The sequence below is a fragment of the Eleginops maclovinus genome, chromosome 14 (genome assembly GCF_036324505.1).
Source record: "Eleginops maclovinus isolate JMC-PN-2008 ecotype Puerto Natales chromosome 14, JC_Emac_rtc_rv5, whole genome shotgun sequence".
In the NCBI taxonomy this organism is placed as follows: Eukaryota; Metazoa; Chordata; class Actinopteri; order Perciformes; family Eleginopidae; genus Eleginops; species Eleginops maclovinus.
This window is the reverse complement of record NC_086362.1, coordinates 1,280,043-1,400,042: the sequence shown is the minus strand read 5'-3', so window position 1 is coordinate 1,400,042 and position 120,000 is coordinate 1,280,043. Positions and strand designations below refer to the sequence as shown.

Here is a 120,000-nt window from a genome sequence, read left to right as displayed (position 1 = left end):
CTCAAACCTGAGCAAAAAGCACAATATTTCCCGAGCAAAAAGTAGCTGGAAGTCAAGGACAACGGAAACTAAAACTAAAATGAACTCAAACAGTAAATAGTAATCTCAATAATAACAACAATAACAAACAACACAGTCAGAGGTCTGAAGGAGAACACCCCCAGCCTGCAGAGTGACCCCTACACCTCACTGAGTAAGGGGGTCTTCTCTAGAGTAAGACATTAGGTCCTTTAACCACTGAGAATGGGAGGCTCCTATCCAGGGGGACAACGAGAGGGTGAGGGTCCAGATTTTGATCAAGAAAACAAACAAAGTACGGAAGATGTCCTTCCAATGTCTCTCTAGGACCTGTGAGGCATTGTTTGTTGTCCATCTCTGAGTCTTACATCGGGGTAGATCCGGGACCCACAGCTTCAAACTGTAGAGTAAACCAGTTTGACCTCAGGTATTAACACATTTAAATCTCGCTCCCAGGAGGAGACCATTTCTTATGCCTGTCAGCTTGTCACAGATACCCAAAATGAAAGCTCTGCGCATCGGATGTTTTTTGAGAAGCATTTCAGCGACGTTCGACTCAGATAATAATAGAATTTCTAGAGTTTGGGAGACAAATCAATTGGAATTCGGAACATTTTTAAGCTTGTGAGAAAAGTCTTTGTTGACGTACTTAGAAAAGCGTGTGTAAAATGAAATGTTATTATTATGGTTTGATATCTGCAGGTAAATGGACTTACTTGAGTGAATCATGGTCCTCTTCTAGCTCATATCCAGCTCCAGAGTTTAAGGTTGATTTCCTGCCAACAGAAACAGAAGTGACACTTCAGAGGTGAGACTGAGGGACGAGAGGCCGGTGGGCGGAGGAAGTAGAAGAAGACAGTAGGAGGAGACAACAGAAGAAGAGGTGATGTTTCCTGTCTTTGTCTGCCGTGTTGATAAAGTTTGATTTAAAATGTTAAACAGGTTACAGACGGGGGGGGGGGGGGGGGTGTGTGTGTGAAGAGAGACAGGAAATGAAAGAGTGACGAGAGAGAAACCACAAGCATCCTTCTCTCCGAGCAACACACACACACACACACACACACACACACACACACACACACACACACACACACACACACACACACACACACACACACACACACACACTGTTGAACTCATGAAGCAAACACTGACTTCAGTTCAGAGAAGTGATATTAAGTCCTGACCAGTTCTGCAGAATAAAAACCAAACTACAGCTGAAATACCCAAAATGTTATCCAAACTACTCCCTGAATACATAAAAACTACAGCCAAGAAAAAACTATGACTATTATAGGAACTAAACAAACCAAACTACAGATATTATAAACCCAGAAAACAAACAAACTACAGGCTGAATAAAACAGACGTAAGCCGATAGAGCCACAGAGACAAAGTACAGTTTTAATACAAACTACAAAACAAACTACAGCCAACATATAGGCTAATTACAACCTAAACTACAACTGAATAACCAAACAAACTACAGATGTTATAAACCCAGAAAACTAACAAACTACAGATGTTATAAACCCAGAAAGAAACTACAGATGTTATAAACCCAGAAACCAAACAAACTACAGATGTTATAAACCCAGAAAACTAACAAACTACAGATGTTATAAACCCAGAAACCAAACAAACTACAGATGTTATAAACCCAGAAACCAAACAAACTACAGATGTTATAAACCCAGAAAACTAACAAACTACAGATGTTATAAACCCAGAAAAGAAACTACAGATGTTATAAACCCAGAAAACAAACTACAGATGTTATAAACCCAGAAACCAAACAAACTACAGATGTTATAAACCCAGAAACCAAACAAACTACAGATGTTATAAACCCAGAAAACAAACTACAGATGTTATAAACCCAGAAAACTAACAAACTACAGATGTTATAAACCCAGAAACCAAACAAACTACAGATGTTATAAACCCAGAAAACAAACTACAGATGTTATAAACCCAGAAACCAAACAAACTACAGATGTTATAAACCCAGAAAACAAACTACAGATGTTATAAACCCAGAAAACAAACAAACTACAGATGTTATAAACCCAGAAAACTAACAAACTACAGCCTTTCTTTCAGAAGCAGAACTGAAACTGAAAGATCTAAAGCTCTCCGTCAGAGAGTTTACAGTAATGTAGAGTATATATTTTTGAGGTTCAAATATTTTAGTTATTGTAGTTTAAAACGTTCATATTGTTTATCATCACAGGTGTGACACGTCTACAGTCCTGCAGGTCAGCTGTTTATCATTAACTCATATCAAGCTTTCAGTTCAGCGTCCTCACACACACACACACGCACACACACACACACACACACACACACACACACACACACACACACACACACACACACACACACACACACACACACACTGCAGCAGTTGCTCATATTGAACATTTTTCCACTCACACACTTCCTCGTGCTCAGATCTCGCCGCAGTGTGTGTTCTCTTCATTTCCTGAATCCCTGACTCTGACTCGCAGCGACATGGGAAACAGACGCACACTCACGGATTAAAAGCTGTAGAAAATGATGAGAAATGGTAAGAAAATCACCTTGTTTTAACTCTTACGTCACTTTCATGTGAAGTGTATTATTATGTGACCTGCTTCTGCTGCGCAAACCTGTCGAACAAACTGCAAAAAGTCCGAGGTTGACTCAACAGCGACCAGAGTCCTTCAGCTTTACAGCAAAGTACTTTAACATACTGTCATAGTGTTTAATTCAGAACAAACGACATGTAATTAATGCATTCATGTAATATAAAGTGACTAAATGACCGTGCAGTACGTAAAAGCGTCTAAACTGATTATGTAATGGCTAGTCTCTATGTAGTTATAATAATGTGTTTTTGTAAAGGTAGTGAAGACAAAATGAATGTTAAATTCGCTATTTGTTTCTTTGTGATGCATTCATGAGCTGTGGGAAAATACCACAATAAGAAAAAAAAGCCAATAAGCTGTGAACAAATAAACATAGCAATACTGTTCCAAAATACAAACAAATGACCATGATAATGATCAAATTATACTTAAAGTACCTCAAGTAAAAAATACTTATCATCCAGGTAAACATTTTTAAAAATATATATAAAATACTTTATAATAAATCCTTATTCATTAAATAATTACTGTATTTTTATATGATATTCTTGCGTTTTAAAACACTTCATTAATTATTATTTATATTTCCTTTGTATATTTGAACATATTTTCAGTTGTTTTACATTATAGTATATATTTGTACATATTTGTTTTAAGGTATTGCCTTCTTATATATTTATAATAAATATTTCTTACATAGTTATTATGTTTTTTTTGCGTTCTATTTTTATGAAAAATGTCAGAAACTCTTTAATGATAACATTATTATTCTTTCAATACATTTATACTTTTGGACACATATTCTAACACTTGTAGTATTTACGTTCCCTGGCTTTTATCTGCAGTAATACTGGTTTCAAACACAATTAAAAAACACTTTTTAATATCGTCTTTCAATTTGAATATCATTGATTTATATCGATCAGCTCAGTTTGGGCCCGCCTCCTTCTGATGAGATCCGCCAATGGGCTGAGGGTGGGGGAGGGGCCAGGATGAGTGCTGAGCCGCTATTGGAGGAGACGCTCATCAAGCGATCCCAGCAGAAGAAGAGGACGTCTCCGCTGAACTACAAGGAGAGGCTGTTCGTCCTGACTAAGAACAAACTCTCCTACTACGACGGGGAGAGCGGAGGTGTGTTTATCAGATATCAATTAAACATTATTCAGGAATATTTGTGGTTTTTATTTCAGAATAAAAAATGGAAGTATAAGTATTATAGCCTTAAATGAAGGGAGAGCTGAGGTCCCTTACTCTCATTTATTTGTTATTATTTTTCTTTTTTTTCATTTATTTAAAATCTATTTATTTCTGACCCTTTTTTTCCAGGATCAGGATATTTTATTTATTCCTTCTTTATTTTTTAAACATTTTTTGAATTTTATTTCTCCATTCTTTTTCCGGATACTATATTTATTTATTATTTCTCCATTTATTTACAATTTTCATTTATTTTTATTCCAGAATCAGGAAAACTATTTATCATTGTTCTATTTTTTTCTCCATAAACAGAAGAAGTGCAGGAGAGGTTCGATCGATCTGAGCAGAATCAGATGTGCAGAGATCGTGAAGAACGGAGGAGTGCTCCCCTGCCAGAACAAATACCCCTTCCAGGTACAAATGAATGATGCACTTTGAAAGGAACTACATTTCCCATGATGCTTTAGTACATTGGTATACCTAAAAGTAAACCCCATTAAATGCTGCTGTCTGCAGAGACTATCACTCGATAACTTTGAATAAAAACTTGAAAACACGATGATTCTCGGGAACATATTGCAGTTAAAGGAGCTGGGTGTGATATACATAACGTGGTCAAAGCTCAAAGAACAGACAACAACAATTCTTGTGTGTGTTTTTGTGCAGGTTGTGTACGACACAAACACCCTCTATGTTTTCGCTCCGAGTCAGGACAGCAGGAGTCTCTGGGTGCAGAGCCTAAAAGAAGGTCAGTCTATATTTATTCATTGTTATTATTCTCATGAATCAGTCATGCATGGTTCCTGAAATAGTTATATTATTATACCTTTTTGGAGAGAGATGGAAGCTTCTCATGCCAGCTTTGGCACGTTTTCACACTTTAAAACCACAAACCTGAAACTGGTTTTCACACCTGGGTCCGATTTCCCAGAAGCCCCCACTGTTTCCATCCACCCACTGTTTCTAAAACCACTGTTTCTACCCCCCCCCCCCCCCCCCACCCCCACTGTTTTCAAATAATTTAGTAATAGCACGTTTTAAGATATTTGGATAACTCTCAAGGGATATTTATATCATCTCTACACCTCAAGTTTATGGAATTAGGTGTTTTTTAGTTTTTCCAGTTTACATGACCTTAACACAGTGACTTTGTGTCTGCAGAGATCAAAGACAACCCAGGAGTCTGGGCCAAGTTTCACCCTCAGTTTTGGCAGGAAGGGGCGTGGCTCTGCTGTCGCCAGGCACAAAAACTGGCTCCGGGCTGCGAGGGGTACAACCTGTTTGGAGACAGTAAGAAACACAAGAACATGCAGGAGAGGACTCTTTAAAGTAGACACTACATACTGATATACACCTGAACATCAGCAGGAGAGGACTCTTTAAAGTAGACACTACATACTGATATACACCTGAACATCAGCAGGAGAGGACTCTTTAAAGTAGAGACACTACATACTGATATACACCTGAACATCAGCAGGAGAGGACTCTTTAAAGTAGAGACACTACATACTGATATACACCTGAACATCAGCAGGAGAGGACTCTTTAAAGTAGAGACTCTACACACTGATATACACCTGAACATCAGCAGGAGAGGACTCTTTAAAGTAGAGACGCTACATACTGATATACACCAGAATACATGTCTTCTTTATGTACTGCACTCAAATAAATATACTGTCCTCTGCGGGTTACTCATCACCAATATAACACGAGTGTGTGAGGTCACGGTGATCAGAGAGCAGAGAGAGTTTAAAGATATTTTTAAAAAGAAGCGTTCGGCTTGGTTTACTCTTTCTGTTCCTCTTTTAGTTTCCAGAAAACCCCTACCCCCGATTCCTGGTGACAACGAGAAGGTAACAAACACACACACCAACACACTGAGTCAGACTGACACTGAAACCTTAATATTGATGTTTTCTTTTACTGGACATTTTTCTTAAACGTAATATGTTTAATACACATTTTTTCTTAGGTATGAATCTGTGTTTCTTAGACTGTCGAGGGTACAAAGACAACTTATTTCCACAATCTAAAAACTGTTTGTTCTTCCTCCCCAAGCAGCGGCGGCCCCCTCCCCCCCTCCCTATGGACGATGAAGACAACGAGGACGAAGATGAGGATGTTGACGAAGTGGAGGTGGTGGTGGCGCTGTACGATTTCCCGGGGATGGAGCCCCACGACCTGAGTCTGGAGAAAGGAGGCGAGTACATCGTCCTGGAGAAATGTGACATCAACTGGTTCAGAGCGCGCAACAAGTACGGGTGAGTGAGAGGTCAAGAACGGCCAGCAGGGGGCACTGCGTCACAACAATGAAAAAACACTACGATTTAAATCACATGAATCCATGATTATCCGTTTGTTAAAGATGCTAACCTGTTTCCGTGTGTGTGTGTGTGTGTGTGTGTGTGTGTGTGTGTGTGTGTGTGTGTGTGTGTGTGTGTGTGTGTGTGTGTGTGTGTGTGTGTGTGTGTATGTACAGAGAGGAAGGCTACATCCCAAGTAACTACGTAACGGAGAAAAAATACGGAAACCTGGTGCAGTTTGTGTGAGTTTGTCACAGTTGCAGGCTAAACTTTGGTTTAATACAAATATGGCACATTTTCTGCAGACTTAGGTCAAACTACCAATGAGTTGCATATACTTGTTATTCTTTATTACACAAATAAACCATATGTATGTGAAGACATGCATTTTAATGTTAGTTTATTTATGTGGTTGTTGCAGTTGGTACAGTAAACAAATCAACAGGAACAAGGCTGAGGAACTGCTAAGGAAGGAGGTGAGTTAACTTCCATACATCATCCTTTCCAATCTAAAGTCATAAATATTTGATGCATTATTTTTACCATTCTTCCCATGCATGCATTTTTTAAAAATCGTTCCATGTTTTTGCTTCAACTTGAAAAATGTTGTTAAAAAAATTAAATGATCAAAATGTCAAATTCAATTCAAATAAAAGCTCAATTTGTAGAGAAAAGCTCAATTTTGAGCCAAAAGTCAAATTATTAGGAAAACATTTATGAATCTGAGAAACAAGTTACATTTTCAGAAGAAGTCAGAATTCTAGGAAAAACGTCAAAATGTTGAGAAACACTTTTCTTGAAGACACACCTTCATCTTCATTACATTTACAAATAGGTCTAGTCTTTTAAGTGTTGGTGGAGGAAAGCTTTTCATGATACGTTCAAAAGGATATTTGTTGGGCTCACTGAGTAGTAACGTGTGTTTTGTGTTTGTGTGTGTGTGTGTGTGTGTGTGTGTGTGTGTGTGTGTGTGTGTGTGTGTGTGTGTGTGTGTGTGTCGCCCCCTGCAGGATAAAGAAGGCGCCTTCATCGTCAGAGACTCCAGCACCGCGGGAGCTTACACTGTCTCTCTGTACGCCAAGACTGCAGCAGGGTAAACACTGAGCCGCCATCTCTCTAAACTAAAACAAGAATCCGCCTTAAAGAACCGGTTCGGTTTTATACTGGCACCAGACTTTGGGGAGCTAATCCCTTTCACTACTGGACCGACCAGTCTCATATTGCTTCTGTAGCAACAGGCTTAAAAAACAAGCCTCACCAGGGGCCTCATTTATAAAGCTTTGCGTAGGATTCACGCGGGAAGGTGGCGCACGTAGGACAGAGCAAGTAAAAACGCACAAAAATATGTGCACTCAGGAGTCTCGAACAGGCGGTTGTCCATTTTTGCAAATGAATTCTTGCTATCTGAAACAGGAGAGGTAATATTTAGATGGTGTTATTTCACACGTTACCCTCCATTCTTCCTCAACGGTGTCGCAGTTTCTCATCTCTCCCGTTTCTGTGCGTACGCATGGGTCAGAGTGCGTGGAGGAGCGCACATTTCCTGTCAACTTTGTTTTTTATAGATTGCAAAGATTGCTTAGAAATTGGCGTATGCCATCTTTTGGGCGTAGGCCACGTTTATAAATGAGGCCCCTGGTCTGTTGCAGGCTTCATTAGGCCCTTTTTTGTCTCGTTTGGAGCCGGGACATCTAAAAGTAATCCTATAATCATGCTCTCTACTTTTTGAGGGAGATTTGCCTTTTTTGTGTCATTAGAACAGGATTAAATTCACTTAAATTGAATGTAAAATCAAATATGTTCATCTTTAGCATCACTACGGTTCTGTTGTTAATAGCATGGTTGTTATTGTTGTTGTTTGTGTGTGTTTTAGGGACGGAGGAACAGTTATAAAGCATTACCACATCAAGGAGACACAGGGATCGCCTCAGCAGTTTTATCTGGCTGAGAAACATTTATTCAGCTCCATCCCCGACCTCATCGAGTACCACAAACACAACGCAGCAGGTACACAGCGTGAGCATCATGCTAGGTCTGTGCTAGCATGCTAACATTTAAGGCGACTGTGTGAATGTAAACGTGTCTCTACTTCAGGTCTTGTTGCCAGGTTGAGGTATCCAGTGAGGAAACAGGATAAAGCGGCTCCGTCCACCGCCGGCTTCAGCTACGGTGAGTCCTTCCTTTAACTTCCTGCCCTCTTTCTGTGTGTGAAGTAAGGAGGGAAGGAAGCAAGGACATTTCTCACCCTTCTCCCTCCCCCTGTCCCACTTCCAGAGAAGTGGGAGATTAACCCCAGTGAGCTGACCTTCATGAAGGAGCTGGGCAGTGGGCAGTTTGGGCTGGTGAGGCTGGGGAAGTGGAGGCATCAACACCGAGTCGCCATCAAGGCCATCAGAGAGGGAGCCATGCTGGAGGAGGACTTCATCGAGGAGGCCAAGGTCATGATGTAAGGAGAGAAAAATACAAATATAAAAAACTAATAAATAATATTTCATTTTAAAAAGTGTGCCAAATAAAATATGAACATTTTAAAACAATTAAAATAGCTTAGTGGTGGAGACGTGAAGTCATGTGACCGTGCTGTAGTTCCTCTATAGCCCAACATTAGCCTCCTTTAGCTTAGCGGTGGTGACGTGAAGTCATGTGACCGTGCTGTAGTTCCTCTATAGCCCAACATTAGCCTCCTTTAGCTTAGCGGTGGTGACGTGAAGTCATGTGACCGTGCTGTAGTTCCTCTATAGCCCAACATTAGCCTCCTTTAGCTTAGCGGTGGAGACGTGAAGTCATGTGACCGTGCTGTAGTTCCTCTATAGCCCAACATTAGCCTCCTTTAGCTTAGCGGTGGAGACGTGAAGTCATGTGACCGTGCTGTAGTTCCTCTATAGCCCAACATTAGCCTCCTTTAGCTTAGCGGTGGAGACGTGAAGTCATGTGACCGTGCTGTAGTTCCTCTATAGCCCAACATTAGCCTCCTTTAGCTTAGCGGTGGTGACGTGAAGTCATGTGACCGTGCTGTAGTTCCTCTATAGCCCAACATTAGCCTCCTTTAGCTTAGCGGTGGAGACGTGAAGTCATGTGACCGTGCTGTAGTTCCTCTATAGCCCAACATTAGCCGCCTTTAGCTTATCGGTGGAGACGTGAAGTCATGTGACCGTGCTGTAGTTCCTTTATAGCCCAACATTAGCCTCCTTTAGCTTAGCGGTGGAGACGTGAAGTCATGTGACCGTGCTGTAGTTCCTCTATAGCCCAACATTAGCCGCCTTTAGCTTAGCGGTGGTGACGTGAAGTCATGTGACCGTGCTGTAGTTCCTCTATAGCCCAACATTAGCCGCCTTTAGCTTAGCGGTGGTGACGTGAAGTCATGTGACCGTGCTGTAGTTCCTTTATAGCCCAACATTCTCTTTTTACTTCCCCAGGAGGCTCTCTCATCCTAAACTGGTGCAGCTGTACGGCGTTTGCAGCCAGCAGAAACCCATCTACATCGTCACAGAGTTCATGGAGTCCGGCTGCCTGCTGAACTTCCTCCGGCAGCGGCGGGGCAGCTTCAGCCTGGACTCTCTACTGACTATCAGCCAGGACGTCTGCGAAGGGGATGGAGCACCTGGAGGCCAACGGATTCATCCACAGAGACCTGGTAACTGGATCTCATTCAAAAACTAACCCAAAGTTGAGAACATAATGTTCAAAGGATAACTTCCCCTCAAAATCATAATACATATATATATTTATCACGGCTAGCATTGTGAAAAGGAACTAAAATAAAGAAGTCCAGACATTAATACAATAGTTTTTCCTCCCTTCTTTCATTTCCTCTGCAGGCTTCCAGGAACTGTCTGGTGAATGAGTCTCTGGTGGTGAAGGTGTCTGACTTCGGCATGACCCGGTACGAGTTTAATCCTATTAACATTACATCCACTTATCGTACGAAATATGTGGACCCGTAATCAAGTTTTCGTACAACATATGGAATTTTACGTTATGGACTTGTGTACAAAAAATATGAATTTACGTTTTACTACGATCTGTAAATATTCTTCGGAGTTAATTATTGTCGAGTCACATTTAAATGTCGATGTGTGTTCTGTAGGTACGTGTTAGACGACCAGTACACTAGCTCATCCGGCGCCAAGTTCCCAGTGAAGTGGTCGCCTCCTGAAGTCTTTAACTTCTGCAAATACAGCAGCAAGTCCGACGTCTGGTCCTTCGGTACGTTCACTTTCTCGTCAACATCGCAAAGATCACACAAAAACAAGGGCTTAGCATCCAGACACGACCTACAGGCAGCGCATGTTAATGTTAGCTAAACAAACATTACATGCTACATAGGACAGAATGTGCTAAGGTATATTATATGGTAGAAATTCAACACTGCATGACGATAACATATATAGTATGTAGTAAAAGAAAGCACTTGACCGATGGTATTACATTGCATTCCCGCTAAATACTGAACCAAATGAAGGGAATTATTCTTTGTAATACTTATTTTGAGGAGAACCAAGAAGGTTCAAGACGTTTACATGATTAAATGTGCAGGTAAAGCATGAAAGTAGGTGGAAAAATACCAGCCTGTTTTCATATTTCACCATTTATTCATTCAAACTTCAGCAAGTTTCAACAAATAAAGCTTCAGACTCAGTGTTTGTGTGTTTTGTTTCCAGCCGTCTTGATGTGGGAGGTGTTCACAGAGGGCCGCATGCCATTTGAGCAGAGTCAGAACCACGAGGTCGTTACGTTGGTAACCAAAGGTCACCGCCTGTACAAGCCCAAGATGGCGACACCCGCAATCTATGACATCATGCAGCTCTGCTGGCACGAGGTGAGAGCCCAGAGACTCCACATGTTTTCAAATCCAATATCCTGAGGGTTTATTTTAAGATGCAACTTGTGTAGTTTTGTCTTACATGACTGCCACTGGTGACTTCATTTGTTTCTAGTTGAAGGCTTTGATTAAAATGGAAAGGAACTAGTTATTAAACCTGTGTTACGATAAAACACATTTAAATATCTGAATGTGTTTCAGAGACCGGAGGAGCGCCCGTCTTTTGCTCAGCTTTGCCTGATGATCTCCGACGCTCTGGAGGGCGACGCCCAGCCCCCAACTGATCAACTGACCAATCAGCGACTCCCACTATCCCTGGGGGCCATGTTGGGCCTGAACTCCCACCCTTCACTCCGCTGATATTTTCGCATTCCCTGACAAAAACACAGAGAATACGGTGTACTAGAGTGGTGCAGGAATGAGTCCTCAAACCCTGTTTCTTCACCAATGGTTTTTTCTGCCCAGCATTAGCCAGCGGTGGTGAGGTGAAGTCATGTGACCGTGCTGTAGTTCCTTTATAGCCCAACATTAGCCTCCTTTAGCTTAGCGGTGGTGACGTGAAGTCATGTGACCGTGCTGTAGTTCCTTTATAGCCCACCATTAGCTTTCTACTTCAGAAATCATAAAGTGCTGTTATTATGTGGAGATTATCCTGCTGAGCTAAACGTGTAAGTAAACGTTTGTTTGAGATTGTTTTCGACCCCAATTTGAAAATGAAATGGAAAATCCCATTGAACCAGAGACATGTTGCCTTCAGGGTTGGACTACAGAAAACGACATTCCTGCACCACTCTACGGTGCTTACATCGTCTCGAACTGACACATGAGATGAAGAGGATGGACCACTAACTCAGTCATCCACCAATCACCTTTGTTTATCCATTCATGTATAATAAATCCACACATCAATGTACAGCTGAGGAAAACAGAGACCACTTCAGCATGATCATTTCCTCCTTTTATTTCTTATAGACACGTCTTTGAGTTCAATTATTTTCTTAATTGTATTCTATAAACTACTGACATTTTTCTCTGTTTTGGAATTCAACAGACACTAGAATGGCTGCCATACATGTAGAGATAAATATTTAAGAAAAATGTGGAGTGGTCTCTTAATTTCCCCCGGGGCTGTATATATTATTTTTAAATTGGCTTCGCTGCCCGTACGAATAGATGTGATGCAAAATATTTGCGGGCGAGTATTTTTGCATTATTTGGTCATCCTGTCTATTAAGGCCTTTAATCTGAAGCTGCGTCCTTGAAATAAAACACTGTTCATGTTGTTTTGTAGTTTGTAAAGACCATAGACTGTATGTGTGAGTGCAGGATCCTGAGCTAGCTGAGGCTAACAAACTAACATGCTCAGCAGTGCTTCTGGCCGATGCTAGCCAGATACTTAGCAAATGTAAAACTCTTTGGCAAAACTTGAAATTATAATCGAAGTTATTGAGTTTCTGGGGTTAAACTTCCAAATCTTAAAATGCCTTTACGTTTTTGGAATAATTCTGGACAATCTTTATTTTAAGGATATCTAACCCCTCAGCCATCAGAGCACAGCTTCCTGACTGCCGGCTTCACAACTAACCACGGAGCAACGACGTGAGTTCCTTTCTCATAACCGGAGGAAAACAGGAACAGTGAGCCAGCCTTGTATCCACGCATATAGACCCCAGAACACGATAAACTACTATTATTATGCTCTCTGTCAGCGGTTCCCAAACTTTTTTTGCGGTGCACTCCCTTCTACGTCCCAACCGGGTTGACGCACCCCCCAAAAAACGCAACAACGCTTTGTTTTATCAACATATAAATAACTGTGTCGATTTCAGCCAGTTAATCATATTTGAAAGAATGAATGAAACGAGTTGGCGCGCAAATATCCCAGCCTACAGTGAAACGTAGAAGAAGACAGCCGCTGTCTTCTTCTACGTTTCTATCAAAAACTAATAAATTATAGTTTTTTGATTTAAAATAAAAGGGATTACAAAGGAAATGTTTATTGTTCCTGTATTTTATTGTAGCCTATGGGAAAATCCCACGTACAACACTTTGGGAATCCCTGCTCTATGTGGACTGTGGATCAGTGAATTGGATAAGGGACCACAGCTGTTCCCTTTTAGACCTAGATTCAAGAAGATGAAGATTCAACTTTATTGTCATTGCAGTACAAGTACTAGGACAACGAAATGCGGTCTCTGCATTTGACCCATCCTAGTGTTAGGAGCAGGAGCACCTATCATACTATTGCATTAATAAATGCTGTTACACTTTACCAGAAGCTTCCTGATCTACTTCAGATCAACTCATGGTCTTCAAACAAGAATCATAACAAATCATAATGTCAAATATGTTGAGGGCAGTCCTACCAATGAGAGCACTCTGCCATCCACGGAGGACCTCTACTCCCAGCGGCTCAGGAAGAAAGCCCACAGGATTATCAAAGACCCCCATCACCCCGGCAACCAACTGTTCTGTCTGCTGCCTCCTGGCAGGCGGTACCGCAGCATCAGGACCCGAAGCACCAGACTCAGAGTAAATTGCAGTGTTGAGGAACCTTCAATCTCAGTTTTAAAATATTACATAATTACACCATAGACCGTAAACCTTTGACTCTTGCATTTTGAATTTTGGGAGACCTTTGATAACCACTGTTAACTTCCACTCAAAGCTCATGAATTTCAGATACATTTTAATTACATTATAATGCAATATAACATTGAATATAATGCATTATCATAGTATTACAATGCATACGAACTTTAAGAATTAAAGCACAGTAGGATCTTTGCAATACACTCACTTAGAGACCTGCAACTACCATTACACATGTCTAAAACATTGACATTTATTTTGAAAAGCTGCTGAGGAAAAGTAAAAATGGAACAAAGGTAAAGAAGATAAAGGACCTTCAACCGCACGGCTCTGAGTAAATATGGAGCAATGTTGAACAAAAACACATCCAGGAAAGTTCCCCGATGATGGAGATTACAAAATATTTCTGAAGCCGCACCTCCAGAAATATTTAACTTCCTTAGAACTCTCTGAGTTATTTCAGATTTGGCAGATTTCATGAAGCTCTGATCCAACATGGTAAGTGTTTCTGGGAAACTTTATAAGGATTATTTCTCAATTTGTTAATCTTGAGATTATTTTTCATTTAATGAATTACTTTTTAAATATATTGAGAAATTGGCATCGCAGTTTTTAAGTTCAATATGACGTCTAAAATGTATTTTTTATGTTCATACTGATATAACGCATTTCCTCTGAACTAAAAATAAATTGTAAAATATAAAAATGTAATAAATATTTCCCTTAAATTAGGTTTAAATAAAATATAAAAAAAGAAACATTACAGAGCATCAAAACCTGAACACGAATTGAATCTGAAATAAAGTTAAATGTTTGGTTTAAATAATCTGAATATCTAAAATAAGTAAAATTATCAAAAGAAAAAATCCAATGTTTTCAATGATTTATGTCGATTTTACAAACAGAAAAATAAATAAATGATTATAGTTCATTCAAAATACAAACAGCTGTCATCTATCTCAGATAAAAAACATATTAAAGTTAATGCAAGTTTAAGTAAATATTTTAAAATGTAGTTATTATTTAGTTTCAAGAATCTGAATAAACAAAATGAAGTAACGTTCCTAAAACAGGACATTTAGGGAGTATTTCATTGCACTATATATTTAAGGTACTGCCCAATGACGATGTGAGATGTGAAAAAATAACACTTTAATTTGAATATTTTTTTAATAAACTTTCCCCAAATGTATTCCTTTTGTTCCTCCAGGAAATAAAGCCTGATTTTCTTTGAGTGTACACAATGCCGAACAATGGAAGTGTAACATGGGAAAGCACCTGAGCACCGGCAATCATTAACTAGAGTGAAAGAATGAATTCTAACCCAGCAAATGAGTTTTGAATGGGCTTTTGGTTGTTAGCCTGAAATAAGGTCTGTGATTAAGCTCAAGAGAATCTTATCAGTAAATCAGTAAATACCCCACTGGTGAATTTTAAAAACAGGGGTTACAAGTGTCTAAAGGAGACGTCTGAATGTCATCACGCCCAACATTCGCCGCCCTGATATACAATGTATGCATGAGTGATTAAACACCAGTTTTTAAATGGTCTTAATATGAGTGCAGAAAGTCAACTATACTGAGCTGAACATAAAAAGATTGCTATAGTGGTGCAGGGATGAGCCTGGAGACGTGAAGTCATGTGACCGTGCTGTAGTTCCTTTATAGCCCAACATTAGCCTCCTTTAGCTTAGCGGTGGTGACGTGAAGTCATGTGACCGTGCTGTAGTTCCTTTATAGCCCAACATTAGCCCCCTTTAGCTTAGTGGTGGTCACGTGAAGTCATGTGACGTGCTGCAGTTCCTTTATAGCCCAACATTAGCCGCCTTTAGCTTAGCGGTGGTGACGTGAAGTCATGTGACCGTGCTGTAGTTCCTTTATAGCCCAACATTAGCCGCCTTTAGCTTAGCGGTGGTGACGTGAAGTCATGTGACCGTGCTGTAGTTCCTTTATAGCCCAACATTAGCCCCCTTTAGCTTAGCGGTGGTCACGTGAAGTCATGTGACCGTGCTGTAGTTCCTTTATAGCCCAACATTAGCCTCCTTTAGCTTAGCGGTGGTGACGTGAAGTCATGTGACCGTGCTGTAGTTCCTTTATAGCCCAACATTAGCCGCCTTTAGCTTAGCGGTGGTGACGTGAAGTCATGTGACCGTGCTGTAGTTCCTTTATAGCCCAACATTAGCCCCCTTTAGCTTAGCGGTGGTCACGTGAAGTCATGTGACCGTGCTGTAGTTCCTTTATAGCCCAACATTAGCCTCCTTTAGCTTAGCGGTGGTGACGTGAAGTCATGTGACCGTGCTGTAGTTCCTTTATAGCCCAACATTAGCCTCCTTTAGCTTAGCGGTGGTGACGTGAAGTCATGTGACCGTGCTGTAGTTCCTTTATAGCCCAACATTAGCCACCTTTAGCTTAGCGGTGGAGACGTGAAGTCATGTGACCGTGCTGTAGTTCCTTTATAGCCCAACATTAGCCGCCTTTAGCTTAGCGGTGGTGACGTGAAGTCATGTGACCGTGCTGTAGTTCCTTTATAGCCCAACATTAGCCGCCTTTAGCTTAGCGGTGGAGACGTGAAGTCATGTGACCGTGCTGTAGTTCCTTTATTGCCCAATATTTGCCGCCTTTAGCTTATCCTGCTGAACAAAACTTCAAAGTATTCTAAACGTTTGTTAGCCACAGAGATTATTTTCTGATATAATCAAAATCACATCGAGAGAGAAGTTAGCTCTTTCGATGCTAACTTCCTCTAAAAATGTCATCACTGCACCACTTTGGATTTGTCTCCAAAAATGTGTGGTTTGAACTGGTAACTCAAACTATCATGTTTGATAATGCATTGTTCTTACCTTTCCCCCAAAATACACAGTATGTGACCCTAAAAAGATGGAGTCTCCTGCCCTTTGTCACCATCCTCCTGTCCATCCATCCCACACTAACTGAAGTGGTGAATTCAATGTCTGACTGTGCTGAGTTTCTTCTTGAGGAAACTCCACCAAATATCCCCGGCATCTTGCAGGACGGGAGGATCCTGGACCAGAACCGATACAAAGTCATATGCCAGACTTTCAAGAACAGGCGTCGGTTTGTGACGCTCTATGACACCAGCAACAGGATACCAGTGTTTTCTGCTTACAAATACACAGGGGAAGAGAAAAGTGTAGGAAAACAGAAACCCAGACCACCTTGGATGATGGAGCCAGAGGTTTGTTTTTCTTTTTCTGACTCAAACATTAATCAACTTTCGATGATTGAAAGGATCATTTAGCTCTTAAGGGCTTCTGTCGTTGTGGGATGCTATCCTCCAAAGGATGGCTGTGATGTCCCATAGAGCACAGCTGCTACCATTCCGTATGACTGGAATTCACATAATAACATGTCTGATGTAATTGCTTCAGTTTGAGTTATCAAATAACTTCCTGGAAGTTTATTTTAACAGCACAAAAATGAATACCACTAACTGAGCCCTCTAACTTTTGCAGCTCCAGCCGAATGAAAACTCCATCAACATGAGGAACGATGAAAACCAGAACCAGGCCAGTAACTATGATTATTGCGTCGATCAAAATAACTATAATAGGGGCCATTTATTTCCAAGGAGTTATGGATTTGATGAAAGTGACAGAAACTCCACATTCACCTTGACAAACATCGTTCCACAATCAAAGTCTTTCAATGGTGGCAGCTGGGCAAAAATGGAGAGTTGTGTCAAATGCATCCTGAACCAACATTGCATCGACAAAGCCTTTGTAGTGACCGGGGCAAAGCCTGGCAACAACCAACTCAACCAAAGGGTTAATATACCATCCCTTCTCTGGTCAGCATACTGCTGTTACAGTTACACATTGGATAAGTGGCTGGCGGCCGCACACTGGGGCGACAATGTTCGGGATGTTACTAAACTCAAAACGCTTCAGACAAAGACTTTGGCGGAACTCCATGACCAACTGGGATATGAGGTGTTTCCTGGAACAGAGTGTCCTCGTTATCAAACTGGCCTAGAAGAGGAAAAAAGTAAAACAATCCATCAAAGAAGTATTTCTACTTTACATACTTTTTGCCAATGCCTCCCTGAACCTTCAACCACATCTGCCCCTCCCACTACCTCAACTACCTTTGCCTCTACCACCATCGCTCCCACCTGGAGCAGCACATTACCTACAACTACAGAGAAAGCAACAACAGTCCTTACAACCACCATCGCCACAACAATGACAACTACCACAACAACAACAACTACAAAGAAAAAGGAAGATAATCCTGATAATAACAAGGGTGATGAAGGAGGAGGTGGTGGTGGAGGAGGAGGTTTAGGAGGAGGTGGTGGTGGAGGAGGAGGTGGTGGTGTAGGAGGAGGAGGTTTAGGAGGAGGTGGTGGTGGAGGAGGTTTAGGAGGAGGTGGTGGTGGAGGAGGAGATGGAGGAGGTGGTGGTGGAGGAGGAGGTGGTGGTGATGATCTGTATCCATCACTTCCTGCTACTTCCCAAAATGTCACTACCACATCTGATCCTCCTGCATCTACATCTGGCCATGTAGCTGCCACAACTGGAATTCCTTCAACTGCTGCTTCCCCCAGTAATGCCACTAAACCTACAACTGCACAAACAACAACAATTGCCATTACCGGTACAAATTCTGCAACCAGAAGTAACTCCACCAGTTCGACATCAACCCCAACTATTCCTCCAACTTCCGAACCCCAAACTAACTCCACCAGTTCGACATCAACCCCAACTATTCCTCCAACTTCCGAACCCCAAACTAACTCCACCAATTCGACATCAACCCCAACTATTCCTCCAACTTCCGAACCCCAAACTAATTCCACCAATTCGACATCAACCCCAACTATTCCTCCAACTTCCGAACCCCAAACTAACTCCACCAATTCGACAACAACCCCAACTATTCCTCCAACTTCCGAACCCCAAACTAACTCCACCAAATCGACATCAACCCCAACTATTCCTCCAACTTCCGAACCCCAAACTAACTCCACCAATTCGACATCAACCCCAACTATTCCTCCAACTTCCGAACCCCAAACTAATTCCACCAGTTCGACATCAACCCCAACTATTCCTCCAACTTCCGAACCCCAAAATAACTCCACCAGTTCGACATCAACCCCAACTATTCCTCCAACTTCCGAACCCCAAACTAATTCCACCAATTCGACATCAACCCCAACTATTCCTCCAACTTCCGAACCCCAAACTAACTCCACCAATTCGACAACAACCCCAACTATTCCTCCAACTTCCGAACCCCAAACTAACTCCACCAAATCGACATCAACCCCAACTATTCCTCCAACTTCCGAACCCCAAACTAACTCCACCAATTCGACATCAACCCCAACTATTCCTCCAACTTCCGAACCCCAAACTAATTCCACCAGTTCGACATCAACCCCAACTATTCCTCCAACTTCCGAACCCCAAAATAACTCCACCAGTTCGACATCAACCCCAACTATTCCTCCAACTTCCGAACCCCAAACTAATTCCACCAATTCGACATCAACCCCAACTATTCCTCCAACTTCCGAACCCCAAACTAACTCCACCAATTCGACAACAACCCCAACTATTCCTCCAACTTCTGAACCCCAAACTAACTCCACCAATTCGACATCAACCCCAACCATTCTTGCATCTACTGAACCCCAAATCAAATCATCAGCTCCTCCTTTAACCTCTTGTCTGATATGTTTGTACATTTTTTGTTTACTGTTTTGCTGATTTACAGCTAGGCTAATACAATCCTATTGGACGATACCAAAGGCAAGTGCCAGAATAGAAAGATATGGATGCGTTTCCTGTTTCATATCTGTTATTGAAAGTGTCTCATAATTAAGAATTCTTTATGACAATGCTTAACTTAATCTAGGTAGTTTGTGTTGCCTTCTAATATTTTGTAATCAAATGTAATGATTTAAAGAATTGTAACCGACAATAATCAATTGACAATGAAATCAAGTTGTTTGATTTACTTGAACCGCGCCCATCTCCCAAAAATAAAATCAATACAAATCCGAATTGTTTTAGATTTATTTAGGCAATTTAATGTTTGCTAATCATAGCTTTAAATAAGATGGGTGCTGCGGGAGAACTCTCTTGAGAATATCTCATTATTTTAGTCATTTTAGTCAAATCAATTGCACAAAACTGCACGAAATACAAATAGTTTTAACTGCTACCAAGGCACGTCATTTCATTTGTCTTGGTGATGGAAAGATTTTAATGTTGGACTGCTTTATTCCCGGATGTTACCCTTTTAATCAGAGGCAAGAAGCTGAAGACTACAACTCCCATGATGCAACGCTACCTCACCACCCAGCAACCTCTGTCTTTTGTTATGGTTTGATTGAGAGCCCCCTCCCCCTAGTGGCAGAAAAGGGCAAACCTTACGTGTAACTGCATACAAATCAAGGAGTTTTATTCATTAAGAAGTACTTTTCATTTATATTTAGGGTGAAAATCTAGTGAGTATTGTAAAAGAATTGTGATGGTCATTGAAAGTGGAAAGCTGTGTGTGTGTGTGTGTGTGTTTGTGTGTGTGTGTACAGTAGTATCAGATGTAAAGGCTTTTTTGTGCGCGTGCAGCCGTGCATAAACAGCTAAGCTAATGTGGAAGTTGAGGCGAGACGTCAAGGATCTCACACACACACCCACACACACACCCACACACACCGCCGTCAGAAGTCAGGACTCAGCCGTTGCTCTTTCACTATACATCAGCGGTTCGCCTGCAGGAGGAGAAGTCAGTGATTCCTTCATGACTGTGTCTGAGGTAAGTCCACATTCTTATATCTATATGCATGTATGTTATTAAAGTCAAAAGAGAAAAGAGTTTACATTTGTTTAGTTCAAGTCCCCGAAAGACCAGGTGCTACCGTGGTGTCCCTGAGCAAGGCACCGTTCCTACACTGCTCCCCGGGGGCCGTACATACTGTATGGCACTGCTTTCTAACACTAGGATGGTCAAATGCAGAATGTAAAATGTCACATGTCTGACGTACAATGTGTCGGAGCGCCAGCCAATAGAAACGGGGAGTGTTCAGTAGTGATGTCACTACTTTCCGGAAGTAAACAAAGGAATCCAATGGAGGCGTTTCAGGCAGGAAGACTGGAGTGTGTGGGAGAGAACATTATTATATTTAGTGTTTTTCTGTTTGTTATGTTTAATAATTTAAGAGAGTATTTAAAATGAAAATGTGTGTTTTTTCTGCCGCTCCTCTGCCGTCCTCTCGCTGCTGTAAGCTGATCTCTTGTAAAGGTCAAAAGTCAGGAGGACTTTGTAACAATTGCAAAGTGTGTATGTAACCCATGAATATTTAAACACACGGACACGCTGTTCTGGAGGGGGGATTTATCTGTGTGTGTGTGTGTGTGTGTGTGTGTGTGTGTGTGTATGATTAAGAAGTTATTGAAGAAATTGATTTATTATTGATAAGATTATGAAAGACAGCTGACTGGATTATTCATGAGACCAGATAAAGCTGCCCAATTTCCACAACACTGTCATGAGATCACACACACACACACACACACACACATTTTTCCCAAACCTCTCCGCCTCCCGTCCCTCCAGATGTCGTGGCGCTCGTCTTTCCGATGCTCCAAGTTTCGTCACATTTTCGGGAAGCCGTCCAATAAGGAGCACAGCTACGACGGGGTGCCAATCACGCGCAGCGTCCACGACAACCACTACTGCTCGGCCAATCCCCGATTCATCGCCGTGGTGACGGAGTGCGAAGGGGGCGGAGCCTTCCTGGTGCTGCCCCTCCATCACGTGAGCACTGTGTGACGGAGACATGACGCTGTATTGAGAACGAGACGTTAACATCTCTGATACTCTTTTGTTTCCCTGCTTTCAGATGGGCCGGGTGGACCCCCAGCACCCGAGGGTTTGCGGCCACAGAGGACGGGTTCTGGACGTGAAGTGGAACCCGTTCAACGATCACTGCGTCGCCTCGTGTTCGGAGGACGGCACCGTAAGCACCTGTTTGTTCACCTGATATACAAGTACCTCAAAACTGTACTTTTATGCCGTACTTCAGTCAGAGTACTTTGTGCCCGTGTGTTCAGGTGAAGATCTGGGACGTCCCGGTGTGTGGAGTCCAGCAGAACCTCACCACGGCCAGGAAGACACTGATTGGTCACTCCAGAAGGGTGGGGCTTATCGAGTGGCATCCAACAGCGGAGAACCTGCTGCTAAGCTCCGCCTATGACTACAAGGTCAGGGTCCTGATTCGCCGAGATAGCCCAAACCAAGTCCAAATCAGGTGTTTTTAGGACCAACTACCCCTCTGTTTCCCCAGGTCCTACTCTGGGATGTTTCCCAGGCGGGGTCGGTCCTCAGGTATCCGGTCCGGGTGGTTATGACGCCGGTCCACCATCGATACCCGTCCGACGCTCTGCTGCTGTCGGTCAGCTTCAATACCGACGGCAGCCGGCTGGCCGTCACGTCCAAAGACAGACGGGTTCGAATCCTGGACCCTCGAACGGGGAGGATCCTACAGGTGTGTTTCAGAAGAGCTCATAGTGATGTAATACCAGTGATGGAAGAAGTATCCAGATGCTTTAATGTAAAGTACCTCAAAATGTTACTGAAGTACAGTAGATGCTCTTCCACGTCTGGTTAATATTTATAATTATTCTCCGACCTGTAGGTGTCCCGGAGTAATTCCCACAGAGCCAGTAAGGTGTTGTACATCGGAGGGCTGAAGATGCTGCTGTCCACCGGCAGCTCCATCTGGAATCACCGACAGATTGTCCTCTGGGACCCTGTGAGACACAAACACACACTTCACATCTAATCCACCGCTTCATGGGTTAATTTAATCTGTTTGTAGGACGACTTATCTGAGCCGCTGTATGAAGAAGACCTGGATGGATCAGCAGGAGTCCTCTTCCCGTTCTACGATCCGGACACACACATGCTCTACTTGGCCGGAAAGGTAATACATAACACACTCATGAAAAACACAAGTACCCGTGGTGTTTCAGTTTGGTTGACAGGAAATACCCTTATTTAGGGCGACGGAAACATCCGGTACTACGAGCTGAGCATGGAGAAACCGTTCATCAGCTTCCTGACAGAGTACCGGTCTCTGCTGCCACAGAAAGGACTCGGTGAGATCCACAAACCCACAAAAAACACGTAGTATTGAATTAAACCACTGAGCGGGTTTCACTGGTACTTATTCTGTAAGAAAAGCCAACAGTACAATCCAAGTCCTAAGGAAAATACTAATAAAGAGAGCTGAAACAAACACACACCCAGCTGACCGGAGAGCCCCTTTGCCTGATTGTTCTTCTTGTTATTTACACAATAAATAACTTTAGCTAGCTAGCGTACCGTAAGCTAACTGTTTCCCGATGTTAAACGACCAATCGTCGCTCTAGGTGTGATGCCAAAGCGCGGACTGGACGTTAGTGCCTGCGAGGTTTTCCGATTTTACCGCCTGATCGCCATCAAAGACCGGGTCGAACCGCTGTCCATGATCGTACCACGGAAAGAGGTTTGCATCTGACGTTAGCTTCGCTCTTCGATCAAGACAGAAACTCAAATTACGTTGTTTTATTTACGTCCGTCCTTCCAGTCGGGTATTTTCCAAGAGGATCTGTACCCAATGACGGCGGGAAACGAGGCGGCCATGACGGCTCAGGAGTGGCTGTCGGGGATCAACAGAAGTCAGTAACTCATCCCTTTTGGAGCCAAAATGGCCGACATACGTGATCTATACACCTCTTGTTTCTCTCATGTCTCCATTAGGTCCAGTGCTGATGTCCCTGAAGCCGAGGACTGGAGTGGCCAACCCTTACCCAGAAAGCCCTGCGGAGAAGATGGATCAAACCGAGAAAAACCTGGACTTTATGGAAGAGGTAGTCAAAATTAGCCAGTGAAATGGTCGTTTAGAGGGGGGTAGGGGGGTTGAATTGACTCTAAAAAGTATTGTGGCATCACTTGACAGAAATGGAAGTTGCTGTGGTCAACTTTAAATGTTATGTTAACAAAACCTGACAACTCCTGCATCGTAGGCCTTTAAACTATCACATTTACAGCTGATTTTAGCATGAACATGAGGGGAGAACTCGCCCTAGGGTTGCAGTTATTCTATCAGTAACTATTGTCCTGATTCTCTTCTTCGAGGCCTTCCTGGAGGAGCAGTTGTCCTACCAGGACGCCAAGTACCCCCGACAGGTGAGCGATCTGTCGGGTTGGCAGCAGGACGAGACGCTGTGGACGAACTGCTTCTCGCCGCACTGCCGCGAGCCCGCAGAGAGGCCGCCGCCAAATACCGAGAACGAGGTGGGAAGGAATCAGAAACGGGATGATCTTCTGCGTGCAAATGTTTCCCCCTGTTCCTGCAGATAATCTGGGTTTCATGTTTCAGCTCCTGCAAGCTTTCTACAGACAGCAGGATGAGATCAGAGGCCTGAGGGAGGAACTGCAAGAGAAGGACGTAAGTGTTGAGACTCAGACGTACGGCGTTCTCTAAAACTATAAACATGTCTTAATAATTTCCTTTTTGGAGTTATTGCTATTATAAAGTCAAATTATTTAACAGCACGTTTGTTTTTAAGCGTAATTACGTTTAATGTTACTACCATCTTATTTCATTGCCTGTTTATACTACTGTAAATACGCATTTGTAATGAGGAGTAAATACTTTGAGCTGCATCTGTTAAACGTTCTCTTAAAGTATAGTTTAGTGTATTTAATATTATAATTACACATTTCATTCTGCAGGTGAGGATCTCTCAGCTGCAGCTGGACATCAAAAACACCAGAAACAACCTGAGGGCGGCTTTCTGACAACACAACAAATAAACAGACATTTCAACTTGGTTATTGTTAGCAGTCGCTTTGCACACTTCAACATAAATACCCAGCTATCAGTAAACTCTAAAAGTAGTAAACACTAATGATTCTATTATAATCTGCACTAAAAACCGTGGATTAGAATACTCCTCCCTCTGGTGGACAAACTATGTAATGACAGCTTTTTCTAAAATAAAATGCATTTTACGAAGAAACCTGTGAAATACATTTCGTTAGTTCAGTTTAGAGACAAAACGCACAAGGAGACGCCAGGAGCAAAATGTTAAGATTTTATTTACAAAGTCCTTTTTCTGTGTTTTTTTTTTGTTTGTTTTTCCTTTAACTTACAGAAAGTAAAAAAAAAAAAGAAAACACGTCAACTAGTCAGTGTAAGTGTGAAGGAGCTCTCGACAGAGGAAGAGGAGGAGTAAAGGGGGGAGAGAAGAAGAGACAGAGAGAGTGTCCCCAGGCAACCATACAAAAAATTAAACAAAAAAAAAAACAATTTCTCTGAAAAAATATTTCTTTTAAAAAGCTCTGTTGGCAAAAAAGAGAGAACACAGTTTGCCCTGAGCGACTCGGCCTCGGGGGGTGGGGGGGGGAGGAGGGAGGGTCTTTGAGGAGGGGGAGAAAATATGCCCGACTGTCGGAGGGAGAAGGACGGTAAATGAGGAGTTTTATTTTGGCCTTTTTTTTCTGCAAAACTTTTGACAAAAAAATACAAAAATATAAAAAGTGATTTTTGACTTTTTGTGTGACGGGATGGATGTTTCAGATCTAGGAAAATAGGAGAAAAACTGAAGCTGAGGCTCTGACGACAGAAAAAGGGTGTTTTTAATCGGGTTTTTCTGCAGTTTTATTCAAAAATGATGCTGCTTTTACTCGTAAACCTTCATTGTGTTTTCAGGAAACATAAATCCTGTCCATGTCCTGAAACACGAAAGTAAATCTGGTTTTGTTCTAAATTTTAAACTTTGAGTTTTGATTTAAGGAAAATATTATTTTATACCAGGATCCCAAAAAGCCTCATTTTAACACAAAAGAATTCAGTTTAAATAGCTTCTGTGAAATGTGAAGAAACGCTTGTTGCTTAACGAACTGCTTTCTGTCTTTCCTAATTAATTAGATTTTTCTAAGATTTTATCAGATTAATTTCAGTCATTTTCAAAACAAAAATGCTCCGTTTCGAGTGTCATAAAACTGAGAGTTCTGCCGTTTTGTGTACTAAAGAATCTTCTGGTTTATAAAATATGACGTACGAGTTCTTCTCTGAGGAAGTACATCACGCATGATTTAGTATATTACGGACGAAACACGGAACCAAGATAGACATCTGACAATTCCTTGATGACAAACACGGTCTTGAGGAGGATTTTTATGAGATGTTTTGTGAATTTGAAGCTCGAACATCTTCAGAGAAACACAGCTGTTTTTGCTGCAAAGGAATATCTTGAGAACTGAGGAAGAGAGGAATTTAAAAAGCCTGAAGTTTCAGCAAAACCAGAAACGGAGACATGAGGCCTTTCGATGAGTTAACGGAGTTTTGGTTTGCAGGATAACGAGGTGTGGGATTATGGGATGCACCCCAGGGGGAGGCCATCGACAGGGAGGGGAAGGGTCACCGGGCGAGAGGTCAGAGGGTTATTCTTGGGGCTTTCAGGGTCCTTAATCATCATCTTCATCCTCCTCCTCATCCTCCTCTTCAGGGTCCCTCTTCCTCTTCTCTCCTTTAGATGGAGACGAGTCTTCGTCTGCAGAACAGAATCATGTCAGAAACATCTTTAAATTATAAGATTTATTATCGTACACACAGATCAGGCTTCAGTTACACACCCCTCATCGTTTTGTTCCCTAATTTATTTATTTGTTTTTCTTCACTTTTTCTTTGCCGTATTTTTTTAAATCTATTTATTCAAAAAAAAATTGTTGTTTTATTCCTTAAATTTAAATAAATTATTCCTTAATTTTAAATAAATTATTCCTTAAATTTAAATAAATTATTCCTTAACTTTTCGAGTTTATATTTATTTCATTGTTTTACTTTGATTTTATTTGTTGTAAAAATATATACATTTCTTTTTCTTGTTACTTTGTTTTTCCTTTATTAATATTGAAATCATTTCATTATCTTAGTTTCTTTCTTTATATTTATTTCACCACCTTGATTTAAATAAATGATTCTTTTTGTTTTTATTCTTTGTTGCTTTCCCTTCATTTTACTGTTTTTTATTCATTTGTTCTACTTTTTCTTTCCCTGTTTTTAAAATCTATTTATAATGTCCTTATTTTTATCCCTTAATTTTATTTTTTTCAGATTCTTTATTTCCCATAAGTTACTGACCATCATCATCGTCATCATCTTCGTCCTCGTCGTCATCCTCGCTGTCCACGTCTCCGTTCACCTCTCCCTCCTGCAGAGACAGGAGAGCTTGGTGTTAAAGACTTCATATCCCAGAATCCCGCGGGGTAAACCCCCACATTAAAATTCATTCAAAGAAAATTTGACAGAACAGTTTTAAAAAGTTACAAACTGCAGAATAACTGATTACTACGTGATGCAACACCTTTACTTTTAATACCTCGAATAATAAACAATAAAAAGGAGATTTTTGCTGAAATGCTTCAGTTATTTATACCCTTTCTTATTGTCACAGAATAAAGACCACATCTCTGTAAGTATACAGTCTGAGTAAACAGACGTATAAAGAATATTCCAGATTCAGAAATCATTCACAATTAAGTGCATGCAGCCTCACCTCTTCATCGTTGCTGTCGTTGCTGTCGTCGTCTTCCTCGGCGACGACGTCCTCCTCGTCTTCGTCCTCCTCTTCATCGAAGTCCTCCGACTCGCCCTCTGAGACAGACAGGAAATATGAGCACGTCTGCCGGAGGAACCCTAACCCTAAATCTGTTTAGTTCCCACTGCTTTAAATACGGTTTGCAAAATTATGAAATGAATACTGATCAAATTACACTTCTGTTACTCGTAATATGAATCAAATCAACATAAATCAGGTTAATTAAGTCCACAAACTACACAACACATATACACAATATATAAAAACGAGTTAAAATATATTCGATTACATTTGTCATACCGCACATTCACAACCTACTGAAAAGTACATGTTATATAAATACAATAAAGGACAAAAATAAGACCGACGTCAAATTAAATGCTCAACAATCAAAATAAACCACATTAAATATGTTGTAGTACAGACACAAAACAAGGAAAACCACCAAACATCATTATTTTAAATAACAGTAACTGTAAAATGTTGGTCAATTAAATAATTTAGGTGTTTGAGAAAAGAGGTGCGGTTGATTTATATCACAGGACATAAAAACCCTAAAAGCTGCCCAATAATCACAGGAATTTAAATGATCGTTAAGGGATTTCTGCGCCTCGTTCTTACCCAAACCTTCCTCGTCCTCGTCGTCGACCACCTCGCCGTCGGAGTCGGACGCCTCGCAGTCGTCGATGTCGTACCCGTCCAGGTAGGTGAGCTGTGGGAGGAGCTTAAAGATGGAGTCCCTGTAGTCCGCCAGGTTCGTCACCTCGCAGTTGAACAGGTCCAGGCTCTTCAGCTGGGGGAGCTTTTTCTGCACCGACACACAAAACACCACCTTATTATTAAACTTAAATATCACATTTATTCAGTACCTGATGTGTAAATATATACCAGTATTTATATCTATTTCATATTTCCGACGGTCCATGAATGCATCACAAAAGGCTAATTTCCCCAATAATGAAGCGTTTGCTAAATTCTGTAAAAAACATTAGATTCTGTGATCCTGAGCAGCTGGGAAGCCATGGATGAAAAGGGAAGGAAAAATGTGTGGATTTTAGAGACGGGACATTTTAAATCGCAGGGGGAAATAAAAGTGAGGAAAATAAAACAACTGTCCTGTTTTTTTATTAAAATGTACAGTCACTCTGTTTGAAAGAAGCTATTTCAATAAAGCAGTTATTTTAACCAGCTGTAAAAACACATATCTCTCTTCTCTGGAGAGTCTGCACCCACCAGAGGCTCCAGTGTACTGATGTCTTTGAACTTGTTCCCGCTCAGGTTCAGGTGCGTTAGATTCACCAGCCGCTCGGCCAGCAGCTCCAGACCACCCGATATCCTGTTGTCACTCAGCTCCAACTGCACACAAACAAACAAACACTTATTATTATTTACTGCTGCAGTAGGAGCGATGACTCTCAGCTTTATTGACACAAACACGGGAAACAACTCTGGGTTTTTAAAGCTTTCGATGTGAAAATGCACATAAAAGTTTAAAAATAAATAAGACAACAGCACTGCACAGGGGGAGAAATTAAACATGCATATGTGAAGACATATATATATATTTATTTTATATATCATTTATCCAAACAATCCCCGCTGCAGACACATTAATAAATCTCAATTGCATTAAAAAGTGATTTATCTTGAATAAAGAAACAACTTGCAGCTCCAGAAATGATCATAACATCCCAGAATACCGTGTACACACCTTTAAATTGCTCTTTTTAAATATTCAAAAGTCTAAATGTAAACAAGACACACAAATACGACAAAAAATAGCAAGAATATCTGACATAAAACCTTAAGAATGTGTTGAAATTCAGATTATATATCAACCTATGTGTCCTGGTTTGTTTATGAACCCTAAAACATAACTTAGGGTTCCCCTGTAGTTTCAAAAAAGGCCAACATTTTGACCTTTTTTGACTTTAGTTTAAATCTGAAGTCAGGAGTCTATTTTGATAAAATATAAATGTAACTTTCCGATAACTCATCCCAAACTGTGTTCATTAATGTTTCTCTTGAAGAACATTGCATTAAAACATGACATTTTTATAGCGATACAAAAAAATATCCTCTTTTTCTTCCATAAAAACATTAAGAGACGGGATAAATTCGACCCAAAGACAACAGGAGGTTTAAAGAGACTGGAAATAACATCAAACATCTGTATAAATTCCCCAAATGACGCATTTATTGTTAATACACTTAACTTGTATAGCACCTTTAATGCAAGATGCATCCCAAAGTGAGTGAGGACCATAATCAAAAGCAAGAGTTATATCCCAGAACCCGAAATTACCCGAAATTAAAAAAGATAGTCTTTAATTTGGGAGGCTGTTCCATGATAACAGAGGGCAGCCCCCCCACATTTCCTCGGAGGATCTGAGTGTCTTCGTTATAAAAGGCAGTCCCTGATGTATGTGGGGGCCAGGTCATGTAAAGGTCATTAAAATCAGTTCTAAAAACCGTCTGCGTTTCCGACCTGAGGGTGCATTTGAGTCGCTCACCTTTTTGAGTTTGTCCAGTTTGGGGATGTCTGCGACGCTGGTCAGGCCGACGTTGATGAGGCTCAGCAGCTCCAGGTTCGAGAACTCTTCCGTGATACCCTCGATCTTTCCCTCTCCGGAGCGACAGTTATCCAGAACCAGCTCCTGGACCTGAAACGGGTCGATTACAGCGTTATCACGATGCGTTCAAAGACTCAGTACAGAAGGGTAAGCAAAGAAAAATCAGCAACAAACAAGGAACGCAAAGTTTGTGGTTTCTACGATTTAGATGTAGATTTACAAAGATTTAAACACAAATGCAGTGAAAGTGAAGACGTTAGACAAACACTAAGCTTTTATTCTCACCGTTTTTAACGAAAATCCTGACTAACAACTGATTAGTGATTTTTCATGCAATCTATAAATAACAAACATGTACTGTTATTGTGAATTTGTTATACTCCTACAGTATATTAGAAAATACTTAATGTGTAAAGCACTCTTGCTTCACAAAAAAAACAACGACTAAATCTGCAAAAAAAGTGTTAGTTTATGGTTCTGCAGCATTATTGATATAAACTGTGTTGCATAAATGTAATTATAGCATTGAATGTCCAGTAAAGAAGACTGTGTGTGTGAAGGACACTTGTTCAGTTTCATGTTGGGACGGCCCCGGCCCACACTGTTTATAAACTCCACTCACATGTGACTAGGCTAGCTGCTAGCTCTCTGCTAACTCATTTCCCCCCCTTATTAGACCCTCTAATCTCCCCACAGCCGAGCCCCACAACATTCATTTAACGACATTAAGTTGTTGATAGTGTTTTATGCCAAGAATGGAGGGGATTATAGCAAAATAAGAGGATGAAAGTAGCCTCTTTAGCAGAGCGAGGCGCCCTTAGCATGTTAGCTGCGGCCGTTGAAGCAGATTAAAATTAATGGGCGCAGCGGTCAAACGGTGGTACTACAACTCCCGTGACGTCCATCTGGCCCAAGAAGACTTTCCCCCGATGACTTACACTGGGGAAATAAACGCCTGTAAATCATAGTATGCTTTTTTTGTAGTTAAATAAATTACCCAGCACGAACACTCGTATTCCCCTTATTTGAGTTATTCAGTTTTAAAAGTTGTAAAACGCTAAAAGCTGAATCCAAAGTCATTTTAACTCTCCTTTCATCTGACTGACAGAGAGCGGGAGATCGGAGGCGGGTCTTAAGGGAAAGTGAAGGGCGCATGCGCTGCACGCATGATCCGGGTACTTTTTGAATCTACAGCAGCTACATTGTTGGCTTCATGCGCCACTGAGCGACTCTCATAGGAATGAAACGGGTTTCCATTTCTCTTTATAAATCTACGTTGGGGCTCCGACTATTCCCTGGAGAGGCGAGAATATCCACATCGTACATTTTTTGTTTTTAATTGTACAACTCAAACGTTTTTAAAAGACTGATTTAAAAGGCTGTTTTACTTTTAATAAAACAACGTGTTGATATGCTTACCCGCGTTTTAAGTGTGTGTGAAAAGCAATGACGCATTTCCTGCTCAACACGAGTATTACACGAAATAGTCTTAATTATTTACATATTTAAGGTTGTTGGCTTCTTGTTTTCTACAAGGGGATTTAAGTTATTACACAGTGCAGCATACATTATGCTGCGAGTTAAAATTGTGTAACACTATGTTATGCAACCCAGATAAACACCGCCGTATCACTCTGAAATCATGAGGCTCCAAGTATTAGACGGGCCCGGGACACACGGATGTGCCTCTTAGTGCTAAATGGGGGGTGCATGCAAGTTTTCTTTCACGGAATCAACTTTTTAAGCACAGTTTAACAATATGCATGCACATTTAAGGTCTAAATACATAAAACAGGTGTGGAAACGTGGTAATAAAAACAAGGCGGTAAACATCTGCGCACCTAGTCTGTTTAAAGAGAATACATATTTTTTTAAAGCAGCAAATTAAATCATTCTAAAGACTTTGGTGTAGCTTGTAGACCAGGATCAGATAGTAAATACACATTTTAGCACTTTTCCCTGCAGACTCTCTGCCATGTGCTCGCCATCCCTCCTGTTTTCGGACCGGTTAAAGTGTACACCTCTACCCCCCAAAAAAGCAGCACAACTCGGGTACTCACTTCTGTGGGCGACCGGTGCCGGAGCTCTAAGGAAACCCTTTTCTTCATGTCCATTTTCCTCTGGTTTTGGCCTGAGTTTGGGTCTCTAGCGATGCGAAAAAACTTGTTTCTCTGCGGATCCTCAGTATCAACACGCGGAAACCAACGTGAAGCCAGATGGGGTAAAAACACGCAGGACATCCGGTTAGGCCTTCCAAAATAGAACTAGGGAAATCAGATTTCCTTTATTTGCCAAACAGAGGGAACATTTGCATTTTTACAGGTAGTCAGTAATAACAACAATAATAATAATAATTGCAATTTTATGGTGTTGTAGTCTTTGTGTTTGTTTTGTTTTTACATTATTGCACGTTGGAGTAATTACACAACATGCAATAAGGGAATTATGTTTGTTTACAGCTGCAATTTAACCCATATACCTTCTATAAGATTGAATATACTTGATAAACGCGTTAAGTGTCCTATTTTGTCCTACAAATGTCTGTACATATGGAGCTGTTTACCTTCATACATTGATATCGTCATTGTTGATATATATGTATTTACTATTTTGCATATGGTGTTTATCTTTTGCTGGTATTTATAGATATATATTGTTTTGTGTTATTTTATTTTTTTCATTTTCATTTTGTTATTTATCTTGTATTTTATTTATTATTTTATTTACTTCTAATGCATGTGCAATATCTTAGCTATGCTGCAATAAAGCATATGAGTATATCTTATCTTATTTTGAAGGCAGACGAATGCACTTCCGGTGCTTCTCTATCATTTCCTGTGAAACTTGACGTAAATGCGTGGCGCGTTTTAAAGTAGGTCAATCCGTATGCTGCTTTTGTTTGTCTTCGAATATATCAGAAAACAGCTATTTTGAAGCAACAAATTAATTAAATAAAACGTGGTTTCACATTTTAAATTAAGCTTACTTCATTAAATATAGGGGGGGATAGATACAGTTAACACAACGTGTTTTAAAGTCTATATTAATGCTCATTGTATGTATATTTTGAAGATAATTAAGATCCCTTCACTTTACTCTTTCTTAAAGTTCCTTTTTAAAAGTCAAACGATTTATATGTCGGAAGTTACATTTGTTGTAATTTCTGACAGCAATAATGGTTGATTGAGCTCAAAAAGTCATATTTTGCTCCTCGGATGTTATAAAGTCCGAGTTTATGGGTAGCACATGAATGCCTCACATGTTGATATGTAAAAGGAGGGAAACTGCAGCAGGGGGGAAACAGCTCCACAGCGCCATTAAGCGGCCACTGTGGGTCATTACACAAACAGAAATACATCTATTCAATACATTCTCAAATATATTTAATCTTTACAGCTTCTGTAATTGTGAAGGTAAAACTTATAACGAACCAACATATTAATGTGTATTTTTGTATTTAAATGAGCCGTTATCTAACTCTTTGTATCATTTACACTTATCCCTGTGTATTGCATATTTCTTATCTCTAAACTTCTAGAACAGCTTTTTTTCTTCTGATAAATAAATTTGGACATTTTTAAAAATTGTTATTAAATGAACGGAAAATCAAAAAAAAACTACAGAAATTAAAATGTCTGAAAAACAGATTGGACTCTTTGTCTGCATATTTTAATCTTAGTGTTAATTCTTTATTGTCATAACATTGTAGATCATCTTCACGACAAGCAGTTATACATACAATGGTCTTAGATTATATCAGCGTCCAATACGACGAGAGCAACACTTAGTTAGTATCACAGCTAGCTTTTCCCATTAACCACCCCCCCCCCCCCCCCCCCAATATACCCCAAAAACCCTCCTCCATATCTCACACCAATGTATTGACAACCGTCAACAGACAGGACGTAGGAATAAATAAATAAATACATACAGTACATAAATAAATAGCAACACGGTGTGTATATCACACACACCTGTAGCTCACCAGAAGACACCAGGGTCTATAGAGGCTAAATTGAACAAGGCATACAGTTTAATGTAACGCAGGCCGGACCAAGGACACGTTAGCACTTTTACCTGTGGTGCGTTAAGGAGTGGTCGGGATAATCACAAAGATGAATTCCAGACTGGGACCAATGTTATCAGCCTACTGAATCAGCCAGCTAAACCAACTAGTAGGTTTTGTCATTGATTTGTAAACCTAAAGAAGATTGATTTCTTCGGCTACGCATAATGAAGGGGCTGTTTTCCCGCCTAAACATAAAGACGCTGTTCGCCTTTACGTAACAAAACAGGTCGTTTTCGTTGTGTTTCATTACATTTCACTTGTTAAAACATGTTATGCTAAGTTGAATTTTTCCATCGTAGCAGCTGATAATTGATTGTATCACACAGCAGTTTGTAAAGCAGACCCCGTATTACTTTTACCAGGCTGATGACCCCTCATAATGCTTTTTTTGATAGGCTTATAACATTCAAAATGCGGTGAAAAATCTCCAGTGCAAACAACAACTCAGAGATTGGGCGAACATTTTGGTTCCCAGTTGATGAGTTATTACGTAGAACGTTTTTGGAGCTGTGATGCGTTTAAGGACAGACAGAAAATGTACTCTTCAGTCTGCAGGTTTTCACATGGCTGGGGTCCGAGGGGAAATGGCGCGTAACACTGTACAAGTCCCTCATTGAGGTTAGAATACACGTCGCCATAGAAGACAAATCAGCATGACGGAGAAATAAAAAGAGCAACAAAACAATTCTGTTTACACAAAGTCAAATAAATACAAATATTCAAGAAAATTCAAGTTTTAAAGCACTTTGTAATTTGGAAAAGAGTGCTATACAACCATAGCATGACAAATAAATAGCTGAACGATAGAAAGTAAAGAGTTTACATCCAGCATGACATATCTCCCCAGTGTTTACATGGAAATCTCAAACAGACGAACAGTTGCATGCAGCTCACAGACGTTCCACAGGCGGACTCAGACGCAAACAAAGACAAATACATCAAAATAAAACACTTAAAAATCCAAACTTTTACACCCAGAAAAGCAGGATATGGCAGAAAGATAGATTTAAAGTTAGTTTGTGCTTTGGAAATGTAAGAGACGTCCTATCCTCTTAGCTCTCCCTTTCATTGGATCCTCATTTATTGCCTTGGTACTCGGTGTTTATTGACTGAAGATAGATTGTATGTCTCGATATCATTTCTATTTGTGTCTAAAACACTGTTATAGCTTTCAAGAGGAAACGTTCCCATCCTCCTATTATAAAATAGTCCTTTGTAAACTAAGAGTGAAAGGAGTCTCATGTCATGGCTACTGGATAATATGTCTCGACTCGTTAGGAATTCAAAACACACTTTCAGAGTACAATAGATACCACGACTCTAAAAGAGTTATTTGAAACACTAAAAGGAACTGTATAAATCTGAAATACCTCATAGCTATATGCTGTCCATCGTACAAAGGAAGAGTTAAAACATCCAGAATATAAATCAGGGAATGGGAACACCATGTTTAAGTTGAATGTCTTAAATAATCGTATTGTTAGGAAATGTAAGTTATATTTTGGTCTAGTCCGTGCCCCGTAAAGCCCTTGCTAACAGAAATTAGCACTTATTTTGTCCTTTAAACCCGAATAATTCTGGATAAAGTTTCTTGGTAGTCGAGCATATTCAATATTCAGGCGAAAAACCCTTTGAAGTATTCTGCTCAACACTACAAGAACTGGAATGTGAAGCGAAGGGCTAGCCGGTTAGCCACATCTGGTACGTTAGCATAAGCCATGCTAGCACAGCTTTTTTGTAATAAATTCTGACGTAATAAATATTTCCTGAAAAGAAAAAACCTACGCTTTTTTTAATTTACCAATATGGACTACATGTTGAATATTCAATATCATTTCTGTGAGATTTGAGAAATGTTAGCATGGCAGGCTAAATAACAACAGCAACCGTTGTGACTGATGTCCGATCTTTGACCGTCTTTTATGTACAATGGAGTCGATATCAACCCAGCACCACACTGACACCCATTCCTACAACTCCTGAACACATCAGTGAGTTCTTCAGTCTCCCTCTTTAGTTTGAACAGACCAACCAAACACGAGGACAGACCATCCTGACAATACACCCTTTTTACAAACCAGTCGTCTGTGTAATCCTGGGTAAACGTACTGTTGGTTCAATCTAGTTTCCTAAATCCAGGGATGTAGGACTGAATTACTAAAGAGCTTTTAGCAATAAATAGCCTCTTTAATAAGTTCTTAGAGTAGACTGCTCAATACTGCCTACAGGAACACTTCTGGTACGTACGAACACAAACTATGATGGAGGAACAGTTAAGTCCCACTTCAGAGCGATTGTAAGAGATAAATTGTCTAAGGATCGATCACGGCTAACAGGAATCACCAACACGACCTGCTGCTATCGTAAAACTGATCAACAATTTGGTGTATTTGAGAGGTACAGGTGCGTTTCGCGAGGGTTTGAGATACTTTTAAGGGTTCTTTGCACCTAAAAGTCCAAAACAAAGTTTGCGATTTGGTGAAATTTTACATTTTCGAGAATTGTTCCTTCCAAATAATTCAATGTCAGGCCAGAAACAAACCATGATTCAGTTTGATCGGCTCTCTTCTCGGTCAGATCGTGGTTCAGCGGAGGTCATTTCTATTTGGTTCTCAAACTTCGGAAGTCCGCACTAAACAACGAGGTGTAAAACAACCCTAAAACCAGAACCTTCTGGATGATGTAGTTCAAGATCGACGACTTAAAAAGGAGTTTCAGGACAGCTACTGCTGAGTCCTGCATGCAAAGCCACGAATAAGACGAGTTAACAAGTCTGCTCCACACAGTACAAACACTGTGGATGGGTTACTCAGACCTCGGAACACCCACCATTTATCCGTCTCATAACCAGTATATTCAATACAACTGGTCTGTGCTGGTTGGCTGGAAAATCCCAAGCTGTCTGTCGACTCTTAAACCAGTAAAACTTCATATTAAAAGATCACTGATTGACCGCTCGTCTTTCTGTAAACATTTACTTCTCGCAGATACGGCTTTATTCCAAAGGAACTTCCAGGGCGTCGGATCAGTGACTCGGCTGGTTCATGCGTTCAGCCATTGAGCGGACACTGTGAGAAAGGCAGGTTCAAGAGAAACACGGAAAGAGAAGCTGTGTACAAAGTGGAGCCATGCTGAGAGGCTACCCAAAGGAAGGAGACAGAAGGAAAGTGGGGAACACCCTGAAGGTTGCTCGAACAGAAATGACAAGAAGGCAAGTCAAGGTAGAAAAGACAGCAGAGGAAACAGCAAAAAGATGACAGCGTTACTATCGGACTCAGTGCTGGCTCGGTCTTTATAGAGTAACAGCTCACACACAGACACCCACATGCACATTTACCCGGTGACAAGTCCCAAAGCCTCCTTCGTATCCACTGCTGCCCGGCGGAATGAGCGTCCATTTAAATCCCTCGTTTGTACTTCTCTTCTGCATCCAAATCCTGCCCGTACTCTTCCTCTCAGTCCGTTTTGTAAAAGCTCAGAAGAAGAAGGAGAAGAAGAAGGAGAAGAAGAAGAAGAAGAAGAAGAAGAAGAAGAAGAAGAAGAAGAAGAAGAAGAAGAAGAAGAAGAAGAAGAAGAAGAAGAAGAAGAAGAAGAAGGAGAAGAAGAAGGAGAAGGATTGTAGTGTAAATACAGGATACTGGATTCATACTGCGGAAGGCTAGCGGTCCTAATGGGGGAGCGGCACCAGGATATCCACGTAGTTGATGGGGAAGAAGCCCGACTGGCCGCTGATCATCCCCTCGTACCAGTTGTCGTCGATCTGGTTGGTCAGGGTGATGACGTCGCCCTCTTTGAACCCCAGCTCGCCTTCGTTCTCCGGCTCGAAGTCGTACAGTGCTCGGCAGCAGGGCTGGTCCATCAGGGCTGAAAACCAAACCGTATCATTACAGGAAGCCCAGGATTAGGCTTGCTTTTCAGAATAAAAGCCTCAGAAAATAAATAAAAGAAGGTTTTGTTTTGTACCTGGTGATTTCCCGGGGGATTTGGCTGAGTTAATCCCCCCGTTGTGGCTCTCGCTGGGGGGCAGCAGCTCAAGAGTCATCCGGGGTTTGGGAGTGTACTCCTTCCTCGGTTTGGTGGAGACTTCCTTTATCCTGAAGAGACACAGGGAGTTAAATTCAGAAACCATCTTTTTTCTAAATAAATGTCTGAATTAAAAAAAGGACATTAAATAAGTTTTAAAATAGATGAATAAATATTTGAAAGTAATTCAGATCCCTGAAGATCTGCTATTAAAATAAATAAATGTAATGAATTAAAACTCAATACGAAATAAAGCAATCAGTAAAAATAAGAAAATAGAAAAAATGTAAAATGAGAATAAGGTTTTAATGTCAGAGTTGGTGTTACCTGTCCTCCATCTTGCTGGAGAGCTGCTGCAGGATCTCTGCGGAGCGAGTGTGAAACTCCAGCTGAGCCTGAACCAACGCTGCCAGCTGACTCACCTGCTCTATCTGACACACACACACACACACACACACACACAGTTTGTTCAAATGGGAGCCTGTGCTGTTTTTCCGTCTCTCGGTCGGACAGAGCTAGACACCCTCTGGATTAATGCCGGTGGTGATTGGCAGGTTAATTGGTGTATGAATGAATGAATCCTCACGTCGCTCTCCAGCAGGTTGAACATGCTCTGCTCGGCGATCTCTTTGCTCTCGTCGAACTTCTCCAGCGCCTGCCTGATCTCGTCGTCCTGCACTTTCCCCTGCCGCTTCTTCTTGTAGTCGAAGTCCAGGCGGCGGCCCTCCATCTTCTTCAGGTGGTGCTGCAGACACAACGGGAGCGCGTGAATACAGAGAGGAGCGTATCCATGCTGCTGCTGACTGTTTATTTAGTGATATATCTGTGCACCTGGATCTCCTTGAGGTCCTTGTCGTGGAGGTTCTGCAGCGGGTCGATGAAGTTCTGTTTGACCTCCATATCCAGAGCGTCCTTCACCTCCCCGAGCTCCTTCATCGACTCGCTGGCATCGATCAGAGCCAGGCCTGCGACACACCGGAGACACAGTGAGATAAAAGATCCTTAGAGGTCATAGATGTTTACTATGTTCAGTCACATGGAGGATCTTTTGAAAAAAGGGTCAAAGACTTTCAGAGCCAGACGAAATCAAGCTTTGTAATATTTGCCTTTATTTTTTAATTGAATTGATCTTACGGGTATATTGTATTTACGCTTTAGGAATATTTTATATTTCAAAGTATTTGTTATTCTGTTTTTGGTTATATAAACATATTCAATAACGTTTTCCTTTCAGTATTTTTCAATTCAACTTATCTTTCTGTTAAATGAGATTTAAATACATATATTTATTCCTCTACAGTAACAAGTCCTTTTATATCTTTTTATTTTAAACATAAATAAAATATGTATACATTTATTTTAGTTTAGTTTATTTCCTGCTTTATTGTATTCTTTGTTTTACATTGAAATGTCCTTAGTTGGTATATTTATTACATAATATAGTTTATGTTTTTTAACAACTACATATTTGATCAAATCTAAAATGAATTCAGTTTCTACTTTTCCAGTTTCATTTACTCCCTGATATTTTCCTGCAGACGTTCTGAGTGAATCCCGAACGTACCGAAGCTGGACTCCTCCCCCAGCTCCCGTCCGAAGCGCAGCATGGCGTCCCCCAGAACGCTCTCTGCCTGCGGGTAACCCGGACCCTTCTCCTGCCCGCGGATCTTAGACATCGTGTTGATCATACTCAGCTTCGCTCGGGACGCTGAGCGGGAAAACATCATTCAGAAATATTATCAGAAAAAAACGTTTATTAAAATAAAAATAAAACAAATGAAGTAAAGTAATAAATTCAGATACGCTCAAAGGAAGTACCTGGGTTTGGCTGCAGGTATTCTGTAGTTTTCGTCATGATGTCCAACACCGCTCTGCTGGTGACGTCCACCTTCTGCAGAGAAACATCGGATATTAGTACCGTTCAACATTTACCCGTTAACGGAAGTCCACTACATTTACACATAAAACAAACAGATTCTAAGAGAGAATGTCTGCACTCATTTAAAAGCTGAAATAAACGTTATAGAATTGAGAATAAATGGAGATAATGAAAGTGTTGTTTGAATAAACACCTGTTTGTACCTTTTCCATCTCCTTGAAGTCTTCATCTAGTTTCGTTCCCTCGGCCCCCCCGACCTTCTCACTGACTTTCTGCAAAAACACAAATAAACTCTTAATTTAGAGGCGTGTGTGTGTGTGTGTGTGTGTGTGTGTGTGTGTGTGTGTGTGTGTGTGTGTGTGAGAGAGAGGCAGATGTCTCACGTCTCCTTCATCAAACTACCACACAGTGCAAACACAGAGGTAAACATGAGTGTGTTCATGTGACCAAGTACACTCTTGAGCACCTGCACGAGTGAGTGAGTGTGTGTGTGTGTGTGTGTGTGTGTGTGTGTGTGTGTGTGTGTGTGTGTGTGTGTGAGTGAGTGATGAGATATAAAGACAATAATGGAGGGAAGTGAGAACGACGGACAGATGAGGAAGATGATGCAGTTGCCATGGAGACAGGGATCTTAGTGCTATCTCATGTTTCCCAAGGAACACACACACACACACACACACACACACACACACACACACACACACACACACACACACACACACACACACACACACACACACACACACACACACACACACACTTACATAACCCTTTGCAGTGTTGTCTCTAGCTATTCTTCATGGTCTCCACTATGACCCCCCCCCCACCTGAAACGCCTCCATTGGACTCCTTTGTTTACTTACAGAACACGATGACATCACTACAGAACGCTCGCTCTCCTATTGGCTAGCGCTAGGCTAAGGGGCGGGACATCTCTAAAGCTGGTTGACCAATCGCAACAGAGCCGGCCAGCTAACCAATCAGAGCAGACTGGGCTCTGGTTTCGGACAGAGGGGGAAAAGAGGAGCTGCAGTCATATAGGGTACCAACTGTAACGGTGTGAATAACCTCAAACATTCCTTCAAATATTTGGAGAATTTAAAAAGGGAAAAATGCCAGAATATTTCCAGGATACGTTAAAAATATTTTGAGTAAAAAAGTGGAATAAAATCCCCAAAGGAAAGTGGGAATATTCCCAAAAGCATCTTTCTTTTCCCAGGATTGCTGAGCGGATCTATGGACGCTCCGTTACATTTGAATCCAGAGATAATATTTGTTAAATAGGAGTCTACTTCTGTTCTTCCTCCTGCACAAAAACTAAGTCAAGTTTTCCTTTCACTCCATCTGTCTCCGTCTCCCCTCCTCCACAGTTTTGTTTCTCGACTCCTACTCCTTCATCTTTATTTCCTCCTCTTAAATCATTTACTGCTTTCCCTTAAAGTCCTCCTCCTCTTCCTCCTCCTCTTCCTCCTCCTGAGTTAGAAACAAGAGCCGGGGACAGAAGCTGAACCGCTGCCAAAACACTGACAGAGGAGGCATTTAAAAAAGGCTGGATTAATGGATATTAATACAGAATAAAAAGCATTTTGAAGTCAGACTTTGGGAGGTTGGGTTCATAATTTACATGGTGTTGCGTTCAGGTGCTCAAAAAAAAACAAACTGGAAGAATTCAATCACAATGAAAAATATATATCTATATTTGCATCAAAGACAAAAATAATATATGAACTAAAAACGGTATTAATGGTTAATAATAATAAAAGAAACAAACATTTAAATGAATTTAATTCAAATTTAAAACTCTAAAACTCAACTTATATAACAGCGTTCACTTCTTACTACAGACACACTCAGAGAGGAAGGATGGATCACACTCAGAGACTCAGTGGAGGGTGAACGACAGGAAGTGGGGCAAAGGAGAGAAGCAGTGACAGAAGATTAATAACAAAGAGTGAAATCAAAAGAGACATTCGGAGCGACTACGACTCCCCTCCTGGGAATGTCCAGCAGTGGCTCAGTCAGTAGGGGCTTGGACTGGGAATCGTAGGGTCGCCGGTTCAAGTCCCCGAACAGACTTGAAATATGGAAAGTGGACTGCTACTTGGAGAGGTCCCAGTTCACCTCCTAGGCCCTGCTGTGGTGCCCTTGAGCAAGGCACCGGACACCTCCAATCCCCCCTCCCCATTGCTCCCCCCATTGCTCCCCGGGCGCTGCACAACAGCTGCCCACTGCTCCTAGTACTAGGATGGGTTAAATGCAGAGGACCAATTTCACTGTGTGTGCTCTGCTGTGTGCATGTGACAATAAAGAGGGTTTCATCCTCCGATTCTATCTATCTTCTATGTCTCCGTGCTTTTGAAAAGCTTTTTATTTTTCTCATACTGTTGGGGCGACTAGCCAATAGGAGCGCGAGCGTTACATCGTGATGTCACTGTGTTCCGGAACTTTGGGATCCAGCCTTTGCAGACCATTCACAGAAACTTATAGAACTACAGGAGAGGGACCCCCCCGCCCCCCCATCCTGAAGTAAAGCTGTGATCCTGACTGGAGCTCGTTATAAGAGGGATTTATTGAGAGTAATGTCTGCCGCTCTGTTGTGTCTCCTCAGACGCTCAGGATTAATGAAGCAATAAACCGGAGAGCGGAGAGAGGAGTGGAGAGAGGAGCGGAGAGAGGAGCGGAGAGAGGAGCGGAGAGAGGAGCGGATAGAGGAGCGGAGAGAGGAGCGGAGAGAGGAGAGAGGAGCGGAGAGAGGAGCGGAGAGAGGAGCGGAGAGAGGAGAGGAGAGAGAGGCGGAGATGGAGATAAATATCTGAGTTCAGATTCAGGGAGAGGAGAGAGGAGCGGAGAGAGGAGCGGAGAGAGGAGCGGAGAGAGGAGCGGAGAGAGGAGCGGAGAGAGGAGCGGGGATGGAGATAAATATCTGAGTTCAGATTCAGGGAGAGGAGAGAGCAGCCGGGGGAGAGGAGAGGATAGATGGAGGGAACATTCACATGCACCAGGCTCAGAAACACCAACTCTACAGGACGAGGAAGAGGAGGGAAAATACATCTCTTGTGCTGAGGAAGCAGCTCTATCTTTTCATTGTGTTTTTAGTAACTCAAATGTTTGTTTGAATATTGCATTTACTTGCATCCATTTGATTATATTTAATGTTTGTATCCTATATATACAATTTATTTGATTTAATCTAGTTTATTGTCTCATATTTTGGTGATTTCTGAATTAATTATCTTCATTTTTTGTATTTAATCTATTTCCCCATTTGATTGAATTTGGTTTATTTCTGAATTAATTTTGATGTATTTTCTTAATTCATTTATTGTCCTGGCGTCAAACATTTGTATTATTCTCATAATATTTATTGTCTTAAATCTATTTTACATTATTTATTTTTGTAATTCAACTGTAATTTATTTATTTTATTTGACTGATTTATATTTGTTTTAATGTGTCTGCAGAAGATGAGGAGGTCAAAGGTCACAGACCAAGACCATAATGAAAGGAACCTGAAACCAAAAAGGGAAACAGACAGGAAGCTCAACACCCTGCAGGCTCATCTATTATCGAGGGAGTGTGTGTGTGTGTGTGTGTGTGTGTGTGTGTGTGTGTGTGTATTGTTGCCACGACAACACACGTGTGGAGGGGCTTTGTGTGTTTGATCTTGTTAAAATGAATTATAACCATAGAGAAAATGAATGACTACATTTTCTTTCTGCTTGTTTTTATTTCCTTTTCTTTTGGCTCTTTAATTTCTCTTATTTTTTCAAATGAAGAAATATAAATATAGGGGGAAATGAAACATAAATGAATCAAACATTAATAAATGATATATTAATAAAGACATTATCGCAAAAGTAAAGGACTTAAAACTAAAATGGAAAATAAAGGGGAAAAATACCCGAAACATTGATAACAAATACAACTAAATTAAAGAGATGTGTGTGTGTTTGAAACAGAAGGAGATGACGTTTAAAACAGAAGGAGATGACGTTTAAAACAGAAGGAGATGACGTTTAAAAAGAAGGAGATGACGTTTAAAAAAGAAGGAGAGGACTTTTAAAGAAGAAGGAGAGGACTTTTAAAGAAGAAGGAGAGGACTTTTAAAACAGAAGGAGATGACGTTTAAAAAAGAAGGAGAGGACGTTTAAAAAGAAGGAGATGACGTTTAAAAAAGAAGGAGAGGACTTTTAAAGAAGAAGGAGAGGACTTTTAAAGAAGAAGGAGATGACGTTTAAAAAGAAGGAGATGACGTTTAAAAAAGAAGGAGAGGACTTTTAAAGAAGAAGGAGATGACGTTTAAAAAGAAGGAGATGACGTTTAAAAAAGAAGGAGAGGACTTTTAAAGAAGAAGGAGATGACGTTTAAAAAGAAGGAGATGACTTTTAAAAAGAAGGAGATGACGTTTAAAAAAGAAGGAGATGACTTTTAAAAAAGAAGGAGATGACGTTTAAAAAAGAAGGAGAGGACTTTTAAAGAAGAAGGAGATGACGTTTAAAAAGAAGGAGATGACTTTTAAAAAGAAGGAGATGACGTTTAAAAAAGAAGGAGATGACGTTTAAAAAAGAAGGAGATGACGTTTAAAAAAGAAGGAGAGGACTTTTAAAGAAGAAGGAGATGACGTTTAAAAAGAAGGAGATGACTTTTAAAAAGAAGGAGATGACGTTTAAAAAAGAAGGAGATGACGTTTAAAACAGAAGGAGATGACTTTTAAAGAAGAAGGAGATGACGTTTAAAAAGAAGGAGATGACTTTTAAAAAGAAGGAGATGACGTTTAAAAAAGAAGGAGAGGACTTTTAAAGAAGAAGGAGATGACGTTTAAAAAAGAAGGAGAGGACGTTTAAAACAGAAGGAGAGGACGTTTAAAAAAGAAGGAGAGGACGTTTAAAGAAGAAGGAGATGACGTTTAAAAAAGAAGGAGAGGACGTTTAAAGAAGAAGGAGAGGACGTTTAAAAAAGAAGGAGAGGACGTTTAAAACAGAAGGAGATGACGTTTAAAAAAGAAGGAGATGACGTTTAAAACAGAAGGAGATGACGTTTAAAACAGAAGGAGAGGACGTTTAAAAATACATTTTAAAGTGCTTTAAAAAGATGATGGGGGAAACATGCAAAGGTAAAATACAACATGGAATTCAAAAGTCACCTGTTCTATCTTTTCTACATCAACATGTGTCCCCAGAGAACAAAGACCCCCCTCTCTCTTTGTCCTGATCCACCTCTATAAAAACCGGGCTAAAAATCAGCTGATCACATTATGGCCACTTTGTGATGTCACTATGTTTCTTTGAGGTGAGCGATAATTAAAAAAACGATCTGGGGCGGTGGGGGCTAAGTGGTTAGGGGCTTGGCCTGGGAGCTGGAAGGTCACCAGCTCAACTCCCGGAAAGACCAAGTGGTGTCTCTGAGCGAGGCACCGTTCCCTACCCTGCTCCCGCCGTACCTATGGCAGCCCACTGCTCCCAACACCAGGATGGGTCAGATGCAGAACACGGGGATTAATAAAAGTACTTATCTTAACCAACCCAGGTAACCCCGGCCCACCTCATCACCTGCATCTCCTCCTAGAGCACCATTGTGTGTTTGATAAACCAATCAGCTCTCAGAGGGGCGGTGCCAGCAGCAGCTCATTAGCATTTAAAGCTGCAGACACAGAGGGTACGGTGGAACAGTGAGTTTATCTTAGGAGGGTTCCTAACGGAGCGAAATGACCCGGAGGAACCTCGATAAGGGCCATGATAAGGGCTGTTGGAATTCTCTAGATGATATCAAAGGATCTCTGAAGCTTCCTTTATCACCTCCTTTAGGAAACACTGGACCTTCCTTTAGGAAAGGAGAGGAGAACATGCTGTCCCACAATGCCTTGCAGCAAAATTTACCGTGACGCAGCATCCGGCCGCTCACGGAAACAGCCGATCGTGAGAAATGCGTTTGATGAAAGTTAAAAACGTTTCAAACTTATACCGTAACTTAAATAAGAGCTTGGTTCTGAACGTTCAGCTCTGGATTCATCAAAAGGAGAAATATGAACGTTACTTTTCCTGAAAGGATCAAATAGAGTCTCAGAGTCTCTGAGCTGTGTGGGGTTTCTGGAGCGCTTTACAACATGTTGAACTGTGATATCCAAAGTGATAGGTGAAGGCATCACTAGTTTATTATAACTCATTTGTATTTATTATAAATATGTCATATAATCATACCTATTGGATTCATGTGGGTTAATACGTGAGGCCGGAGGGGGGGGGGGGGGCTTTGTAATGCAGAGTATCTGTCTCTCTGCTGTCCTGGTTCATAAAGCAGAAACAGCACCATCAGAGAGCACGGTGCAGAGGAGAGGCTCTCAGTAGAGGAGCTGTGGTTCCCCACAGCAGACACTCATTAAGGACGGCCTTCATCATCAATACGTGGATAGTGTCGCTCAGTCGGGTTCTCAAAGCAGCCTCTGTTCCTCAGTCCTGTTGAGTTCTCCTATCCACTGTTCCTTAACCCCGGGACGTTTCACACAGAGGTCAGGAACAGTGGATAGATAGACCATAGGAGCTGATTTTTGGACAATTCGACCGAACCCAGAATCAGCACTTCAGGAACACGACTGAAACAGAGGTGATTATGGGATGCTGAAAAAGCGGTGAACATGGAGGGGTCTTCAATAAATGTGATGAAGTATTGAGGTCAATGAAAGTCTTTAAGGGAGAATCTAAGGTGTTTCTCTCGGCTCCCTCCCGGTGATCATTGATCTCCTCATGATTTATTCACTCAGGTGTCGCGTTTCCTTTCAGCGTCCGGATTCATCACACTGCTCTGTTTTAAAACTGAGACACACACACACACACACACACACACACACACACACACACACACACACACACACACACACACACACACACACACACACACACACACACACACACACACACACACACACACACACACACACACACAGGTCTCAGTGGACAGGAAGTCACGCTCCTAAAGTTTTAATTGTCTCGTAGATACTCACATCTGATTGGCTGGGCCGCCAGCAAGAGCCAATCAGAACACACCTGAACATTTAAAAACGGCTCAGGGATTTGACTCAAAGCTGGGATGATTCAAATGTTAATGGAGGAACAACTCAAACTAAATACAGATAAATAACATTAACAAAAGTTGCATAAATATTTTTGAAGGTTTATAGAAATTAGAAAAATGAAATCCTGCATAAATATTCAAAATAATACGGTTATTTTGTATATTTAGTATTCTTTTGGCCGCTTTGAGCCTTCACATTCTGTCTCTATGATATTATTTAATTGTATTATATTTGTGATATTATTTCAAGGCATTCAAGAAGTTATTTTCTTCATATTTTGATATTCTAAAATGCATTCAGTTCTACTTATTTGTTCCTATTTATATTGTATTTGTTTCTCTACTTGTGGTACTGTGTGCTGCAGTGACCCAGATCCCCCTCAGGGATCAATAACCATCGTCTCCTCTTCATCAGCATCTCTTCGTCTGGGAAATTAAATGTCAGAAATGAAATCCTGTTGACAGTGGGGAGGGAAACTAGACGAGAAGTCAAATACAAATCCCTCTCTGAGTTTATCCGGTGTCTGTTTACGCTTTTTAATGAAGATTTAGGGGGAAATAACTGGACCAAAGGGGGAAATAAAAGAGGTTTCATAAAAGAAGACAAAGATAAGTATTTGTTTATCCATATTAACTCCAAAAACACACTTTAAATAGGACTTTATCTGCAGAACAGGGTCTGTGTTTTTGTAATTGCAAGACCGCTTGTTTACTAAATACTGTTAGTAAGGAAAATGTAGGGATGTTCAGAAATTAAAGGACAGAAAGGATGATGATTTAAAGGCATGTTAAAGGAAAATGCATGGATTTAAAAAAGGGGTAAAGCTGCAAGAATTGCATTAAAATTGAATTAATATGCATTAAGTTGTTTAATGGAGTAATTATGGAAGCAAACGTCAACAAATCCAGTTTTTAACCGGTCAAATGTGGACATTTCTGCTATTTCTGACATCAATATGAGGATATTTAATGGAGCAAATGACAATAAAAATGATGATGGAGGGAATTCCCTGTGGCGTGAACACACACAGTTACGCAATAGGCTGTGTGTGTGTGTGTGTGTGTGTGTGTGTGTGTGTATGAGGGGGTATACCCTGTTTTTCGTACACACATCACGTTTATAATTTAACAGCTGTCATAATTCCACAAATAAAAGCCAATGTTTTGATTAAAATACAAAAAAACCGGAACGGAAATGGGGATTTATCTTCAACTTCAATGTATTTGTTGTCAAAACAGCTGAATTTAATGGATATTTTGGGGGTGTTGTTGGTGTTTTGGTCGCTAATGGATGCCATGTTTACGTGCATTTTCTTACATGCATGAATAAGAGTTTGTATTTATTAAAAACAGCCGCATAATAAACATTAGTACGGAGGGTTTTCTTACCTGGGTGGCTTTATGGAACTGCTTTTTCAACCCCGCGACAGACATCACCTCGGTGGGGAAACAAATGAAGGCTGAATGAGATTAAATAATGTGCGGTATTCCTGCAGGCTGGGGGCGGGGAGTGAGCCTGAGAGAGGGGGGGAAGCGGCGGGAAATCCTCCGGTGCTCACGGGTCGATATTATCCGTTTATTTTGGTGAAATTGGTGAAGATGATCTGCAGACCAAACCCAGCTGGATCTGTTTCCAGAGACAGGATGGGTAGAGGGGGAGAGATCCTGTAATGAGAAGATGCTTCACTACACAGAAAATCCGACACTGACTAAAGTCTCTGGGATCAGCTGGAAATGTCTGGAAGTTTCCCAGAAATTCTTGAAAAGTTGAATTTGTAAAGACACGTGTTTCTAACAGGACTAAGTTAAACATATCTGCAGTTATTACATGGAGAGATATGGGAATAGAGTATGAAAACATTTTAAAAATAAATAAAAATAGCCAACATTTTACTGTAAAATGTTCAGAAATTAGAAAAAAAATCAGAAATCGTAAGGACATTTTCTAAATTGAATATATATATATATATTCAAAAATGTAACGTAACTATGAAATAGCCTTAGAATTCCTGGGGGGGAAAAAATCCAGAAATCGGAAATTTATGGGAAAGATCTAAAAACATGCTTTTAAAAAAACGGTAAAATGTGTGAAAAATGTAGGATGATTACGCAAAAAATATCCAAAGTAACATGCAAATAATGTCATATATTTATAAATATGTCAGTGAACTATGTCTGAAAAATACCCCAAACATTAATTGAAAAACTTAAATGTCTTAATGAAATACATTAAAATAGAAAATAGATATATAAATTCCACAGCGAGGAGTAAATTACATCGTCATTTTCTGATTGTATTTGAGGTTTGTAATTAATCAATAATGTGAAACTATATTTTTTAAGTTTTGTAATATTTTTTATTTACCTCCCAACAGACCCTCTGTCAAACACACGATCTTTGGCAATGGCCTAGCGTCACGTTTTCTGACGTCAGCACGTCTTCCTGTCCTCTCCGTCCACGCGCAGAGACGTTTCAATAAAATAAAAAATATAACGCTGTGATCACGTGAGGATCATTTGTAATGAGGGAGATGAAGAGGCGTTCAGGTGCTTCAGCACCGCGGACAGCTCATTAGGGGCCAATGATGCGTTCAAATGCAGCTGGGAACCAGTTAGTTTAAAGTTAGTAGTTCTTACAATAAGAATATAGAACATTATGGTTCGAGTAGTTTGCGTTATTTTGTGCTAAACTACATATTTATTTTATTATATCCATTTTTGTAATATGGATTTATACCCACTTTTTTCATAATTGATTGGATATTTTACCTTTAGTTTTTACTAATTAATATATTATATATTATCTTGTTGTATCTCTTATCAGAATTTGTTTCCCCTTCTGTTTGTATAAATATCTTTATTTTTTAAGTACATCATTTACACTCATCTTTTAGAGTATTCTGACTCCCAAACATAATTGTAATTTTCACGCTAAAAGTGACCGAAATACAGTTTCCAATTTCCTTGCAGTAAACCAAATGAATTAAAAGAAAAACATCTGTTAATATTAAAGTTAGAAAGTAAGACTTCTAACCATGTTCCCTCTTAATGAAACACTGAATATGAAGGTGTTGTTGTTTTAAGGATGCATGCTCTCTCTTGTGACAGCAGAGGGAGACAGAACTATAACATCCCAATATGACACCATATTCAAAGGGAGAGTTATGCTGATCTAAACAGGTAGCAGGGAGAGGATGGGCAACACACTTTTAAAACCACTAGATGTTGTTGACGTGATCGCCCGTCAAAGCGCTCTTCATCCTGCGAGTCGGTCACGCCTCATGGTGATGGACACACACTGAACCTACCTTTATGTAAAACCCAGCAGATACACACCGCAGAACTTTGAAAAACACGTCTTTATTTTCAGCATGCCTTGTCAACATTTTCTGAAGACCCTTAAAAAGGGACTCCTTTAAATTCCACTTTGTATTCCGTGCTCAAACAGAGAGGAACTTAACCAGCAGTAAAGGCCGTCCATACGGGCTGACCATCAGTCGTTATAAAAAAATACAGAGCAGCAGAACATCATATCCTAGAAAACTTCCACAAAGTGGTAAATAATATGATCAGGAGAAGGGACTCTTCCCTCTTTTTCCCTGGGTGTAAATTACACCTTACAGAATAATAAATAACACAGAACAGACAGAACATTCTTCACTTTAGCTTCCACTGCTTTAGATTCGCTAAGTCAGGTTGCACCGCTAAAACTTAAAATGACCCGGCTTCACTGAGTAACATAAAAGAAGGTTTCTAAAAAAAATGCCCAACTTCTCCTCTCACAAACGTCTGCGTACATGCAGAAAAGTAGCTGCCTGTTTCAGGGTTAGAGGAGGGGGACATACCTGCTTATGCTAAGCTAACCGCTAACAGATAATTGCATATACATGTATTGTGTTTAAGTGTCAGGATTTTAATTTAGTTGTTGCTTTTGGAGGCATGTTATGTTATTTTCCTTATCAAACAGCAATCAAAGGCAGATGTAGAACTCCATATGAACACAGGTGAGGTTTTAGCAAGCTAACGTCGAATGCTAACCTCTACTTTACGTTGAGAGGTGCAACCTCATTTAATTTAGAAGTGCAAAAAATAGTTTGAACGAGGATGTTTGATCCCACAAACTTTCAGGCCAACAGGCATCTTAGTGCTGGGGAAAAATAGAGTGGAAAACAAGATGTCCTCTTTCCTTAAATAGGAAACAATACATAAAGGGTCGACTGAAATAAAACCGAACCTCACAAAAGTCATTCGTTTCGTCTGTCGGTGGATTTAAAGAGAAATAGCTTAAACCAGGAACGCTGTGACGTCCATCTCCTCTAACGGAGAGAGTGAATATCTCAGGGATTTAGAGTCCTGTCACGTCCTCCTGCGGGACGTCAGGAAGCGGATTCATAAAGATTACATTTAGTTTTCTTCTGACATCCACATCCATTCCGAAGGAGATATACTCCAACCGCCAGCCCGAGTATGGTGCAAACGGCCAGGATCCACAATGGACGACCTGATGTGAAAAAAAAAACACAAAACAGAATAAAGATTCAGAAACCTGCAAAAAATATGCTGTTTCTATTACAGCTGTTTGCCTCGTCTATTCTCATTTACTTAGATTGTTCCTCACCTTCATCATCGTCCGTCTCTTGGTTCTGATCTTGGTTCTGATCTGGGGTTTGGGGAGGCGTTTGTGATTCTGTCATCAACGTGCTGTTGGTTTTCGGTTCTAAAAAATAAAAACCACATTTTAAAAATAACAACACCGTATGAAGAAGCAGCAACACAGAGGACACCTGATGAAGGAGAACATTCCAGCAGTCGGACGAACAAACATCTTAAAGCTTCTCACCAACAACGAGTAGGACGAGCGCCTCCTTCACCCCGCCCTCCAGCTTGGGGATGAAACATCGGTACTTCCCGGCGTCAGCGAGCGTCACGTTGCTGATCTTTAACGAGATGTTTCCGACCTTCAGCTCTTCCCGGAACAGCGCCGTCCTCCCGACGAACGCCGGCAGCTTCATGTCCACCTCCTCCCTCCGCCGCCGGTACACGTAGACGTACTCCACGTTGCCGAGGCGGTCCGAGGGGTCGGGCTTCAGGTCGGGCTGCGACCACTCCACCGTCAGACCCCTGACATCGTAATCGGGTGCCACGGAACACGGGAGGATGACGTCATCCCCCAGAAAGGCAATGATTGGCTGATGTGGTCCAATCAGATGACGCCCTGAAAAAGCTGGAGGGGAAATATAAAGAAATGTTATCTTATTTTAAAAAGACATCCCATTCTGCTTTTTGGGGAGTTCCCCCTCCTGTAGTGTGTGCTTTAGGTTTCTGTGCATGTAAATGTTCTGCAAAGGCTAAAATACAAAAGCTTAGGAACATGGTGACATCACTTTGTAACGCTCCTATTCGCGAGCACTTCAACACATTGTACGTGATCGGCTATGGCGCGGGACATCTCTCAGCAGCTAACCAATCATACTGTCAAAAACAGAGGGGCGATAAAAACCGGAGGTCTTTCTTTTCCTGGTAAACACCGCGGTGCAGCGATGACTGTTCCTGAAGGCAGCATCTCCCTCCGATTTCTCCATTGGATTTTAATATTTAAAGACATCACCCCCCCCCCCCAAGGAGAGACATCAAGAAATGGATGAAGTCTACAAATTCAACTACTATGCAAGTTTTGTGGCCGCTCAGGAAATAGTCAGGCGTGGGAAGCCATTCACAGATGGCGAATATATGAAAGAGTCATTCATTAAGATTTCAGATCATCTATTTGCGGACTTTGGAACAAGAGTCAAATTATGCAGAAAATCAGAGAGATGCCTCTCTCTGCGAAGACTGTCAAAGACAGGACCATAAAAATGGCAGAAAATATCACAAAACAGCAAATTAAAGACATCAATTCAGCTGCAGCGTACTCAATCGCCTGTGATGCGTCCAAAGACAAAAGTGACATTGAACAAATAGCGCTGTTCTGTCGATATATGAACACCGATGGACCAAAGGAAGAAATGGTTGAGTTGATACCACTAAAAGGCCAGGCACGGGGGGAGGACATCTGTGAGGCTGTGCTTGACTGTTTAAGAGCCAAAGAAATAAAAACAACCCACCTGGTGTCAGCGGCTACTGATGGCGCGCCGAGTGTGACCGGAGCACACAAGGGCTTTGTGGCCTTACTGCAGAAGTCACTGGAGAGAAAGCTGCTGACATTTCACTGCATCCTGCACCAAGAGGCATTGTGTGCCCAAACCTTTCCTCCAGAATGCACAGAGGTCATGAATGTTGTCATTCAGATTGTCAATAAAATAATGGCAAAAGGTTTAAATCACCGTCAGTTCCGATCATTACTGGATGAGGTGGAAAGCACGTACTCTGATCTCCTGCTGCATAATAGTGTCCGATGGCTGTCCAGAGGAGAGGTGCTAAAACGCTTTGCTGCATGTCTGGGAGAGGTGAAAACTTTCATGAGCAGCAAAGGGCTCACCTTTCCTGAACTGGAACAGCCAGAGTGGCTGGAAAAGCTGCACTTCATGGTGGACATGACAGCTAACCTGAACACGCTAAATACAACTCTTCAGGGGAGAGGAGGCACAGCGCTACACATGCTGGAGGAGGTGTTGGCGTTTGAGCGCAAGCTGACAGTGTTTGCCAGAGATTTACAGAGAGGCACACTGCTTCACTTCCCCTCTTTAAGAGAGTTCAGACAAGCTCACAAGGTGATCAATTCTGAGTATTTGCAGTCTGCAATCACCACAATGCAAGCATCGTTTGGGAAACGATTCTGTGAGTTCAGAGAGGAAAAAATCACATTGTCCTTCCCGGTCACTCCCCTGACCGTCGATCCAACCCTGTTAAATGTGACTGCATTTGCAGGTGTAAGTCAACCTGATCTTGAGCTGGAGCTGGCTGACATAGCCGACAAAGATATATGGGTGTCCAAGTTCAAACGCTTGACAGATGATCTCGAAGATGTTTCCCGTCAGAAGGCCACTCTTGCTCAAAATCACAAATGGAGTGATATTGAGAACCTTCCAAGACTGGACAAACTTGTGTTTGAAACATGGAATAGCCTCCCCGACACCTACATAAACATGAAGAAATATGCGTTTGGAGTCCTGTCCGTCTTCGGATCCACATATGTATGTGAGCAGCTATTTTCCACCATGAACTTTGTTAAAAACAAACACCGCTCAGGCCTCACTGATGACAGCTTACAGTCCTGCGTAAAGATGAAAGTGACTTCCTACAGCGCTGATTTGGAGACGCTGTGCGCAGAGGTTCAGGAGCAGAAGTCCCATTAACCAGGTAAAATAAATATTTATGCAGACATTTAGAAAATATTTATTTTTCATGTGAAATAGTTTAATAGTTCATGTTTAAATTCAGGTCAAGGCTCCGATACCCGCCCCAAAAGCCCAATGGCGATATGATGACGGCTCACGGCATTTTTTGTTTGTATTATAATATAATGCCATATATGCTGTATTATTTAAGTTCAACCTTTCATTTCATTTGAAAGAGACCCTTAACTTGTTGTGTTTTTTTATTAGTGTTTAAGAAATCAAAATGTGTTCATTACATGAATACAATTCTTTTTTCTCTGCGGCACTTCATGGATTTCATAAGCAACACACTATACTTGTTTATACAAAGCGGAAAGGTAAAATAATAATAGTAATAATAATTATAATAATAACAAACTATATACAGTCTTATCTTCATTTTAGATGTCAAAAAGTATTTGCGGCTCTCAGTGTTTTTTTTTCTGTGAAAACCGGGTCCAAGTGGCTCTTTGAGTGTTAAAGGTTGCCGACCCCTGCCCTAGGGAGAGACATCACCCCCCCAGGGAGGGACATCACCCCCCCAGGGAGGGACATCACCCCCCCAGGGAGAGACATCATACAGACTTCTATGAGTCAGATATGAAATCAGACACCCTGAGTTTGAGGAGTCCCTGTCTAACCCTTCACAGGAGTCAGCTTTCTTAGTTTGTGGACGTGTTTTAGAACTCGCTCCACAAACTAAGTCCTATATAAAGTGTTTGGGTACAAAAACCAACATTTCCTTTCAGCCCAGAAACAACAGGATGAGTACTTTAGAGTTTTACCTGAAGATACTTCAATACTCTGCTACACGGTAGTATTAGTACTTTCACTAAAGTCTGTGAATACGGCTCCAATAAGCAATAGCACACAGAAATAGCTGTTTCTTAGTAGTGGCTAAATACAGTCCCAATATGTCCACATTGAACTACGAAGAGCAGAAATAGTTCATATTTAAGAGGCAACTGTTTCCCATGCGGTCGATTTTTGTGAGCCACGATATTGGCACGTGGGTCCATCCAAACAGGAGCGAGGCGCTGTCAGAGACGGTCAGCGAAACTTCAACGTATTAAACCCTAACTTGTGAAACAGCTGTCCGGTCCACACTCACTTTGTTTGGCGGGAGTTAAACATACATGACGGGTTTCTGGGGTCTCTGAAAGTTCACTTACCTGCGTGGACTTTAGTGACGGAAAAGCTGACTAAAAGAAGCAGATCGATCTTACCTTCCTCCCTTGTCTCAGCTGCCAGGAAGCTCCAGAGAGGCCAAAAGAAGCCAAGCACGAAAACCCCAAAGACAACCATAAAAGCTGTCAGTATACAGTATGAAAACTCAGTAAGTGAACGCAGTTACACAGCCTCTCAATGAATGAAGGAGACACGCGGTGCAGATTACGTTTAAAGCTACGTCGCCTACGTCATCACGCCCACAATGACGCGGCACATTTTCTCTCCATTGGTCATGGGAGCTTGTTTCCATGGTTACTTACTGAGTATTCTTCATACAATAATAAACTCAATTAAACAATAAGGACATTATTTAAGTTAATGTGCTTTCTTGAATTCTATTTTACTACAATAATACATAAAAAAAACATGAGAAATAATTTATATTACGAAACGTTTGTTAAATTCTTCCATCCATCCATCTTCTCCCGCTTCTCCGTCAGGGTCGCGGAGGTAACAGCTCCAGCAGAGAGCCCCAAACTTTCCTTTCCCTGGCCACATCAACCAGCTCTGACTGGGGGATTTCAAGGCGCTCCCAGGCCAGTGAAGAGATATAATCCCTCCACCTGGTCCTAGGTCTACCGCTCGGTCTCTTCCCAGCTGGACTTGCCTGGAACACCTCCCTAGGGAGGCGCCCAGGTGGCATCCTCACTAGGTGCCCGAACCACCTCAACTGGCTCCTTTCAACGCGAAGGAGCAGCGGTTCTACTCCGACTCCCTCCCGGATGACTGAACTTCTCACCTTATCCCTAAGGGAGATGCCAGCCACCCTGCGGAGAAATCCCATTTCGGCCGCTTGTATCCGCGATCTTGTTCTTTCGGTCATGACCCATCCTTCATGACCATAGGTTTGTTAAATTCTAAAACTACAAAATAAAGTTAGGATTAAAAAATGAACGAACAGTAAAATCGGATCTGAAAAATGTAATATGTTTATAATACAAAATCTACCAAAACATAAACGTGAGAAGATATGAATATTACAATAAATAAATGAAGAGTCAAATGCTGAAATCAGACCATCCTCGTGCAGAGATGTCAGTAGTGTTTTTATTTCACAGGATGAACTCGTGGCTCTGCTGTCATATTTCACACGTATGAGGTGTGAGGAGCAGAAGCAGGAAGCTGATGCCTCTGATCGGAGTCAGTCAGCATGGAGCTCACCACGATGTGCACGGTGCTCGGTGAGTACTGCATTACAAATACACTTATTCTATTTACTATCAGAACCAGATGTATTGCCCTGCAGGTGTCAAGGAATTTGCTTTGGAATTAAGATGTAAAAAAAGAGCAAATATAGAACTATTTTAAACATCTATGTGTATTAAATTCAAACATTTAAAATGACCATTTACAATAAATACAGGAAATACAATATCATACGACAAATAACTACAAATAAAGGAGTAATATGTACATTTTTCCCAGTTCCTGCACTTTACAAGCACCATCATGCCACTATTTCACGTCTTAATCATGCGTCGTTTGAATCTCAAAGTAAATCTTCTAAAAGTGTCTCTTTAAAAGGTTTTCTTTGTCTAATTTAAAAGTTCTAGCTTCATAAAACGTTGTGTTGCATCTTCACTGCGGCAATACTGAAAGAGGGAATATTCTCTAATGAATTATACTCAAAAGGAAATGATTTAATCTACTAGTAAAATCATCCTGATGCGTATGTTGATGCCGCTCTACCTCATCGCACTGAAATGTAACTTTGAAAAAGTACTTTGTACACTTCTTTCTAATGTGGTATCCTATGTTTGCATCACATAAAGAGCATGTATGTCTTTTCATGTCCAGATAATCTTCCCTCAAAGTCTCTGCAGAGATGTGCAGATGCAGCTTTATCTTCAAATGTTTTTTTTCAGTGTGGTTTCAGTCGGACGTGTGAAACAACCTAAATGCAATGTAATTTCAAGCTGTGGTTGCATTTCTGAAGCTGCAGATCTGGCACATTTTAGATTGCGTTGAGTTGTTATACATTGAGAAGGAACGGAAACAAAGTGACCTTCATACGGAGCCTGACGCTGAACGCAGCCATGATGTTTAATTCTGACCACACGATGCCCCACTTATTGCTCAAACAACATCTGTTGTGAAACAAAAAAGAAAGATCAGTTGAGCTAGGTGGTCGAACGTCTACGCATTAGCTTAGTTATTCTCACAGAGCGTTTTCTGTTGAGGTGCAATCACGATATTAACATCTCTCTTTTCTGTTCTGCAGCCTCTCTGAGAGTCCTCCCCAACAAATCCCAGTTCTTTAAGTACCACTCTGTCTCTTTTAGCTGTGGGGGAAACTCTTCTGAGTGGAAAGTGAAGAGGAACACATCTAAACAGACCAATGAAGAGTGTTCAAATTCCTCAGACAGAATCTATGCCTACCACTTTGTGATTGAGGACACTTACCCCTCAGATACTGGGGTTTACTGGTGTGAGTCTGTGGCAGGAAGCTGCAGCAACGCCGTCAACATCTCTGTGAACGGTGGGTTCAACAACAACAGTTTCTTAACAACACTGAACAACAGTAGTGGTACTTTTCACTGCTGTTACAGTAACTGCCTCCTTCTGTGTGCATAGCTGGGTGTGCTTTGATGTGAAGCTGTACACTAAAATGTTGTCCATGTTTTTGTCTAAAAACTTCAACAATTTCAATTCATAAAAGTTAGCTGTAAAGTTTTGGTTGCCTTCAGCGTTAAGTTGTAGTTGCGACCGCCCGCAAGTGTACCTTCTGTTTCCAAAAAAACAGATGGCGATGAACAACAACCAAAAGGGCTACGGGTAAAGACTAAGGGAGGCCCAAAACTGTTGAAAACAAAGATTGCATGCTGATGGCCAAAGACAGAGACGGTCAAAAACCATTCAAACCAAGAAGGCCAAACACAAAGATCTCAAAGGCCATTTTCTAAGATAGCAACAAAAACAAAAACATACGCCAATAGCCAAAAGGCCCCAAAAACAAAGATTACGACATCCAAAAATGACCAAAGAACATGATGTTGACGACCAAAAACCAAAACCGAGAAGGCCAAGAATCATCGAAAACCAAGATGTGGACACCTAACGGCGATGGGCAAAAAAATAACGTGGAGTTTTGCTTCTTGTCTTCCTGTCTCTCAGCTGGCCCTGTGATCCTGGAGAGTCCTGCTCTTCCTGTGACGGAGGGGGAACCTGTGACTCTGAGCTGCAGAAACCAGACCTCCATCCTCTCAGCGGATTTCTATAAAGATGGCCGCCTCATCAGGAGCAGCTCTACAGGAAACATCACCATCCACAGCGTTTCTAAATCTGATGAAGGACTCTACAGGTGTAACGTCTCTGACGGAGGACAGTCACCGGACAGCTGGCTGACTGTCAGAGGTGAGGTCAGCCTTAAAGGTTCAGAAAACCACTTCTTACTGTCTCTGATCCTCTGATTTCGATCCCCTCCATGATATAATGTCTTCTTCCTTGGCATATGAGACACCTTTCCACCAAATTTCAGTCAAATCTAGCCAGTAATTCTTCTGAAAATATAACCTCGTTGGCCAACGTGACCTAATCTCCAGGCTGTGAAATGTTCCTGCTCTTTGGGGCATTTCTACATGTGTTTGTGTTTCTGCATGAAGTCAACTTTTTTTCTGTTTAGAAGCAGCGCGTCCGGAGTCGCCTGCCCAACCCCTAGTTCTGGTTGTACTTCCTGTGTTGGGCGCCTGCCTAGTGCTGAGCTCTCTGACGCTGCTCGGCCTCTGGAGGAACCACAAAGGTCAGCACGCATCTCAAGAGAATAACATTTAGTTTTCTGCTGTTTCAACGATACTCTCCTGCTGATGTTCAGGTGTATATCAGTATGTAGAGTCTCTACTTTAAAGAGTCCTCTCCTGCTGATGTTCAGGTGTATATCAGTATTTAGTGTCTCTACTTTAAAGAGTCCTCTCCTGCTGATGTTCAGGCGTATATCAGTATGTAGTGTCTCTACTTTAAAGAGTCCTCTCCTGCTGATGTTCAGGTGTATATCAGTATGTAGTGTCTCTACTTTAAAGAGTCCTCTCCTGCTGATGTTCAGGTGTATATCAGTATGTAGTGTCTCTACTTTAAAGAGTCCTCTCCTGCTGATGTTCAGGTGTATATCAGTATGTAGTGTCTCTACTTTAAAGAGTCCTCTCAGATATGTCCTGCTTGTTTGTTGTGTGTTAAAGATGAAGCAGATGTCGATTACACTGATGTCACCATCACACAGGAAGGGCTGCCAGTCAGGATCAGAGGTATTCTCCTTTTAACTTCCCTTTTTATTTTAAATGTTACATTTCTAGTTATTTGTAATTCTCAAATTTGATGATTTGTTGCTTTTTCTTTAAAATAGATTAAGAAAATTGTTTTGACTCTTGTTGTATTAAGGACACTTGGTAAATACTCTAAATTAAGCGCCATTAATAGTATTATAGAGTGTAGTATTAGTGCTATTACTGAGGTAAAGGATCTAAATACTTCTTCCTCTATGGCATAAGAATGACATCAGGGAACAGAGCAGTTTTTGTTTATCATCACATGATAAAAACTGTGACGTAACCGAGGGAAACGCCACTACGTTCTGTCCCTTCAACACAAAGCCCCGCCCCTCGCCGTTTCCTACGCTGCTATTGGTTGATAGATGTCTCTATGGTATCAGTCAAGCAAAACAGTTGGCTGGAAACTAAAATACCTTCACTGTCAGAAGCTGCTAGAAACTACTGTAAATAAACCGTCCCACTCATGTGTTCCGTGGTTTGGAGTGACGACATGATACAAACACGTAGCTTTGATGGGGAAACGTGTAGATATGACTTTGTGAAGTGAACCCCGTGAAGTTATGTGGTGCTAAGGCTAATGCTAATGCTAATAGGGTCAACTGCAGACACTAACAGACACAGTGAGTGAAATTGTGAACTCCTGGATTTTGGAAGTTTTTATTCCCATAATCAGACAACATTCTGTATTTTAATAACAATATTGTTTATTTATTTCCTACTTAATTATTTTGTTATTATTTTACTTCATTATTTATCTATTTTTAAAATACATTTGTTACCCATAAATTATAACAGCAGCCTTTTCCTGCACTGGTTTTTAAATCCTGCATTATCACACTTCATCATGGTGATGCTGCACACACTGCCATTTCATTTAATGCACATTAAAGTTTCAAAACAGTTGATAAATCTCCCATTTCTTCATTCATCAAAACCGATACTGCTCTTTTTTCCCCCAACTAAACGGGGAACCCCCTCCTCGGTTCCTGTCAGTAGGAAAGCATTATGTCAACAACACCTTTATTATTCTATACACATATATATAAAGGCCTCGAGGTGACAGGGAAGTATTGTTTCTATTATGCTGTCCACCTAATGACTGCTGTTCCTCCCGTTCAATCGTCTTTCTGTTTCTTCCCCTTCAGATGCTGACACCTCATCGACCTACTCTACAGTGAGACCCTGACACAGCTGACAGGAAACCACAGCAAAACAACTGTATAGACATTTTGTAAAACAAACAACTTCTTTTTTATGACAAATATATTTTACCTGTATGTCTTTTCTTAGTCTTCTTACATCCTGGGATCATTTAAACATGTTATTCTTCAGAGTGTTGTTTAATTTCATAATATAGAGATTCAAAACTATGAAGATAATGTAATCAGACTGAAATTAGATTCAAAACATCTGGAAAGAGACGTAAAACAAACAGAAAAAGTGCAAAAGAGAGGTAAAACCACCCTAAATAGCCTCCAACAGAAGCACCAAGAAAAGTCGATTCAAACATCAGAAACAAGGGGCTTAATAACCAAAAAGAGAGCAACACAATTACCAAGAAGTACTTAGAAACGACCAAAATCAACCAGAAAACGACTGAAGAATTGCAAAATAAAGGAACAACAAGGAAACACATCATCAGAAAACTGATTGAACAAACTTCATGACATGAATCTCAGAAGGCTGGGGTTTGCTTATGTTTCTGTCAGCTGGTTTTGACAAAGTCTAATTGTTTTCAGTGAGTTTTCTATTTTTAGCAGCGCCGCACCTGTGTTCCCTTTATAGCTGCTGATAACAGGTATTTCTTCTTTCACTTCCTGTGAACGTCATCCAGGGCATTCCTTCCAACACACACCAAAGACGTACCAATACTAAGAATAAAACTGGGTTAAATATGTATCCCCAAGTTACATAATATATGTGCCAACAGCTGCTCACTGATTACCCTGTTCTCCAGCTGCTGCAGCAGAGGCCTGAAGGCTCATTTGAATAAACATAACGTCACCTTGCAGACAGATGTGCAGACTTCCTCTCAGCTGCATTTCAAACATCATATGTGTGATGTTTCAAAACCCCTAAAAAGATACCCCAAAAACTCTGAAGAATCCACCTGTTTCCCTCTCCACGTGTAGAAGGATGACACCTGCTGGCCAGGTATTGGTATTACAGTATTTTTAAATATAAAACTATAAATATATATTTTAAAGAAATGAAATGAATTGAAATAAAATAACATACCTAAAATATGAAGTAAGTATGCAGAAGGTGATTCCCTTTGTGTTAGTGTTTCACCCATTTAGGATTCCAGGTGAACAGGCTGCATTATTGCACATCGGGTATTCCAGTCTAAAGTGTGTGTGTGTGTGTGTGTGTGTGTGTGTGTGTGTGTGTGTGTGTGTGTGTGTGTGTGTGTGTGTGTGTGTGTGTGTGTGTGTGTGTGGGGGAGGCCAATCCCTCCCTGACTTCCTGTCTCTGGAGTCTCTGGTCGGTGCTCACCTGTGACGTTGAGCCAGAGTCTCTCCCATCAGTGTGAGTATTTCAGTCAGAAACATGAAGTGTGAGGCGTCCTTCAGTGAAGATCTCCCCCTCCATGCTCATATCTTTACAACATGTAGTCAGCATCGCACAGAGCTTTTACATAGCAAATACTGCAAAAAGCAGAACACTTGTTCCCAATCCAGACTTATTTCATAACACTCGTTCAGCACAAGGGTTCCTGGGTTTGAATTAATAAGGAACTCATCGTCTGAGCAACTTCACCATTGTTTCTTCTCGTTAACCAAACTTTGACAGAGACAGCGACACAGAGAGACAGTACAGCTGCCACTGTAACGTAGGTCCCGATGTGTCCCCGTCTCTCTGGTTGTAGTCTCTCTGGTTGTAGTCTCTCTGGTTGTGGTCTCTCTGGTTGTGGTCTCTCTGGTTGTGGACTCTCTGGTGGTCTCTGAGTTTGGAGCTTAGCAGCAGCTGGGGGAAACACACAGTCAGTAACATCATGTGGACAGGGAGAAAACCTCTTGATAGTGGAAATAAAGACTCAATATAATCCTAGTTTCATCTTTATTTACCGTTCCACGAGAGATCAATCTGAGGTTACTCACCAGTGACGTTGAGCCAGCATCCTCTAGAGTTACTCCCATCAGGTCTGACCAGTATATCACACACATACATCCCAGAGTCGTTGGTCCTGAGTCTGGAAACATGGAGTGTGAGGCGTCCTCCTGTGAGGACGTCTTTGTCCCACTGGACTCGTCCTGCAAACTGTGGATCCTGAGACTCTGGGGATTCAACGCCTTCATAGAGATGAAACAGGATGTGGGTTCTGACATCAGTATACAGCTGACAGATGGTATAGATAGATCTGAGGGGAGGGTCTGTTCTGGTGCTGAAGGTCCACTCCAGGGTGATGTTCTGGTTCTCCTCTGCCTGATAGGACCTCTGAGCCACATTCACTACAAGTGTTTCTGTGGAGGAGACACAGAGGGACTCTTTAAACTGCAGCTATGTTTCTGTGGAGGAGACACAGAGGGACTCTTTAAACTGCAGCTATGTTTCTGTGGAGGAGACAGAGGGACTCTTTAAACTGCAGCTATGTTCCTGTGGAGGAGACACAGAGGGACTCTTTAAACTGCAGCTATGTTTCTATGGAGGAGACACAGAGGGACTCTTTAAACTGCAGCTATGTTCCTGTGGAGGAGACACAGAGGGACTCTTTAAACTGCAGCTATGTTTCTGTGGAGGAGACACAGAGGGACTCTTTAAACTGCAGCTATGTTTCTGTGGAGGAGACACAGAGGGACTCTTTAAACTGTAGCTATGTTCCTGTGGAGGAGACACAGAGGGACTCTTTAAACTGCAGCTATGTTCCTGTGGAGGAGACACAGAGGGAGAAGAGACCAACTCACCAGAGACACGGGAGGGGAGAATGAGGAGCAGCAGGAGGAAGAGCATCTTCTCTTTGTGAGATGACACACACACACACACACACACACACACACACACACACACACACACACACACACACACACACACACACACACACACACACACAGGGTGCGATTTGTAGGGGGGGATGGTGAGGATTTCCCCCCCTCTGGTTTTCCTATCCCTACCTCTGCTAAATTATTTTTATCTCCGGTGGGGACAAGGATTTCCCCCCCTTGATAGCGATGAATGCAACTTAACTGCTAGCCTACTTAAACTCTTGAAATCTAACGATCTTCAGTGTCAGAGTAGGCTATTCAGCAGCCTTCTGGCAGACTGCGCATATTTCGGAACGTCATCGAAAACAAAAACATTGTAACATTTTAGTGCGGGAACTTTGCAGGAAAAACAGCGCTGAACCAAACATGAAACGCGTTCAGAGCAGCATATCGTCCTACTTTACGGGACCAAATAATAAAACAACAAAATTAACACCTGAGAGTGATAGCGCAAGAAATTCGCTGGAGGTTGGCGTTCATGTAGGCCTGCAGGACGATTCCCAGCCACTTGATGAAAGAAACGCCGATGTTGCTAGCGACTCTGAAACGCATGTGGTAGGAGGGTGCATTGAGCCGGGGCGCTTTGCTAAATGGAGAGAGGGTCGTGAGTGGCTAGCTGTCAGCACAGACGGGTCAGTCAAGTGCCAAGCTTGTTCCGACGTCAGGGATTTAGGCCCACACACACAGGAAAGGCTTCATATAGACTCTGCCTTCATTAAAGGCATAAAAGCCAAAACGGCAAAAAAATTAAATGACAAAATCAGCAAGCACGGAAAATGTCAAAGCCATATCAAATGTATTGAAATTGTACAAAAAAGACAAGACGCCGCAATTGAAAAGGCAAATGAGAACAGTGCAGCTCTGTGGCGAAAGCATCATGAGCATAGTTTAAAAACCACAGAGTACTGCATTCGCACAGCTTACATGATCTGCTACACTGACCTGTCATTCAAAATGCAGCCTCACCTGGTTGAACTGCAACAACTCAACGATGTTAACCTCGGTAACATGCTGCATTCTGACAAGGCATGTCGGAATATGCTGATGTTTATTGCAGAGAAAATGACAGTGCGTCTGGTGGACTTCCTTAAAAGCTCACCCGACAAGTTCAGCATTCTCATTGATGAGAGCACAACAGTTTCAAATAAAACATGTCTGATCATTTACATTAGAATTCCATTTGAAGGGGAGTGTTGCAATTTCTTCTTCCAACTTGCTGAGTTGCAGTCGTGCACTGGATCGGCGATCCGTGACACTGTGCTTCAGTGCCTTGAGAAGCAGGGTATCTCAAAAGACATGTTGCGCTCCCGACTAATTGGGTTCGCGACGGATGGGGCCGCTGCTATGTTGGGCCGATACAAGGGGGTCGCCACACTCCTACGTGAGGAGATCAACCCCAACCTGATTGTCATTCACTGCATGAATCACAAACTAGAACTTGCCGTCCATGACACTGTCAAACAAATTACAGATGCAAGTCATTTCCAGATGTTCACTGACTCCCTGTACGCCTTCTTCTCTCAAAGTCCAAAGAACATGCGAGAGCTAGAGCTTGTCGCTTCCAATTTGGAGATGCAAGCTCGCAGGATAGGAAGGGTGTTTGACGTGCGCTGGCTATCCTCGTCTTGCACATCTGTGACGGCTCTTTGGCAAAGCTATCCAGCCCTGGTCAAACTCTTCGCGTCACTGGCCGAAGACACATCACGATCAACCAAAGACAGGGCCAAATGTAAGGGAATGCATGCTAAGATGACTCAGTGGCTTTTCGTGGTGGAGATGGCATTCGTAAAAGACGCGCTCGAAACGATGCAGGCCCTGTCCCTCTTTCTTCAGAGACGAGATGCCACAGCAATCACCGCTACTGCTGAGGTGGGCGTTGCCGTGCGGACACTGAGGGCTATGAGGAATGCCGATGGAGTGAACATACGATGTCTGAAGGAGGAATTGGGCAGTAAGCAAACATTTAAGGGGGTTAATGTGTCTCAGCCGAGTGACGGAGAACAGCGGAAGGCAGAGACCTTTCGTGAGCGTTTTTTCATCTCCTTGGCCGATAACATCCAGAGCAGGCTCGATGACAACTAGGGATGTTAACGGTTAATCGACTATCGATTAATTGTCGAAAAGAATTTACTCGATTAAATTAAATTAATTGTGACTAATTGAACATTGTAATCTATGACCGTTTCCCACAGGACGTTCTTGAACGTGACCCGAGATTCTCGCGAGCCGCTAGAGCTAGACACAAACTTGAGGCGGCAAAAAAACTAAAACAAACAATGATGAGGCGGTCAAAACGGAGTGGAGTGTGGGAGCATTTTAGATTAATTAACGATGAAAAAGACGCACAATGCAAACTTTGCGGTGCTACATTTAAATACAACAGCTCTACAAGTTCGTTAAGATACCACCTGAACAACTTGCATGTAACGTTAGCCATTCCGTCGCCTTCACAACCTACAATTGCTGCTGTGCTGGGAAGGCGAGTATGCGACCAAAGAAAAGCAGACGGCATTACTCAGAGAATTTGCGGGATGATTGAAAGAGATATAATGCCAATTAGCACCACCGAGGCCGAGGGATTTCGGGAGCTGATACAATTCATGGAGCCAGGATATAACATCCCTTCGCGAGCGACTGTGACTTCCAACTTGGAGGCACGCTACGAAATTAAGAAGGCTAAGCTAAAAACATGTTTGTCCGCGGCTAATGTTGCTCTGACGACGGATTGTTGGACAGCACTGACTACAGAAAGCTACATCACGATTACTTGCCACTATATTGAAAACGACTGGCAGGTAAAGTCGGCAGTCCTTCTTACGGAGAGCTTATCCGAGAGACATACAGCTGATAATTTAGCTGCCAAACTGAACCAGGCTGTGGAGTCATGGGGACTCACCGGCCGTGTAGTAGCCTGTGTGCACGACAACGCTCGGAACATTGTTTCAGCAAACAACCCCGCACGAGTCAGTTGGAAGTCAGTGTGTTGCTTTGCTCATACTTTAAATCTGGCCGTCAATGACGGATTCGCTGCTGCTGGTGTCAACCGAGTAATTGGAGCTGCTGGCAGGCTGGTCAAGCACTTCAATCACAGCACACCAGCAACGAAAGCGCTAGAAGCAAAACAAAGACAAATGCAGCTACCAGCTCATCGGCTCATTCAGTCCTGTAAGACCAGGTGGAACTCTGTACATGCGATGTTTGGCAGACTCGTAGAACAGCGATGGGCCGTGTGTGCTGTGCTATCAGACCGCTCAGAGACCAAGCTTTCAGATGCGAGGACGCTGGAGTTGAGAGACGACTTCTGGCAGCTTATGGAGGACATAGCGCCAGCACTAGAGGCTCTCCAATGTGCTACTACTGTAATGTCAGCAGAGGCGGAGGTATCCATATCCAACACGTACCCCATCACATTTAGTCTGATTAACACGCATCTCAAGATGGCAAATGGAGACAGCAACAGAGTGGCGGAATTCAAATCTAAAGTGCGCACTTCGTTGGGGGAACGGATGAAGGTAAGCTATGGCCATTAATTAATTAAACTCTTCGATCACATTTGAGCTATATAACAGATTATGGGGTGAATCACTTATCACCAACACATTGTCACAGTGTAAACTGCGTTTTTATGCAGTTGTACCCTTGTCATGTCAAACCTTATTAAATAAAACTCTAATGCTAGCTTTCTCCTTTATTTAATTTTAACAGGTTGAGTCTGAAGACCTCACATCAACAACACCAATGATAGCAACGATGCTGGACCCACGGCATAAGCACCTGGGATTTCTAAGCCCAGCAAGCAGGATCTCAGCTAATACCAAACTGCTTGAACTGGCTATGGAAGAACATGTGGACTCCACATCAACAAATGAAGCCACCACTGGAGATGATGTGCCAGTCCAGGGAGCTACACTTCAGAGACACACTTCTGCTATGACTCTTCTACTGGGTGAAAACTATACCACCAGCAGCAACGATGACATTAAAGAGGAAGTGGACATGTTTCTGAAGGATGCCTCACCACTCCTTGATTCCAGTCCCACAGAATGGTGGAAAGTCAATGAAGGAAGATTTCCGAGGCTGGCAAATGTAGCACGACGATATCTGTGCATACCGGGCACGTCTGTCCCATCAGAACGTGTATTCTCAGCAGCTGGCCTGACTGTAAACAGGCTGCGCACACAACTTACTCCTGACCACGTTAATATGCTTATTTTCTTGAACAAAAATAGAGGGGTCTAGGTCAGGAGCCTATTCAAAACACATTGAGACAGGAATGTTTTTGTTTCAGGAGAGGTAGCCTATATCTTCATTTGACTGTTCTAAGGGTCGCCCTCTAATGTTACTGTCACCTTCCTCAGGGATGATTTAAGTTGTGTTCAGAATATATTTGAAGTTTCCAGGGCTAGTTATCTTACTGTTACCTTTCTCAGACCAAAGGGGATTATAAATGCTGCTAATGTTTCAAGTTTTACATATGTAGTTAACCAGATTATAATGTGTAGGCTTAATATTGTGTAGGCTAGGCCTACCCATATTGTTTAGATTTCTATTTAAAATTAATTTTATTTTGCTTAATGTTTCACATGCGACAGGTGAGCCAGTGCACAATTATTTTGTTATGTATTTTAATTTTCTGTGCTTAATGTATTTTGTTAAACTACATAAATGCCATTATCTGCACATTATCCTAACTGGTACAATAAAACATCAATTGTGCAATATAGCATGCATTTTTATTCAGTAAATAAGCAATATTTAGCTTTTAATGTTAAAGACACTATTGATACACTGAGAAATTTACATTCTCAGGAAAAAAGCCGTTTATATCAGTTAATCGTTAATCGATCGATAAGGTCAATCAACTAATGATTAATGAATTAATCGATAATTTGCATCCCTAATGACAACGGCATTTTTTCTGCGGCGGCTGCGCTGAACCCCTCAAATTGGCCCTCCGATGAAGATGAACGGTTGCTTTATGGGGATGACAAACTTCTGACCATTCATAAAAGCCTTGCTATAGCAGACACAAATATGCCCACACTCCTCAAAGAATTTCATGAACTGAAATGCAATGGTGTCACTGGGGAGACTTTGAAAAAAGTGCTCATCGCTGTCTCCACGCTCCCTGTGTCAACGGCTGTGTGCGAGCGTGGCTTTAGTGCGATGAACCACATCCTCACGGAAGAACGAAACAGAATGCACGTCTCCACTTTGAATGGCCTACTGTTCATTGGTGTCAATGGTCCAGAGGTGGCATCCATTCCTGCGCACACATTTGCAGAATTGTGGATAAAAGAGGGCCGAAATGCTGCAGACAATGCCCCGACAGGAAAACCGAAAAAGCCACCACAAATTCGTCACCAGAGCCGACTGTTTACCTAGTCTAGTTTTCCAGACCTGTCCCTGAATTGTTGACAGCACGTTTTGCTATTTTAGTGAATTATTTAGTGAACAGGTGTATAGCCTACCTTTTGCGTTTTTTCTCCCTATGCAAGTTAAAAGTCCAATGTTCTTGTCTATGAATAAAAAATAAAAAACATCCCCCCCTCTGTTTTTTTGTCAAATCGCACCCTGCACACACACACACACACACACACACACATCAGGTCAAAAGTCACACATAAAACAGTCTGTCTTTAGTCAGCACATTACTTCAGACTGACAGCAGGAGCAGTACCACACGTCTGACAGCAGGTGGCGCCAGATATCAATATATTTACTTATATTATTACTTATAACTGAATCAGGAAATACTTTCTGCTTTGGGATCAGGGAACAGAGCTACATCCTCTACCACACAATAATATCAACAACAATAATAATATCAACACTAATAACAACAATAACAACAACAATAATATCAACAATAACAACAACAACAACAACAATAACAATAATAACAACAATAAACTCCAAAATGTACAGCAGGTGTGTTTCCTTCTTGTCCCTGCTTGAGTTAAAGTCTCTGTACATTTACACAACATTACAATTCAAGGTTGTATCTTTACAGAGACTGCAGCAGAAGAGGTTCCCAGGAAAGGAGAAATATATAATGCTGTTATCATTCCTTTATCTCCTGAGGGATGCTGAGGCCTTTCAAATATGAATACAAATCCATGCATTTCCCCAGATGTAGTATTTCTGTAGTGGACCCTGAAGGTAGCCTCTCACTGGTTCCAATGGGATTTGTCCATTGGCTTTTGGTGGAGAATATTCCCTTGTATATGAGCAGGGTAAAGAACTTCATTACAGAGTGTATAATGAGGCTGATAGTTCACAGAACTCAGTCACAGCATGTTGAGTTTGTACGGTATTGAGCTTTCATGTTTAAAGTCTGTCACCTCACAGAAACAATGGAAGAGTCTGACAAGGGACATCTAATGAAACACAGTTCTGATAAACAGCGGGGAAATAACTCTGAGCTCACACACAGGACTGAAGATGTAATCTTTGTTTGAATCTCTAACACTGGCAGTATCTTCCCACCTAACAGCCCTTTATCCTGCTCTCAGATCAGATTCTGGACGGGCTCCAACACATTTCATTTAGACTGAATTTAAACAGTTTGAGTTTTTTTAATGAGTAATTTAAGTTCATCTTCCTGAAGATACTTAAATACTGTTACTCCAGTACCTCTCTCAATGCAGCAGTAGTACTTGTAATAAAGTATTATTTCCTGGTGGTTTTAGTACTTTTCCTGAAGTATCTGAATACTGTCTCCACCACTGCTCCAATAAAGCAAGGAGACCAATAAACACATCTGTAAAGAAAACCACAGCAACGGGATCAGGAGATAGTATTACAACTGAGAGAGGACAAGGGGGTAACTCATCTCCCACGTGCATGGTTTCCAGTGGGGCACGCGGGTCGCTCCCAACACCAGAGACGTTAAGAGAATCTTCAACTTAGAAACCAGAAGAACTCTAAAGCATGAAACGGTCCGGTCCACTCCCACAGACGCTGCTTCACAGGAGTTTAAGGACATTGGATTATTTGTAGTCTCCAGAAGTTCTCCTCTGGCAGACAGGTCCTAACTCGCCCAGTTTGTTTCACATGAGTTTTATTAAAACGCTCGAGCTCACCTTTCTCCTCTGTCTGAGCGGCCATGAAGCTCCAGAGAGACCAGAGAAGCCCAGCACGAGAAGCTCCAGAGAGAGACCCGAAGAACCAGCTTACACACAGAGCAGGAGAATGTAGAAGTACCCTGCTGCAAAGGGAAGAGAGTTTCTGAGTGGTGTGTGTGTGTGTGTGTGTGTGTGTGTGTGTGTGTGGGGGGGGGTTATTGATATCATAATACAGATCCTGTTAGAGACAGTATTTTTCTGTTCTATAGAAAAACTCCTCCCCATTTCGTATCTAGTCCCAACAGGATAAAGGACTACTGTAGCACTTACTACAAATATTAAAAGAGAGTTGTTGTTGGACCAGAAACTAGGTTCGTAGGAAGAGCAGTAATTGGTTAAAATAATAATTAGCAAGAGAACAGAGAAAACACCACAGACCAAAAGATAAGTTTAGAATTGCCGGCTTTATCAAAAAAGGAAATAGAAGTAGTAGAAGTATTATTTAGAAAATGGTACCTTTAAGACATTACACATACAAAACATACAACACAGGAAAAACCATTTGCATAAATGGTTTTTGATTCAAAGAAGAATCTGAGTTTTACTCAGTTACCCTTTAAGTAAAGAAAACTATTTTGAATTCTTAATATCTAGTTAACTTAAACTCAGTCAGTTTCAGTAATTTAGTTAGTATCTCAGTTGAGCTCTTATAAGTGTTCTAGTATTAGTTTGTTATCCAGTTAGTTTGCAGTTATTTGGTATAACTAGTTCTTTAATTTTCCATCTTAATTATTAATCAACTTAGGCCTATTTTAGTTTTAATTAAATCAGAAGCATTTGGTATTACCCTCTATCAGTAGGTTATTACAACCAAGAAACATAGGGCATCTTACTAAGCCCACAAGAGAAAGTTAACACCAGTAAATGCAGTATCAATCAACCTTACAGTTAAACACATTCACAGTATGCACATAAACATCAACACAAAATGGTTAACTGTATCAATGTCCATTAAATCAATTCCTTAGTGCTAAACAGTCCTTTAGCGAGAGAAAGGGAGAAGTTCCCTTTCACACAGCAGCGCGGAGCAGTCCACGCACTGCTCACGTGATCCAGAGGGGAGAAGTATGGCGGCTACTACTGGCACAGTCTTACCGCAGTTGGTGATTGATTCTCGGCAGGGAAAGGAAGGGAAAGGCTGAAGCACCCGGCCCTTCACTACGATGTCCGCTCTCCTCGAATAGGAGAAAAGGTGTTTCTTTGGACGTACAAACACAGTTCAACGTTGCTCCTTCCTCGGGTGGCTCGCCATCCAATGTCGTTGACCACGCGCTGGATGCGTGATCTTCAAAAGCAAACTGTATCTCCGCGAATCTCCTCAGTAACTCAAAAACTAAAACGCTAAACAAAACCACAGTCTATCGACATAGACAGAAGGGTAAACAAAACACTCACAGCAAGAAAATAAATCGTCAAATACACTTACATTTCTTAGCTCTAATATCTTCCTATTGGAGCTACTCTCAAGCGTGACTTCACCTGTTCCTGCTTCCTCGATTCTCCCGAGAATCTTCCGGAAGAGAATGACTATCAGCACTGTGATTAGCTGATAGATATGACCTTTCAACTTCAACCAATGATGAAATAAATTACCAAAACCATGAAATAATGTTTTTAATCCTATTTATCTGTTTAAGATGTTTTTAATATCAATAAAGTAAATTATTTGAAATGATGAAATTCTGTTTGATATTTATTCTTATTTATTAACTATTTAATAACCATGTCTATTTTCACCTGGGTTACACCACGCCTCCCGCTTTGCCCTCTGAGTGCCAGGTGTGAAACCTCAGTCTGGATGGAGGAACAGATTTTAACCCTTAAGTTTCTGAGTTAGTCTTTCCTTTAAACAGACAGAAACAGAGAGAGAACTGCCGGAGTGTTCGTGGTTTTATTAGAGCTTCTTTTGTTTGATTTACTTTTGACTTTTGTAAAGGCCTGTTTTCTTTGTGATCTGTGTAAAAGGTTTGTTATTTTATGTTGAGCAAAACAAGTCAACACAAATGTAAGAACAACAAACATAAACCAGGAAGAGCGCGATAGAAAAAGTGTGTTTAAGGCGTCTAGATGCTTCATGGGAAAAGAGAGGAGGGGGCCACGACTCTATCACACTACCAGTAGTACAACAATTATTGCACTGAAGAACATTATTTCAGTAAATGCAACAAAAATATGAATAAAATGAAAAATAAACAACAATAAACATGTGTTTATTAACCTAGAGAATTTAAAGTAAACATGTGCACATATTACTGCAACAATGACCATGAGAAAATATATTATATTGATATGGTAACTTCAACCACAATAAAGTACAAGGAATAAATAATAATAATAATAAATAATAAAAATAATAATAATAAATAATAAATAAAATAATAATAATAATAAATAATAAATAATAAATAATAATAATAATAAATAATAAATAAAACTAAATAATAATGAATAATAAATAATAATAATAACAGGTAATAAATAATAATAATAATAATAATAATAATAAATAATAAATAAAAATAAATAATAATGAATAATAAATAATAATAATAATAATAAATAATAAAAAATAATAATAATAAATAATCATAATAATAATAAATAAAAATAAATAATAATGAATAATAAATAATAATAATAATAATAAATAATAATAAATAATAATAATAAATAATAATAATAATAATAATAAAAAAAAATAAAAATAATAATAACACATTTAGGATTCCAGATGAACAAGACTGCATTATTGCACATCGGGTATTCCAGTCTAAGTGTGTGTGTGTGTGTGTGTGTGTGTGTGGTGTGGGGGGGGGGGTCTACCAGGGGCCGTGCTGGTTGTACCGTCTGAACGCTGCTGGAAGGAAGCAGGCTGTCACTGAAGCAGCTGCAGAGTCATAGAGGGTCTGCAGGAGGGCCCCCTGCACCCTGAAAGACCTCGTGCATGTGTGGTTTTGGATCTACAGTACATGAGTATTTCGAAAGGACGGAAGGAGAGCGAGTTGAGGCAATGAACAAAGTTTATTCAACACACAAAGTTGCAACACCACAGAAATGGGGAGCAATGTAAACCCTGTTGTGTGAGGCGGCTCCTCTCAGGACCCAGCGTACTGCAAAGAGACCAGAACCAGGTTACCAGCTTTTTAGCGAGGGACTCATCACCTGATTCTGATCAGCTGTCTGGCCTCCGACTGAGCCACTCCCATCACTCCAGACTGTAACCCCACCCCACTGCCACAGTAAAACAAATATAAATAGTGAAAAATGCAGAAAAAGGCGGTCAGAAATGTGAATGTCGGTCCCAGAGGGAAGTAGAGGCCAATCCCTCCCCGACTTCCTGTCTCTGGACTCTCTGGTCGGTGTTCACCTGTGACGTTGAGCCAGAGTCTCTCCCATCAGTGTGAGTATTTCAGTCAGAAACATGAAGTGTGAGGCGTCCTTCAGTGAAGATCTCACCCTCCATGCTCATATCTTTACAACATGTAGTCAGCATCGCACAGAGCTTTTACATAGCAAATACTGCAAAAAGCAGAACACTTGTTCCCAATCCAGACTTATTTCATAACACTCGTTCAGCACAAGGGTTCCTGGGTTTGAATTTCTAAGGAACTCATCGTCTGAGCAACTTCACCATTGTTTCTTCTCGTAAACCAAACTTTGACAGCGACAGCGACACAGAGAGACAGTACAGCTGCCACTGTAACGTAGGTCCAGATGTGTCCCTGTCTCTCTGGTTGTAGTCTCTCTGGTTGAACTCTCTGGTTGTGGACTCTCTGGGTTGTGGACTCTCTGGTGGTCTCTGAGTTTGGAGCTCAGCAGCAGCTGGGGGAAACACACAGTCAGTAACATCATGTGGACAGGGAGAAAACCTCTTGATAGTGGAAATAAAGACTCAATATAATCCTAGTTTCATCTTTATTTACCGTTCCACGAGAGATCAATCTGAGGTTACTCACCAGTGACGTTGAGCCAGCATCCTCTAGAGTTACTCCCATCAGGTCTGACCAGTATATCACACACATACATCCCAGAGTCGTTGGTCCTGAGTCTGGAAACATGGAGTGTGAGGCGTCCTCCTGTGAGGACCTCTTTGTCCCACTGGACTCGTCCTGCAAACTGTGGATCCTGAGACTCTGGGGATTCAACGCCTTCATGGAGATGAAACAGGATGTGGGTTCTGACATCAGTATACAGCTGACAGATGGTATAGATAGATCTGAGGGGAGGGTCTGTTCTGGTGCTGAAGGTCCACTCCAGGGTGATGTTCTGGTTCTCCTCTGCCTGATAGGACCTCTGAGCCACATTCAATACCAGCGTTTCCTGTGGAGGAGACACAGAGGGACTCTTTAAACTGCAGCTATGTTCCTGTGGAGGAGACACAGAGGGACTCTTTAAACTGCAGCTATGTTCCTGTGGAGGAGACACAGAGGGACTCTTTAAACTGCAGCTATGTTTCTCTGGAGGAGACACAGAGGGACTCTTTAAACTGTAGCTATGTTCCTGTGGAGGAGACACAGAGGGACTCTTTAAACTGCAGCTATGTTCCTGTGGAGGAGACACAGAGGGACTCTTTAAACTGCAGCTATGTTTCCTGTGGAGGAGACACAGAGGGACTCTTTAAACTGCAGCTATGTTCCTGTGGAGGAGACACAGAGGGAGAAGAGACCAACTCACCAGAGACACGGGAGGGGAGAATGAGGAGCAGCAGGAGGAAGAGCATCTTCTCTTTGTGAGATGACACACAAACACACACACACACACACACACACACACACACACACACACACACACACACACACACACACACACACACACACACACACACACACACACACACACACACACACACACACACAGGTCAAAAGTCACACATAAAACAGTCTGTCTTTAATACCAACAAAAATAATAACAATAACAACAATAACAACAACAACAACAACAACAACAATAATAACAACAATAAACTCCAAAATGTACAGCAGGTGTGTTTCCTTCTTGTCCCTGCTTGAGTTAAAGTCTCTGTACATTTACACAACATTACAATTCAAGGTTGTATCTTTACAGAGACTGCAGCAGAAGAGGTTCCCAGGAAAGGAGAAATATATAATGCTGTTATCATTCCTTTATCTCCTGAGGGATGCTGAGGCCTTTCAAATATGAATACAAATCCATGCATTTCCCCAGATGTAGTATTTCTGTAGTGGACCCTGAAGGCAGCCTCTCACTGGTTCCAATGGGATTTGTCCATTGGCTTTTGGTGGAGAATATTCCCTTGTATATGAGCAGGGTAAAGAACTTCATTACAGAGTGTATAATGAGGCTGATAGTTCACAGAACTCAGTCACAGCATGTTGAGTTTGTACGGTATTGATCTTTCATGTTTAAAGTCTGTCACCTCACAGAAACAATGGAAGAGTCTGACAAGGGACATCTAATGAAACACAGTTCTGATAAACAGCGGGGAAATAACTCTGAGCTCACACACAGGACTGAAGATGTAATCTTTGTTTGAATCTCTAACACTGGCAGTATCTTCCCACCTAACAGCCCTTTATCCTGCTCTCAGATCAGATTCTGGACGGGCTCCAACACATTTCATTTAGACTGAATTTAAACAGTTTGAGTTTTTTTAATGAGTAATTTAAGTTCATCTTCCTGAAGATACTTAAATACTGTGACTTCAGTACCTCTCTCAATGCAGCAGTAGTACTTGTAATAAAGTATTATTTCCTGGTGGTTTTAGTACTTTTCCTGAAGTATCTGAATACTGTCTCCACCACTGCTCCAATAAAGCAAGGAGACCAATAAACACATCTGTCTGTAAAGAAAACCACAGCAACGGGATCAGGAGATAGTATTACAACTGAGAGAGGACAAAGGGTGTAACTCATCTCCCACGTGCATGGTTTCCAGTGGGGCACGCGGGTCGCTCCCAACACCAGAGACGTTAAGAGAAACTTCAACTTAGAAACCAGAAGAACTCTAAAGCATGAAACGGTCCGGTCCACTCCCACAGACGCTGCTTCACAGGAGTTTAAGGACATTGGATTATTTGTAGTCTCCAGAAGTTCTCCTCTGGCAGACAGGTCCTAACTCGCACAGTTTGTTTCACATGAGTTTTATTAAAACGCTCGAGCTCACCTTTCTCCTCTGTCTGAGCGGCCATGAAGCTCCAGAGAGACCAGAGAAGCCCAGCACGAGAAGCTCCAGAGAGAGACCCGAAGAACCAGCTTACACACAGAGCAGGAGAAAGCAGAAGTACCCTGCTGCAAAGGGAAGAGAGTTTCTGAGTGGTGTGTGTGTGTGTGTGTGTGTGTGTGTGTGTGTGTGTGGGGGGGGGGGGGGTTATTGATATCATAATACAGATCTGTTAGAGACAGTATTTTTCTGTTCTATAGAAAAACTCCTCCCCATTTCGTATCTAGTCCCAACAGGATAAAGGACTACGCCTCCCGCTTTGCCCTCTGAGTGCCAGGTGTGAAAGCTCAGTCTGGATGGAGGAACAGATTTTAACCCTTAAGTTTCTGAGTTAGTCTTTCCTTTAAACAGACAGAAACAGAGAGAGAACTGCCGGAGTGTTCGTGGTTTTATTAGAGCTTCTTTTGTTTGATTTACTTTTGACTTTTGTAAAGGCCTGTTTTAAGTACAAGGAATAAATAATAATAAAAATAAATAATAATAAAAAATAAATAATAATAATAATAATAAATAATAATAATAAATAAAAAATAAATAAATAATAATAATAAATAATAATAATAATAAATAATAATAATAAATAATAATAATAATAATAAATAATAATAATAATAAATAATAATAAATAATAAATAATAATAATAATAATAAAAATAAATAATAATAATAATAATAATAAATAATAATAATAAATAATAATAATAAATAATAATAATAATAATAAATAATAATAATAATAATAAATAATAATAATAATAATAAATAATAATAATAATAATAAATAATAATAATAATAATAAATAAACCTACAGAAGTTAAAACGTGCACATTTTGAAGCAACAATAAACCTGAGAAAAAAAGCACATCCTGATAAATATGGTATATTCTAGCACACAACAAAACACAACAACAAACATGAAGATATGAAGATTAGAATAAATCAAAAGTCCCAGGCTCCTCCAACAACGCAGCATGAATATAGGACATGAAACAAATCAAACCAGCAGAAATAGTGAAATAAAAACCGCGTGGAAATAAATCGCGCGAGAGGACAACAGATGGATGCTCATAGAGGCTCTGCAGAGCTCAGGAGTTCAGCAGGTGTCTGGGCTCCTGAACCAGCCCTACTTTCTCCCCCCCCTCCCCCCTCTTTCCTGCAGATGGCAGTTAGCTGTACTTTCCCCGAGCTGATCTCTTATCAGGAACACCTGCTCCAGGTGTTCAGCATGAGGTAACAAGCTGTGTGCGTCTCTCTTTAGTGTCCCCAGCTGTGTGCGTCTCTCTTTAGTGTCCCCTGGTCTCCAGCTGTGTGCGTCTCTCTTTAGTGTCCCCTGGTCTCCAGCTGTGTGCGTCTCTCTTTAGTGTCCCCAGCTGTGTGCGTCTCTCTTTAGTGTCCCCTGGTCTCCAGCTGTGTGCGTCCCTCTTTAGTGTCCCCTGGTCTTCGGCTGTGTGCGTCTCTCTTTAGTGTCCCCTGGTCTCCAGCTGTGTGCGTCTCTCTTTAGTGTCCCCAGCTGTGTGCCTCTCTCTTTAGTGTCCCCTGGTCTCCAGCTGTGTGCGTCCCTCTTTAGTGTCCCCTGGTCTTCGGCTGTGTGCGTCTCTCTTTAGTGTCCCCAGCTGTGTGCGTCTCTCTTTAGTGTCCCCTGGTCTCCAGCTGTGTACGTCTCTCTTTAGTGTCCCCTGGTCTCCAGTTGTGTGCGTCTCTCTTTAGTGTCCCCTGGTCTCCAGCTGTGTGCGTCTCTCTTTAGTGTCCCCTGGTCTCCAGTTGTGTGCGTCTCTCTTTAGTGTCCCCTGGTCTCCAGCTGTGTGTGTCTCTCTTTAGTGTCCCCTGGTCTCCAGCTGTGTGCGTCTCTCTTTAGTGTCCCGAGCTGTGTGTGTCTGTCTTTAGTGTCCCCTGGTCTCCAGCTGTGTGCGTCTCTCTTTAGTGTCCCCTGGTCTTCGGCTGTGTGCGTCTCTCTTTAGTGTCCCCAGCTGTGTGCGTCTCTCTTTAGTGTCCCCTGGTCTCCAGCTGTGTACGTCTCTCTTTAGTGTCCCCTGGTCTCCGGCTGTGTGCGTCTGTCATTAGTGTCCCCTGGTCTCCAGCTGTGAGCGTCTGTCTTTAGTGTCCCCTGGTCTCCAGCTGTGTGGGTCTCTCTTTAGTGTCTCCAGCTGTGTGCGTCTGTCTTTAGTGTCCCCTGGTCTTCGGGAGTGTGCGTCTCTCTTTAGTGTCCCCAGCTGTGTGCATCTCTCTTTAGTGTCCCCTGGTCTCCAGCTGTGTACGTCTCTCTTTAGTGTCCCCTGGTCTCCAGCTGTGTGCGTCTCTCTTTAGTGTCCCCTGGTCTCCAGTTGTGTGCATCTCTCTTTAGTGTCCCCTGGTCTCCAGCTGTGTGCGTCTCTCTTTAGTGTCCCCTGGTCTCCAGCTGTGTGCGTCTCTCTTTAGTGTCCCCTGGTCTCCAGCTGTGTGCGTCTCTCTTTAGTGTCCCCTGGCCTCCAGCTGTGTGCGTCTCTCTTTAGTGTCCCCTGGTCTCCAGCTGTGTGCGTCTCTCTTTAGTGTCCCCTGGTCTCCAGCTGTGTGCGTCTCTCTTTAGTGTCCCCTGGTCTCCAGCTGTGTGCGTCTCTCTTTAGTGTCCCCAACTGTGTGCGTCTCTCTTTAGTGTCCCCTGGTCTCCAGCTGTGTGCGTCTCTCTTTAGTGTCCCCTGGTCTCCAGCTGTGTGCGTCTCTCTTAAGTGTCCCCTGGTCTCCAGCTGTGTACGTCTCTCTTTAGTGTCCCCTGGTCTCCAGCTGTGTGCGTCTCTCTTTAGTGTCCCCTGGTCTCCAGCTGTGTGCGTCTCTCTTTAGTGTCCCCTGGTCTCCAGTTGTGTGCGTCTGTTTTTAGTGTCTCCTGGTCTCCAGCTGTGTGCGTCTCTCTTTAGTGTCCCCTGGTCTCCAGCTGTGTGCGTCTCTCTTTAGTGTCCCCTGGTCTCCAGCTGTGTGTGTCTCTCTTTAGTGTCCCCTGGTCTCCAGCTGTGTGCGTCTCTTTTAGTGTCCCCTGGTCTCCAGCTGTGTGCGTCTCTCTTTAGTGTCCCCTGGTCTCCAGCTGTGTGTGTCTCTCTTTAGTGTCCGCTGGTCTCCAGCTGTGTGCGTCTCTCTTTAGTGTCCCCTGGTCTCCAGCTGTGTGTGTCTCTCTTTAGTGTCCCCTGGTCTCCAGCTGTGTGCGTCTCTCTTTAGTGTCCCCTGGTCTCCAGCTGTGTGCGTCTCTCTTTAGTGTCCCCTGGTCTCCAGCTGTGTGTGTCTCTCTTTAGTGTCCCCTGGTCTCCAGCTGTGTGCGTCTCTCTTTGGTGTCCCCTGGTCTCCAGCTGTGTGCGTCTCTCTTTAGTGTCCCCTGGTCTCCAGCTGTGTGTGTCTCTCTTTAGTATCCGCTGGTCTCCAGCTGTGTGCGTCTCTCTTTAGTGTCCCCTGGTCTCCAGCTGTGTGCGTCTCTCTTTAGTGTCCCCTGGTCTCCTGCTGTGTGCGTCTCTCTTTAGTGTCCCCTGGTCTCCAGCTGTGTGCGTCTCTCTTTAGTGTCCCCAGCTGTGTGCGTCTGTCTTTAGTGTCCCCTGGTCTCCAGCTGTGTGCGTCTCTCTTTAGTGTCACCTGGTCTTCGGCTGTGTGCGTCTCTCTTTAGTGTCCCCAGCTGTGTGCGTCTCTCTTTAGTGTCCCCTGGTCTCCAGCTGTGTGCGTCTCTCTTTAGTGTCCCCTGGTCTCCAGCTGTGTGTCTCTCTTTAGTGTCCGCTGGTCTCCAGCTGTGTGCGTCTCTCTTTAGTGTCCCCTGGTCTCCAGCTGTGTGCGTCTCTCTTTAGTGTCCCCAGCTGTGTGCGTCTGTCTTTAGTGTCCCCTGGTCTCCAGCTGTGTGCGTCTCTCTTTAGTGTCCCCTGGTCTCCAGCTGTGTGCGTCTCTCTTTAGTGTCCCCAGCTGTGTGCGTCTCTCTTTAGTGTCCCCTGGTCTCCAGCTGTGTACGTCTCTCTTTAGTGTCCCCTGGTCTCCAGCTGTGTGCGTCTCTCTTTAGTGTCCCCTTGTCTCCAGCTGTGTGCGTCTCTCTTTAGTGTCCCCTGGTCTCCAGTTGTGTGCGTCTCTCTTTAGTGTCCCCTGGTCTCCAGCTGTGTGCGTTCTCTTTAGTGTCCCCTGGTCTCCAGCTGTGTGCGTCTCTCTTTAGTGTCCCCTGGTCTCCAGCTGTGTGCATCTCTCTTTAGTGTCCCCTGGTCTCCAGCTGTGTGCATCTCTCTTTAGTGTCCCCTGGTCTCCAGCTGTGTGCGTCTCTCTTTAGTGTCCCCTGGTCTCCAGTTGTGTGCGTCTCTCTTTAGTGTCCCCTGGTCTCCAGCTGTGTGCGTCTCTCTTTAGTGTCCCCTGGTCTCCAGCTGTGTGCGTCTCTCTTTAGTGTCCCCTGGTCTCCAGCTGTGTGCGTCTCTCTTTAGTGTCCCCTGGTCTCCAGCTGTGTGCGTCTCTCTTTAGTGTCCCCTGGTCTCCAGCTGTGTGCGTCTCTCTTTAGTGTCCCCTGGTCTCCAGCTGTGTGCGTCTCTCTTTAGTGTCCCCTGGTCTCCAGCTGTGTGTGTCTCTCTTTAGTGTCCCCTGGTCTCCAGCTGTGTGCGTCTCTCTTTAGTGTCCCCTGGTCTCCAGCTGTGTGCGTCTCTCTTTAGTGTCCCCTGGTCTCCAGCTGTGTGCGTCTCTCTTTAGTGTCCCCTGGTCTCCAGCTGTGTGCGTCTCTCTTTAGTGTCCGCTGGTCTCCAGCTGTGTGCGTCTCTCTTTAGTGTCCGCTGGTCTCCAGCTGTGTGCGTCTCTCTTTAGTGTCCCCTGGTCTCCAGCTGTGTGCGTCTCTCTTTAGTGTCCCCTGGTCTCCAGCTGTGTGCGTCTCTCTTTAGTGTCCCCTGGTCTCCAGCTGTGTGCGTCTCTCTTTAGTGTCCCCTGGTCTCCAGCTGTGTGCGTCTCTCTTTAGTGTCCCCTGGTCTCCAGCTGTGTGCGTCTCTCTTTAGTGTCCCCTGGTCTCCAGCTGTGTGCGTCTCTCTTTAGTGTCCCCTGGTCTCCGTTGTGTTGGAGCTTCTTGCAGCGTTTGGTTTCTGCAGCTTTTAGTAAACTGCTCATGTTTCCTCTGCTGAATGTTCTCTAGATGCTGCATGTGATGAAGAGCTGCTGCAGATGTTTCTGTATGAGTTCTAATTTGAGTTTCTATATCTGCATCCTTCCTGAAGCTGCAGCATGTTCCTTCATTTGGAAATGTTTCGTGTCGGGCCCCGTGCTTATTGTTAATAAAAACAAAGAAGTGAAACTTAGAAGCAAGAGCGTTTTCTGTTGAGGTGCAATCACGATATTAACATCTCTCTTTTCTGTTCTGCAGCCTCTCTGAGAGTCCTCCCCAACAAATCACAGTACCACTCTGTCTCTCTTAGCTGTGAGGGAAACTCTTCTGAGTGGAAAGAGGAACATATAAACAGACCAATGAAGAGTGTTCAAATTCCTCAGACAGAAACAATCCCAACCACTTTGTGATTGAGGACACTTACCCCTCAGATACTGGGGTGTACTGGTGTGAGTCTGTGGCAGGAAGCTGCAGCAACACCGTCAACATCTCTGTGAACGGTGGGTTCAACAACAACAGTTTCTTAACAACACTGAACAACAGTAGTGCTATGTTCAAGTGCTGCTAACAACCTCTGTCTGTGATTTTCTTACATGCAACATCTTGCTATAGCAGGGTTTGCTTTAGGGTGGAGCTACCTTGTGATTGACAGGCTGCTAACAGTGGTGTCCATGTTTAAACTCTACATTTAAATGGAACAAATGTCTACAAGCAGAGGAAGTGCAACCTCAAGGTGCACAACAGAGGACGTTGTTTTGACTTGACGTGTTGCTGGAGTTTTGCTTCTTGTCTTCCTGTCTCAGCTGGCTCTGTGATCCTGCTCTTCCTGTGACGGAGGGGGAACCTGTGACTCTGAGCTGCAGAAACCAGACCTCCATCCTCTCAGTGGATTTCTCTAAAGATGGCCGCCTCATCAGGAGCAGCTCTACAGGAAACATCACCATCCACAGGGTTTCTAAATCTGATGAAGGACTCTACAGGTGTAACGTCTCTGACGGAGGACAGTCACCGGACAGCTGGCTGACTGTCAGAGGTGAGGTCAGCCTTAAAGGTCCAGAAAACCACTTCTTACTGTCTCTGATCCTCTGACAGAGCCGGAGTGGAGGAGTGAAATGAATTGCATTTTTAACGGCCTTATCGGTGACAAACTTCTCAGGACTGATGAAAAACAAATATTTTGAGGGTCATGTTTTCTCGGGGCGTCGTAATGCCAACAGGAAGTCAGCCATGATGGATTTTACATCTCATGAGGATCAGAGTCCCGGCCTAAAGTCCTCTTCCCAGATTATTCCAATCCCTCTGAAATTTAGTCAGACCAGCCTTGAAATTGGTGGACGCTCCATATTGAAAGCTGTGTGTCTGGGTTGAACGGTGCGGTGAAGGGCCGGCACATTTCAACCCTTCGCCATGAGCAAACAGCGTATGGTCCAAACTTCACACGATGGATGGTCAGAGCAACGCCTGAATCCACTTCTTTTTCCAAAGCCCTTTAGGACGGAGGACAAACGTACAACTGTTGACTTTTGTTCCACATGCACAAACCAATAGGGAACCTTTTAAAGGCACATTCCCACATGTCTTGTTAAAATGTTGATGCAAATGCGTTTGTATTTGAGCCATGCAGGTTATAAGTGTATGATCTCAGTTTCTGCACGAAGCCAACTTGTGGTTCTTCTGTTTAGAAGCAGCGCGTCCGGAGTCGCCTACCCCCCCGTTGTGGTTGTATTTCCTGTGTTGGGCGCCTGCCTCGTGCTGGGCTCTCTGACGCTGCATCGACCTCCTCTACTGTTCTGTACCGCTAGTTTTGGAAGCTTTTTATGATTTATAGATTTCATTTTCCTGCTACTCCAACCTAATACTGAAGATGTATGAGTTTCTATGTTTGATCAATATTTAAGTAATGCAAAAAACCCAACCCAGACACAGCAAAACACAAACATAAAAAACATGGAGACATCAGGAAGCAGATATCTCAACACATATTAGAATCATCTGTGTGTTTTTTAAAGCTGAAGTCTTTCCTCTTTCCCTTCTTGTTACTCATCATTCCTACACACACACTTAGAAAGCCAGGATTATAAACACAGCCCATCGTGTAGCATGAGGACACCTGTGGGCAGTTATTAGTATTAAATGCATGACCAAAAACAAAATGAAATCAATTAGAAAATAAAAAGAAAGTATTATGATATGATTTATTTTACTTTCTTTTTAAAGGGTATAATATTATCTGAAATGTAATTTAACTAAAGATTCAGTGCAGAATTTAGTACAACGTTTACATTATTTGTTGCTGCAAGGATTACTCAGTAAAGCATGAAGGCATTGTGTTATAAATCATCAGCATGAACACATTTTAATATGAAATATGAACAAAAAGGTCTTCTTCTTCTTCTTCGCTCTCTTTTAAGCATGAGCTCGAGCTGCAGGTAAAACCAGACGAGAGAAAAGGTTCAATTAAACATTCCTTCACTATTACCCATTTTTATCACGCATTTTGAGAGTCGTTCTTACCTCTTGCCCACCGTTGGAAGATGTAAATACACACTATGAATATTACAGTGAAGGTAATGAATAACAGGATGGAGCACAGCAGCCTGGCCAGAGGCACGGGTGGAGGAGGAGGCGTAGAGACATCTGTAGGCCGATCTGTGAGGGAGACCATGATTATTATTTCAAAATCAAACATTTGCTTCTGCTGGCTACGCAAATTTCAACTTTCCTGAAGTTTAATAAACTCTCATCTTCTATTTTCACTCAAGAAATTGACCATCATTTACAAAATAAACATCATGCTGTGTTGAAGAAGACTTCAAAGTAGAGATTGACACTTTAAACCCCTCAGGAAAATGTTTACCGAGGTAATAAATCCAGCAAGAAGTAGGGTAATTTTCTCCTAGACTTCTATGTAATATGATTCCTTGTGAAAGTGACGTCAAAAAGACAGCATGTCACTTCTTGATGGCATTCAAGCCCTAAACAACTTGTTCTTTAAAACCAAACGTGACAGAGGGGAGCTAAGACATCTGTACGTTACTAAACTTGGAAGTTAAAATGGGAAACACAGACAATAACCTGTCAATCACAGGTAGCCCCGCCCTAAATGGTGTATTTCACTCTAAATTGACCATCATTTACAAAGCAAACATCATGCTGTGTTGAAGAAGACTTCTATGCCATGTGGCCCTCTCCTGGAGAAAAGAGAGAATGCAGGTTAAAGGTTTAAGGCACAGAGTGACTTTTTCACCTGTGAAATCAATCAATTAGCGCACGTTTCCAGAGAAAAAGCTCCATCACCTTTCACAGCGAGCCGGCTCGGCAGTGATTTTCCTCCCTTGGGATGTTCACACCTGTAGAAACCTTCATCGGATTTGGACACATTCTGGAGGGTCAGCTTCCCGCCGGGTTGGTTGCCGATAAAGGTGTTGTTTTTGTAGAACGCAGCAGAGAAATCTGATGTGGCCTTGACTCCATTTTTAGCCTTGTAGGAACAGTGAAGCACCACTTCATCTCCCACCGTCACAGGAAATGTCGGGCTCCCCAAGATCACACCTCCATCTGAAACACAGAAACATACATCTCCATGCTTTTGTATTCTGTATTGAAAAGTAAAGTACATTAACTTTTTGAAGTACAGTTTTGTTTGTGAATCGCAGTTCAAGTACTTCCGTATCACAATTCTTTTAGAGCTGTATTTACTTCTCAACTTATCAATATTGACAATCTAATAATGTCATGTATAATATATCAGATATGGAGGCCATTTTCTGCAATATTCAGGTGAGAAGTAGACTAATTTTGTCATGGACTTCTATATAATCTGACCTCCTGAGGCAACATTTGTGTTGTGTTATTGAAAATCGAACATGGTTTCCTTGCATTGTTCACGGTCTGAAATCAATGAAACGTTCTTACTTTTGTGCAAAAGCTTCTTTTGGTCATTGTTTGAATGTATTGGTGTGGAATACTTCCTCTCACCAGTGGCCGTTTGATTGCACACATTCAGGTTTGTATGGTATTACCATTCACTGAGATGTTGATGGTGTTGCTGCAGGCCCCCTGCAGAGACTGGCACCAGTAAACCCCAGTGTCCGACGGGAAGGCTGTGTCAATCACGCAGGAGGAGTTACCAGGGATACCCCACCCAGGCGTGCAAACGTCAGGACTTTTCAAGGAAGTGCTTCTCCAGATGCTCCAGTGGGTGGAGTTTGATTCACAAATTAGATTGACGGTTTCATACTTGAAGAACTGGGATCTGTCGGGCCTGATGACCAGCGTCGCAGCTGTGGAGGTCGAAGAGGAAATAATAATCAGCTGAAATGTTTGAGATAAGCAAATAGAAAAAACCCTGGAGTTGCTTTTTAAGTAACCAAGTGTGATGATTTGAGCTTTAAAGGCAAATCTTTGCTGCCACTAAAGATCAAATCCAAATCATCCCGTATCGAAAACTAGAGCTTGAGACCAAAAACTCATCAGGAAAATGTTGACTGAAAGCAGTAAATCAAGTGGAAGAAGTTTGATTTTCTCATAGACTTCTATACAATCTGACTTCTCTTTGCCCCCTGCTGGATATTAGAGGGAGTGCAGGTATAAGACATGTTTGATTCAGCTTTTCACGTCTTTTGACTTTGAAAGAGATTACAGATTTCACAGAGAGATGGAAAATCATTTTTTTATAGACTTCTCTTTCTCACCTGATGGAATTCAGAGGGAATGTGGGTTTAAGGATTTACTGCATTTGAAAGATTATTTTGTTAACTGTAAAATGAAAATGAAAGGACATAAACCACTCATTTCAGGGCCAGAAGCCCTGTTTTACCCAAACACATACCTATAAAATCTAAAACCAGAGATATTATGCAGTAGTCTTTATTGTTGTAATCCTATGAGCTGTGTTTATGTGCAGGCATTGATGTGGATACGTACTTCACACAAACACACTTTAGACGTGTTTTCATTTCAGATTTTGAGATTGAAATCACACTGTTAACAAGTTACAACAACATGTTTGGAATGAATTGGAAATGCTGACAATAAATCAAACTACTAGTGTTAGTATATATACAAAGTCCCCGGGCGCTGCACAACAGCTGCCCACTGCTCCTGGTACTAGGATGGGTTAAATGCAGAGGACCAATTTCACTGTGTGTGCTCTGCTGTGTGCATGTATGTGACTAATAAAGAGGGTTTCATCCTCCGACTCTATCTATCTAAGACAGGACTTTATTCTCTTTATTCCTCACATCATTTTTATCTGCTGTATGCCTGACTCTAATGCTCTTATTTACAAACCAGGGTTTTAACTTCTTATATTTAGAAATGAAAAAAGGTTAAGTGAAGGAAAGTTGGTCGGCACATGACTAAATAAACTCTATATTAAAAATATAAACGTACTTACAGATCATTACGCAGAGCGAGGAGATTTCCATCTTGGTATTGTCGTCTCTCTTCCTCTATCGAGCTTTACACCGTAGCCGGCCACTTCCTGACCAAACACAGGAAATCTAGAAGGTTAACGCTGAGCGTGCGTGTGAACTGCATGACATATGTAGAGCAGTGGCGGCTGGTGAATATTTTTTTTGGGGGGGCGCAGTTGGGCGGCACGGTTTAAATAGCACTCCGCAATGAGAAAATAACCCACAAAAGAGATTCAGTAGAATATATTGAAAAACAAAGATTTATTAAACAGAAACACACTGCTCATTACAAACATTGGAACTAGGTTTAGATTAGTATTCAGACACATATTCATCACATTTGACATTTATGTGCCAGAGTAGGCCCCACTACTTGTAAAGAAATGTAGCCCTCCTCTCTTTCAAGCTGGCAAATTCCTCAATAACTCTCTGGTTAAAGTCAATCATGTCTGTGACCAGCCTTTTTTCCATTGAGAGCATGGCTAAGGCATTCAGTCTCTCCTGACTCATGGTGTTCCTGAGGAAGGTTTTAATCCTTTTCAGAGTTGAAAAACACCTCTCAGCCTCAGCAGTGGTCATGGGAGTTGTGATCATGATTTTCAGCAGTGTAACTGTCTCTGAAAATACCTCAGATAGATTGTTTTCCATGAACAACTGGAAAAGATCCACAGCACTACGGCAGGATCTGAATTCGTCTGTGCCATAGATGAGGCCAAGCTCTGTCTTCAGCTTGCCTCCATCCAGAATTGGATAGGCCTTCAATGTGGTGGCCAAAGCAACTTCAGGGAATACCTTGAGGTAGCATTCAAACTGGTTGCCCTGCAGTAAGGTGGCACTGATGAGGTGGTCTTTGAAGGCAAAGCGTTCCTTGGTGTGTCCAAGTATGGTGTCACATACCTACAGATAAATATATAGAGAGAGAGAGGAGAGACAGATAAGTTGTGGGAAATATCTATATCAGATCACTTAAAGCCAAGTCTTAGTCTGGGTTAAGTTTAGATGATTTATTTAAATCAGACCATAATCTTACACACCAAACTACATCTCAAATAGACCCACACTCTTAGTTTGCATAGCACCAGGTCAGAGCAATCAAGCTTAGCCTTTTGTTTATGTTTAAACCTATCAGACTTGGTTCTTTGCTTTTGTGTGTCTAGGTGCCAGAGCAATCAGACCCTGATGGTTGGCCTATGTCTGAAGCCATGACATTAACATTTGTATGGCCATACCCCTATGGTCAAGCACACCCCCTACCACCAAAGAACTCAGTATTTCAGTCTCTAAATATTGAACTCCAGCCATGTTATTAACTCAAATATACTGTATATCAAACCTATTTGCATGGATTTAACTGTAACACAGGCATCTGCTGATTTTGACACTCACCTCAGCAGCAATCCTTCTAAGCTCATCTTCCGACACAGCCCGGCGCTTCCTCGGCTGCTGAAAGCCACTGCTTTGCTCCACCACCATTGCATGGAGAGAATCTCTGTAAATAAAAATAACAATAATTTACAAATCATGTTTATCTTATAACTATGGTACAAGTGAAAGAATGCACTGACTACGCTTACAGAATAACAATGAGATTACCTGATTTTTTGTATGTCCTCTTGGAACTGCTGGATGCATCTTTCTATATGGACTGAATCTATGTCTCTCTTCTGGAGCTTGGCATAGAGGACGTCCACGTGTGGCATTATTTTATGAAACAGTTGCAGGAAGAAGTTGAACTGAGGATCCTCCAGTAGCCTGATGTAGCCTCCTGCTTCTTGGCTGGTCTTGTCATCAAAGCCACCTGATGCTCGAATTCTTTCAAAGCATTCAACGAGGTGTTCTCTTTGCTCAAACACAGTATTGACGGCACGGCTGTGAAAGTTCCATCTCACAGTGCTGGCTGTGGTAGTCTATGGGCCACTACCTCATCAAGCACACTGGTCCGCTTGGGGGATCTTGAAAAAAACGCAGAAAATCCACCCAGGTCGGAAAAAAAGTGTTTGACTTTGACTACGTGGGAGGTAGCCTGTTGCATGATAAGATTGAGCTGATGGGCATAGCAGTGGATATAGTGGGCTGTTGGGTAGTCATCCCGGATTCTCTTCTGAACTCCTGAAGTGGCACCCCTCATTACACTAGCACCGTCATATGCCTGGCAGATGAGTTTACTTTTCTGCTCACCTGGGAGGATGGCAGCAAGGCGTTCTTTTAAAGCATCGGCAATGGTCTCTGCTGTAGCCGACTGCAGAGGGATGAACTCAAAGAATCTTTCCACCAGATTCTTATCGTTGATGTAGCGAAGCACAAGCACAAGTTGGGCTTGTGTGCTAATGTCCGTGGTTTCATCTGCTTGGATCGATAGAAAATCGCTGCTTTGAACTTCACTGATGATCTTTTCCCTCACAACAGACAGCATACAGTCAAGAAGTTCATTCTGGACTGTTTTGGATGTTCCCTTAAAGACAGTTGCGCTCTCCAGATGCTCTTTCAGTACACCGTCCAGTGATGCAACGACGTCCACCAAGCCACGAAAAATCCCTGGGTTCTCCGAGTTTTCGCTCTCGTCATGGCCACGAAGGGCCAACTCAAAGGCACCACAGAACTTCACACAGTCTTTATTATTCTCCTTATAATTCATTTACCTCATTTGAAACCTTTGTTGGTGGGATGTTGTTACAGACCTCCTAATTCAAACCTAAATTATTTAGAAAAAGTATGTCAAATGTTAGATAAAGTTTGTGATCTTGATAGAGAGATTTATTTTATCGGTGATTTAAACATTGACTGGAATATGTCCCACTGTGCCTTAAAAAACAAGTTGCAGACAACAGCTAATACATGTAACTTGGTACAAATGGTGACTAAACCTACTAGGATATGCATAAAGAAAGGTGGAGCAACAAGTGCAACTTGTATTGATCATATATTTACAAATGTTAGCCATTTATGTTCACAGGCAATATCAATTCCAGTAGGGTGTACTGATCATAATTTAATAATTATCGTGAGAAAGACAAAGGGGCCAAAAGCAGGACCGAAAGTAATTGTGAGGAGATCAATGAAATGTTTTTGTGAAGAGTCATTTATAAAGGATGTTCAAAAGATATGTTGGGAAAATATTTTTGAAACACTAAATCCAGAGGATGCTCTTGCAGTATTTAATTTGTTATTCATGCAAGTGATTGACAAACATGCACCACTTAGAAAACTGACAGTAAGGAACTTTAGAGCACCCTGGTTAGATGATGAATTAAGAGATCTAATGAAACAAAGAGATGATGCCAAAATTGTAGCTTTCTTATCAAGTTATGAGTCAGATGGGCAAATTTATAGAAGGTTAAGAAATTATGTAACAGCATTAAATAAAAAGAAAAAACAATTGTATTACGGAAGTAAAATTAAAGACATTAAGGATGATAAGAAACAGCTGTGGAGTTTAGTAAATGGCATGATGGGCCGTAAGCCAAAATCCACCTCAACATATCTTGAGGTAGAAGGGAAATTCTTGACTAAACCAGTACAAATTGCTAATTATTTGAATGATTATTTTCTTGATAAAGTGAATGATCTCAGGAGAAATATGAAGCAACCTATAAATAGGAACTCCACTTCTCTAATAAATGATTTAATTATGGAAAATAAGAATTGTAAATTTAAAATAGAGAAAGTGACAATTGCAGATGTTGAATGTCAACTAGGTAAATGTAATGATAAACCGCCAGGTGTGGATAATTTAGATGGTAAATTTCTTAGATATGTTGCTAATTTGGTTGCAGAGCCTATCTGCTATATCATCAATTTGAGTATTGAACAAGGCATTTGCCCACAGGCATGGAAAATAGCAAAAATTATTCCACTTGCAAAAAATCCAGCTGGACCATTTTCTGGTACAAATAGCCGCCCAATAAGTTTGTTACCAGCACTAGGAAAGATAATGGAGAGAATAATTTTTAACCAAATACAAAAATACTTTGAAGGTAACAATCTTAACAGTGATTATCAACATGCTTACCGGCCGGGCCATTCAACATGTACTGCTTTAACACAAATGACCGATGACTGGAAGGTGGAAGTAGATGATAGGAAGTTAGTGGGTGCAGTACTACTTGATTTTAGTTCTGCCTTTGATGTCATTGATCATCCATTGTTGTTGCACAAGCTAAAACAATATGGTTTTAATCTGAATGCGCTGAGGTGGGTAGAAAGTTACTTGACCAATCGATGTCAAACTGTTTTTTTTAATGGAAGTTTGTCAAAGATTAAGTCAGTCACTTGTGGAGTTCCTCAGGGTAGTTGTTTGGGGCCACTTTTATTTTCTATGTTTACAAATGATCTACCATTAGTGCTACAAGAATCCAAAATTGTAATGTATGCAGATGACTCGACAATATATGGAGCAGCTTCATCTACAAGTGAGCTGAGTCACTGTATGAACAAGGATCTAGAACAGATCTCAGAGTGGGTCATAAATAATAAGTTAGTACTTAATGCTGGAAAAACTAAATCTTTAATAATAGGATCAAATCATCAGTTAAAAGGTGAACCTAAATTGCTATTACATTTAAACCATATTGAAATTGAACAGGTCAAGGAAACAAAATTGTTAGGTATAACTCTGGATCAAAAATGATCTTGGTCTAAACAAATTGATAATGTTGTATGTAAAATGGGAAGGGGTGTGTCACTTGTTAAAAGAATTGCAAAATATTTGCCAAAAGATGTCAGTAGACAAGTTCTAGATGCTTTGGTTCTGTCACAGCTTGATTACTGTTTTGTTATTTGGTCTAGTGCTGCAGAAAAAGATCTAGACAAACTACAAGTAGCTCAAAATAAGGCAGCACGATGTGCACTGCAGTGCTCCTACAGAACCAGAGTGACTGAAATGTTGGAGACCCTTAAATGGTTGAGTGTCAGACAGAGGTCCACTTATACTTTGTTAAATTTTGTTAGGAATATTACAGTGACACACTTACCACATATATTATCACAAAGGTTTATATCGCAGTACACTCAACATAACTATCAAACAAGACATGCAATAGAAAGAAGATTCGTATTACCCACATCTAAATCAAATATCAGACAGAAAACAGTCATGTACAGAGCCATGGTCAGCTGGAACTCGTTACCAGTCCACATAATTCAGGAAAATTCTCAAGTACATTTTAAAAGGTTGCTAAAACATTATATGAGCATTACACAGTAACATGTAACTGTGCCTGTGGTTTGGCCTTGTGATGATGGCTAAAATGTGATGACCATTTTTGTTTCACTTCATATACCATTGTTCATATGAGGAAATGAGTTGTTCTATTTTGCTTTTAGTTTTGTTTAATGTTTGTTCTGTGTGTGTGTGTGTGAGGACCCCAGGAAGAATAGCCAACGCTTATGCTAGTGCTAATGGGGATCCTAATAAAGAATAAAGAATAAAGAATAAAGAATAAAGAATAGTCCCCACATGTTTTAAAGAGTCCATCATTGTCCCTGTCCCCAAAAAGACAAAACCCATCTGCCTCAATAACTACCGCCCAGTTGCACTCACCTCCATCATCATGAAGTGCTTTGAGCGGTTAGTCAAACTTTTATCACCTCCTCCCTCCCTGACTCACTGGACCCCCTGCAGTTTGCCTACAGAGCAAACAGGTCCACGGATGATGCCATCTCCCTCACCCTCCACACTGCCCTCTCCCACCTGGACCGGAGGAACACTTATGTGAGAATGCTGTTCATTGACTACAGTTCAGCATTCAACACCATTGTGCCCTCCAAGCTCATCATTAAGCTCAGGGACCTCGGGCTCAACAGCGCCCTCTGTGACTGGATCATGAGCTTTTTGACGGGCAGATCCCAGGCAGTGCGGATGGGGAACATCACATCCTCCACCTTGACCCTCAACACCGGAGCCCCTCAGGGTTGTGTGCTCAGCCCTCTCCTCTACTCCCTGTTCACGCACGACTGCGTGGCCACACACAGCTCCAACACCATCATCAAGTTTGCTGACGACACGACCGTCATCGGCCTGATCACAGACGGCGACGAGACGGCGTACAGAGAGGAGGTCAGAGCCCTGACATCTTGGTGCCAGGACAACAACCTCCATCTCAACGTCAGCAAAACAAAGGAGCTGATTGTGGACTACAGGAAGAGGCAGAGAGAGGCACACACACCCATCACCATCGACGGGACTCCTGTGGAGAGAGTCAGCAGCTTCAGGTTCCTCGGGGTTAACATCAGTGAGGACCTGACATGGACACATCACACCAGGGTCATATCCAAGACGGCTCGACAGCGGCTCTTCTTCCTCCGCAGGCTGCGGAAGTTCAACATGGACTCCAGGATACTCTGCAACTTCTACAGGTGCACCATCGAGAGTATCCTGACCGGCTGCATCACCGCCTGGTATGGCAGTTGCACCGCCCTCAACCGTAAGACTCTACAGAGGGTGGTGAAAACTGCTCAGCACATCACCAGGACGGAGCTGCCATCCATGGAGGACCTCTACACCCAGCGGTGTAGGAAGAAGGCCGGTAGGATATTAAAGGACCCCCATCACCCCAGCAACAATCTGTTCTGTCTGCTGCCGTCTGGCAGACGGTACCGCAGCATCCGGACCAAGACCACCAGACTCAGAGACAGTTTTATACCACAGGCTATAAGACTGCTGAACTCCTGAGCTGTGTGAATGTCTACTCACATGTTTTTATAGTACACACATACATACATATATATCTATATATACAGTGGGGCAAAAAAGTATTTAGTCAGCCACCAATTGTGCAAGTTTGCCCATTTAAAAAGATGAGAGAGGCCTGTAATTTTTATCATAGGTACACTTCAACTATGAGAGACAGGATGAGAAAAAAAAATCCAGAAAATCACATTGTAGGATTTTTAATGAATTAATTGGTAAATTCTTCGGTAAAATAAGTATTTGGTCACCTACAAACAAGCAAGATTTCTGGCTCTCACAGACCTGTAACTTCTTCTTTAAGAGGCTCCTCTGTCCTCCACCCGTTACCTGTATTAATGGCACCTTTTTGAACTCGTTATCAGTATAAAAGACACCTGTCCACAACCTCAAACAGTCATACTCCAAACTCCACTATGGCCAAGACCAAAGAGCTGTCAAAGGAGACCAGAGACAAAATTGTAGACCTGCACCAGGCTGGGAAAACTGAATCTGCAATAGGTAAGCAGCTTGGTGTGAAGAAATCAACTGTGGGAGCAATTATTAGAAAATGGAAGACATACAAGACCACTGCTAATCTCCCTCAATCTGGGGCTCCACGCAAGATCTCACCCCGTGGGGTCAAAATGATCACAAGAACGGTGAGCAAAAATCCCAGAACCACACGGGGGGACCTAGTGAATGACCTGCAGAGAGCTGGGACCAAAGTAACAGAGGCTACCATCAGTAACACACTACGCCGCCAGGGACTTAAATCCTGCAGTTCCAGACGTGTCCCCCTGCTTAAGCCAGTACATGTCCAGGCCCGTCTGAAGTTTGATAGAGGGCATTTGGATGATCCAGAAGAGGATTGGGAGAATGTCATATGGTCAGATGAAACCAAAATAGAACTTTTTGGTAAAAACTCAACTCGTCGTGTTTGGAGGAGAAAGAATGCAGAGTTGCATCCAAAGAACACCATACCTACTGTGAAGCATGGGGGTGGAAACATCATGCTTTGGGGCTGTTTTTCTGCAAAGGGACCAGGACGACTGATCCGTGTAAAGGAAAGAATGAATGGGGCCATGTATCGTGAGATTTTGAGTGAAAACCTCCTTCCATCAGCAAGGGCACTGAAGATGAAGCGTGGCTGGGTCTTTCAGCATGACCATGATCCCAAACACACCGCCAGGGCAACGAAGGAGTGGCTTCGTAAGAAGCATTTCAAGGTCCTGGAGTGGCCTAGCCAGTCTCCAGATCTCAACCCCATAGAAAATCTTTGGAGGGAGTTGAAAGTCCATGTTGCCCAGCGACAGCCCCATAACATCACTGCTTTAGAGGAGATCTGCATGGAGGAATGGGCCAAAATACCAGCAACAGTGTGTGGAAACCTTGTGAAGACTTACAGAAAACGTTTGACCTCTGTCATTGCCAACAAAGGGTATATATCAAAGTATTGAGATGAACTTTAATTATTGACCAAATACTTATTTTCCACAATAATTTGAAAATAAATTCATTAAAAATCCTACAATGTGATTTCCTGGATTTTTTTTTCTCATTCTGTCTCTCATAGTTGAGGTATACCTATGATGAAAATTACAGGCCTCTCTCATCTTTTTAAATGGGAGAACTTGCACAATTGGTGGCTGACTAAATACTTTTTTGCCCCACTGTATTATACGTATCTGTTTATAGTACACATATCTATATATTATACATATCCGTTTATAGTACACACACACACACACACACACATATATATATACATATATATATATATATATATATATATATATATGTGTGTGACGTGCGGTGAAGTTCATGGCTGGTGAGGCACTGACGTCATCACAATCAGATTTGAACCTTAGAGCATCTTATTCATTATTTGAATGGCAGCAGTTAATGGTGTTATGTTTAAAATCCCAAATCAGCAGTCTTCACATATAAAAACTGTATCACTCAATAAAGCACATGTAATTAAATTCTAAAAGTAGGGTCAGGCGAGACGAAAAAATAAGCAAACGACTGCACTTGACTTAACTGTACATTTTAGCTCGCTGTCACTTATTCTGCAGCGCACGAAGAATCACTGGACTCACTAGCACCCCCTGCCATGAGGCAGGAGAACTGCGTGCCTCACCTAGTCTCTCTTCGCAGCGGTTTTGCTCAGCACAAGAGACACGTTACAGACATACAGTTGACAAAAAACACTGTATATTATATACACCAGCTAAAGTATGGACATTAGTTAATATAGCCAGAGTGTTTGAACATTTTAATAGCGACATACAGACAGACAGCAGTTACAGTCTCACTGTATAGCATGTCAGCAGGTTGGTGCCTCACCGAGCAGCCGTTCTCAGTGTTTGAACGTGAATATGAAAATTCAGCGATTTTGGATCAAAATAATGTAAAACTGGTGAAATTAAAAGGAAAATAACTTTATAATACAAACAACTGGATAAATATGATCATTACATTTATTTCTTCATTTACTTTTCATGATGACACACGGCCTCACCTGTCTCCCCTCACCGCACGTCACTGATATCTATATATTATACACATCTGTTTATAGTACACATATCTATATATTACACATATCTATATATTATACACATCTGCCACATACTGTATATCTGTTATACGTAATATATGCATCTGTCCATACCTCCTCATTCAACAGAGTAAAGTGTTTAAATACTCTCAATGTATTCCACATATGTATATATTTCACATCCTCAAATCTTTATTGTTGTTATTGTAAATATTCTTCTCTCTTTTTGCACTATTTTATTTATCTTATCTGCACCATGTATGTTGAGTTGTTGGAGGAGCATGGGACATAAGATTTTCATTTCATACGCTGCATCTGCTGTGCATATGACCAATAACACCTTGAAACCTTGAAAATAGATGTGGGTTCAGGTGGGAGAAATGTTTGGAGCTTTAACATCAGTAAAAGAACCAGTACCTCTCTGTACGCATCCTGCATTTAAAACCTCACCACGTAAAGTCAACTTCTCAGGAGCATCAGTACTCTTAGTGAAAGTCCAAGTAGTACTCAGACTTCTGACTTAAAGAGGCCCTATTAAGCCAGCCAGTCTATTGTAGGAAAAGGTGAACGTGCGCATTTGATCATAAAGCTTTGTTTATTTACAGACTGCTGCAAAAGCTTAGCAGCTTCTAAACATCCAACTAAAAGAAGGTGATAAAAAGGAAACGCCATTGCAGTTTTATTTTAGTTATTATTTTGTCTCCAGGAGATGCTGATTTGAAACCTGGTTTGCTAAAAGTGACAACAGCCTCGTCCAGCTGTAAACTGTGAAGCCCCATTCATACGTCACTGAGAGGCAGTTGGTAGGGAGTGGTTGTACGTTCACATTCGAAGAGGAAATATCCTACCTATCCTGTTTTAGTTGGACGCTGCTACACGTCTTACCTGCTATATCTTCTTATTTTTGGAGAAACTTTTGGACTACATTTAATCCCCCTTGTCTGGGAGTAATCCATCATCTTAAACACACTGGCAAGAGGTAAAGCCAATTGAGTTTCATAATTGAAGGGGGAAGTTGTTCATAAGGTGACGCAGTTTTATTTTTCTCCAACAGAAAAACATGAAGTGGAGAAATATACAGATTGGACTGATTGGACTGCTTGTAATTTTGATGATAAAAAGCAAAGGTAGGATTGCTTCCTGAAATGCGCATTAACACAACACAATACAACACGACACGACACGACACGACACGACACGACACGACACAATACAACACAACACGACACGACACGACACGACACGACACAACATGCAGTGAAATTAGAATCAAAGACACAAGACATGAAATAGTGCATCAGCTCAAATATATAACCTACCATCCATTCTGAAAGGTAGTCAAATTAAATGGAAACAACCCTTCTCCCCCCCCCCCCACAGGAACAGAGCCAGGAGTGGTGCAGTGTAAGTAAAACAAAAAGAAGAATACAATTTTATTTTTTTCAAATGCTTTCACAAAGTGCTAACTAAAAAACTGTTGCACGTCTCGTTGGGGTTTGTTCCTGGTTCGTCTCGTTGGGGTTTGTTCCTGGTTCGTCTCGTTGGGGTTTGTTCCTGGTTCGTCTCGTTGGGGTTTGTTCCTGGTTCGCCTCGTTGGGGTTTGTTCCTGGTTCATCTCGTTGGGGTTTGTTCCTGGTTTGTCTCGTTGGGGTTTGTTCCTGGTTCGTCTCGTTGGGGTTTGTTCCTGGTTCGTCTCGTTGGGGTTTGTTCCTGGTTCGTCTCGTTGGGGTTTGTTCCTGGTTCGTCTCGTTGGGGTTTGTTCCTGGTTCGTCTCGTTGGGGTTTGTTCCTGGTTCGTCTCGTTGGGGTTTGTTCCTGGTTCGTCTCGTTGGGGTTTGTTCCTGGTTCGTCTCGTTGGGGTTTGTTCCTGGTTCGTCTCGTTGGGGTTTGTTCCTGGTTCGCCTCGTTGGGGTTTGTTCCTGGTTCGTCTCGTTGGGGTTTGTTCCTGGTTCGTCTCGTTGGGGTTTGTTCCTGGTTCGTCTCGTTGGGGTTTGTTCCTGGTTCGTCTCGTTGGGGTTGCTTTGTGGATTTTAGTGGTGATTGCGTGCCATTGGCTGCTCATTCTCTTCCTGGTTGCTGCCTGTGTCCAACATAGATTTTATTTTGCCTCTATTTAAAAAGACATTTCAAAACCGTTTGGGTTTTATGTTAGCTGACTAGATATTTACAGTCAAAACAGAAAACAGAACTGTCGGAGAGAACGTGACTCTGGACTGCCACAATGAAAATCTGCAGGAGAAAATCAAATCTGTTGAATGGAAATTCAACGATGAACACTATGCCCTGGTTTACAAGAGCGGAAACTTTTCTCCCGCTGATCAGTGCAAACGATTCAAAGGCAGCGCGTCTGCTGGCGACAGCTGGGATCTCCGCAGCTGGAACCTCCCTCTGAAAATCTCAGGGCTGCAGAAATCGGATGCTGGGACCTACAGCTGCATTGTTGTAATGGGGGAACCTAAAAAAATCTGCTCTACAAAACTCTACGTTAATGACAGTAAGTCATGCTTTCATTGCTCGACATGTATGTAAATAATAACAGTATCTATAGGCCTACTGTGCCTTCAAAAAAACAGTAACAAGATCATTTCTATAATCATTTTAAACAATAAAGAAAACATATTGAATTTAGACAAAGAACTGCTAAATAGAAACACAATGTGCAAAGTGAATTAGGAAGAATAAGGTTCAATAAAAAAACGAACAAAACTAAGTAAATGAAATACTGTACATATAAAAATGTATAACTAAATGTATCATTTGTTTGTATGTACACACTTCCTCGATATCCTTAAAATAATAAGAAATAAGCCTTGAATTAAAAATAATAAATCACCTTTATTCTTTTATTTCAGCGGTTGAAGGAGAAACACAAGTCCAGCCCCGTACTGTGAGTAAAAAACGCCATTAACACATTTTTCTGTTCATAAATTTACTTAAAACCACAACAACAAAAAATCAGATAGACCCGTGTAGTTTTCACCAACACAAAAAAGAAAAGATGGATCACCCGGAGAATATATTTTTACTTTTCTCCCACAGACGAGCAGCCACAGCAGCTCAACTATTGGGGTAAGTTCAACTAAAAGCGGCTCCTTTAAGGTTATTTTCAGATTTCACACCTTTTTTAATCGTCCTTCATTCCTTCTTTTATTCTGGGATCCCGATAAATCACGGAGGAATGGTTAGTCATCTCTTCTCTTGTTCTTTTAGGTTGTGTTGACTCTGATGTTGGCCATGTCTACGTTACTGTACTCTCTGTTCTTCTGAGGAAATACTGAAGGGTCTGTAAGTCACAAAACATACAGACTAAAAACACAAAACTGTTCTCAAGTTAACTTTTTCCCGGATCATCATGTAAGACTTTTCCTTGATAATCGACAACAGTAAAATAAATAACAACAAATATTGTGACTTTTCTTTACATGTTTTATTTGCAATATTAAAAGGGAATGCTCCACATGCATATTCAAATACAATCTGTTTGTGTGTCCTATAGGTACGAGAGGAGAGGCAAAAACGGGACATCTACACAGCGTGCAAATCAGAGAGACGCTTTTTACTTCACATAGATATTTTGGATCAGGTGGTCCGGTAAACACTCCTGCTTGGTGCCATTTATAGGAAAGTTCTGCTGCGTTCTCCACCTTGACCTCCTAGTTTCTGCAGGTGGCGGCTATTCTTACCATGAAATAATTAAAGTCTAATGAACAATTTGCCATCATGTGAAAAATGATGCCATAATCTTGATGGTACGCATTTTATATTTGTGTATCTGTTTTGATCGTGATTTTATGTCCAAGCTATTGTTGATACCTCAGGTGAAAGGTTACACTGAATAACATCTGTTCTGAAAAGCACTACATAGATAAATGCCTTCTTTATATTATTATCAAACCTTCAGATGAATTAATAATTTATGAACCATCCGAGCCATGCTGAACTGTGATTATTGTTGATATTAAAATACATGATTAAAGGCCCCTCTGTGATGTCACAATGTTTTTTGGGGTTGTGCAACCATTAGCCAATAACCAACCGAGGTAAGCCCCGTCCACCTGATCACCTGGACTTCCTCCTTGAGCACTGTTGTGTTTTTTTAGACCAATCACCTCTCAGCTCATTAGCATTTAACCCTACAGACACAGACTCAGAGCTTTAGGAAACAGAGGGGGTTATGGGATGATCTGTTTGGCGTTTCAGCCAATCAGAGGCAGGCTCTGTTTACATCTGAGACCTGGAATATATTGTTGGAGAAGAGAATATTCATACATAGTTTTGGTGCATCTGTTGGCCTTTGTGTGGTTTTATAGCAGCACAATGTCCGAGTTTCCATTTCTCAGAAAACCCCCGACTTAGTTTCACTATGAATAGTCTCACCCCGACTGACAACGCAGACAGGAAATGAACAATTAAGTAATAAAGAAATCACTGACACCGTGTTGTAACAATCAGGATTAATAAAGTGTGGGAAAATAAGAAGATTTTGGGTTATTTTGGAGTCGATTTCGGACAACTAGAGAGGGGCTGTGTTTCTGGACGGGGTAAAACTTCACGTGTTTTGTTTTACCCCGGGTTCAGGACGGAAACTAAACCCACTAACACCTTCCACTTCCTGTTCATCTTCAGCAGCGTTATGGGCTTTTTTCCTCCTGAGGTATTTTTTCTAATCAAAACAAAACAAGAGGACGATGAACGCCTTTCTCTGTTTTTGTGTAGAAGGAGAATCTGGTTTCCAGTATCCGCATTTTAATTACATTTTTTTATTTCATTTAAATATATATATATAAATATATTTGTTGTGATTGGTCAACCACTTCGAGATGTCCCGCCCCTTAGCCTATCACTCACAATGAGTCTGTGCTCTAGCCAATAGGAGCGCGAGTGTTCCATAATAAACAAAGGAGTCCAATGGAGGCGCTTCCGGAAAATCCTTTTTACTACATTTATTCAAAATAAAAGAAATGTTTGACATAATGCACAAATTACACAAAGTTCACCAAACAGTATGTTTACTTCAGGAACTAGCGATAAAAACGGATCTCCATGAATCCCGTGGTGTACGTAGAGCAGAGCCCCATGTTTCCCGGTTTGTTAGGATCTTACAACTATTTCCATGATGACTTCTTTGCTGCCTCTTCTCTCAGCGCCAGTCCGAGCTGCTGCGAGCAGAAAGAAATCACGTGTCAGGGAATATAATAGTTAAACCTGTGTCTTAACAATAATATTATGTGAGAGAAGTGTTTTAGGGTCTCATAGCGATGGAAACGCGCTCTAAAAAAAGACATGGGCCAAAATAATGTTGGGCTATAAAGGAACTACAGCACGGTCACATGACTTCACCACCGCTAAGCTAAAGGAGGCTAATGTTGGGCTATAAAGGAACTACAGCACGGTCACATGACTTCACCACCGCTAAGCTAAAGGCAGCTAATGTTGGGCTATAAAGGAACTACAGCACGGTCACATGACGTCACCACCGCTAAGCTAAAGGAGGCTAATGTTGGGCTATAAAGGAACTACAGCACGGTCACATGACGTCACCACCGCTGATCTAAAGGAGGCTAATGTTGGGCTATAAAGGAAGTACAGCACGGTCACATGACGTCCCCACCGCTAAGCTAAAGGAGGCTAATGTTGGGCTATAAAGGAACTACAGCTTTTCTATCACATATCAAGTTTAAACCGAGGTCACTTCCTCTCCTCACCTCTGTTCTTGTCACGGTAAATGAGTACCAGTAAGATGGTGGACAGCAGGAAAGGAGTTCCCACCACCAGGTGACACATCAGCCGGGGAACAGAAACCAGACAGCAATCTGTAGTCGGAGCTGAAGTAGAACCTGTGGAGAAAAACAAACCAACCAATCTACCTTAGACAACGTGAAGAAGAACGGAAGAGTGTCTTTCTTCTTGCTGAGAATTGAGTGTTTTTTATTACAAAGCAGGACCCCCGTGTGTCTCTCGTCCTGCCGGGGTCAACAGATAGTCCTCACCTTCAACAGAGAGCCAGCTGCCCACGGACTCCCCGACCTGGCGGATGCTGCAGCTGTAAAGTCCTTCATCGGACTGGGAAACCCCGCGGATGGTCATCTCTCCCGTGAGGCTGCTGCTGATTAAGCGGCCGTCTTTCAGGAAGTGAAACGTGTGCTCGGAGGAAAACGTCTCCGCCTGACACCGCAGCGTCGCGTCCGACCCCCCCAACACCGGGAGGGTGGGACACTTCAGGAGCACCGGGCGGTCTGTGGAGGACGGAGAAATGAGTATTGCGCAATGAACCGACCCCTGCTCTGGTTTCTGCTCAGTACCGGTGATGGTGATGTTGATGCTGTTGTTGCTCCTCCTCCCGTCACCGGACTCGCACCAGTAAACCCCGGTGTCGGACGGGTAGGGGGTCCCCACGTCGCAGCTCGCCCCTAACGCTGTGGTCCCCCATCCGGAGCTGCAGGGCCGGACGCCCCCAACCGATGTTTTCCTCTTCAACGTCCAGTCGGTGCCGTACAGCCGATCCTCGCAGCTCAGAGAGAACGAGTCATACCTGAAGAACTGAGACTGGTCGGGACTCACCCGGAGACAGGCTGCATGGGGGGGGGGGGGGGGGGGGGGGGGGAGACAGAGGAAATAAAAAGAACATATAACATACACATTAACCAATAAATGATCATTAATAAAGGAATGAATTCAAATAATAGATACTTATTGAATAAATGACTTTAAATATATAATACATTTAAAAAAGAATAAAATAAAACGAAAAAAAGTTTCATAAATACAAATCTAAAACAATTATGAATTAAAGAAAAGAGAAATACATAATAAATTATAACTAAAAATGTAATTATATAAAAAATAATAAATCAATAAAAAGTGTGAAAATAAAGCAATTTAAAAGGAAAGCCGGAAAAAGACGACGATAACTAACAATCGTGCTTTCGTACGATGAGCAGTTTTAACCTGGTCGGGTTTCCTCTCTGTTACAAGCAAATCAGTACATTTAAACTCGACCTATTTTCTGTAAATGTGCATCAAAGCGTCTCTTTTGGTTCAAGGATAAAACAAAGAGACGTCCGAGAGCGAGTGAATAATTTAAATACTGAAGCCCCTGAATAACAACATTACTTAATAACAGGCAACAGAAAGACCCTCATTAAGGCTCGTTTTGAGATTTAATTGGAGATGACGCAACAGCCCTCTAATAAACACATTAAACAATGAAATCACATTTAGTGGTTTGTACTCACAGAGCATCAGGCAGAGCGGTGTTAGCTGCATCCTGTCTCTACACACACCTCACCTACTTCCTCCAGCCACACACACACACACACACACACACACACACACACACATCACGTGTCATGGAGGCTGCTGCTTGTGAGCAATACCTCAAAATGCTCTTCCTCATTTGGTTTACCTATTATTTAACACTCTTTGCATATTAAATCACATGATATGCTAAATGAAATAACGCAGCTTTTTGGCTTCTAGTACTTCTGAACTTTCAGGTCATACTTTTCCAGTCATCAAGATCACAACAAGCTTTTCCAATATAAAAATATGTATTTTATTATCAAGTTTGACCTATCTGATCTCGCAGCAGGTTGACTACTCTTCCAGGAATCCAACAGGAAATGAATAGGAACTTTCTGCATCTTTCCCCTGAAGGAAAAGAAAAGACACAGCCAAGTAAATCACCAATAAAGTAAGATATAATATATTTCAAGATTTACTGCATTTCTTTAAAAAAAAAAAGTGTAAAAAAAGAAAGAAATGTAATGATGCAATTACTCACCAGGGGGCGCTGTTCATCCATCATCACGTGTACGGTCAGTACGGTGTCGAATAAGTGAATGAGTGAATTCAGTTATTAAAAAGTGCTTTATTCCAGAAAATAGTGAATATACATACAAAATAGTATTGTTTTTATAAAAGCAGAGCCTTTTTAAACCCCCTGACATTACAATATACAACATTTAAAATAAATACAGTTTGTGCCGAACATATTCAGCCATCGTGAAACAACCTGCAGACAACTAAATACTTCACATTAAAGGTAAAAGCACAGAAGTCAAATAAAAAATAATACAATCACAAATTCAGTGGTGGGAAGTATTTAAGTGTTTTCATTCAATGCTACTCTTTACTTCCACTCAGTCACTTAAAACATACAAAAACACAAGATAATAATGATGGATTGAATTTTTTTAAAGCACCTTTCATAGTTAAAATATTCCCAAAGGGCAACAAGGGTCATAATATACTTAGAATCGTTAAAAAAGTTAATAAAGGGAAGGTTTTCAGCCCCTCTTGAAGCAGTCAGTGGTCTGTGCAGCCCTCTGGTGGTCCAGCAGGGAACAGGTGAGGAGCAGGAATAGAAACGGGACCAAAAAATAACCATAATAATATTCTGCATCACGTCTGCTTATACTTTTGGCACTGTGTATATTTAGCTAATACTCCTGTACTTTACAGCACTGTAAGGAGACATTTCCCTGTAAGGGATTAATAAAGTATATCTTCTTCTTCTGAAATGGGCCGTTGTGCGGTACAGTACATTTAGACCTTAAAACGAAAACATTTGAGGCCAAAAGTCGTTGCTTACTTTAACTCCAAACATCGCACCAAGAAGTTTAGCTTGAATTCACAACTAATCCACATTTTTAAATCTGTGCAAGATGAGCTTTGGATATTAAATATATTGTGTTATCATTCTGTATCAAGGCGTGGATTCAGGACTGTCAGGCGTTCCTCCCACGCGGAGAGCTTTCAGGAACACGTTGCCTTAGGTAGCTGTTCAGCTGCGGCTCACCGCCCTCGGGCAGGTTTCCCTCGGAAAGGTTTCCCACTATCAGGGGGACGCTGTCAGCTTCAGGAGGGTAGCGGAGCGGCTGGTTGAGGAAGTTACGCAGAGTGCTGATAGTTTTGTCCAGCTTGTGAGTCTTTAATTGAAAGACCTTCAATCTGTCCGTCAGATTAGAGTTGTCCTCCTCTAGTTTACAAACTTCTTTTTTTAGCTTCTCAATGGCGGCATTTTCCATGTTTTCATTTTCAACACTGACCCTCTCCAGGAGACCCAGATCTTCAGGAGTTCTGTGAGCTGCACGTTCCCCCGAGGACCCTCCAGCCGCTGCGTGATAACACAAAATGAACCGTCAGTGAGTTTTTGTCCTTCCTCCCATGCATCTCTGTGCTGATTCATGTCTTTCCTGCAGCTTCCCTCACGTTGAAAGTCTTCCAGAGCTTTCTTTTTAGCTTCACACTTTTGCTCACATCAGATGGATAGACTGTTATTTATTCTGCACCACGTTCTGTCAGGAATACGAGGCAGTCTGCGTGTTCGTACTGTGGATTTTGTCGTGCAAAGCACTCATGGGTAATACCAATACTTTGCATGGTTGTCTGAGTGTTAGTGACTGACTTACCAGTTGTGTGATATTTCTTCCACAGTAAGACGGCCAAAGCTCCACATCCACACAGAAGCACAGTCACTACTGCAGTGTAGACAGCGGGGGGGACACAAGACTCTGACTCCACTGAAGCAGACAGGAGATCATTGGATGTGATGCTGATCGATCTGGCACTGCCTGGTTTTCTTTTCTATATATGTTTGTACTTACCATCAGCCTTTACTCTCTTTGTGCCTTTGGAAAAAAGAAAATAATAAAAAACAAATGATGAACAAGAGGAACTCAGACGAGGAGGTTCTGAAGTACTGACTTTCATTCAGCCAAACAAAAGAAACAGGGAGTCGAAGTAGAAGTACTCAGGTCTTGTTCTTGAGTAAAGTAGAAGTACTCAGGTCTTGTTCTTGAGTAAAGTAGAATAAGTGGATTCACTAACAGCAGGTTCAGGTCTAAGTTTACCTGGAAGGAGGAGCTCCGTCGCTCGGGTCTCGTTGGTTTCCTCCTGCTGAACTCTGCATGTGACCCTGGAGTCAAAATAAAGTATGTTTGTTTTCAGAAAGTCTTAATCCCCATTTGTTCGCAGAAGCAGGCGTGTCAGAGATTCACAGCATTGATAGAATTCAACACCTGGACCTGCCGGCAGCGTCCTGCAGAGTCACTCTCCGGTGCACGCTGTCACATCCTCTGGAGAAATCTTTTCTGGGCTCATCTGCAGGCAGGGTTTCTCCATATTTGTCCAGAAAGGTGATCTCCGGGTTCGGCCCCCAGCATGTCGCCTCGCACTCGAGAGTAACGCCTCCCCCCTCCAGAGGCATGACGGTGATCCTCGGCTCGGGAACAGCTTCTGTAAAAAACAAGGAGTGGGATTTGAACGCTCCATAAAGACGCTCTGCTTATCGGGCTTATTCAGACATTTGTTCTGACTTTAGAGGGGAGATGAAATAGTTCTGTCTACCAAATATAATCCATACACAAACCATAGACTGAACGTACCCACAACAAGCTCCACCTCTGTAATGATTCTGTCGCTGTTCTTCCACTTCTTCATGCAGCGGTACGTTCCTGCGTCCGCCTGCTGGACGTCAGCGATCCTCAGCGAGGCGTTCCCGTCCTTCATGAGTCCCATGAAGAGCTGCGTCCGGAAACCGTAGGCTGGGTTTTTCATCTCGTGATCCTCGCAGTTGTCGTGGTACAAGAAGACGATCCCCCACTGCAGGTCTTTCTTGGACCACTCCACTGTCGGGAAGACGTCGTTGGGAGGGAAAGTGCAGGGCAGAACGACGGTGACGCCAGCAGAGCCGTGCACCTTCTCCGGAGAGCCGTGCACCGAGGATTCTGCTGGGAACACACAAAACAAAATACTTTACACTAGGGCTGCTAACTAATCAAGACCTGAATAGAGTGGTGCAGGAATGAGTCTTTAACCCGCAGCATTTAAGCACTTCCTAGTTACATAACACACCCTTTTGGACTGTTTTGGGGGATAATTGAGGATGCTGAATCAGTTTCTGACATTTTCAAGATCAAAAACAGCAATTTTGAACAGAAAGAGGCCCCATTTGTAGTCCCTAAGAACTTATTTTGGTGAATTTTGGTCGATTATGAAGATTTATAGCACTCTGGATCATCTGGATTGGACAGATTGCTTATTTATCAGAAGGAGAATTGTCCACATTGTCCTTTCTGATCCTGAAAATGTCAGAAAGGGACTCATCATCCTAAATTGTGCACCTTTTCACTTCTTAATGTTGCGGCATGGCGTGTTGTAACATATCTTTAGTACCAAAGGAGGAACAGGTTAAGATGCCTCTCACTAGAAACTACACATCCACACCCACGTGGTCAAAATGTCGACGATAACTTTAACACTTTTACCTGAAAGAATCAGCACAGCAGCCACCAGGAGAACCGGCCGAAACATGGCTGAGCCTCGCGGGCTGGATGGCTCTTTCCTGCTCAACTAACGGTGAAACGTTTCCGGTAAAACAAACCACCTCCGCCAGCCTCGGTTAAATCTGGTCAGTAGAACCAACAGCTGCCGTGACGTCACACAGTACTACTTTCGGTTTCGCCGCGGTGCGTTCACGGTGGCTGGGATTTATTTTGGACTGACACATTGTTTTGTAGTTAAACAACACAAACAAATAAACCCTCAAGTAACTCTTCATAAACGATCATTCTTTGACACTACTTCTTTTAGTTAAACACCTTTCTTTTAAATGCTGCCTATCTGGAGATCCTATAAACCACTGAAGCACTTGTTGCTTTAATTATGATGTGGTGAATGCCTATATGAAGCACTTTGAATTGCCTTTGTGTCTTAACATGTGCTTTACAAATACTAACTTTAACCTTCACGCTAAAGCTGTTCTTTTCTTTTTCTTTTTCTTGAGTCTGATGAGATTCTGTAATTTCCATTTCGTTCGTGGTGTTCTTGAATGCGACATGACTGGCTGACCTTGAACCAGCAGCTGCAGAGAGGAAGTCATGTGACTGAACCAAAGTTTAAGTTTCCTGCTTCAATAAAACGATATATTTAATTTAATATGAAGTGCAGCTGAAAAACACCTCGAAGATTGTCTTGTTTAGAAGACTTGAATTACTTTGTGTTAATTTTCTTACAATGCTGCCAATTGTTTGCCCATTGTTATTGATCAACTAGTCATTCACTTTTCATCCCCAAACGTTACTTTCCACTGGACATTTGCACCAGATTTTAAATGGAATACACTTAATGTTTTCTTATATACATTTAGTATTTTCATATTCTTTGATATAGAGCTCCTGCGGTCACGTGACTTTTGGTTGGGAGCCACCATTTTGGCAGTCAACATGACCACCGGTGCCAGTGTTTTCTTACCGAGCGAGTATACTTCTCATTTTAATTCAAGTGAAATTCGGCTTTATAGTACAAAATTAGAGAGATTAAATATAAGCGACCCATATAATTCACCCGGTGTGCTTTTCAAGAGCATAACCTCCTGCTCTGAAGACGATGTACCCGACTTGCGCTACGCAGACATCCACAGCTATCTTGTAAGCTTTCCATCAGTGTACTCATCTCTCTGGAGATGGAAGGTAATCGAAAATTGAGGGGATAAAATCCGGACTCAACGGATTATCACTCTTTCTCCCTACAAAATAAGAAGGAATATTTCAACACGGGTTTGTTTACCACTAGCTTGCTACAAGCTAACTTGCTAACTGGCTAGGCTGCGCCAGAGCCACACTTGTTGAGTTAAAAAGGGACATCACAGTGTCCGTTAGCTATAATAACTGGGTGCTACTTCTTAAATTAAACTAATTAAATTTAATTAAACTGACCAGAAACTTTTTGTAGCATTGTACTGTATTCCTTCACCCACCTGATATGAAGTGATCACTGCATAAGCGAAAGCCAACGGCCGGGGGGTCCCATCTTTCAGTCTTTTTCTGAAGGCTCCTGGCTCTTTTAATCGCTCCAATCCACTTCTCCCTCCTCTCCGCGTCTTTAGGAATGCGATAATACGATACACCTTTCTTTTTCCCACGCCTATTTGTGCAACCTGGTGCACAGCAGTTATCCACCATCCTTGACAGTCTGCCAGTGCCTGTCAATTTACTGCCGCGATGACTGCCAAAATGGCTGCCCCTGTCGTATCTCGTCACGTGACCAGCATATATGACATCATCTGCAGGAGCTCTATAGGATGCAATTACAAACAATATTGATATTATTAAGTATTTATTCATACATTATTATTCTATTACAATTATACTGTTATAATATAATAATTATAGTCATTGATATATATTTATATACTACTTCTCTGAAGTAATATAGTATATTATGTAGTTATTAATATAGTGGTTATTATTGTTGTTGGTAAAGGTTGTGATACTTTTTAAAATAGTTTCTATTACACTTTGGTGTTTTCAAATTTTCATATAGAAATGTAATAAGATATGGTATTTTATGTCATTATAATTATAATAAATGCTAAACGTGCACATTTCTTCCTCTCTGACCTCAGCTTTGTTCCAGCTCATCGCTTTGGGGACATACAGAAAACAGCGGCCATTGAACTCTCTCCAGTCTTCAGGGCAGAAACCGGAGCTGGGACTCTCAGCTGGAAACAAAAAGAGGACATTAACAATATAACAGGATGCATTACGGAATCAAACAGCAGTGGTTCATAAAGCACACTGTAACATATCACAATAACATTACTTAGATATAAATGATGCAACTCAGGATAAAACATAAACCCAATAGTATAAAAGAAAAGGCTTAAAACAAAGGTGACTCCTTTAAGGGCCATGACCAAATGACATGACATCCTACAAAACACTATTCTGATAATAAGATGTAACAGTATTTGTTTGTATTGTTTTTATTTGTTTAACTGAATTATATTTTTTTAACTCACCTAGTTCGTCTTCCTCCGGCTGCCGGATGGTTAGGGTGAGAAAAAATATTAATGAAAATACAGTAAAAGATAGCATGAAGATAAACCATAAAATAAAAACTTTGGAAATATAAATAATATACAGATATAAAACATAACATTAATATGATGTTGTAAAATGCTAGGCTGTTTAATTTATGATAACAAATCCTTTCTTTGGATTATTATATTTAGTATTCATGTGTTTAATTAAACTGAATGGAGTCAAATGTAATATTTCCCTCGGAGATACATCAACATAGATGAAATAATGAAGTTATATTTTACCTTCTAAAAATTTTTTCTCCAACATTTTAAACCAAATATTTCCATTTGAAATGTTTGTGAACAGAAGATGTTACTTCATGTTGTGAACACAAAAGGTGCCTTGGAAATAATTGTTCACATAAAAGGTGACCAAGCCGTTTGAGAGCCACTGAGATAACTGAGACTAAAGTGAACTATCCAAACCCTCAGAGTCCCCTCTGAGTCCTTCCCTCAGAGTCCTTTCCCTCAGAGTCCCCTCAGAGCCTCCCCAGACCCCCCTCAGAGTCCTTTCCCTCAGAGTCCCTCAGAGCCTCCCCAGAGCCCCCTCAGAGTCCTTTCCTCAGAGCCTCCTCAGAGCCCCCTCAGAGTCCTTCCCTCAGAGTCCCCTCAGAGCCTCCTCAGAGTCCCTCAGAGTCCTTTCCCTCAGAGTCCCCTCAGAGCCTCCCCAGACCCCCCTCAGAGTCCTTTCCCTCAGAGTCCCCTCAGAGCCCCCTCAGAGTCCCCTCAGAGTCCTTTCCCTCAGAGTCCTTTCCCTCAGAGTCCCCTCAGAGCCTCCCCAGACCCCCCTCAGAGTTCTTTCCCTCAGAGTCCCCTCAGAGCCTCCCCAGAGCCCCCTCAGAGTCCTTTCCCTCAGAGCCTCCTCAGAGCCCCCTCAGAGTCCTTTCCCTCAGAGCCCCCTCAGAGTCCCCTCAGAGTCCTTTCCCTCAGAGTCCTTTCCCTCAGAGTCCCCTCAGAGCCTCCCCAGACCCCCCTCAGAGTCCTTTCCCTCAGAGTCCCCTCAGAGCCTCCTCAGAGTCCCCTCAGAGTCCTTTCCCTCAGAGTCCCCTCAGAGCCTCCCAGAGCCCCCTCAGAGTCCTTTCCCTCAGAGCCTCCTCAGAGCCCCCTCAGAGTCCTTTCCCTCAGAGTCCTTTCCCTCAGAGTCCTTTCCCTCAGAGTCCCCTCAGAGCCTCCTCAGAGCCTCCTCAGAGTCCCCTCAGAGCCTCCTCAGAGTCCCCTCAGAGTCCCCTCAGAGTCCCTCAGGTGGTGTCCGTTGATCCATTCGGTGTCTAACTGTCACTGATGACTTGTTTTATTCCTTCAACCTGAAGGAGCAGAGACACAGAATGAAAACAGATTTCATAGGAACCTTTACATCCTCGTTCAAATCCTAAGGAATAATGTGAGACTGGCTGTGAATGGGCTTGCTTTGGAAACACTTTCCTCAAAAACATATTTTTCTATCAACTTCTCCAAAGATAATAGTCCAAACTAAAATAGTTCTGAGTCTAATCCAATAAATTGCTTTCAACATTATGAGCAACACAAGGGAAGTTCCCTCCACCTCCACTTTGATGGGGTGGAGGGTGAATGAAAACCCTGACCCAGTGAGACCACTAGAGGGAGGTGAGAGCATCTGTTGTGTTGCTGCTTAAGTGAACCGACACTCTAAAAGTGCATCGTTAAATTAGAAAGGGATTTTACATTCATGATTTGTTCTGCTTGTAAAACCTTCACGAGACACGTATTCATTAAAGTCTGTTTGATAACAATACATACTGATACGTGGCAGAGGAAGAGTTATCTGTCCTTAAGATGATACCTCCTAAGGTCTAGCAGCCTTGCACGGTGGTGTTCATGGAGCTGTTTCTTCTCTAGTGTTTGTTCAGCTCATCAGTAAAATGTAACACTGATTGAAACAGAATGTCCATCAGATAATAAGCTCTGACCTGAGGCTGTGCAGCCACGGTAATGTGTGTATACAGGGCCTGACCTATTTGCTGCCCTATGCAAGATTTTAGACGTTTTTTGTTTGCCCCACTATACGGCGCTGCATGGAGGCGCCCTTAGCATTCGCCTATACTGCTTATGCCATGGGCCGACCCTGTGCTGATGTCTTCAGCAGTGTGCACGGCCCTTCTGCCTGTGATGCAGAAAAGCAGCAGCAGGAGGTTCAGTTTAGTGAGGGAGATGATCACATTATTAAGGCTGGTTTCCGGGTAGAACTTTTTCAATATGACATCAGAGAACAATACACCCGTTACCGTCCCACAGAGGGGACCCATCCTAGTGTTAAGAGAAGTGGGCTGCCATTATCTACAGTGCCCAGGGAGCCTTGTACGGAACGCTGCCTTGCTCAGGGACACCTCGGTATTACTTGGTCTTTCAGGGATTTGAACTGGTGACCTTCCGCTTCCCAGGCCAAGTCCCTATGCATTTGGCACCACCGCCACCACTGCTGTCTTTGTGCAACACCTCCATGCACAAAGACAGCACATCATTACCACTGTCTATAAATCCTGAGTTAGGTTTTTTTTTCATGGTGTTCTCAGCCACATGTCAACTGAAGGTTTCAGCTAGAGCTCTGTGCTGAAACCACAGTGAGTCTGACCCCAGCGTCAGAAATACTCTGCACAGGAAGAGGAAGTTCTCACTCACATCATCTCTATGTGTCTCACAGTGTGACGCTCAGACAGCAGGAAGACATCATGGAGGTCACAGCGCTCTGCAGCACACTGTGTGAGTCTCAGGTTTCTTTGAACTCTCATTGATTCTTTTATATTAACACATATGTGGCTGATTGACAGTTCTCTCTGTTTGTATATGCAGTGACGTGTGTGATCATTCTGTTGGGTGTTCATGTTCAGAAGAGCTCTACGCAGAACGATGGTGGGTAGAAACTGCTACTACTTCACAAAATGCTTTCCTTAGTTTAAGTCTTTCATTCCCAACCAAATGTAAGTTAGAGTCTGATAATATCCATGTACATGTATCTGAGTCTCTGCAGAGTACTCTAATGTTAATGTAGTCAAAATGATTATTTTTTGACTTGAATAGGAGGTGACATGAAATCAAACGTTCCAGATTGTGAAAACTTCTAGCGTAGCGATTTCCAGTTCTCCTGGTTCAAAGCACAGCTCTGCAAGTAATCTTTACTCATCAGGTGTTTTGCTGTCTCTGTTTCTCAGACTCAGCTTTGGAGATGATTGCAGAGAGACTGCAGCTCTTTGAATACACACCCTTCTCTTTTCTCTGCGAGGGTCCTGGCTCTGCTCTGAGAGGGTTCAGGAATAACAATGAGTTAATTCAGGGTTGTTATAACACTGATTCATCAACACTGAACTGCACCATTACATCAGCCTTTGCATTGGACAGCGGGGTTTACTGGTGTGAGGATGAGGAAGGAGAGAAGAGCAACTCTGTGAACATCACCGTCACCGGTATGTTTATTATAATTACGGTTTTGTGAAAACTTCCACGCTCTTTTCCTTTGACTCAGATAAACTGTACATATTTTAAATGTAATATATATATATGAATTATTATGTTGTAATTAATTTGTATTGTTCACATTTTATAATGTGTTTTACAATATAGAAAATGTATTTACTGAATTAAGTAAAGTATATTCCTTGTAAAACCCACCTTGCAATTCTAGGTTTGTGGTAACTATGCAACGAAACCTTTTGGATTAGTAAATTATAAATCACACAGAGACTAAGCTTAACATTCGATGCTGTCTCAGGGATATAAAGGGACATTTGGTTAAGATGAACCTCTATGCAGACGATGCTCTACGTTATATTTCTGATTTATTCTGATTTATTCATCTTTGTTTTATTTGTTTGTAATATTTCATTCATTCTGTGCACGTTACTATCCCCACTATTCACAGTATTTCAAGAGGATATTTATTCTCTCGGCCCAAATTATCTAAAATGTTTTGCTTCGAATTCCTCCAAATGTGTCTGTTTTATCCCGATGTTGTTCAGGTGGTTCTGTGATCCTGGAGAGTCCTGTGCTTCCGGTGACGGAGGGAGAATGTGTGACTCTGAGCTGCAGAAACAAGACAATGACTTCCTCCGTCCTCTCAGCTGATTTCTATAAAGATGGCCGCCTCATCAGGAGCAGCTCTACAGAGAACATGAACATCCGCAGGGTTTCTAAATCTGATGAAGGACTCTACAAGTGCAGCATCTCTGGTGCTGGAGAATCCCCAGAGAGCTGGCTGGCTGTCAGAGGTGAGATATTGCATCATAGCTAACACCTGATCAGGTTATTTATCTGCAGTATATATTGATGTTGTGTTGTGTTTGCAGCTGTTCACAGAGAGACGTGTCCCTCCTCGGATCACTCCCTGTACGTCCTCCTCGTCTTAAGGACTGTGTTCACCGTAGTGATGGTGGCTCTGCTGCTGCTGCTGGTGGGACTGCTGCACTGTGGGAAACTCAGGGTTACACAGAAATAACTCATGAGAAAGATCAGAGTCTGGTCATCAAGATAATGACCACCACGAGCTTTAATGCTTTAGCTCAGGTTGTGTGTAAGGTGTGTAACCTCTCTGTGTTCCATGATCGTACGTGCAGCGGCTGTTAGACTTTCTCACACAGAGACAAAGTGAAACCACAGAGGTACTGACTGACGCATTTATTTTAGAAGGCGAGCTGAGGGTACGATGTTCTGAGCTTTATTTTAGACTCTACAGATACTTTACGCTCTCAGACACAACCCACAGAAAGGGCTTTTATAAATGCAAAAGAGGGGTTCAGGAGACTCAGCATAGAGAACTAACCACTCTTGGTTTTATAGAGTAAGTTAAAGAATAATTTAGTGATATGTAGAAATGTAGAATATCAAGTCAGGGTTGTTGCATTTGTATAAGTCTGACTGGAAAATAAAAGCGTGTTGTGTTAATAACTGCTTGTTAGCATTCTTACTATTAACATGCTAACATTAGCATGTATATTATTGATATTGAGCTGCTTCTAAAAGACAGAAAATCATCAGAAATACCAAACATGTTTTTCTTTATTCCAGTTGCATATCAAAGACATATAAAGTGGATATTTTACAAAGCAAATATCAAAGTTGAACAAACAGGAAGTGAACCTTTCAAAATAAAACATTTGTTCATACATATCTTAAATAGGATATCAAATGGGGAGGTGAACTTTAGATTTCTAGTTCATCCCACATTGTGATTTTGATTCATTTGACCTTTGGTCTTCACAAGAATATCATCATATTTTGGCTCAATTTAGAGTAGATAGATAGTGGCCCTGAAATATACCAGCAGAAAAGGTAAATGTCGTTTTATTTCCATAGAAATGTGTGGTTGTTCCCTCAGTCATGCAGTCCTTGATGTATCATGTTTATAATGTGGTCTCTTTCCTCTAAGGCTCTTTCCTAATGTCAGAGGATCAAAAGTTCAACGTTAATTAACTGCTGTTTCTCTCCAGACAGACAGAGAGCAGGAGTATATTTGCAGAGGTTGATAAATGCAGGGTAAGATAAGCATCATGAGAGCAGGAGAAAGGGGAGTTAGAGTGTTCAGGGTATTGTCACACAGAGTTCATGTTGGATCTCTCTAGTGTTGCTGTAGAGAGAGAACTGCAGTCTGTCTCCAGAGCTCCAGGGCTTCAGATGATTCCACTTCAGGTCAGTGTTAGAATAATTTGAACCATAACCTCGTGCACACATCTGTAAAATATGAAGAGGTTAATAAGCAGAATCTTTAAATCATGAAATAATTGCAGGAAGAATGCAACAACATGAAGTGAGAAACAAGAAGGACTCACTCTGACAGATTCTCCAGCCTGGAGGATGAAAGATTGTTTAAATGTGAACTTGATGGGTTGTTTTGTGTTAACCTGCAGATATAACTCCCAGAGTCCCAGCTGTTTGTCCTGCAGGGGGTTAAATAAGGGGAGAGAGGGAGAGTGAGAGACAGAAGGACTAACAAATGGAGGATTGAACCCACTTTTTATAAATGACAGGAAAACCAGAGAAAGGGTTCTTGAAGTTAAACAGCTGGTTTGAGATTTGGATAAATGACAGTGTTCACACGTATGAAGCTCTCATGCAGAGTCCATCATCACAAACATCACCTGAGCTGAAGTGTTTCTCAGACGGAAGTATTTGCCATGTTGGTCGACCTCAATATCAAATCCTGAGTCTGAGGTCTGAGTGTGGGGGGTGTGGAGCGGCTCCCCTGGTCCTCCTGCCTGTGACTAAAGGAGACACAGAAAATATTCCTCCATCATCTTTAGACTGAGCTGTTTGATCCCTGTGTTTGTGACGCGCTGTGATCCATCTGATCTGTCTTCATGTCTGGTTGAGTTTCCTCAGAGTGAAATATCAACAGCTTGTGAAGAAGATTAAACTGGAACAATATGAACACACATCTCTCTGGTCCTTCACTTCTTTCTCATCTGCTGTCTCAGATTATCTCTCATGGTGACTTTTATCACTTTAGACTCCAAAACAAATCAACGTCTCACGGAGAAGAGGAAGGTAAGAGTTGAATCAAATTGTACTCCACCACCTTTGCAATTCCTTCCTTCATATCATGGTGATGTTGGTTCACCTCGGAGGCAAGATGAAATTCAGATGAATCACTCTGAGGATCTGTGTCCTCCACTTCTCTCTCAGCTCCCTCTCTCCTGGTCTTCTCCTCCTGGAGCTGCTCCTCAAACAGAGAGAAAGAGAGATGAAGACATCTGAACTTTATTCAGAGAACAGAACCTCCTGGAGAAAACTACTTCAGTCGTTCAATGTCTTCATAACATAAATGATAATATCTGAAAAGATGAACCTCCTGGTTTTTGTCCTGCAGCTCCTTCAGATGTTTCCCAGCCTCCTCTTCCCTCTTTTGTGTGTGTGTGTGTGTGTGTGTGTGTGTGTGTGTGTGTGTGTGTGTGTGTGTGTGTGTGTGTGTGTGTGTGTGTGTGTGTGCGTGCGTGCGTGTGCGTGTGTGTGTGTGTACCTCTGTCCTCAGCTGCCTGTTCTCTGTTCTCTGGGTCTCCAGTTGTCTCTGCGCCTCCTTCAGCTCCTTCTCCTTCTTCCATAGTTCAGTTTGTTTCTGTTCCACTTCCTGACGGACACACAGATGTTGATTTCAAAATGTTTCTTTGATTCAAATCAAACATCAAATATGTCATCAAAAGTGTTTGAATTATTGCCTTATTGGACTTTATAAACGCAACAAACAACAACAATTCTAACAGAGCTGCAACAATAATCAGGAAGTCTTTCTGTGTTCCCTCACCTTCATCAGTAAAAGATGAACCTCTTTTATCTTTGTCCGCTCCTTCTTCAGCTCCTCTTCTCTCCTCTGCTTCTCCTTCTTCTGCTCCTCTTCTCTCCTCTGCTTCTCCTTCTTCTGCTCCTCTTCTCCCTCTGCTTCTCCTCCCTGAGTTTCTGGAGATCAGCGTTCAGTTTCTCCACCTGAGAGGAGACAGAGACAGAAGAGGAGAAACACACACACACACACACACACACACACACACACACACACACACACACACACACACACACACACACACACACACACACACACACACACACACACACACACACACACACACACACACACACACACACACACACACACACACACACACACACACACACACACACACACACACACACACACACACACACACACACACACACACACACACACACACACACACACACACACACACCATTGTTGGTCTTAACTGTGTCTCTTAATAAGGTGAAATTCACACTTTCTGCCCGACTGGAACAAATACACAAAGCTTTACTTTAGTCAGAAATCCTTAAGAGAGTTTGGATTGAACTTCTATGAAACCAAAGGCTGAAGAGGAGCTTTCGGCTTTAGCTGCTTGGCTCATTTATGCCTAGGGAGAAATGTGTGAGAGTTAATATGTGTCTCTGTCCAATCAGAGACGTCAGGTTGTCAATTAACATTTCCAGATAAGGATCTCTCTCCTCATGAATTGCAGATTATTCAACAGGAATGATTCTCTGCTCAGTTGAACTCCTCTGGAAATATATTTCTATGATCAGGTTCACGTTTTCTGGATCTTTCCGGAATTCACGAGGACTCAGATGAGAGTGAGATTCCAGCATGAGATAACTATTCAAACATAAGCACAGAGAGCTGGAGCTCTATGTCACATGTGACTGAGATAAAGTGATATAAAGTAAAGGTGGTGTCCGTTGATCCATTCGGTGTCTAACTGTCACTGAGGACTTGTTTTATTCCTTCAACCTGAAGGAGCAGAGACAACATGAAGAACCAAAGAATGAGGAGAAACGTAAATGTCTTTAACAATTTGAACCTGAACTTTCTCTCTGCTTCCTCCCTCCTCCGCTGCTCAGACTGATTTATTAGAGGGAATAAATAGTGACTCTTATTGAAGGTACCACACCATCACACATGCTTTCCTTGCATCTCTGGCAGATCCTGTGTCTTCTTGTACAATTTCCAACCCTTTCACTCAGATCAAACTTTACTTTTTGAGTTTTTCTATCTGTCCTACTAAAAGTGGTGTCTTGTTTCTTCACTTACCTGTTTGCTCTTTTCCTCTTGTCTCTCTAAATCCTTCACTGGTGCAGTTTCTGATGTCATCAGCTGTCCACCTTCTCCTTCATCAACTTGATCCAAACGGTTTCTCTTTGTCTCTGTGTGAAATAAAATATAATTCCATATAATAATCATGTAAAGGTTTTTAGGAAAGTACTTGTTAGATATTTCAGTCCAAAGTTGTGTTTCAAACCAAGCCTCTTCATCAGTTATCAACTCTTACCTGTTAAACTAAAAGCCCGACACGAGACACTTTTCATTTCCCCCGTCTCCCAAAGTATAGAACTTTCAAAAGACATTTCTCATAACATAATCTGAATATGAACTTATATGCGTAGTGTATTGCCATCAGCTCAATCCATTATATAAACAGATCCAGTTTATGTCTTGCTCACCGTTGATGTTTTGTCTCCATTTCCAGACGAAAAGGACGACAGCGATCACAAACATGAGTCCAAACAACACGCTGACAGCAACAGGAGCAATGCAGCTAGAAGGGACTATGAAGAAATCATCTGAAATAATAAAGAGAAACACCATTTATATAAAACTGGACTTCATGTGAGACAGAATCATTGCAGGGGAAGCTTTAATCCTGAGGTCTACCTGGAACCTGGAGGTGTGTCTGTGTGGTGCGATTGGTGTTGTGGTGCTGGACTCTGCAGGTGAAGCTGTTGCTGTGTCTCTTCTCCACAGTCACTCTGCTGCTGACAGTATAGAGGTCATCAGGACCTCTGACTGTCTCTGGAGGTCCAGCAGAGAGGAGCTTTTCTTCAGCATCCAGCCACAGCACCTCAGGCTCTGGATACCAGCCTGCAGACTCACACTGCAGCACCACTCCTCCGGTCTGACCGTCGACCCCTGATATACTGATGACAGGAGGAGAGGCAGGACCTGATGCTGAAAACAAAGAGCAAGAGGAAGAGGAAGAATACTCGAGTTATTCAGTTCTATTT

General features: G+C 41.9%; 15 protein-coding genes across 39 annotated transcripts in view; 6 read left to right on the top strand and 9 right to left on the bottom strand.

Annotated features, from left to right (window-relative positions):
- txk (TXK tyrosine kinase) overlaps positions 1 to 2,571 on the bottom strand; it is a 9,162-nt gene extending 6,591 nt beyond the window's left edge. The window contains exons 1-2 of one of the 4 annotated variants that reach the window (XM_063901075.1): positions 2,455 to 2,571; positions 735 to 794 (exon numbers count right to left, since the gene is read on the bottom strand). In XM_063901075.1, coding sequence (XP_063757145.1) covers positions 735 to 747 — 13 coding nt within the window. In that variant the 5' untranslated portion in view covers positions 748 to 794; positions 2,455 to 2,571. Of the gene's footprint in view, positions 1 to 734; positions 852 to 2,454 lie in introns of those variants that run through there. The other 3 variants (XM_063901072.1, XM_063901074.1, XM_063901071.1) reach the window with 3 other exon arrangements.
- tec (tec protein tyrosine kinase) lies at positions 2,450 to 12,259 on the top strand. Its single transcript, XM_063901177.1, is given in 19 exon segments — positions 2,450 to 2,587; positions 3,575 to 3,781; positions 4,161 to 4,259; positions 4,512 to 4,593; positions 5,007 to 5,135; positions 5,661 to 5,704; positions 5,910 to 6,112; positions 6,331 to 6,396; positions 6,576 to 6,630; positions 7,165 to 7,247; positions 8,028 to 8,161; positions 8,249 to 8,323; positions 8,429 to 8,600; positions 9,571 to 9,736; positions 9,738 to 9,788; positions 9,973 to 10,037; positions 10,242 to 10,360; positions 10,816 to 10,973; positions 11,178 to 12,259. Coding segments are annotated over 19 exon segments (2,070 nt in total). The 5' UTR covers positions 2,450 to 2,584; the 3' UTR covers positions 11,337 to 12,259.
- Positions 12,260 to 16,467: 4,208 nt separating this feature from the next.
- On the top strand, positions 16,468 to 18,326 carry LOC134876282 (uncharacterized). Its single transcript, XM_063901270.1, has 3 exons — positions 16,468 to 16,766; positions 17,044 to 17,907; positions 18,279 to 18,326. Exons 1-3 carry the CDS (start codon positions 16,518 to 16,520, stop codon positions 18,324 to 18,326), a joined length of 1,161 nt encoding a protein of 386 aa, XP_063757340.1. The 5' UTR covers positions 16,468 to 16,517.
- Positions 18,327 to 20,341: 2,015 nt separating this feature from the next.
- LOC134876174 (coronin-2B-like) lies at positions 20,342 to 24,971 on the top strand. The gene is made up of 14 exons (XM_063901070.1): positions 20,342 to 20,356; positions 21,158 to 21,358; positions 21,444 to 21,560; positions 21,655 to 21,804; positions 21,888 to 22,088; positions 22,239 to 22,355; positions 22,422 to 22,526; positions 22,605 to 22,701; positions 22,975 to 23,090; positions 23,172 to 23,262; positions 23,345 to 23,454; positions 23,723 to 23,881; positions 23,967 to 24,035; positions 24,323 to 24,971. The coding sequence occupies exons 1-14, from the start codon at positions 20,342 to 20,344 to the stop codon at positions 24,386 to 24,388; spliced, it is 1,614 nt and encodes a 537-aa protein (XP_063757140.1). The 3' UTR covers positions 24,389 to 24,971.
- LOC134876206 (acidic leucine-rich nuclear phosphoprotein 32 family member A-like) lies at positions 24,671 to 32,018 on the bottom strand. Its single transcript, XM_063901140.1, has 7 exons — positions 31,826 to 32,018; positions 29,706 to 29,855; positions 28,426 to 28,548; positions 27,814 to 28,000; positions 27,151 to 27,248; positions 26,736 to 26,805; positions 24,671 to 26,145 (listed from the first exon to the last, which is right to left on the bottom strand). The coding sequence occupies exons 1-7, from the start codon at positions 32,003 to 32,005 to the stop codon at positions 26,060 to 26,062; spliced, it is 894 nt and encodes a 297-aa protein (XP_063757210.1). The 5' UTR covers positions 32,006 to 32,018; the 3' UTR covers positions 24,671 to 26,059.
- A 1,588-nt stretch (positions 32,019 to 33,606) lies between these two features.
- Positions 33,607 to 48,469, bottom strand: LOC134876196 (endophilin-A1-like). Of its 2 annotated transcripts, XM_063901117.1 has the most exons (10): positions 48,194 to 48,469; positions 45,934 to 46,545; positions 39,940 to 40,008; positions 39,676 to 39,748; positions 39,422 to 39,565; positions 38,689 to 38,822; positions 38,444 to 38,602; positions 38,185 to 38,288; positions 37,798 to 37,928; positions 33,607 to 37,698 (listed from the first exon to the last, which is right to left on the bottom strand). In XM_063901117.1, the coding sequence occupies exons 3-10, from the start codon at positions 39,946 to 39,948 to the stop codon at positions 37,502 to 37,504; spliced, it is 951 nt and encodes a 316-aa protein (XP_063757187.1). In that variant the 5' UTR covers positions 39,949 to 40,008; positions 45,934 to 46,545; positions 48,194 to 48,469; the 3' UTR covers positions 33,607 to 37,501. The 2 variants fall into 2 exon arrangements, with proteins under 2 accessions (XP_063757187.1, XP_063757186.1); XM_063901116.1 differs by lacking the exon at positions 45,934 to 46,545.
- Positions 48,470 to 50,148: 1,679 nt separating this feature from the next.
- LOC134876220 (myelin-oligodendrocyte glycoprotein-like) lies at positions 50,149 to 55,524 on the bottom strand. The gene is made up of 4 exons (XM_063901163.1): positions 55,347 to 55,524; positions 51,645 to 52,028; positions 51,423 to 51,521; positions 50,149 to 51,305 (listed from the first exon to the last, which is right to left on the bottom strand). The coding sequence occupies exons 1-4, from the start codon at positions 55,423 to 55,425 to the stop codon at positions 51,181 to 51,183; spliced, it is 687 nt and encodes a 228-aa protein (XP_063757233.1). The 5' UTR covers positions 55,426 to 55,524; the 3' UTR covers positions 50,149 to 51,180.
- Positions 55,141 to 60,889, top strand: LOC134876211 (low affinity immunoglobulin gamma Fc region receptor II-b-like). Of its 4 annotated transcripts, none has more exons than XM_063901150.1 (7): positions 55,141 to 56,195; positions 56,409 to 56,531; positions 57,572 to 57,829; positions 58,465 to 58,704; positions 58,976 to 59,089; positions 59,523 to 59,588; positions 60,758 to 60,889. In XM_063901150.1, the coding sequence occupies exons 2-7, from the start codon at positions 56,501 to 56,503 to the stop codon at positions 60,796 to 60,798; spliced, it is 750 nt and encodes a 249-aa protein (XP_063757220.1). In that variant the 5' UTR covers positions 55,141 to 56,195; positions 56,409 to 56,500; the 3' UTR covers positions 60,799 to 60,889. The 4 variants fall into 4 exon arrangements, with proteins under 4 accessions (XP_063757220.1, XP_063757221.1, XP_063757219.1 ...); XM_063901151.1 differs by having other exon boundaries at positions 55,142 to 56,195; positions 57,633 to 57,829; positions 58,973 to 59,089; XM_063901149.1 differs by having other exon boundaries at positions 55,145 to 56,195; positions 58,973 to 59,089.
- Positions 60,890 to 73,724: 12,835 nt separating this feature from the next.
- LOC134876208 (uncharacterized) lies at positions 73,725 to 77,057 on the bottom strand. Of its 2 annotated transcripts, none has more exons than XM_063901144.1 (4): positions 76,864 to 77,057; positions 75,396 to 75,447; positions 74,679 to 75,040; positions 73,725 to 74,544 (listed from the first exon to the last, which is right to left on the bottom strand). In XM_063901144.1, the coding sequence occupies exons 1-4, from the start codon at positions 76,886 to 76,888 to the stop codon at positions 74,333 to 74,335; spliced, it is 651 nt and encodes a 216-aa protein (XP_063757214.1). In that variant the 5' UTR covers positions 76,889 to 77,057; the 3' UTR covers positions 73,725 to 74,332. The 2 variants fall into 2 exon arrangements, with proteins under 2 accessions (XP_063757214.1, XP_063757215.1); XM_063901145.1 differs by having other exon boundaries at positions 75,396 to 75,442; positions 76,864 to 77,055.
- Positions 77,058 to 84,167: 7,110 nt separating this feature from the next.
- LOC134876214 (high affinity immunoglobulin gamma Fc receptor I-like) lies at positions 84,168 to 87,521 on the bottom strand. The gene is made up of 5 exons (XM_063901156.1): positions 87,385 to 87,521; positions 86,009 to 86,269; positions 85,284 to 85,544; positions 84,501 to 84,635; positions 84,168 to 84,409 (listed from the first exon to the last, which is right to left on the bottom strand). Exons 1-5 carry the CDS (start codon positions 87,413 to 87,415, stop codon positions 84,393 to 84,395), a joined length of 705 nt encoding a protein of 234 aa, XP_063757226.1. The 5' UTR covers positions 87,416 to 87,521; the 3' UTR covers positions 84,168 to 84,392.
- Positions 87,522 to 87,688: 167 nt separating this feature from the next.
- LOC134876213 (uncharacterized) lies at positions 87,689 to 89,288 on the bottom strand. Its single transcript, XM_063901154.1, has 3 exons — positions 88,997 to 89,288; positions 88,790 to 88,892; positions 87,689 to 88,300 (listed from the first exon to the last, which is right to left on the bottom strand). Exons 1-3 carry the CDS (start codon positions 89,101 to 89,103, stop codon positions 87,773 to 87,775), a joined length of 738 nt encoding a protein of 245 aa, XP_063757224.1. The 5' UTR covers positions 89,104 to 89,288; the 3' UTR covers positions 87,689 to 87,772.
- Positions 89,289 to 97,428: 8,140 nt separating this feature from the next.
- Positions 97,429 to 100,606, top strand: LOC134876224 (uncharacterized). 7 transcript variants are annotated; one of them, XM_063901173.1, is made up of 9 exons: positions 97,429 to 97,606; positions 97,682 to 97,754; positions 98,008 to 98,031; positions 98,949 to 99,120; positions 99,479 to 99,513; positions 99,666 to 99,695; positions 99,837 to 99,876; positions 99,959 to 99,980; positions 100,123 to 100,606. In XM_063901173.1, the coding sequence occupies exons 4-9, from the start codon at positions 99,072 to 99,074 to the stop codon at positions 100,193 to 100,195; spliced, it is 249 nt and encodes an 82-aa protein (XP_063757243.1). In that variant the 5' UTR covers positions 97,429 to 97,606; positions 97,682 to 97,754; positions 98,008 to 98,031; positions 98,949 to 99,071; the 3' UTR covers positions 100,196 to 100,606. The 7 variants fall into 7 exon arrangements, 5 of the variants coding, with proteins under 5 accessions (XP_063757243.1, XP_063757240.1, XP_063757239.1 ...); XM_063901170.1 differs by having other exon boundaries at positions 98,797 to 99,120; positions 99,488 to 99,513; XM_063901169.1 differs by having other exon boundaries at positions 98,797 to 99,120.
- A 948-nt stretch (positions 100,607 to 101,554) lies between these two features.
- Positions 101,555 to 108,067, bottom strand: LOC134876281 (uncharacterized). Its single transcript, XM_063901269.1, has 11 exons — positions 107,897 to 108,067; positions 107,015 to 107,359; positions 106,649 to 106,865; positions 106,481 to 106,545; positions 106,235 to 106,258; positions 106,040 to 106,150; positions 105,362 to 105,744; positions 104,261 to 104,276; positions 102,617 to 103,198; positions 102,332 to 102,463; positions 101,555 to 101,782 (listed from the first exon to the last, which is right to left on the bottom strand). Exons 1-11 carry the CDS (start codon positions 107,940 to 107,942, stop codon positions 101,718 to 101,720), a joined length of 1,986 nt encoding a protein of 661 aa, XP_063757339.1. The 5' UTR covers positions 107,943 to 108,067; the 3' UTR covers positions 101,555 to 101,717.
- Positions 108,068 to 113,099: 5,032 nt separating this feature from the next.
- The window catches only part of LOC134876195 (low affinity immunoglobulin gamma Fc region receptor III-like), a 40,344-nt gene continuing 33,443 nt past the window's right edge, over positions 113,100 to 120,000 (top strand). Inside the window, exons 1-4 of one of the 5 annotated variants that reach the window (XM_063901112.1) lie at positions 113,100 to 113,211; positions 113,302 to 113,361; positions 113,661 to 113,912; positions 114,465 to 114,713. In XM_063901112.1, the coding sequence (XP_063757182.1) occupies positions 113,181 to 113,211; positions 113,302 to 113,361; positions 113,661 to 113,912; positions 114,465 to 114,713 (592 nt within the window). In that variant the 5' untranslated portion in view covers positions 113,100 to 113,180. The remainder of the gene's footprint in view (positions 113,212 to 113,301; positions 113,362 to 113,660; positions 113,913 to 114,464; positions 114,714 to 120,000) is intronic. The other 4 variants (XR_010167366.1, XM_063901115.1, XM_063901114.1 and 1 more) reach the window with 4 other exon arrangements.
- LOC134876181 (butyrophilin subfamily 3 member A2-like) overlaps positions 115,483 to 120,000 on the bottom strand; it is a 28,086-nt gene continuing 23,568 nt past the window's right edge. Inside the window, exons 3-9 of one of the 7 annotated variants that reach the window (XM_063901087.1) lie at positions 119,651 to 119,944; positions 119,440 to 119,559; positions 119,030 to 119,142; positions 117,017 to 117,157; positions 116,580 to 116,702; positions 116,271 to 116,378; positions 115,483 to 116,172 (exon numbers count right to left, since the gene is read on the bottom strand). In XM_063901087.1, the coding sequence (XP_063757157.1) occupies positions 116,023 to 116,172; positions 116,271 to 116,378; positions 116,580 to 116,702; positions 117,017 to 117,157; positions 119,030 to 119,142; positions 119,440 to 119,559; positions 119,651 to 119,944 (1,049 nt within the window). In that variant the 3' untranslated portion in view covers positions 115,483 to 116,022. Of the gene's footprint in view, positions 116,173 to 116,270; positions 116,379 to 116,579; positions 116,703 to 117,016; positions 117,158 to 117,457; positions 117,566 to 117,739; positions 117,919 to 119,029; positions 119,143 to 119,439; positions 119,560 to 119,650; positions 119,945 to 120,000 lie in introns of those variants that run through there. The other 6 variants (XM_063901089.1, XM_063901088.1, XR_010167361.1 and 3 more) reach the window with 6 other exon arrangements.

Coding starts and splice junctions, on each gene's coding strand:
- LOC134876282 (XM_063901270.1), top strand. CDS start 16,518: ATGTCTGACTGTGCTGAGTTTCTTCTTGAGGAAACTCCACCAAATATC. Junction 16,767..17,043: donor CTTGGATGATGGAGCCAGAG/GTTTGTTTTTCT, acceptor TAACTTTTGCAG/CTCCAGCCGAATGAAAACTC. Junction 17,908..18,278: donor GTGGAGGAGGAGGTGGTGGT/GTAGGAGGAGGA, acceptor TAACTCCACCAG/TTCGACATCAACCCCAACTA.
- LOC134876174 (XM_063901070.1), top strand. Junction 21,359..21,443: donor TGGTGCTGCCCCTCCATCAC/GTGAGCACTGTG, acceptor CCCTGCTTTCAG/ATGGGCCGGGTGGACCCCCA. Junction 23,263..23,344: donor GCTGTCGGGGATCAACAGAA/GTCAGTAACTCA, acceptor TGTCTCCATTAG/GTCCAGTGCTGATGTCCCTG.
- LOC134876206 (XM_063901140.1), bottom strand. CDS start 32,005: ATGTCCTGCGTGTTTTTACCCCATCTGGCTTCACGTTGGTTTCCGCGT. Junction 26,806..27,150: donor ACGACAGCAACGATGAAGAG/GTGAGGCTGCAT, acceptor CTGTCTCTGCAG/GAGGGAGAGGTGAACGGAGA. Junction 26,146..26,735: donor AGATGATGACGATGATGATG/GTCAGTAACTTA, acceptor TCTGTTCTGCAG/ACGAAGACTCGTCTCCATCT.
- LOC134876196 (XM_063901116.1), bottom strand. CDS start 48,238: ATGTCTGTCGCGGGGTTGAAAAAGCAGTTCCATAAAGCCACCCAG. Junction 40,009..48,193: donor AGTTCCATAAAGCCACCCAG/GTAAGAAAACCC, acceptor GTGTTTTTGCAG/AAAGTCAGTGAGAAGGTCGG. Junction 37,929..38,184: donor TCCAGCAAGATGGAGGACAG/GTAACACCAACT, acceptor GTGTCTCTTCAG/GATAAAGGAAGTCTCCACCA.
- LOC134876220 (XM_063901163.1), bottom strand. CDS start 55,425: ATGGTTGTCTTTGGGGTTTTCGTGCTTGGCTTCTTTTGGCCTCTCTGG. Junction 51,522..51,644: donor GCTCGTCCTACTCGTTGTTG/GTGAGAAGCTTT, acceptor TTTATTTTTTAG/AACCGAAAACCAACAGCACG. Junction 51,306..51,422: donor AGAGACGGACGATGATGAAG/GTGAGGAACAAT, acceptor TTTTCACATCAG/GTCGTCCATTGTGGATCCTG.
- LOC134876211 (XM_063901149.1), top strand. CDS start 56,501: ATGGAGCTCACCACGATGTGCACGGTGCTCG. Junction 57,830..58,464: donor CGTCAACATCTCTGTGAACG/GTGGGTTCAACA, acceptor CCTGTCTCTCAG/CTGGCCCTGTGATCCTGGAG. Junction 59,090..59,522: donor CCTCTGGAGGAACCACAAAG/GTCAGCACGCAT, acceptor TGTGTGTTAAAG/ATGAAGCAGATGTCGATTAC.
- LOC134876208 (XM_063901144.1), bottom strand. CDS start 76,888: ATGGCCGCTCAGACAGAGGAGAAAG. Junction 75,041..75,395: donor CTCCCCTCCCGTGTCTCTGG/TGAGTTGGTCTC, acceptor TCCTCCACAGGA/AACGCTGGTATTGAATGTGG. Junction 74,545..74,678: donor ATGCTGGCTCAACGTCACTG/GTGAGTAACCTC, acceptor TGTTTCCCCCAG/CTGCTGCTGAGCTCCAAACT.
- LOC134876214 (XM_063901156.1), bottom strand. CDS start 87,415: ATGGAAATCTCCTCGCTCTGCGTAATGATCT. Junction 85,545..86,008: donor CATCAACATCTCAGTGAATG/GTAATACCATAC, acceptor TCTGTGTTTCAG/ATGGAGGTGTGATCTTGGGG. Junction 84,636..85,283: donor GAGCCGGCTCGCTGTGAAAG/GTGATGGAGCTT, acceptor TCTCCCTCACAG/ATCGGCCTACAGATGTCTCT.
- LOC134876213 (XM_063901154.1), bottom strand. CDS start 89,103: ATGCCACACGTGGACGTCCTCTATGCCAAGCTCCAGAAGAGAGACATA. Junction 88,893..88,996: donor GAGGACATACAAAAAATCAG/GTAATCTCATTG, acceptor TTTTATTTACAG/AGATTCTCTCCATGCAATGG. Junction 88,301..88,789: donor TTAGAAGGATTGCTGCTGAG/GTGAGTGTCAAA, acceptor ATTTATCTGTAG/GTATGTGACACCATACTTGG.
- LOC134876224 (XM_063901169.1), top strand. CDS start 97,688: ATGAAGTGGAGAAATATACAGATTGGACTGATTGGACTGCTTGTAATT. Junction 98,032..98,796: donor AGAGCCAGGAGTGGTGCAGT/GTAAGTAAAACA, acceptor AGATATTTACAG/TCAAAACAGAAAACAGAACT. Junction 99,514..99,665: donor CACAAGTCCAGCCCCGTACT/GTGAGTAAAAAA, acceptor TTTCTCCCACAG/ACGAGCAGCCACAGCAGCTC.
- LOC134876281 (XM_063901269.1), bottom strand. CDS start 107,942: ATGTTTCGGCCGGTTCTCCTGGTGGCTGCTGTGCTGATTCTTTCAG. Junction 106,151..106,234: donor AAAGAGAGTAAAGGCTGATG/GTAAGTACAAAC, acceptor TGTCTGCTTCAG/TGGAGTCAGAGTCTTGTGTC. Junction 101,783..102,331: donor TTACCGTGACAAGAACAGAG/GTGAGGAGAGGA, acceptor TGCTCGCAGCAG/CTCGGACTGGCGCTGAGAGA.